The sequence below is a fragment of the Balaenoptera acutorostrata genome, chromosome 4 (genome assembly GCF_949987535.1).
Source record: "Balaenoptera acutorostrata chromosome 4, mBalAcu1.1, whole genome shotgun sequence".
Classification (NCBI taxonomy): domain Eukaryota; kingdom Metazoa; phylum Chordata; class Mammalia; order Artiodactyla; family Balaenopteridae; genus Balaenoptera; species Balaenoptera acutorostrata.
The window spans coordinates 23,936,386-24,080,564 of record NC_080067.1 but is presented as its reverse complement, the minus strand read 5'-3'; the positions used below and the strand labels follow the sequence as shown (position 1 = coordinate 24,080,564).

Below are 144,179 nucleotides of genomic sequence, written 5' to 3'. Positions count from 1 at the left end.
ATTATGGAAATAAGAAGCAACTTCTTAAGACTAAATCTTTTTTCCGACAAGAAGTGGAAAATAACACATTAGGAAGTCCCGCTGCCTCAGAACTTTTAGAGCACTTAAAACCTACTTACTGGTTTTCTGCACACCTTCATGTGAAGTTTGCAGCCTTGATGCAGCATCAGGTAGACAACAAAATGCTTATTCTTTGATTTAACAAACAGTTATTGAACATCTACGGGCTAGGCCCTATGGGCATAGTTGGAAAGTTAGAGAAAGAAATCAAAGATAACTTTCCTTTTGTGAATAACTCAGTATCCACTGGGGAGAAGGGACAAGCAAGCAATTATAAAATAGTGTAATAATTTTGTGACAAAAAGTGCTAGGATACTGTGGGAACACCTAAGCCAGGCCATGGTGAGATGGGGATGTGGACAGAGAGATGAGGGGATAGAGAAGGTTTTCTAAAGGAATCGATGGTGCCAGGAAGAAGCAGATTATCAGGGTAATCTAGGCCCAGGGACTGATGTGTGCACAGGCTGGAGGTCCGAGAGCGTGGTGCCTTTGGGGAAGTGCAGCTGGTCGCTGGGGCTGAGGCACAGGGAGAGATGAAGCTGGAGTGAGATCATAGCTGCCTTCTGGGACATGCTCTGGAGTTTGGGTTTTAACCAGAAGGTAATGGGGAAAGTTGAGGGTGATGAAGTCAGAGTTTCATTTCAGAAGGATTAGTTTGGCAGCAGTTTTGTGTGTGGATTGGAGTAATGTAAAATGGGAGGCAGAGGAGGCTATGTAAGCAAAAGATGAGGTCCTAACCTAAGGCAAAGAGGGAACACAGAGAACGAAGTGGGTTCCGGAGAGATTTTGGAAGCAGAATCATCAGGATTTAGTGACAGAGGGAGGAGTGAATCTAGAATGACTCCCAGAGTTTTCCTTTGGTAATTGCTTGGGGATGGTGCTTGATGAAAAGTAGAAAATAAATACCTACTTAGAGTTAGGCTTTAATGGAACTATGCAGTTCTTCCTTTCACCTCTGATTCTGGTTGAATTCTGACTTTCCCATAAAGTATCCCATAGGAAATACGTTTAGAAAATGCTGGGTTAACAAAGTTCGGGATTTCTTCCCAGAGGCTTCTGTAGAATTTCTGAGAGTCCCGTGTGCTAATGGGCATTACTTTTCTCTGAGAGGGGGGATGGGTTGTGCAGCGCTTCCTGAACTTACCTGACCAAACCCTTTCCTGCGGTAGAGGTACACTTCGGTGATGCTCTTTGCACATGGTTTGGAAGATTCTGTCTGAAAACATTCCTGTGGGCCCTCTCTGTTGTGGGCTTATTCTTACTCCCCAGCTTCACTGGGAGAAGAAGGCGAGGTTCCTCTTGCATTTTCCTTTGGGCTGTTGCCAACGTGATTATCCTCTTCCCACGTCCAAGTCTTCTGTTTCTGTCGGTCACTTTTCCCACGTCTGTGTTACTCTCCTCTGTCTCTTGGGGCTCATGATGCTCTTGGATTGCTACTGAAGCACCTAATTTGCTACTTTTCCCGGATTCCGTCTTCTGTTGTCAACCTCAGGGACTTGTGTCTCTGAATTAATATGTTTGATCCCTTTTTCTTGGCTCCTCAACTGCCTCTGACTTCACCAGTATTCTGTCTGAGCCCTTTTACTAACACCAAAGGTCATCTTTCCTCAGCACTGCCCTGCTGCCAGGATCTGCCCGTGATCTGTGTGCATCCCACCTCTCAGTCCCTCCCCACCACTGAATTGAAACCTGGTCCTCAGCAGGGTGTCCCATCGCTTGCTTCCTTGTCTTTCTTCCTCCATGTGCCTTGCTGTTTTTAGTGAGTCACTTTTTACTTCTTCCAGTGTGACCTTCATGTGTGTGATCTTCCCATGTTTCTTTCTGCTGGTTCACTTTTTAAAAAAGAACTTTATTGGAGTATAATTTCCATATCAAAAATTCACCTGTCTTGCGTGTAGAATTCAGTGATTTTTAGTAAATTTCCAGAGTTGTGCAAACGTCATATAATCCAGTTCTAGAATCTTTGGTAACTGGTTTCTTTCCTTTGCTTGCTTCTGAGGCTCATTCTTGTTGTCGCATGTGTCAGTGTTTCTTTCATTTTTATTGGTGAATAGTATTTCATCCTATGGAGTATATATATATATCTATCTACTTTGGTGTCATATCTAAGAATCTTTGCCTAACCCAGGGTTACAAAGATTTTCTCCTATGAATTCTTCTACGAGTTGTATAGTTTTAGCTCTGCCAATTTACTTTTAAGCTCTTCTGTTGTCTGATCTTTAACCTTTGTGTTATTTGCTTTAAACCTTTGGTTTTGTGTGTTATTTGCTTTATTTAACATTATCATTACCACCATTTCTTTCTGCTTTGACTGTTGTAAGGAAATTGAAGCCCAGAGAGTGTAAGTGCCTAGCTCGTCATTGCACAAGGGGGTATAGAGCTAACTTGTTTTGGAAAAGTAACCGTTGTTCCTTTGACACACAACTTAGGGGATTGGGTAATAAAGATTATTTCCATCCTTTTCAATGTCTGAATTGCCTGTGATGTTTTTAACATTCTTTCTTAAATTATGGTTCTTTCTTAAATTATGGTTCATATTGTCTAGGCCAAGGATAAAGGACAGTCAGCCAAAGCAACCAAATTTCTAGCCCTGGACAAATGCTTACCACACAGAGACTTTCTTCAGGTAAAAAGAAAATGAAATAACTTTGCAATATAGTTTTACTCTTCCAGTGATTAAAAAAAAATTGTGTCCTTTCAGAAATTTTTTTTTGAATTAATTAATTAATTAATTTTATTTTTTGGCTGCATTGGGTCTTCGTTGCTGTGCGCGGGCTTTCTCTAGTTGCACTGAGTGGGGGCTACTCTTTGTTATGGTGCGCTGGCTTCCCATTGCAGTGGCTTCTCTTGTGGAGCACAGGCTCTAGGCATGCGGGCCTCAGTAGTTGTGGCACGTGGGCTCAGTAGTTGTGGCTCGCAGGCTCTAGAGCGCAGGCTCAGTAGTTGTAGCGCACAGGCTTAGTTGCTCCGTGGCATGTGGGATCTTCCCAGACCAGGGTTCGAACCCGTGTCCCCTGCATTGGCAGGCGGACTCCTAACCACTGCACCACCAGGGAAGTCCCTCCTTTCAGAAATTATTGGTGCTCTTTGTAATTTATGTGTTCTGAGATTTCTTTGGGAATGTTTAAGTTACATAAATGTTTTTAAGCTACTAAATTAAGTTCCTTTAAAACTTTATTGTTATATTGACATTCTTAGAATATTAAAAATAGATATGTATTTCTTAAAATTACCAATTTCTTCTTGTAGGTAATAGAAATAGAACATGACCCCAGTGCTCCTGATTACTTGGAGTATGATACTGAATGGCTCGCTATTCTCAGGGCTACTAATGATCTTATTAATGTGAGTGAGCGCCTATGGAATATGCCTGAAAATAATGGCCTGCATACAAGGTGAGTCTGACCTTATTTAGGATTTTCCCTCTCCATTGTATGCACAGTTTTTGTCCCCTCCACCTTATTATTATTATTTTTTAAATCAAAGGAGTTATTGCTACAATTCAAAGTTTATTGACTGGCATGAAAATTGCAAGTTTTCCATCCAAGAGACCCAAGAAAATAGACTGCTGAGCACCAAGCCAAATAAGTGTATAAGTGCATCAAACTATAAGCACATAAGTGCATGAAACTTTAAGACCGTGGAGATGTGGTTCACACATTAAAATAATTTGTACTTGTTTTAGGGAGTGAGTTAAGGACAGCTTTTTCTAAGAATTGTTTTAATCTCAAAATGGTCCTTTGCTAAGTTAACTATAATTTTATGAAGTAGAATTCTGAAATGTGGTTTATTTTTTAACGCACCTGCCGTCCATAGTTAGATCTCATCATTTATTGTCCGAGGCTGATAAAATGTAAAAAGCTGTTGTTTTGGACTTTTCTAGGTGGGATTACAGTGCAACAAAAGAAGCTATGAGTGAAGTATTGGAAAAATTGAATCATGACCTCAAAGTTCCATGTAACTTTAGTGTAACAGCTGCTTGTTATGACCCTAGCAAGCCACAGACACAAATGCAGTTGGTTCATAGGATCAGTCCTCAGACTACTGAATTTTGTGCCCAACTTGGCATCACTGACATTAACATCAGGCTTCAGAAGGCCAAGGAAGAACAGCACGTGTGTGGTGACTCTGAAGAGCAGGATGACGTGGAGAGTAATGACTCTGGAGAAGACCCTAGTGAATATAACACAGACACATCCGCCCTGTCCTCTATTAATCCAGACGAGATAATGTTAGACGAAGAAGAGGAATATGATGATAGTATTGTAAGTGCACACAGTGACATGAATACACCATCTGTAGAACCATCTTCTGATCAAGCTTCTGACTTTTCTGCAAGCTTCTCTGACATCAGGATCTTGCCAAGTTCCATGACTGTATCTTCTGATGATACATCTGGTTCCCCAGTTGGCAAGGAGGGGAATCGCGGTGACCCTGTGGAGTTGGGGGATGGAAAGGACTTAACCAAGGTGCCGTTGAAGAGGCTGAGTGATGAACATGAACCTGAACAAAGAAAGAAAATCAAGAGGAGAAATCAAGCCATCTATGCTGCAGTGGATAATGATGATACAGCCTAAGACAGTTTACTTGTTTTAGTGTTATATGTAAATATGTGATTTTTGAGACTATATTTTTAGAGCTGGATCTTTGACTCAAGACTTAACTTTGTAATAATCAAGTTACATAAATTTTAGTGAGGTATCGACTTTATCTTTAGACCTTTGTATGTTTCAGATTAAAAAATATTAAAATTTCATATATTTACTTGATTGAGTACCCCTTTTTCTGAGAACATATATTATTCACTTTCATTTTTTTCAGCAAGCATTTCTTGAACACCTACTTTGTACCAGGCACTCTTCTATAAGATGGCACTACAAAGATGAGTGAGACAGGGGTTTTTGCCTTCATAGAGTTACTATCACTGTAAATATTTTGGTGTATAAAATATGGCATATTTATATTTTGTTTTACAGTTAAGTCATTATTGTATATGTACTTACATATGCTCTCTTTTCATTTATTATAAATACTTTCTCTGGTCAGCTCTTAATGTCTATCGAATATAATTGAACCTGAAGAGGGTAGATAAGATTTCAGGAAATAAGTACAACATTGGCAAACATAAAATCTTATACTTAGTTGCTGAGATTAATATAACCCTGCTGACTTTTACATATTATATTTTAGCTTTAGCTTTAATTTTAATATGACTATACAGGTCATTTGGGGCACAGTTCAGTTTAGTATTAATTACTAGCAGGGAATAAAATAGATAACCAACAGGGACCTACTGTATAGCACAGGGAACTATACTCAGTATTTTGTAATAACCTCTAAGGGAAAAGAATTATCCTAGTAGAGATGGAAAGTGAAAGTAATTTCTGTAGAAGGAATAGTGTTATTGAGGGACTACTGGTTCAGATGGTTTCAGGAGAAACTACCAAACCTTTTAAAGGTAACCCCTAATATGCAAAGTGTTCCAAAATATAGAAAATGAAGGAAAGTTCAGTTTCTTTTCATGACGCTAATATAACATTGATACCTAAATCTGACAAAGATTGCACAAAGAAACCACAAACCAATCTCACATATGAATATTGAGTCCTAATTGAAGTCCTAAATAAAATATTAGCAAACAGAATCTATAGCACATTTTAAGATACAGCATGACTGATACAAAGATAGTTCAATATTAGGAAGTCTGTTCATATAATTCACCCAGTAATAGATCTAAGGACAAACAATGCAACACCCACTTCTGATTTTTTTAAAAAAGTAAAATCTAGCATCTTGTTTAAAAGGGAAATACTATAAGCATTCCCATCAAAGGAAAGTAAGAGCAAAATCAAGGAACAAGATACCCACTACCTCCTTTACATTTTAATATTGGTGAAAACAATGAGGGGAATCAAAATTGTAAAGGCAGAAGCATCTTTATAGAGATGACCTGAATGTTTAGTTGGAAAACACCAGAATATTAAAACTAAAACTAAGGTACCACTAAAGTAATATGTAAATAAAGTGATACAGCAAAGTAATGATATAAAATGAACATACAAATCAATAGTTTTCACATACACAATTACTAGTGAGTGGCATGATATAAGCAAAACAACAAAAATACTTAATGAGAAATGCATAAAACCTGTAATGAAAACCTTAAAATGCACCTGAAAAATGCAAAAGTAAACTTGAACTAATAGAAAATCATCTCTTATTCCTGGATAGATAAACTCAACATTTTAAAGATGCCAATTCTCAAGTTAATATATAAATTTAACATCCTAATCAAAATATCAACACGTTTTTTGTTTTGTTTGTTTTTCTGGAGCTAGACAAGTTGATTTTAATGCTTGTGGATAAATAAGAACAGACAGGAAAATCCCCTGCAAAGAGTAATGGGCATATGCTGGTCATAACAGCCATTAAAACGTAATATAAAGCCTCTATAGTAATTAAAACAACATAGTACTGGTTCGTTAGAGGACAGGCCAATGGAACAGAAAGACAAGAAATAGGCCCAAACATATATAAGAGTTTAGTATAGTATTTAAGTGACATCTCAAATCACTGAGGAAAAAGATGACATTTTAAATAAATAAGATTGGACCTCGGGAAAGAAACTTTTTTTATATACCAAAATTAACTCCAAATAGATCTGAGATATACATGTGAAGAATGAAACCATATAAATACCAGATGAAAACATGGGTAAATTTCCTTATAATCTGGACCTGAGGAAAGCCTTTGTAACTGTATCTCAGAATCCAGACACAGTAAAAGACTGACACATTTTGACTATATGCAAAAATAGATAACTTTTGCACGGCAAACAAAACAAAACACCATAAACAATGTTAAAAGATAAATGACAAACTGGAAGAATGTATTTGCAACTCATATCACAGACAAAAGGGCTCATCTTTCCAAAATATAAAGAACTCTTTATATAGACTCAGTAATTAAACTTGTAGGAATAGGTCCTAAAGATACATCTCCAAAATAAAAGAAAGCATAAGCACAAGAGTATTCATTGTAGCATTATTTGTAATAACGAACCATTGGAAACAGTCTAAACGTTCACCAGGAGAAGATTGGTTGAACAAATACCCGATGGAGTAACACACAGCTTTAAAAAAGAATGTGGGACAAAAAAACATGTACACAAATGTTTATAGCAGCATTATTCTTGACAGCCAGACAGTAGAGATAACCCAAATGTCCATCAACTGATGAATGAATACATAAAATATATACCCACACAACAGAATATTATTCAGCAATAAAAAGGAATGAAATACATATGTTACAACATGGATGAAACTTGAAAACATTACGCTAAGTGTAAGAAGCCAGATATAAAAAAAAAAAACACGTTGATTGATTTCCATTTATATGAAATGTCCCAAATAGACAAATCCATAGAAACAGAAAGTAGATTATTGGTTGCCCAGGGCTGGGGGAAGGGAATGGGGGGTAATGAGGAATGACTGCTAATGGATATGTGATTTTTTGGGGGGGTGACAAAAATGTTCCAAAATTAGATTATGGTGATGGTTACACAGCTCTGTGAATATACTGTGAATATGAAAACCATTGAATTGTACACTAAAAAAAATGGGACATTCTCATGAACTGATACAGAGTGAGTTTTAGGTTATATTAAGTTAAATCAAGGTAGAGAGCAGTGTATATTTTCTGTGTGAGAAAGAAATTTCCTTGCTTTGCTTTTTTTCTTTTAGTTTTGACTTTGTAAAACATCTACATGTTTCAAAAGTCAAAACTTTTGAAAAATTGAAGTATTTGATTTACAATATTGTTAGTTTCAGGTGTACAGCAAACTGATTCATATATATATATACGTATATATACATATATATCTTCAGATTATTTTCCATTATAGGTTATTACAAGATATTGAATATAGTTCCCTGTGCTTCACAGTAAATCCTTGTTGTTTATCTATTTTATATATAGTAGTCTGTTAATCCCATACTCCCAATTTATCCCTCCCCATCCCCTTTTTCCCCTTTGGTTACCATAAATTTGTTTTCTGTCTGTGAGTCTGCTTCCGTTTTGTAAATAAATTCATTTGTATTATTTTTTAGATTTCACATATAAGTAATATATAATATTTGTCTTTGTCTGACTTACTTCACTTAGTATGATATTCTCTAGGTCTATCCATGTTTTTTTTGTTTTTTTTAAATTTTTCATTTATTTATTTTATTTATTTATTTATGGCTGTGTTGGGTCCTCGTTTCTGCGCGAGGGCTCTCCCCAGTTGCGGCAAGCGGGGGCCACTCCTCATCGCGGCGCACAGGCCTCTCACTATCGCGGCCTCTCCCGTTGCAGAGCACAGGCTCCAGACGCGCAGGCTCAGCAACTGTGGCTCACGGGCCTAGTTGCTCCGCGGCATGTGGGATCCTCCCAGACCAGGGCTCGAACCCGTGTCCCCTGCATTGGCAGGCAGACTCTCAACCACCATGCCACAAGGGAAGCCCCTAGGTCTATCCATGTTATTGCAAATGACAATATTTCATTCTTTTTTATGGCTGACTAATATTCCATTGTATATATACCACATCTTTTTTATCCATTCATCTGTTGATGGACACTTAGGTTGCTTCCGTGTCTTGGCTATTGTAAATAGTGGTCCTATGAACATTGGGGTGCATGTATCTTTTTGAATTGCCGTTTTTGTTTTTTATGGATATATGCCCAGGAGTGGGATTGCTGGATCATATGGTAGCTCTATTTTTAGTTTTTTAAGGAACCTCCATACTATTTTCCATAGTGGCTGCACCAATTTACATTCCCACCAACAGTGCAAGAGGTTTCCCTTTTCTCCACACCCTCTCCAGCATTTATTATTTGTAGACTTTTAAATGATGGCAATTCTAACCAGTGTGAGGGGGTACCTCATTGTAGTTGTCAAAACTATATTTAAAAGGTATACTCGGGGTGGGGGGGTTGGATGAACTGGCAGATGGGGATTGACATATATACACTATTGATACTATGTATAAAATAGATAACTAATAAGAACCTACTGTATAGCACAGGGAACTCTACTCAAGGCTCTGTGGTGACGTAAATGAGAAGGAAATCCAAAAGAGAGGGGATATAGGTATACATATAGCTGATTCACTTTGCTGTACAGTAGAAACTAACACAGTATTATAAAGCAACTATACTCCAATAAAAATTTTTTTAAAAAGGTATACTCAGAGATGTCTTCCTCCCATTCTGAGCCCCTTCATCCTGTTACTCCCTCCCCAACTCTTTGCATTAGTTTCTAGTTTATCCTAGTGTCTGAAATGGTGACATCACAGGTAGACCTTTAAAGGTCATTGATTTTTGGCCTGCAAGCATTAATTCCCCCTTCTGGTAGCAGCACCACACATTATTTCTTTGGGAATCACCACTACTGCACTGGTGTCCTGCCCTAACCTGTCCAAAGGCAGTCATGTGACTCAAGTTATACCAGTTGGATGCTCCCTCCTTGGAATATGGATCTTGATCAGAGAGATAAAAAGATGAAAATGGTTGTTCCAGTGGCAGTACCCAGACAAAACTCTAGAGCAGTTTCTACTGTCTATTCTACACCCTCAGAATTGCTCTTTTTGTAAACTAGTGTTTCAGCATTCCTTTCATCTTCTAATCCCAACTCCCTATTTGATCTCCTTCCACTAAATTTCCCTCTTGTTTAATTTAGCCAGCATGAGTTTTGGTGCTTGCAACCCAAATATGCTGACTGATACATATGTTCCTGGATGTTAATGGGCTTGTAATTAGGATAGGGGAAGAAAAAGCAAAATAAGAAAAGTAGGGCCCTCATCTATTATGTTTTTTCTTTTTTTATCAGCTTAGGCCACGTATTTATTCATTCATTCAAGAAATATTTATTGAGATAAATATGTCCCAGTCACTATACCAGGAATACAATGGTGAGAAAAACCAGTTATAATTCCAGCCTTCATGGAGCTTAAAGTACAATGAGGGAATTTAATATTAATAAAATAATCACATCAAAAATTGTGAAATTCCAACTATGGCAGTGTGCCAAGTGACAGGATCATAGTACTACAAGAGCAAATCAAATGGGATATCTGATCCGCAGGTATTGTTTAATGTAATACTTACTGGAGGTCTTGGTTCAAGCTATAAAATAAGAAGGGTTGTACAACCTGGGGAATATAGCCAATATTTTGTAATGGCTGTAAATGTAAAGTAACCTTTAAAAATTGTATAAAAAGAAAAAAGAGGGTTTCCCTGGTGGTGCAGTGGTTAAGAATCCACCTGCCAATGCAGTGGACACGGGTTCGATCCCTGGTCCGGGAAGATCCCACATGCCGTGGAGCAACTAAGGCCGTGTGCCACAATTACAGAGCCTGCGCTCTAGAGCCCACGAGCCACAACTACTGAGCCCAAGTGCTGCACCAACTGAAGCCCGCGCGCCTAGAGCCTGTGCTCCACAACAAGAGAAGCCACCACAATGAGAAGCCTGCGCACCGCAACGAAGAGTAGCCCCTGCTCCCCGCAACTAGAGAAAGCCTGCGCGCAGCAATGAAGACCCAACACAGCCAAAAATAAATAAATAAATTTTAAAAAAAGAAAAAAAGACTTTGCCCTAAGCAAATGAGTGTATATTTATGCTATAAGCAGAAATAAAATAACAGCTGTATCTTTAAAAAAAAGAAAAGAAAATAGATATAAAGGTTGGAAAGGAAACATTATTTGCAGACCATCTATATCTAGATCATCTATATAGGAAGAAAAAAAGTAAAATAAAAAGATTCATACAAATAAACAAGGTCAACAAAAGTTTACCAGATTCAAAGAAAACTTTAAAAATCATAGCATTTTTTTTTCTATAACAGCAGTAATCAGTAAGCAAAAGTGACAGACACAGCAACAAGAAAAATGAAAACATTTCTGGAAAATAATTTATCAAAAATGCACAAGACTTCAGTAGAGAAAAACTGAAAACTGTATTAAAGGAAATAATTTAATATTTAAATAAATGAGGAAATGGTCTAGGATTCTGGATGTGATAGCTTAACATTGCAAAGGTGTCAATTCTTGCCAAATCAACAACTACCAATTACTCCAAACCACCTGGGAGAAAATATCGACTCCATCCTGGGAATTTAACAAATCTGGTAAGTTAAATTTTAGTATAAATTATAAAGAAGATTCAAAATCAGTTCCTAAAAGTGTATAAAAGAATGGTAACAAGAAAGAATGCTGTGAATTATTGATGTGACCACTATCTTTATTTTTAATGTATAAAATGTGGAGAGGAAAGGTTAGGGAAGAATATCAAAGGATTCCAAAGCATTTCAGTTGCTTTCCTTTGTCCATTTTGGACTTCTCCATGTATTGACTTATTGAATCCAAGATAGGAAGTTCCTGATGATTGCTTGAATTCTTCACTAGTAATTGTATCAAACTTCTGAACTCTCATCATAAGTCTGTGTTCATCAGTCACTGTTGGGATACTCAATTGTTTTTATTCAAACTTTGGTTTGTTGTTTTTTTTTTTTTTGAATTGCTTATATATTCACGTAGTATTGAATTCCAATAGTACAAGTAGCATACGATGAAAAATCTCTTCCTGTCTCTGTTTCTTAGTCACTCAGTTGCTTTCCCTAGAGTCAGTCAATAGTTGAATTTCTTTTTCTACTCTCTTTTGAGAATGATAGTGGCAATCCATGCATTTTCTTCTTTTCCATGCTTTTTCTCACTTAAAATATAATCTTGGAGGTGACTGCATGTCTATATATAAGTCTTCCTTATTTTTTATGGAAGCATATTATTCCATTGTATGGATGTATCTAAGTTTATTAAACCAGCCCCTTCTGATGGACATTAGGTTTTTCACAATCCTTTGAAAATAAACACAATGCAAATGAAAATATATGTCATTTCACTCATGTGCAACTAGATCTCTAGGATAAATTCCTGGTAATAGAATCACTGGACACAGGGTATATTAGTTCATAATTTCAATAAGTACAGCTTAACTGTTCTCTGATGAGGCTATACAGATTTATGCTTCCAGCAATGTGTGGAAGTGATTGTTTCTCCAAACCTTTTCCAACACCTTATTTTATTAAACTTTATAGGCATTGAGAGATAAAAAATAGTATTTCAGGGCAGCTTTTAATTATCTTATGGGTAAGACTGTCTTCATATATTGAAATCTATTTGTATTTCTTTTACTGTAGACTTCCTGGTCATTGCTTTTCCCTAATTTTCTACTGGGTTGAAGTTTAATTTCTTATTTATAAGGTTTTTATGTAACAGGCAATTTATAACTTCACTATTTGATTGTCTCTGACTTACTATTAAGGAGTCTGTAATCACGGGGTCTTTAGGTCTTTTTTTAAAATACATTTATTTTATTTATTTTTAATTTTTTTTGGCTGCGTTGGGTCTTCATTGCTGCACACGGGCTTTCTCTAGTTGCAGCAAGTGGGGGCTACTCTTCGTTGTGGTGCACGGGTTTCTCATTGCGGTGGCTTCTCCTGTTGCGGAGCACGGGCTCTAGGCATGCGGGCTTCAGTAGTTGTGGCATGTGGGCTCAGTAGTTGTGGCTCACGGGTTCTAGAGTGCAGGCTCAGTAGTTGTGGTGCATGGGCTTAGTTGCTCCGCGGCATGTGGGATCTTCCCGGACCAGGGCTTGAACCCGTGTCCCCTGCATTGGCAGGCGGATTCTTAACTACTGCACCACCAGGGAAGCCCCTTTAGGTCATTTTAATAAAATAAAATTATAAAATCAAACACAGAATCAGAATACTTCACAAGACAAATGTATAGTTACTGAATTATTGTTAGGTGAACACCCTTATAACTATATTCCAGGTCACCCAGATGACTAGAACTTTGCCATTTACTCCGGAAGTCCCTCCATGGCTCCACTCTGATCTCAATATCCTTCCTTCTTCCAAAAGTATCCATTATCCTGTCTTTATAGTAATCACTTTCTTGTGTTTCTTTGTAGTTTTTCACCTGTGGGCAATCCTACATACTGTAGTTGAGTCTTGTCCATTCAAAAAATTGTTATGTCTTTAAGGGGCTTTTAATCTTCAGGATTTCACTTCATTTTTTCTTTCCTTTACACTTTTTCAGATGGAGAATCCAGGACTTTTGGTGTGTGGTTTCCCACAGTCTGGATTTTGCTTTTGGTGCAGTTCAACATGCCCTCTATCCTCTGTTTTTCCTGCAAGTTGGCAGCTGGAGCCAAATGCTTTATCACACTTAGGTAAAATTCCTTGGAAAAGACCATAGGTGGTGCTGTGTTCCTTCATCAGCAGGTGCACAATGTCTGGTTTTCATTCTTTTTGTGATATTAGCAGCATTTGATGCCCAATGTCTAGATCCAATAATTTATTGGGAGTTGAAAAATAGTGATATTCTAATTCAACAATTTTTTTTCATTTATTAATTGGAATACCTTTTATAACAATGCTATTTTTATAGCCAGTAAACAATAGTGCAATTGTGTATGGGAAATATAGGATAAATGTTTGATTCTTTCTCTTACAAGTCTTCAGATAGTGACTTGAATACCTATCACAGTCCAAAACTGGTCAATCAGTTTTAAAAACCTATGGACTAAAATATATTAAATGAGTTTCAATCAGTTGCACTTATGCCTTAGAAAGTGAAGAGTGTCCCATTTTTGTTAGTAGAAACCCCTACTACTGAATCATTTTGACATGACTCTTTCCTTGCTATCTGGTGTGAAAATATATTCCAGACTCGTCTTGTACCTTTTTTCTGCCTCTGGCATGAAATGAATCTTTTCCCCCCAAAAGCCCTTGTTTCTTTTAGTGAGACAATGTATCTCAAGACCATAATCTGGGTACAAAGGTTGTTAATTATAATTGGATTGGTCATTGTTTCTAGGCCTCTTCAATGGACAGAGCTAGGAAAAGTGTGCACACATACACACACATGACAAAACACCTCATGCATTCACACTGATACTTCCAATTTAAAGTCAGGATTGCAGGATGTTTCCCTTAACCTCATGAATGTAGTTTTTTTTTTTTCTATTATTGCGTTGACTATATCGTGCCACTTCCTTCTGGCCTGTAAAGTTTCTGCTGAAAAGTCAGCTGATAACCTTATCGGAGTTGACATGTATGTAACTAGTTGCTTTTCTCTTGCTGCTTTTAATATTCTTTTTCTTTAATTTAAAATTTTTATCTTAATGTGTAGACTCCTGTGTGTTCATCTTGCTTGGGACTCATTGTGATTCTTAGACCTGGACGTCTGTTTTCTTTCCTAGTTTAGGGATGTTTCAGTTATTATTTCTTCAAATAATTTCTCTGCCCCTTTCTCTCTCTTCTCCTTCTTGGACTCCTATAATGCTAATGTTAGTATGCTTTATGTTGTCCCAGAGGCCTCTTAAAACCATCCTAATTTAAACAAAAATTCTTTTTCTTTCTTCCATTCTGCTTGGGTGATTTCCACTACTCTGTCTTCTAGTTCACTGATCCGTTCCTTTTTTATCATCTAATCTAGTGTCAATTCCTTGTAGTGTGTTTTTAATTTCACTTACTGTATTCTTCAGCTCTATTTCATTCTTCTTTATATTTTTTAACTCTTTGTTAAACTTTTCACTGTGTTCATCCATTCCTCTCCCATGTCTGTTTAGCCTCTTTATGTTCATTACCTTCAACTCTTTATTGGTTAGATTGCTTATCTCCAGTTTGCTTAGTTCTTCCTCCGGGGTTTTGTTTTGTTCCTTCATTTGGAACATATTCTTCTATTTCCTCAGAGGAATATGTCAAATTGTCTCCTAATTTTGCCTAATTTTCTGTGTATTGCCTAATACTTCTTTGTATTAGATAGGTTGGTTATATTTACTGATCTTGGAGAAGTGGTCTTATATAGGGGACGTCCTTTGGGACCCAGCAGCACATTCCCCTCTGGTCACCAGAGCTATAGGCTCTAGGGGTGCCAGCTATGTGGGCTGCATGAGCCCTTCTGTTGTGATGGGGCTGACTAATGTGGGTGCACTGGTAGGTGGGGCTGTCCTGGTATGGTTGGCTGTGTGTCCCAGGGTGTCCCAGGATGGTACTGGCCTTCTGTGGGGCAGGCTTGGCTGGGTCCTGCTTTGGCTGGGTGCATAATCTGGGGGTGGTGGTGTCCTAGGGCTGGTGCTGGCCCACTGCTGTGTAGGGTTGGACCCTGATGTGGCTGGCCACAGGGCCCAGGGGTTTTGGGATTGGTGCTCACCTGCTGGGAGGCAGGCCAGGTCCTGGGGCAGCTGGCTGTGGGCCTGAGTAGGCTGGAGCTGGTGCAGGCCCAATGATTAGAAGGTCTTGGTCTTGGGTGGCTGGGGAGGCCCAGGACTGCTGCTGGGCCTTTGGTGAGCAGGCAAGCCCCTAGCACTCATAGGCTAGAGGGAGTACTCCAATATGGCACTTGCTAGCACCTGTATCCTTGTGGTAGATGAGCTCCCCCAAATGGCTGCTGCCAAGCATCTATGTCCATAAGGGGAGTCCCAATTGCCTCCTGCTTCTCCAGGAGGCTATCCAAAATCAGCAAGTCAGTCTGACCCAGTGTTGTTTCAAACTACTCCCTCTGTGCTGAGTCTTAGAGAGTGTGAGAGTTTGTGTGTACAGTTTAAGAGTGGAGTCTCGGGCTTCCCTGGTGGCGCAGTGGTTGAGAGTCTGCCTGCCAGTGCAGGGGACACGGGTTCGAGCCCTGGTCTGGGAGGATCCCGCATGCCGCGGAGCGGCTGGGCCCGTGAGCCACGATTGCTGAGCCTGCGCGTCTGGAGCCTGTGCTCCGCAGCGTGAGAGGTCGCGATGGTGAGAGGCCCGCGCAGCGTGGTGAAGAGTGGCCCCCACTTGCCGCAGTTGGGGGGAGCCCTCGCACAGAAACGAAGACCCAACACAGCCATAAATAAATAAATAAAATAAAAAAATAAAAATTAAAAAAGAAAAAAAAAAAAAAAAAAAAAAAGAGTGGAGTCTCTGTTTCCTGCAGCCCTCTGGCCCTCCCAAACATAAGTCCCACTGGCCTTCAAAGCTAGATGTTCTGGGAGTCATCTTCCTGGTGTAGGACTCCTTAGCTGGGAAGCCTGATTGAGGCCCGGATCCCTCTCTCTTTGGGGAGAACCCCTGCGATTGTGCTTATCCTTCCATTTGTGAGCTGCCTTCCCAGGGGTGTGGATCTTGACTATACTCCATCTCCACCTCTGTTACCAGAATTGTTATGGTTCCTTCAGTTGTGGAAAATCTTTTCTGCTAGTTTTCAGGTCATTCTCAGCTATAGTTGGTCTGTAAGTAGTTGTAATGTTGGTGTGTCTGTGGGAGGAGGTGAGCTCAGGGTCCTCCTACTCTGCCACCTTGGCCACCTCCTCTGCTTGATCCTCTCAGTTCTTGCTTTTAAAATTTGTTAGTCAGAAAAAAAAATCTGTTAGGCAGCATCAGAGTTGTGTTTAGTGTAAGGCTAATTTTTTTCCCCCAGTACTGAGACAAGAGCATTCTGAGTTCTCTACCCAATATCCTATGAATTATGAGGTTTTTCAGCCTGACTGGTGAGCACAGGAGCTATTTCTGGCCCTGTGTGAGTGCCACATAATCTTTCTCTAATCCCTTCTGGTGGTTCTTTCCTCAGCCTCAGATTGTTACCTCACAAACCTGCTCTGATTATTACTCTGCTGAATTCTCAAGCATAACCCTCTGTAGGTCTCTGAATTTTTCCTCTGTGAATCTCTTTTCTCTAGTACTCTGCTTACCTCAGTCTTCCAGGACTCTCAGCTCTGTCTTTTCAGTGTAAAATATGGGTTCTACCTTGGCTCCCATTCCCTGCACTGAGGCTAGAAATCCTCATGTGGCAGGAAGCTGAGTTAACCACAGGGCTTACCTTGTTTGTTTCCCATCAATCAGGGATGACTGTCCTTTATTGTCTGATGCTCAGTGTTTTGAAAAACCATTGTTTCACCTATTTTGTCTATTCTTTGTTTGTTTCAGGTGAGAGGATAAACCTGGTTCCTTTATTCTGCCTCTGGAAGTAGAATTCCTTATCCTGTACAATTTTGATTGTTCCATTTCTATCAGTATCTCCTCAGTGTGAGGTTCTGTGTTGGAGAGAAGCCTCACAGAGCTATTCCAGCCCTTTCAGATTTTACTGGGAGCCCCTCGCTCTCATCCACTATTATACTGGGCAAAACCCCTCCCAGTTTCGGTGTGGCCACACTTTCCAGTAAATATCTGTTGGATACTTTGAGTTTCTCCTCCTCTCAGGTTTGACTGATTCTCTCTGCTTTCTCTAGCATAGAAACTGAAACCATGGAGTTCTTGGGGCTATTGGTGGTCTGTCACCATCCACTTGTATTTTGGGATTTATGGGGATACCTTGTCACATAGTTTTGTTGTAAATGTTGTCTGTGGGATTTTGGTTTTACAATTTAGTTGTTCTGCCTGTTTTTACATGGGGATTTGGATTTAAATTTTATACTGCTGCTGTTATCATTTTCCCAGAATCCTGCTGAAATCTCTTGAGAGAAATTTATGTTCTTATCACGTCATGTACTTCTTTTGGACTGTCATTTTCACTAATAGTTTGTGGTCTTTTCCTCCTAAATAATTTAAATTCTTCTTCAAATTCTTTCTTCCCAAAAGATGTGGCTGCTTGCTACTTTTTCTCCTCCTCCACCCCTTCCTCTTCCTTTTCTCTTTCATTTCTTCCAAGAATATGTTCCATTCAGTCACAGCTTTTTGCCTGTTTCTTAACTCTTTATTTCTATCAATTTATTCTAGGGACAAGTGTTTCACCATCGCTATTCCAGCTATTCTGTGCTGCCAGTACAGCTGCTCCAAAGGCATGTGGGGAAATCAGAAAAAGGAGCAGTTCTTCAATACCTACCACAGAATAAGACATACAAAAAAGCCAATGGAATTTAAGAAGTACAGTTATAGGAACAGAAAAATAGACCAGTGAAACAAAAGCGAAAACTCAAAGACAGACGTGCATATATATGGGGACATACATATGGCGACTTGCTATATGATAGCGCTGGCATCACCACCCAATGGAGAAAGCATGAACTATTCTGTAGATGATGTTGGAGAAACTAGTTCACTACAGGGAGAAAAAGAAAAAATCAATCTTTATACCTTACCATGTACAAATGTACACTCCAGATGGACGAATAAACAATGTGAACTATGAAATTATAAAGAAAAAAAGAAAAAAATGTGGGAGAATATCTTTGTGACTTAGGAGTGTGAAAAGTCTTCTTCGATAGGATCTCCAGGGACTTCCCTGGTAGTCCAGTGGTAAAGAATCCACCTGACAATGCAGGGGACATGGTTTCGATCCCTGGTTGGGGAACTAGGATCCCACATGCCATGGGGCAACTAGGCCCGCGTGCCACAACTACTGAGCTTGTGTGCCTCAGTGAGAGAGCCCATGTGCCGCAAACTACAGAGCCCATGCACTCTGGAACCCCCGCACCACAACTACAGAGGCCATGTGCCTTGGAGCCTGCATGCCACAACTAGAGAGAAGACTGTGTGCCACAATGAAGAGCCCATGTGCCGCAATGAAAGATCCCGCATGCCTCAATGAAGATCCCGTGTGTTGCAAATAAGACCCGACACAGCCAAAAATAAATTAAATAAATAAATAAATAAATAAATAAATAAATAATAAATCTTAAAAAAAATAGGATCCCCAAAATGTAAATCATTCAGCAAAATAACTGTTGTACTTATTGCATCAAAATGAAAATATCTGTTAAATAGAGGACATCAAAGACAAATTAATCCAGATGATATGTTGGGAAATGATAATTGCAATGTTTAAAACCAACACAAGACTAATATCTAGATTCTACAAGGGATTTGTAGTTATAAGAAGAAGGCAGAGAACCCAACAGACAAATGAACCAAGCATATGAAAAAGCAATTTACAGAAGAGGAAAACAAACAGCTAACTTATATGTGAAGAGATGCTCAAACTCATTAGTTATCAGAGAAGTGCAAGTTAAAGCAACAGTGAGATACCTCACAGGAACACTAGTGTACTGATGACAATCTAGCAATTGGTTACCAGCCCAGAACTGGCATGATGGGCACCTGAATAGAATGGTTATGGTAGCAAAGATGGAGGCCATGTATTGTCCAATATTATAGACTCCCACTTCCCAAGATTGATCCAACTTGTCAGCAATAGAGATCAACACTGAGTGCTTGGTATGGCACTATTTCTTGAGGAGACCAACTGGCTACTTGATGCCCAGTTGATTGACTACATCAGGCCCCTGATGATGAATGCTTCATTGTCACAGGAATGAATATTCCAAGTATGAGTTTGCCTTTCCTGCCTGCAAAGCCTCAGTTACAACACTATTTGGGGTTATGGAATGCTTGATCTACAGGCATGGAATCTCACATAGCATAGCATTTGACCAGGGACTCGCTTTACAGTTAGGGAGGTGCAGGGGTGAGCCCATGGGATCTACTGGTTGTATCACACTTTGCACCATCCAGAGGCAGCTTTTGGAAAGACATTCTTGAAGGTGCAGCTGAAGTGTTAGCTTGGAGAAAACACTCTGAAAGAATTGGGTGCTATCCTTCAGGACACAGTATACTCATATCAATTCAGAGACCTGTGTATGGTGCTCTGTTCCCAATGGAAAGAGTAGATGGATCTGGGAATCAAGGGTTATAAATAGGAGTGGCCCCACTGACCTATTGGAGGATTTTGTGCTTCTGTCCCTGTAACTCTGCACTCTTCAGTATTATAGGTTCTGATTTCAAATAAAGCAGATTCTTGCCAGGTGATACTGCAAGGGTCTCACTGAATTACAAATTGCTGCGGGGCACATTGGACTTCTTGTGCCAGGGACCAGCAAGTAAAGGGGACAGTTTCACTGGTAAAGGTAATTGATCCTGATCAGCAGAAGGAGGTCAGGCTGCTTTTACATAACAGTAGCAGGGAGGAATATGAACTGAACCCAGGAGATCCAATCTGGGGCCTCCTGGCATTCCTTGGCCCCATGATAACAGAACAGACATGTGCAGCAACACTGACCTAAGGAAGAGTATGACTATCAAGGGTTCAGGCACTTCAGGGAGGTGAGTTGCACAACCAGCTAAGCTACCAACACCTGATGAGGTAACCTCTGAGGGTGAAGGGAATTCAGAATGGATATTGGAGGACAGAGAGGATGAGTTGCAGCCCTGAGATCAACTTCAACTACAGTGACAGGGGCTGTAGTTCATTCCTCTAACCTCCTTCTTGTTAGTTTCCCCTCAGTAAGAGAGGTCCCTGGGAACCATGGAAGCACTGCTCCCCAAAACTATCTGGAAAAGTAAATCTGTGCAGCTCAAGGGGTGAACTGTGGCAGCCATGAGACTGTGCCTCATGGCCCTCCAACCAGAGGGAGCATAAGTGATCAATGGCTCCAGCTACTGCACGATGAAATCCATCACTGAGCTGTGCCAAGACCACTCCTCTCACAGGCTTCTCCCAGCAGTCACTGTGTGTAGCAAGAATACTGAGGTAGACTCGTTCCTGGAAGACACAAGACTCCTCTAGTGGCTGACTTTTGTTTGAGGACTCTCTGATGACTCTGCTGAGCCTTCCTTAGACAAGAACAGCCTTGGGCAAGGCAGCCTAGGACACTTCCACCCAAGCTTCTCTCAGACTTGCCCTGTCATTTGACAGCTGTCCCAGCCTTATACAGCTCCCTTCTTATGTTTTCTCACACTGGCATTTCTCCTAACAAAATCCTTGCAGTTAATCTCATCTTGGGGTCTGCTTCTTGAAGGACCTGAATCAACTTGGGATTCACCCCTGCCCCCAGTAGGGTGGTGATGGCCACTGAGCAGAGGGGAATCCCTGCCTCACACTTGGCTCTGTCCCTACTCCCTCCATCTCCTGCCCCACCTCCTACCAAGGTGATAGCTGCCAGCACACATTGAGGAAAAATGTGACTCCTGTTCATGTCAAATCTAGCTGTCCCACCAAAGGCACTGGGCACATGCAGACTGCATAAGGATGCTCCCACAAAAGGATACCCCTTCAAGACTGCAATAGGTAACTGTTTCACCTAAATTCATAGAGACAGAGTAAGTTAAGCAAAATGAAAAGACAGAGGAACTGATCTCAATTGAAAGAGCAAGAGAAAACCCCCGAAAAAATAATGAGACAGAAAGAAACAATTTATCAGATAAAGAATTCAAAGCATTAGCAATAAGAAAGCTAACTGAATTATGGAAAAGAATAGATGGAAACAGTGAGAATCAAGGAACTGGAAAATATAAAAAAGAATGAGCCAGAACTGAAGAATACAATAACTGAAGTGAAAAACACACTAGAAGGAATGAATAGCAGACTAAGTGACACAGAAAAACACACAAGTGATTTGGAAGATACAATAATGGAAATAACCCAATCAGAACAGCCAAAAAAAAAAAAAAAGCAAATAAAAACTGGGAACAGTCTAAGAGATTTCTAGGATAACATCAAGTGTACCAACATTCGCATTATAGGGGTCCCAGAAGGAAAAGCGAGAGAGAGAAGGGGGTCAAAAATGTATTTGAGGAAATTATGGCTGAAACCTTCTCAAACTTCAAGAAGGAAACAGACATTCAGGTATCATAGGAAGCACAGAGTGTCCCAAACAAGATGAATCCAAACAGACCCACACCAACAAAATCATAATTAAAATGACAAAAGTTAAAGAGATAATTCTAAAGGCAGTAAGAGAAAAACAGAGCCATATACAAGGGGATCCCCAGAAGGCTATCAGCTGATTTCTCTGCAGAAACTTTGCAGGCAGATGGAAGTGGCATCGTATATTTAAAGTGCTGAAAGGGGGGCTTCCCTGGTGGCGCAGTGGTTGAGAATCTGCCTGCCAATGCAGGGGACATGGGTTCAAGCCCTGGTCTGGGAAGATCTCACGTGCCGCGGAGCAGCTGGGCCTGTGAGCCACAATTACTGAGCCTGCGCGTCTGGAGCCTGTGCTCCACAACAAGAGAGGCCGCGATAGTGAGAGGCCCGTGCACCACGATGAAGAGTGGCCCCCGCTTGCCACAACTAGAGAAAGCCCTCGCACAGAAACAAAAACCCAACACAGCCATAAATAAATAAATAAACAAATACTTAAAAAAAAAAACCACTCATGTCTGAGAGCTGTGTGTTAAAGTTCTGAAAGGGAAAAACATGCAACCTAGGATACCCTACTCAGCAAGTTAATCATGAGAATGGAAAAGGAGACAACTTCTCAGACAAACCAAAACTAAAAGAGTTGATCAATGCTAAACCTACCCTAAAATAAATGTTAAAGGGTCTTCTGTAAGTGGAAAAGAAGTAAGAAGCAATAAGAAAGGGAAAATCCCACTAGGAAGGCAAATACATAGTTAGGACTGAGGGTCAACCACTTAAATGAACCAGTATGAAGATTAAAAGACAAAAAATTGTAAAAGCAACTATAACCACAATAAGCAGTTAAGGGATAAACATGAAGATGTAAAATATGACATCAAAACCACAAAATGTGAAGGAGGGGAGTAAAAATGTAGGTCTTTTAGAATGTGGTTGAACTTAAATGACTATCAGTTTAAAACAAATAGATATAGTTATAGGTCAACATACACAAACCCCATGATAACCACAAATCAAAAATGTACAATAGATACACAAAAACTAAAAGGAGAGAAACACAAGCATACTACTAAAGAAAATCATCAAACCACAAGGGAAGAAAGAAAGAAACAAACAAAAAAGACATGAATAGAGTAGAGCTACAAAAACAACCAGAATTCAAGCAATAAAATGGCAATAAGTATATACTTATTAATAATTACTTTAAATGTCAATGGACTCAGTGCTCCAATCAAAAGACATAGAGTGGTTAATTGGATAAAAAAGCAAGACTCTTCTATATGCTGCCTTCTAAAGACTCACTTCAGAGCTAAAGACACACATAGACTGAAAGTGAAGAGATGGAAAAAGATATTTCATGCAAACAGAAATGACAAGAAGGCAGGGGTAGGAATACTCATATCAGACAAAATAGAGTTTAAAACAGAGGCTATAACAAAAGACAAAGGAGGGCATTATATAATGATAAAGGGTCAATATAAGAAGCAGATATTACACTCATTAACATATGTGCACCTAATATAGGAGCACCTAAATATGTAAAACAAATACTAGCAGACATAAAGGCGGAAATTGACAATAATACAATAATAGTAGGGGACTCTACCACCCCACTTATATCAATGGACAGATCATCCAGAAATAAAATCAATAAAGCAACAGTGGTCTTAAATGACACAACAGACCAGTTGGACTTAATAGAAAAGATCAATGAAGCCAAGAGCTGGTTTTTTGAAAAGATAAACAAAATTGATAAACCTTTGGCCAAACTTATCAAGAAGAAAAGAGAGAGGACCCAAATAAGTAAAATAAGAAATGAAAGAACAAAAATAACAATTGATTCCACAGAGATACAAAAAATCATAAGAGAATACTATGAAGAGTTATATGGCAACACATTGAACAACCTAGAAGAAATGGACAAATTTCTAGAAAAATACAACCTGCCAAGAAGAAACAGACACTTTGAACAGACTGACCACTAGTAGTGAAATTGAATTTGTAATAAAAAGAACTCCCAGCTAACTAAAGTCCAGGACTGGATGGCTTCACAGGTAAATTCTACCAAACAAATAAAGAAGACCTAATACCTATCCTTCTCAAACTATTTCAAGAAATAGAAGAGGATGGAACACTCCCAAATTCATTCTACAACACCACCATAACCTTGATACCAAAACCAAAGATATTACAAAAAAAGAAAATTACAGGGCAATATCATTGATGAATATAGATGCAAAAATTGTCAAAAAATATGAGCAAAGCAAATCCAACAACAAATAAAAAGGATCATACATCATGATCAAGTGGGATTTACTTGAGGGATGCCAGGATGGTTCAATATTTGCAAATCAATCAATGTGATAACCACATTAGCAAAAGGAAGGATAAAAATCACATGATCATCTCAACAGACGCAGAAAAAGCATTTGACAAAATTCAACATCCATCATGATGAGAACTCTCACCTAAGTTGAAAAAGGGAACATATCTTAACATAATAAAGGCCAAATCCACAGCTAATATCATACTCAATGCTGAAAAACTGAAAGCCTGGGCTTCCCTGGTGGTGCAGTGGTTGAGAATCTGCCTGCCAATGCAGGAGACACAGGTTCAAGCCCTGGTCTGGGAAGATCCCACATGCCGTGGAGCAACTAGGCCCGTGAGCCACAACTACTGAGCCTGCGTGTCTGGAGCCTATGCTCCACAACAAGAGTGGCCACGATAGTGAGAGGCCCACGCACCGCAATGAAGAGTGACCCCCACTTGCTGCCACTGGAGAAAGCCCTCGCACAGAAATGAAGGCCCAACACAGCCAAAAATAAAGGAGTTCCTTTAAAAAAAAAAAAAAGCAGAAAGCCTTTCCTTTAAAATCTGGAACAAACAAGAATTCTCACTCTTGCCACTTTTCTGTTTAATGTAGTACTGGAAGTCCTAGCCACAGCAATCAGACAAGAAAAAAAAAAAAAGCATCCAAATTGGAAGAGAAGTAAAACTGTCACTGTTTGCAGATGACATGATACTATATATAGAAAACCCCAAAGTCTCCACGACACTTTTCATAGAACTAGAACAAATAATCCTAAAATTTATATGGAACCACAAAAGACCTGAATTGCCAAAGCAATCCTGAGAAAAAAGAACAAAGCTTGTGGTATCATGGTCCCTGATTTCAGACTATACAATAAAGCTACAGTAATCAAAACAGCATTGTACTGGCACAAAAACAGATTAAATGGATTAGAATAGAGAGTTCAGAAATAAACCCACACACCTATGGTCAATTAATCTAAAACAACAGAGGCAAGAGTATACAGTGGAGAAAAGACAGTCTCCTCAATAAGTTGTGTTGGGAAAACTGGACAGCTACACATGAAAGAATGAGATTAGAACATTTACTCATACCATATACAAAAATAAACTCAAAATGGATTAAAGACCTAAATGTAAGACATGAAACCATAACACTTCTAGAAGAGAACATAGGCAGAACACTCTTTGACATAAACTGTAGCAATATTTTTTGGGATCTGTCTCCTAAGGCAAAAAAATAAATAAAGGCAAAAATAAATAAACGGGACCTAATTAAACTTGGAAGCTTTTGCACAGCAAAGGAAACCACTGAGAAAACAAAAAGAGGGCCTACTAAATGGGAGAAAATATTTGCAAATGTTATGATCAATAAGGGGTTAACATCCAAAGAATATGAACAGCTCAAAGAACTCAATATCAAAAAACAAACACCCCGATTAAAAAATGGCCAGAAGACCTGAATAAATATTTTTCCAAAGAAGATATACAGATTGCTAACAGGCACATGAAAATATGTTAAATATCTCCAATAGAGAAATGCACATCAAAACCACAATGGAGGGGGTCTGGGCAAGATGGTGGAAGAGTAAGACGTGGAGATCACCTTCCTTCCCACAGATACAGTAGAAATACATCTACACGTGGAACTGCTCCTACAGAACACCCACTGAACGCTGGCAGAAGACGTCAGACCTCCCAAAAGGCAAGAAAATCCCCACGTACTTGGGTAGGGCAAAAGAAAAAAGAAAAAAACAGAGACAAAAGAATAGGGACAGGACCTGCACCAGTGGGAGGGAGCTGTGAAGGAGGAAAGGTTTCCACACACTAGGAAGCCCCTTCGTGAGCGGAGACTGCGGGTGGCAGAGGGGGGAAGCTTCAGAGCCACGGAGGAGAGCGCAGCCACATGGGTGCAGAGGGCAAAGCGGAGAGATTCCCGCACGGAGGATCGGTGCCGAGTAGCACTCACCAGCCCGAGAGGCTTGTCTGCTCACCCGCCCGGGGCGGGTGGGGGCTGGGAGCTGAGGCTTGGGCTTTGGTGCTAGCCGGGAGGGAATCCGGGAAAAAGTCTGCAGCTGCCGAAGAGGCAAGAGACTTTTTCTTGCCTCTTTGTTTTGCGGCGCACAAGGAGAGGGGATTCAGAGCGCCGCCTAAACGAGCTCCCGAGATGGGTGCGAGCCGCGGCTATCAGCGCGGACCCCAGAGACGGGCATGAGACGCTAAGGCTGCTGCTGCCGCCACCAAGAAGCTTGTGTACGAGCACAGGTCACTCTCCACACCGCCCCTCCCGGTAGCCTGTGCAGCCCGCCACTGCCAGGCTCCCGTGATCCGGGGACAACTTCGCCGGGAGAACGCACGGCGCGCCTCAGGCTGCTGCAACGTCATGCCGGCCTCTGCTGCAGCAGGCTCGCCCCGCATCCGTACCCCTCCCTCCCCCCGGCCTGAGTGAGCCAGAGCCCCCGAAGCAGCTGCTCCTTTAACCCCGTTCTGTCTGGGCGGGGAACAGACACCCTCAGGCGACCTACATGCAGAGGCGGGTCCAAATCCAAAGCTGAACCCTGGGAGCTGTGCGAACAAAGAAGAGAAAGGGAAATCTCTCCCAGCAGCCTCAGGAGCAGTGGATTAAAGCTCCACAAGCAACTTGATGTGCCTGCATCTGTTGAATACCTGAATAGACAATGAATCATCCCAAATTCAGGAGGTGGACTTTGGGAGCAGGATATATTAATTTTTCTCCTTTTCCTTTTTTTGTGAGTGTATAGGTGTATGCTTCTGGGTGAGATTTTGTCTGTATAGTTTTGCTTTCACCATTAGTCCTAGGGTTAGGTCCGTCCGTTGTTTTTTTTTTTTTTACTTAAAAAAAAATTTTTTTTTCTAATAAATATTTTCTTAATAATTTTTTCCTTATTTTCTATTTTTAGAAATTAAAAAAATTTTTAAATAAGTTTTTTCATATTTTTTATTTTAAATAATTAAAAAAATTTTTCTTAATAAATTTTTTCTTAATAATTTTTTTCTTATTTTTTATTATAAAAAATTAATAAATCTATTTTTAAAAATTAAAAAAAAATTTTTTTCTTAATAAATTTATTCTTAATAATATTTTTTCTTATTTTTTTATTATAATAGCTTTATTTTATTTTATTTTATCCTCTTTCTTTCTTTCTTTCTATTTTTTTTCCCTTTTATTCTGAGCTGTGTGGATGAAAGGCTCTTGGTGCTCCAGCCAGGCATCAGGGCTGTGTCTCTGAGGTGGGAGAGCCAACTTCAGGACACTGGTCCACAAGAGACCTCCCAGCTCCACATAATACCAAACGGCAAAAATCTCTCAGAGATCTCCATCTCAACATCAAGACCCAGCTTCACTCAACGACCAGCAAGCTACAGTGCTGGACACCCTATGTCAAACAACTAGCAAGACAGGAACACAGCCCCATCCATTAGCAGAGAGGCTGCCTAAAATCATAATAAGGCCACAGACACCCCAAAACACACCACCAGACGGGGACGTGCCCACCAGAAAGGCAAGATCCAGCCTCATCCACCAGAACACAGGCACTAGTCCCCTCCACCAGGAAGCCTACACAACCCACTGAATGAACCTTAGCCACTGGGGACAGATACCAAAAACAATGGAAACTACGAACCTGCAGCCTGTGAAAAGGAAACCCCAAACACAGTAAGATAAGCAAAATTAGAAGACAAAAAAACACACAGCAGGTGAAGGAGCAGGGTCAAAATACACCAGACCTAACAAATGAAGAGGAAATAGGCAGTCTACCTGAAAAAGAATTCAGAATAATGATAGTAAAGATGATCCAAAATCTTGGAGCTAGAATAGACAAAATGCAAGAAACATTTAACAAGGACGTAGAAGAACTAAAGAGGAACCAAGCAACGATGAAAAACACAATAAATTAAGTTAAAAATACTCTAGACGGGATCAATAGCAGAATAACTGAGGCAGAAGAACGGATAAGTGACCTGGAAGATAAAATAGTGGAAATAACTACTGCAGAGCAGAATAAAGAAGAAAGAATGAAAAGAACTGAGGACAGTCTCAGAGACCTCTGGGACAACATTAAACGCACCAACATTTGAATTATAGGGGTCCCAGAAGAAGAAGAGAAAAAGAAAGGGACTGAGAAAATATTTGAAGAGATTATAGTTGAAAACTTCCCTAATATGGGAAAGGAAATAGTTAATCAAGTCCTGGAAGCACAGAGAGTCCCATACAGGATAAATTCAAGGAGAAACACGCCAAGACACATATTAGTCACACTATCAAAAATTAAATATAAAGAAAACATATTAAAAGCAGCAAGGGAAAAACAACAAATAACACACAAGGGAATCCCCATAAGGTTAACAGCTGATCTTTCAGCAGAAACTCTGCAAGCCAAAAGGGAGTGGCAGGATATACTTAAAGTGATGAAGGAGAAAAACCTACAACCAAGGTTACTCTACCCAGCAAGGATCTCATTCAGATATGATGGAGAAATTAAAACCTTTACAGACAAGCAAAAGCTGAGAGAGTTCAGCACCACCAAACCAGCTTTACAACAAATGCTAAAGGAACTTCTCTAGGCAAGGAACACAAGAGAAGGAAAACACCTACAATAACAAACCCAAAATATTTAAGAAAATGGGAATAGGAACATACATATCGATAATTACCTTAAATGTAAATGGATTAAATGCTCTCACCAAAAGACACAGACTGGCTGAATGGATACAAAAACAAGACCCATATATATGCTGTCTACAAGAGACCCACTTCAGACCTAGAGACACATACAGACTGAAAGTGAGGGGATGGAAAAAGATATTCCATGCAAATGGAAATCAAAAGAAAGCTGGAGTAGCAATTCTCATATCAGACAAAATAGACTTTAAAATAAAGACTATTACAAGAGACAAAGAAGGACACTACATAATGATCAAGGGATCGATCCAAGAGGAAGGTATAACAATTGTAAATATTTATGCACCCAACACAGGAGCACCTCAATACATAAGGCAAATACTAACAGCCATAAAAGGGGAAATCGACAGTAAAACAATCATAGTAGGGGATGTTAACACCCCACTTTCACCAATGGACAGATCATCCAAAATGAAAATAAATAAGGAAACACAAGCTTTAAATGATACATTAAACAAGATGGACTTAATTGATATTTATAGGACATTCCACCCCAAAACAACAGAATACACATTTTTCTCAAGTGCTTATGGAACATTCTCCAGGATAGGTCATATCTTGGGTCACAAATCAAGCCTTGGTATATTTAAGAAAATTGAAATCGTATCAAGTATCTTTTCCGACCACAATGCTATGAGACTAGGTATCAATTACAGGAAAAGATCTGTAAAAAATACAAACACATGGAGGCTACACAATACACTACTTAATAACGAAGTGATCACTAAAGAAATCAAAGGAGAAATCAAAAAATACCTAGAAACAAATGACAATGGAGACAGGACAACCCAAAAACTATGGGATGCAGCAAAAGCAGTTCTAAGAGGGAAGTTTATAGCAATACAAGCCTACATCAAGAAACAGGAAACATCTCGAATAAACAACCTAACCTTGCACCTAAAGCAATTAGAGAAAGAAGAGCAAAAAAACCCCCCAAAGCTAGCAGAAGGAAAGAAATCATAAAGATCAGATCAGAAATAAGTGAAAAAGAAATGAAGGAAACAATAGCAAAAATCAATGAAACTAAAAGCTGGTTCTTCGAGAAGATAAACAAAATTGATAAACCATTAGCCAGACTCATCAAGAGAAAAAGGGAGAAGACTCAAATCAATAGAATTAGAAACGAAAAAGGAGAAGTAACCACTGACACTGCAGAAATACAAACGATCATGAGAGATTACTACAAGCAACTCTATGCCAATAAAATGGACAACCTGTAAGAAATGGACAGATTCTTAGAAATGCACAACCTGCCAAGACTGAACCAGGAAGAAATAGAAAATATGAACAGACCAACCACAAGCACTGAAATTGAAACTCTGATTAAAAATCTTCCAACAAACAAAAGCCCAGGACCAGATGGCTTCACAGGCGAATTCTATCAAACATTTAGAGAAGAGCTAACACCTATCCTTCTCAAACTCTTCCAAAATATTGCAGAGGGAGGAACACTCCCCAACTCATTCTACGAGGCCACCATCACCCTGATACAAAAACCAGACAAAGATGTCACAAAGAAAGAAAACTACAGGCCAATATCACTGATGAACATAGACGCAAAAATCCTCAACAAAATACTAGCAAACAGAATCCAACAGCACATTAAAAGGATTATACACCATGATCAAGTGGGGTTTAATCCAGGAATGCAAGGATTCTTCAATATATGCAAATCAATCAACGTGATACATCATATTAAGAAACTGAAGGAGAAAAACCATGTGATCATCTCAATAGATGCAGAGAAAGCTTTCGACAAAATTCAACACCCATTTATGATAAAAGCCCTGCAGAAAGTAGGCATAGAGGGAACTTTCCTCAACATAATAAAGGCCATATATGACAAACCCACAGCCAACATTGTCCTCCATGGTGAAAAACTGAAACCATTTCCACTAAGATCAGGAACAAGACAAGGTTGCCCACTCTCACCACTATTATTCAACATAGTTTTGGAAGTGTTAGCCACAGCCATCAGAGAAGACAAAGAAATAAAAGGAATCCAAATCAGAAAAGAAGAAATAAAGCTGTCACTGTTTGCAGATGACATGATACTATACATAGAGAATCCTAAAGATGCTACCAGAAAACCACTAGAGCTAATCAATGAATTTGGTAAAGTAGCAGGATACAAAATTAATGCACAGAAATCTCTTGCATTCCTATATACTAATGATGAAAAATCTGAAAGTGAAATTAAGAAAACACTCCCGTTTACCATTGCAACAAAAAGAATAAAATATCTAGGAATAAACCTACCTAAGGAGACAAAAGACCTGTGTGCAGAAAATTATAGGACACTGATGAAAGAAATTAAAGATGATACAAATAGATGGAGAGATATACCATGTTCTTGGATTGGAAGAATCAACATTGTGAAAATGACTCTACTACCCAAAGCAATCTACAGATTCAATGCAATCCCTATCAAACTACCACTGGCATTTTTCACAGAACTAGAACAAAAAATTTCACAATTTGTATGGAGACACAAAAGACCCCAAATAGCCAAAGCAATCTTGAGAATGAAAAATGGAGCTGGAGGAATCAGGCTCACTGACTTCAGACTATATTACAAAGCTACAGTAATCAAGACAGTTTGGTACTGGCACAAAAACAGAAATATAGATCAATGGAACAGGATAGAAAGCCCAGAGATAAACCCACGCACATATGGTCACCTTATCTTCGATAAAGGAGGCAAGCATATACAGTGGAGAAAAGACAGTCTCTTCAATAAGTGGTGCTGGGAAAATTGGACAGGTACATGTAAAAGTATGAAATTAGAACACTCCCTGACACCATACACAAAAATAAACTCAAAATGGATTCAAGACCTAAGTGTAAGGTCAGACACTATCAAACTCTTAGAGGAAAACATAGGCAGAACACTCTATGACATAAATCACAGCAAGAACCTTTTTGACCCAGCCCCTAGAGAAATGGAAATAAAAACACAAATAAACAAATGGGACCTAATGAAACTTAAAAGCTTTTGCACAGCAAAGGAAACCATAAACAAGACCAAAAGACAACCTTCAGAATGGGAGAAAATATTTGCAAATGAAGCAACTGACAAAGGATTAATCTCCAAGATTTACAAGCAGCTCATGCAGCTCAATAACAAAAAAACAAACAACCCAATCCAAAAATGGGCAGAAGACCTAAATAGACATTTCTCCAAAGAAGACATACAGATGGCCAACAGACACACGAAAGAATGCTCAACATCATTAATCATTAGAGAAGTGCCAATCAAAACTACAATGAGGTATCATCTCACACCAGTCAGAATGGGCATCATCAAAAAATCTAGAAACAATAAATGCTGGAGAGGGTGTGGAGAAAAGGGAACCCTCTTGCACTGTTGGTAGGAATGTAAATTGATACAGCCACTATGGAGAACAGTATGGAGGTTCCTTAAAAAACTACAAATAGAACTACCATATGACCCAGCAATCCCACTAGTGGGCATATACCCTGAGAAAACCATAATTCAAAAAGAGTCATGTACCAAAATGTTCATTGCAGGTCTATTTACAATAGCCAGGACATGGAAGCAACCTAAGTGCCCATCATCGGATGAATGGATAAAGAAGATGTGGCACATATATACAATGGAATATTACTCAGCCATAAAAAGAAACGAAATGGAGGTATTTGTAATGAGGTGGATGGAGTTAGAGTCTGTCATACAGAGTGAAGTAAGTCAGAAAGAGAAAAACAAATACAGTATGCTAACACATATATATGGAATCTAAGGAAAAAAAAAAAGGTTATGAAGAACCTAGTGGCAAGATGGGAATAAAGACACAGACCTACTAGAGAATGGACTTGAGGATATGGGGAAGGGGAGGGGTCAGATGTGACAGGGTGAGAGAGTGTCATGGACATATATACACTACCAAATGTAAAATAGATAGCTAGTGGGAAGCAGCCGCATAGCACAGGGAGATCAGCTCGGTGCTTTGTGACCACCTAGAGGGGTGGGATAGGGAGGGTGGGAGGGAAGGAGAGGCAAGAGGGAAGAGATATGGGAACATATGTATATGTATAGCTGATTCACTTTGTTATAAAGCAGAAACTAACACACCATTGTAAAGCAATTATACTCCAATAAAGATGTTAAAAAAAAAAAAAACACAATGGAACATCACCTCACACCTGTCAGAATGGCTAACATAAAAAAGTCTACAAATAACAAACGTTGGCGGGGATGTGGAAAAAAGGGAACCCCTGCACAGTGTTGGTGGGAATGTAAACTGGTGTAGCCACTGTGGAAAACAGTATGGAGGTTCCTCAAAAAAATAAAAATAGAACTACCATACGACCCAGAAATTTCACTCCTGGGTATATATATCTGAAAAAAACTAAAACACTAACTCAAAAAGATACATGCATCCCAGTGCTCATAGCAGCATTATTTACAAGAGCTAACATATGGGAGTAACCCATGTCCATCAGCAGATTAACGGATAAAGAAGACATGAGATACACACACACACACACACACACACACACACACACACACAATGAAATATTACTCATCCATAAAAAGAATGAAATTCCACAGCATTTGCACCAATGTGGATGGACCTACAGAATATTATGCCTAGTGAAATAAGTCAGAGAAAGACAAATACTGTATGATATTGTTTATATGTGGAATCTGAAAAATAAAACAAATGAATGTATATAACAAAACAGAAACAGACTCACAGATACAGAAAACAAAGAAGTGGTTACCAGTGAGGGTGAGAGAAGAGAGGAGGGGCAAGATAGGGGTAGGGGATTAAGAGGTACAAATTACTATGTATAACATTGATAAGGAGCAAGGATATATTGTACAGCAGAGGGAAATATAGCTATTATTTTATAATAACTTTAAATGGAATATAATCTATAAAAATATTGAATCGCTATGCTGTACACCTGAAACTAATGTAATATTGTAAATCAATTATACTTCAATTAAGAAGAGTATTAAAAAAAAAGAATGACTCCCTGATTTTTGACTTGGGTAGTGGGTGCATGGTGATTGTCAGGCACTGAGATAAGGGAGACCAAGGATCTCCATTTAAATAGAAAAGGTATGGGCTTCCCTGGTGGCGCAGTGGTTGAGAGTCTGCCTGCCAATGCAGGGGACACGGGTTTGAGCCCTGGTCTGGGAGGATCCCACATGCCGCGGAGCAACTAGGCCCATGAGCCACAACTACTGAGCCTGCGCGTCTGGAGCCTGTGTTCCACAACAAGAGAGGCCACGATAGTGAGAGGCCCACACACTGTGATGAAGAGTGGCCCCCACTTGCCACAACTAGAGAAAGCCCTTGCACAGAAATGAAGACCCGACACAGCCATAAATAAATAAATAAATAAATAAATAGAAAAGGTATAACAAGAGGACAGATTGTGGGGTGTGCGGAAGGACAAGAGGAAGGGAAGGCAGAGAGGTCTCAGGTAAGGAGGACACTTCCACGTGTTATGGGTTTCTGTTGCAGATGAATTTGCCCTTTCCCCACTGGAGGCCTGGTCTCAGTTCTCCAAACCTTAAAGAGCAGCTCCAACTGCAAAAACAGATTCTCAGGAAAGCATATGGATGGAGATCAGAGAGAAGAAGCTTACTGTGAGGTCTGTCTCAGTCAGCTTGGGCTACTATACAAAATATTTCAGACTGGTGGCTTCATCAACAGACCCTTACTTCTCACAGTTCTGGAGGCTGGGAAGTCCAAGATAAAGGTACAGATTGGGTTCCTGGTGAGGACCCTCTTCCTGGATCGTAGACAGCTACCTTCTTGCTGTGTCTTCACATGGCCTTTCCTTGTGCGTGCTCATGGGGAGAGGGATTTCTGTCTTCCTCTTCTTATAAGGATCCCACCCTCATGATCTCATCTAAGGTTGATGGCTTCTGAAAGGCCCTACCTCCAAATACCATCACATTGGGGGTTAGGGCTTTAACATAGGAATTTTGGTGATGGTATGGGTTGGGGGGTAGGGCCACAAACATTCAGTCCATAACAGTTTCTTTCAGCCAGAATGGGAAGTGCTCATTCTCGTGGCCACTCAGTCTTTATAAAGGTACCCGTGTCATGTGGACACTTGGTGTAGGTGGCTCCAAGATGTTCCCAATTCCTTACAGGAAGAAGAAATTAAGCACTGACTTATAAAAGTTAATAGCAAAGCCCCTTTGAACAGCCCTCCATGATCAGACTGGTTGCACTGACTTCTGTGGGCTTCTTGCAGACCCTGTTCTTCAACCTGGAAGAGTGGCATCTGAGGCACAACTGATTCATTGAGAACAATTATTTCCCCTCATCTCCCTGCCCTTCTCCCCCACCCCTTCTTTTATCTGCAAGTAAATTTAAAAAGGGGGAGAATTACATGTGTGAAGAGAGTAATATCCAGAATAAACCCAGAAGCACATTCTTGGTAGCTATATAAGGTTTTGTAAGCAGAAGCATGTTTGATTAGTATGGCTGTGTGGAGAACAAAAACCATTATCTCCAGAAACACAAGGCTAGAAGCATTTTTTTCTTGGAAATGAAGAATAGTTTAAAATATTGCCACGGGACAAGGAGATTTTATTTACTCTGGCATGAACTCACTGATTTTTAGTAAAAAAAATTTTTTTTCTCCAGATTTGATGTTGATAATGTCACTCCTCAATGTGTCCCAAGGGTTAGGCTATGGATTCTTTCTCAGTCTGCAGTGAACTGCCTCTGTCCAGTGGTCTCCTCTCTTGTCATGGAAACCCAACACTCCAGTCTCTGTTTCAGCATCAGAAGAGTGGTGAAAGGAATTGGCAACGTTGATAAGCTATTACTCTCTGTGTATTTGTTTTGCCCTGCGAATGGCTGAATGCTTTAACAACCTTATCAGTCCCACTTGTTTAACAAATGTTAAAAACCGGAACTGTGGTTCCAACAGCTCCAAAGAAAACAGGATAAGGGTTGTTGGCTTGAACATTTCCTCTTGCAGTAAATTGTAGTTCAAAGAAGCTGCAGAATTGAGAGGTAGCATTTCACGTGTAATTGTAGGCAACAAACATTTATTGTTAAAAATTCCTTTAACGTTTCCTTCTTGACACAGTGGGTCCCTTATAGCAGAGGGAGTCTAGATCCAAACACTGAACTATTTCCAACTGAGGTTATCAGAGGTTATCTGCAGGGCCAGCGAGTGCCGAGATCTCTGCTGGTTCCTTGATTTTCTTCCCGGTACTGCCTTTTCTTTGTATTAGCTTCAAACATCCAAAGAACAGCATTGTAAAATACAATAGAAAGAACAACGGATTCAGAATTTTTTCCCATCCTGTTCATTTATTTGGGGCTACACCAATCCATGTTTCCTAAGGTCTCATCACTCAGCAACAATTACCAAGGCTCCATAATCCATTGGATTGACCAAGTCTGGCTTATGTTGCAATGTAGGAAGTCAGAGCTCTCTCACAGGAGACCTAAACTCTAGGAAAGTAGATAATACCTGGATGCATGTGTGACTGTCACCAGTGTATTCAGACCCATCCATTGCTTAAAGGTAAATAGCTCTGGGTACATCTCTACTCAGATATCTGTACTGAGGTTCCTAGGGGTTGCTTGGCTGGTTGAAGAAGGTGTGAGATTGTATGGTGAAGATATCTGTGGGAATTTTAAACAGAATTAATGTCACGGAGGGTCAAAGAGCAGGGACATTCCTCAGGTGATATGTAGGAGACGCTGTGGATAAATGGCATCCAGGGTAAAGGTACTAATGAAAGCTATGGCTTCAGGGTCCAGGGTCTCCTGAAACCTATCCTTGAGCCTCTAGGCATCTGTGGAGTCCAGGTTAGGAGCTGCTGCTGTGGCATGTGCCTGCACAGACAGAAAGCTAGTGTGGTACAGGCCAGAGAAGGCAGAAGAGGGAGCAGACCGAAGGGAAGGCAGTTCTGCTCTGAACACGAGAGGGAAGGCTGAAAGGATCCAGGGTCCCTGGGACGTTCCTGGTAGAGTGCCTCAGATGACAGGAGGCATCCTTGGAAAGACTCAGCAAGGACATCAGGCTGTGATCCTAAAAAGATCCCAGGCACCAGAGGCTGACTGCTGACTTCTGCACACATCTCAACAATTCTCACACGGGGCTGAGGATTTCCTTCTCAGCTGTTCACTGGGAAGCAGATTTTATTCATCTGAAAACAACGACGACTTAATGTTTGTCATCAGGGAGTCCAGGCCATCTACAGTAATAGTATTCCATTTTTTCTCCTCTTATCCTTGGTGGAAAGTGGGAGTTGCTGCTTTGGCTTATAGAGCCCTTTCATCCTCACAATGAGCCTGAGGTCAGCACTGTGCAGAGGAGCCGAGGCTCTGGGCAGTTTCAGGACTTGCTCTGGTACTCTTGGCTACAGTGGGTAGAGGCATGACTCCAAGCTCATTACTCTTTTCATCACACCCTCTACTTGGTTCTTGGTCAGACAGGTCCTACTTTTTGTGCTTAGTATTTCACTGCATCGCTAATGCTCACTTTCATCCCTGTGACAAAGATCACCAACTACTTCCCTGCTCTCTGCCTCGACCACTTGTTTGATGGTGTTGGCTATCTTGCAAGCAGCTAGAAGGCACCAGGATCTGTGACCCACCTGAAATGTGGGCACTAGGAACGTACCACTCCCACAAATGGAGTCCTTTGGTTACCCCAGATTGCGGTCCAGGAGCTCTGCTTCCTCTGCCCCTCCAAAAGGAAAGAACAACCAATCTATCCAGTGCCAGGGAACTTTTGCAAAGATGCCAAGGTACCCTGACTCTAGAATTGACAAGGTCCAGAGAAGAAATTCAGTTCCAAAAGGAAGAGGAGTGTGTGGAGACCCAAAGAGCTGTTCCTGGAGAACCTTGGGCACATAGAAAATGAGAAGCCACCGACAAGTGGGACAGCTTTACTTCCCTTGATGTAGGAGCTGCTATATCAGGATCCAAAGTCTGCTTAGGAGGGAACTTCCCTGTTCACACCAGAGCATTCTGTGGATACCTGTTCATGGCTGAGAGAAGGCTCTGGGTGAAGACAGAGCAGAGGATGGCTCGAAAGAGGATTACTAAGCGTGCCTGTCAGGGGTGATAGGGACCAGACCACAGGAGAGTCACACTATCTTGGGAGATGTGGGGATTACCACATCAGTGGAGGGTGGTGACGCTGACCTCGTGAGATGGGGAGGAAGCTCACATCCCACAGCGGGGACTTCTGGGCAAAGGGAAGCCACCATAACTGAAATCGGGGAATCAATTCTCGTTCCAGATCACCAGGCACTTGGACTGCTGGTGTTTCTACATTACTTACTTATTTGTGGAGATGGATTTTCTTTTCTTTCAACAAAATCTTTTGTTTGCAAAGCTTGGACCAAGTTACAGGGTTGTCTGGTGAAGGAACTTCCCCAAGTCTCTGACCATGATTTTGACTGAGGCCAAACTGCTTAGGTGCACACTTTGTTGGCGCCAGGATTGTGCTACTATACAGTTTTCTTCAGGTGAAATTGTTGCCTTGTAACCCTCCTGATAGGCCCACAAACCAGCAGGATTATTGTGTAGGTCACCTGAAAAATCATGTGAACCCCTTACGATCTGCAAGTCTCTGTGCTTAGTGCAACTTAGCAAAGGGAGGAGTTTCCTGGGAACTTCTTGTGTTTGGCATAATCTTCTGCCAATGATTTACTTCCTTCAGCACTGTTGAATTGAAGGTTAGGTAGTGATTCATCAGAAAGCGTAGCAGGAAAAATCTTGTCATCATTGCTAAGACGGCAGGTATTGGCTAACTACAAGTTTCTGGCTAGAAGGTAAGCTCTGATTTACTGGATTTGTATTTTCTGAAAGAGTTACATGTAAAGCAAAAAATAGACTACTGATGAATGGAGATCTCTGCTGTCCTGGAGTTGGCTGGAGTTAGAGCTTATGGTGAAGGAGAGGGTGATACTGCAGGTAACTGCTCAGAGCCTGAGCTTTGGGGACAGGTAGACCCTAGTTTAAAGTCATGGCTCCGCTAACTGTGTAATCTTGGCAAGTTATTTAATCTTCAGTTTGCTTCTTCTTAGTTCTATTAGTTTTTTGGTAAGTTATCTTGGGTTTTCTAGGTAGGCAATCATATTTTCTACAACTAGTGATATTTTTGTCTCTTCCTAATATTCATAGTAGAAATTATTTTCTCTTGTTTCACTGCATTGGTTAGACTTAGCAGAATGGCGGTGAAAGTAACAGTGATAATGGACATCCATGTCATATTCCTGGTCTTAATGGGGATATTTCAAATGCTTCACATTAAGGATGATCATTGTTATATGTTCTGGTAGACATTGTCAGCTTAAGAAAGTTTCCTTGTGCTTTTTAAAAAGCGTGAATGGATGTCAAATTTTAGCATGCTGTTGTTAGCATCTACTGAGCCAAAATGATCATACAGCTTTTCTTCTTTAATCTGTGGAAATAATGCATTTCATTAATAGTTTTCCTATTAATTCATTATTTTCCTATTGCAAATCATCCTTACATTCCTCAAATAAAACCTAGTCAATGCATCTTTCTTTTTAACATTGCTGGATTTGAGTTGATCATATTTTATTTAGAATTTAAAAAATCAAAACTTATAATTATTAGAGAAATGCAAATCAAAACCACAATGACATATCACCTTTCATCTGTCAGAATGGCTAGCATCAAAAAGTCTACAAATAACAAATGTTGGCGAGGAGGTAGAGAATAGGGAACCCTCATACACTGTTGGTGGGAATGTAAGCCACTGTGGAAAACAGTATGGAGGTTCCTGAAAAAATTAAAAATATAACAGAAGTACCATATGATCCAGCAATTCCACTCCTTGGTATATAACCAAAGAAAACAAAAACACTAATTTGAAAAGATACATGTACCCCAATGTACATAGCAGCACTATTTACAACAGGCAAGATATGGAAGCAACCCAAGTGTCCATCAAAAGATGAATGGATAAAGAAGATGTGATATATACATATGTATATACAATGGAATTATTACTCAGCCACAAAAATAATGAAATTCTGCCATTTGCAGCAACGTGGATGGACCTAGAGAATATTATACTTACTAAAATAAGTCAGACAGAGAAAGATAAACACTGTATGATATCGCTTACATGGGGAATGTAAAAAATCATACAAATGAACACACATGCAACACCATAACAGACTCAAAGGTAGAGAAAACAAACTAGTGGTGACCAAAGGGGAGAGCGAAGGGGCCAGGGGGCAAACAGGGGTAGGGGATTAAGAAATATGAACTATACTAGGTATAAAATTGATAAGCAACAAGGATATATTGTTTAGCAAGGGAATTATAGCCATTATTTTGTAATAACTTGTAATGAAATATGATCTGTAAAAATACTGAATCACTATGCTATACACCTGAGAGTAATCTGATATTATAAATCAACTATACTTCAATTAAAAAAATCTAAGCTTGAAAGTGATAATCAGGTATCATCTTCTTGTGTGCTATCTTTATCAGGTTTTGTGACTATAATTTTTAATTAATAGTGTTGATTTTAGGGAGCAGGACAGGAGAGAGGGGTGGACATGCTGATGAAGCTTCAGCTCGCCCTGCTGGTCATCCTGCTGCTTGCCTGTGGCTTCCTCTACCAGTTCACCCTGAAGTCCAGCTGCCTCTTCCCCCACCTGCCTCCCTACAAGTTCCAGCAGGGGCTGGAAGCCCTCCTGGGCCACGGGCGCAGCATCGTGTTCCTAGAGACCTCAGAGAGAACGGAGCTATCCCCGCTGGTCTCCTGTGCTGTGGAGTCGGCGGCCAAGGTCTACCCTGAGCAGCCTGTGCTGTTACTTATGAAAGGGCTCAACAGTTCCATGCAGCTGCCCCCAAACTCCACTTCCCCAGCCCTTTCCCTCCTATTAGCAATAGACAATGTTTTCCTCTTCCCTTTGGATATGAAAAGCCTGTTTGAAGACACACCGTTGTTTTCGTGGTACACTCAAGTAAGTGTTCAGAGAATCTCAGAATGTCGGTGTCGAGAAGGACCATAGAAAATGGGTCCAATCTAGCCATTTTACAGATGGGTACACTGAGGGTAAGGCTAGATTGTCAGAGATAGGCTAGAACCCAGATCTTTCGACTCTTGCCTGGTCTTCGACTCTTGCCTGGTCTTCATTCTACGGTGTTGAGTCCTGATTCAAGGAAACAGAAGAGATTTGATTTAGGCTTATCTTTACCCTGCTGCCTTTTGCTTTCACCTTATTTCTTAGGATTTCTTGAGACTATTCTTAACTGAATGAGTTTCTACATCTTTTCTAGGTGTATAGACCATTCATTTTTCACTGACAGTTTTAAACCCATCTATGTTAAACTTTTTTGCACCTAAGGGGGGAAATTAGGCAATATTTAACTTGAAAATGATGTAAATAGAAAATTCATGAAAGATCAGGTGTGTGCTGCTGTACGAGATTGGGTTACATTGAGATATGATCAAGAAACTCCTGGGGCTCTTAGGAATTTTGTAATTTTGTGTGAAGCTCCCTCTACCTTTCCCTTTAAAGGACACTTGTGGTGGCATTTAGGGCCCACGATAATCCAGGATAATCTCCTCAGCTCAAGATCCTTAATTTTTTTTTTTTTTTTTGGCCGCACTGTGTGGCATGTGGAATCTTAGTTCCCCGACCAGGGATCGAACCCACGCCCCCTGCGGTGGAAGCGCGGACCTCCAGGAAAGTCCCAAGATCCTTAATTTAATCACATTGGCAAAGACCCTTTTCCTATAGGAGGTAATATTTACAGGTTTCAGGAATTAGGACCACTGAGTGGCTGTTATTCAGCCTACTACAATATTTGTATAAAAAGAGAGAAAACTCCTGTTCCACCCTCTCTCATTCACCTGGGGACTGAGTGGGCTGTCCTGGGTGGGGGACACACTTGCACCTTGGAGGAGTCGGGCTGTGGCATCTTCTGCCCCAGTTAGGCTACAATAGGATAGCTGGTGGCCAGCTGTTAGGATGACCTAGCGTGCCATCACCTGCTGGTGACCACTGGATTTGCTGCACTGATTTGGGCAACTGTAGCCCTTGAAGATGCCCAGGGATGAGTACTGAGGGGGTGGGGAGGGAATGAGCAAACAGAATCCTAATCCCCTTTCTGGTGCTAACCTCCGGGGGAGCCTTGTGTTTTACGTTGATGTTAGTCCAATGCCCACGTCAAGGTAGGCTTCCTTCCTTCTCTGCGGCTTTTGATACCTGGGTCTGTTCACTAATAATCACCAATTTACCAAATAATCAACTTTACTTATTTTTACTGAAAGTAAGTGGGTCTCTGGAGTCAGACTGCCTGGGTTAAAATCTAACCTCTGCCTCTCTTACCTTGCATGAATGACTGAACTTCTTGGTCTTTCCTTTTAATTTTTCACTTGAAAAATAGGACTAATAATAGTACCTATTTTTGAGGATTTGTGTAGATTATAAGAGATCAGAACAGTTATTGATAAATTTGTTTTTGAATTTTTGAATTATATTTATTTTTTTACACAGCAGGTTCTTATCAGTTATCCATTTTAGTGTATACATGTCAATCCCAATCTCCCAATTCATCACACCACCACAGTTATTGATAAATTTTAGCTATTATTATTCATGAGGTTTTCAGCAATTGTATGCAATATAATGATGTTAATAGCTCAGGTGAAGATTTCTGCAAAGTCTTAGCGGACTTGCTTTCGTTTGGCTTTATAGTAGAATTTAAAAAAATGTTTCTTTTGTCAAAAGCCAAGGGTCATTGTTTAATCTCTTAATCAACATATTTAAATTCAGAAAAATCTACTGTGTTTTCTGTATTCAAAATTTTAGCATTCCATTTGGGAACACTGGTATTTATAATGGTTTATTTTTATTCGTTTCAAAGTCAATTTCTGTTTTGTTCACATTTCAGCATTTTCAGTTATCCTTGACTCCTCTGTCTCCAGCTCCATATCCAATCCATCAGCACATCCTGACCGGCTTTATCTTTACCGTGTGCCCAGAATCTGACCACTTCTCTCATCTCCTTTATCGTCACCCTGGTCTAAACCACCATCATCTCCTGCCTGGATTATTTCAACAGCTTCCTAACTTGCCTCTTTGCTTCTGCCCTTGCCCCCTGCCCCCATCTATTTTCCACACTGCACCCAGTGTGACCCTTTTTAGACTAATTCAGATCACATCACTCCTTTCTTTCAAACCTTCCAAATCATTTCAGTCTTTACCCCAGCCTACGGGATCCTCCCTCACTCCCGCCCCTGCCCCCGCTCTGATCTGGTTTCCTACCCTTCTCCCTTCACTACTCTGCACTGCTGTTTTCCTGTTCCTGTACATAGTGAGCGTGCTCCTGCCCCAGGGCCCTTGCACTTGCTGTTTCCTCTACCTAGAGCCCTCTTCTCGGAGATACCAGCATGGTTCATCCACCCACTTCATCCAACGTTCTGCTCGAACCCAAGATAAGATAATGCTCCATCCTGCCCCCTTCATAGCCCCCTCGCCTGACTTTTTTTCCTTCATAGTCCATATGAACACCCAACATATGATATATTTATTTGTTTGTTGTCTATCTCCTGCCAGTAAAGATTTTTATTTGTTTGTTCGCTGCTGTATCCTTAGCAGCTTAGAGCTTGGTGAATAGCAAGTAGGCCTTCAATGAATATTATTAAAGGAATTTATTAGTGAATGAAGGCGTGGATGCATTTTAAGATTCTTTTACCAATTTCTCAAAGAGCATAGATATTAATCTATCTTATATTTTCATATTTGTTTATTTTTCTTTATCAGTTCTCAGCACTTTTAGGACTTACAAAAAATTCTTTCTTCACAGTTTCATATTTGTGGTTAATTTCCATCCTGCTGAAAGTGACTCATACAGTTCATTGTGAAATCCCTTCTGGGTTTCATCTTTCTACTGCTTTTTTCAAAAAACAATTTCATGATATCTTTAAAAGCTGCTAAAACCTTCCCATTGATACTGATTGCTGTACACTTTTCACTTAAAGGCAACTTTTTTGGGTGGAGGTAATTTTGGTAAATTTGCAATATTGGGCTTTTGGCAAATAGATTTTTGGGAAGTTGGCTTGCTTCCTCGTCAGCTACCCTGTGCCTGGCCTCCTGCTGTGACACCCCTCCCTCTTCCCCTGCCTGGGGGCTAATTTGCACCTGCTCCTGCAGGTCAACAGCAGCGCAGAGAGATACTGGCTCCATGTCAGTTCAGATGCATCCCGCCTGGCCTTCATCTGGAAGTACGGCGGTGTCTACATGGACACTGATGTCATCTCCATCAGACCCATCCCCGAGGACAACTTTCTGGCTGCACAGACATCTCAGTTCTCCAGTAATGGGGTGTTTGGATTCCTCCCCCACCACCCTCTCCTGTGGCAGTGCATGGAAAACTTTGTGGAAAATTACAATCCAGATATTTGGGGCCACCAGGGTCCCCAATTGATGACGAGGATTTTGAGAGTGTGGTGCAAACTCAGAGACTTCCAGGAGGTGAGCGACCTCAAGTGTTTAAACTTCTCCTTCTTACACCCCCAAAGATTTTACCCCATCTCCTTTCTAGAGTGGAGACGCTACTATGAAGCCTGGGACACAGAGCCGAGCTTCAACGACTCCTACGCGCTGCATCTGTGGAACCATATGAACCAGGAAGGGAGGGCTGTGGTCAGAGGAAGCAACACACTGGTGGAAAATCTCTACCATAAGCACTGTCCCAAGACTTACAGGGACCTGCTTCAAGGTCCAGAGGGCTCGGTGACTGGGGAGCAGGGCCCAGGTAACAAATAGAGCCAATGCTGGGTCTTTGGTGCTACACTGTGGAACTGGCCACTTCCTGGAGTGCCAGGCTTTCACCTGATGTCCACTTCCCCTAGGCGTGCGGAGGCTCACCCACATATCAGTTACAGTTACAATTTTCCACATCATTCCACCAAAAAACTATTAGAACTAATAAAGGAATTCAGTAAAGTGACAGTCAATACACAAAAAACAGCTGCATTTCTAACCACTAATAATGAACCATCAGAAAGAAAAAGAAAACAATCCTATTGACATCTGCATCAAAAAGAACAAAACACCTAGGAATAAGTTTAACCAAGGATGTGAAAGGCCTGCACATTGAAAACTTTAGGACATTGATGAAGAAATTGAAGAAGATACAAGGAAATAGAAAGATATCACACACTCATGGGTTGGAAGGATGGATATTGTTAAAATGTCCATTCTACCCAGAGCAATGTACACACTGAAAGCAATCCCTACCAAAATTCCAATGGCATATTTCTCAGAAATACAGCAAAGGATCCTAATCTTTGCGTGGAACAACAAAGGACCAGGAATAGCTAAAGAGATTCTCAGAAAGGAGAACGGGCTGGTGGCATCTTGCTCCCTGACCTCAAACAATATTACAAAGCTACAGTAACCAAAACAGTTGTGTGGTCCTGGCACAAAAACAGACACACAGACCAGAGGAACAGAACAGAGAGCCCAGAAATAAATCTACACGGGTGTGATCAGTTTATTTATGACAAAAGGGCCACGAACATACAACAGGGAAAGGGCAGTCCCCTCAATAAACAGCACCAGGAAAACTGGACACCACACACCAAAGAACCACACTGGACACAGTCTACACTGCACACAACAGGGACTAAAACCCCACAGTTTTCCACATCAAGACCTTTCTCTCCTGGGTCCTCTGAAGAGTGATCCCCCCAGCCCCCAGCAGTCAGTCGCACACAGGAAGTCTCTCCCCACTTTTCCTCACTTCTCTTCACTTTTTCCTCACCTTTTTCTCCCAGTGGGACCTCCCTGGGAGTGTCCTGAGAAAACTGTGCTCCTGTCCGCATGGATGCAGCCTGGTGTTGTCCTCAAGCTGAAACCCCAGCGGGTTCTAAGGAGACTGAGCACTGACAGCAACGTTGCTGCTCCTGTCCGGAAGCCAAAGTCCTAGAGGTGCCCGAGGAGGTGGAGCTCCTGGTAGCTGAGCGAGGATGACACTCTCCCGGGTCATAGAGGCGGGCTCAGCGCCCCCTGCTGGCAGGGGGGAAAGTGCAGGTCGCGCATGTCAGTAAGAGTGGGCTTTCTGTGTCTATAATAGAAAAATCCCAAAGACCATTGACGTAGAAGTATAGAAGTTCATTTCTCTCTCACGTAAAAGTAGTCTGAAGGCAGGCAGATCAGAGTGGGTATGGTCACTGCAGTCATCAGGGACCTTAGGCTTCTTCCATCTTTCTGTTTGCCATCCTGCCCATAGTCCATATGGCAGCTTGATCTCCAGCCCATCATTTCTGCATTTCAGGCAGCAGGATGAAGGAAAGAGGAAAGGTGCACTTCCCTTATCTTATGAAGACTTCCTGCGAGTACCATATAACACTTCCCCTTACATCTCATTGATCAGAATGTAGCTGCAGGAGAGGCTGGGACATTCAAGGAGGAAGAGAAAATGGGTGTTAGGATAGGCAGCTAACGGTTTTGCTACATGTTATATTTACTTCTGTAAGATTAATTACACGATCTGTTAGAGAATTGGCTGGGGAAAAAAAAGACTTGATTTCTAGTCCTGAATTTGATATTCATTAAAACATTCAGTCAGTAATATTAATTGAGTCCCTTCTGTGTGCCAAGCACTGATTTAGATGCTGAAGATGCTGCTGGATCAAGCAGACAAGGCCCTGTCTAAATCAGCTTGGGCTGCAATAACAAAGTACTATAGACCGGGTGGCTTATAAACAACAACAATTTCTTTGTCACAGCTCTGGAGGCTGGAAGTCCCAGATCAGGTTGCCAGCATGGTTGGGTTCTAGTGAGGATCCACTTCTGAGTGGCAGATGGCACACTTCTTGTTGAATCTTCATATGGTGGAAAGGGGCAAGGGAGCTCTCTGGGGTCCCTTTTATAGGGGAACTAATCCCATTCATGAGGGTTCCACCTTCATGTCCTAAACCTCCCAAAGGCCCCACTTCCTAATATCATCACTTTGGGGGTAGGATTTCAACATATGAATTTGGGGGGACACAAACATTCAGTCCATTGCAGGTCCCTAGTACTTACATCTTAATGACTGCCCACATCCCCCCCGGGATAGTGTCCTCTGCTCCCCAGGGTGTCTGCTATTCCCTACTCTACCCCAGTTGGCTTATAATAGCAAATTACAAATTCACATTTTAAAAACTGCTGGCCCTTCTACAGTCACATAAAAGTTTACCTCCTCTTTCTAGGAGGTATGAGAATTAATATTTCTTCTACAAATACTCATCAACCAAGATTTTCTAGAACTTTCTTTTTGGTAGTTGCTTTAACAGAAACATAAGTTTATATTTTTCTCCATGTATAAAATTAGGATGCTTTTTCAAATGACATCCACCCATCCCCTTTCATTCTGATATTTCCCCCTTTGAGAATCACTGTTCTGACTGTCTTATTAAAAAATACCCACAAGTCATGTCTCCTGCCCCAGCTTTATTTATTCCCAGCTACTTGCTCTGGATTCTTAGGTCCAGCCTGACACCAGAGTGAGACTTTGAGGCCTGCTGCTACTCCCCATGGCTGCCCTCTGACCTGTGTCCCCAGAACCCCTGCTGGGTTTCAGCTCACCTGAGTGTCTCCACAGGTGAGGCTTCCTAGGGCTAGCCCTCTGAGGGAGGAGCAGGGTCACACACGCTGGATCTAATTTCCACATCTGGAGAATGCATGACAAATGGTCCTCCAACTAACATTCCCAGTCCCTAGGGTTTGGAAGGGTTTAATTAGAAATATTTTCAATATTTCAAAAATATATGAGCTGTTTTATGATGGGACCAAATAGGTCAACCTGAATGTCACATTTCTTTATGCTGGGCTGTGATTGTATGAATTCACTGTGGCAATATTGATAATTTGACATTTGTAGGGAGTTTTACCTGGCAGCAAAATGTTTTTGTTTAATAAAATGTGGGGAATAAATTAATAATGTATTACTTAATAAATGCAGTTTGTTAAGTAGAAAAGAATATTTCAAAACTTGGTGGTGATGGGAAAAAATGCATAGGTTAAAACGTATATGATTAAAAAAAGTAAGCACTAGAGATGTAATGTACAACATGATGACTATAGCTAACACTGCTGTGTGATATATAGGACAGTTGTTAAGAGAATAAATCCTAGGAGTTCTCATCACAAGGAGAAATATTTATTCCTTTTTCTCTTTCTTTTTACTGTATCCGTATGAGAATATGGATGTTAGCTGAATCTACTGTGGTTGTCATTTCTCAATATATGTAAATCATGCTGTATACCTTAAACTTATACAGTGATGTATGACAATCATTTCTCAATAAAGCTGGAAAGAAAACATGGTGGTGAGGGGGGTATTGGGCAAAGTAAAATGAGTAGTGAATGGTAAGAAGGTTGGGATTCCAGATGATCCTGGATTCCTTCTGGCCTTCGGTGAGTCTAAGCCACACGTTTACATCATGATACATTTTGAAAATAGGCCATGCTGGTGTTTTCCCCTATGTTAATTTTCTTCCAAATCTGACACTCGTTCTTAGAATTTCAAACAGTAAGATTGTACGGAGGAAAAGGTGAAAGTCTCTCCTGTACCACTGTCAAGTTTGGTATGTCTCTCACTTTTCTCCGCATATATATCCATGCTATTTGTAAAAAGTCTTGGCCATAGGCTTCCAAGTAGCCCCCACTATCGCCTCATCTGCCCTAGTTCTTCCCTGCCAGGACCCCCATAATGCAGCAACTAAAGGGTGAAGATGGGGACTTCCCTGGCAGTCCAGTGGTTACAACTCCACACTCCCAATGCAGGGGGCACGGGTTTGATCCCTGGCTGGGGAAGATCCTGCATGCCACACAGCCAAAAAAAAAAGAATATGTTAAAGCGTGAAGACCGGCCCCAGCGTGCTAGTGCTTATGTCAGCTTAGTGGTTAAATATTTTGAATATCACCCCTGAATTTCTCATTTGTATAGTTTAAAAAAACATAAATGGATTAATATAATACATATTATTATGTCAGTTGTTTGTAATTTAACAATACATTTGTCTTGGACACCTTTCTTTCATTAACATACCAAGATATATTCTTCGTAAGGGCTGCAGAGTGTTTCACTGTAGGATATATCATTATCTATTTACTTAAACCCCAGTTGGTGAACATTTAAATTGATTCTAATTTTAATCGTACAAGAAATACTGTAGTCCTGATTACCACATTTTGGGGACTTTAAATTGTGATATGTGCTGCAAAATTGTTTTTAAAAAGCCTGTTTGAAATCGCTCATTTTCCCAACCTTCACCAGTGCCAAAATGCTACTTAATTTTAGCCAATATTATTGTTTAAAAATGTCTCTAATTGTTATGTTACTTTTGGTGAGGTTGAGTGTTTCACATGTTGAATTGGTATATTTTCGTGTTCTGTGACTTGCCTAATCTTTTGTTCACTTTTCTATGGGATTGTTTTTCTATTTCTTAGTGACTTAACTAGTCTTTGTATATCAAGGGCACAAACATTTTACTATTTTGTCGCAATTTGTGCAGTCTGTCTCAGCCCTCCCCACCTAGTGTTTGTTTCAAGACTCAGAGCGTGGGTCCTGGTTAAAATGACCCTGCATTCTCATTTTGCAAAAGAGGAGGAAAGAGGTCTTTTTATAAGTGCACAGACGTCCTTCAAAGTGATCTTTTTCAGGGAATGGGTTAGAGTGTAAGCTCTGCCTAGGGAAGAGGTTCCCCCTCAGTTCCAGTTGATTCTTGACATGTGAGAATGCGGGCCTTTTGTTGCTAGATTCTCAGAGTTTTCAAGAAGAAACCAGCAAACCAGGTTTTTATGTAAAATGCCCTTCTAACTATACGCCTGTCTGCCTATCTATACATCAATACTGTGAAAACTCAACAATACACCTTTGACCTAAAATCACCTCCAGGACCATTAGTGGCCAGCGTCCCAGCACTGAGAGACCTGTTCCCTACACCTCATATGCCCTTTAGGAAAGTGGGATCTGGAACAGGAGCTGACTTCCAAGGTGTGATGCCAGCAGTTGACAGCAGAGGGCACTACAACTATGGGCTCCCTAGAGTGTAAAGTAGACCCTCATTTAGTAGACACGTCCCACTGTTTCCTGACACATCCCTAAGTGTAAGAAGGAGATCAGTTGTGATGGTGTCTGTGCTGGTCAGAGGGCTGGTATCTGGCACTGGCCTGAGAAAGAGGTGAGGGGCTACATGGCAAAATGGAAACCACAGGTATGGAGAACCCACCATTCTGTCCGTCCAATAGTTATGGCTCAGCTGCTCAGGGTGACAGGAATGTCCCCGGGAGTAGCCCACTAGGGCCAGTCTCCTTTGGCTTGTTCCTGTGTCTTGGATGATACACCTGTTCCCACTCGTGCCACCTAATCTTGTGTGTTGTGGCACAGGTGGCACAGCAGAAGGTGACGGCTTCCTAGTGCTAAGTGATCTAGTCCTCTATAAACTCTTGGTTTCCTCAGGTCTTAGAACAGAGCCTGGCACGTAGTAGGCACTCAGTAACTCTTGGCTGTATTAAATGTCAAACTGTGGCCCAGTAAAGGGAGGGTGTGCGGGTTCCACGCATGCGAGGTCTGGGTCAGCTGAAGAAGGAGTCTAAAGACTTTTGCTTTTGGCATTACCGAGAAGGTGGATCTGGGTGCATGTCAAGTTCACTTGCTCACAACAGCCCTGCAAAAGATGGCACCCATTTCCACATGGGGAAATTGAGGCTGGTGGGAATGACACATGCGTGCACGCACGCACGCACACACACACACACACACACGTGCACAGAGCTACTTTCTGTATACTTCAGGGAAGCGAGTTGAGAAGCAAATGCTCGCAATCCTGACACTTGACTGAACTTGGGAGGACACACCCATGACTGCCAGGACCTGGGCTGAGATGTTTTTAACTAAGTTGGTTCTCATAATGACCTGCTAGGTAGAGTTTATTTTCCCCATTTTACAGAGAGGGTAAGTGACTTCCCAGGGTTACACCGCCTGGGAAGGTGGAATTTAAATGCGTCTTTGACTCCACAGCCTGGATTCTTCTCTGCCCTCTTGCAGGAAGTCCTGGAGGGAAAGGGGTGCCCCGACCAGGAGAGCAGAGGAGGAACAAGACTCCCCATCAGAGCTGTTGGCTGACAGTCATCCCTACTTGGGCCTGGCCCCTGTCCACCCACTTTTTTTTTTTTTTTTACATTTAAAAAATTGTGGTAAAATATACATTCCATAAAGTTTACAGTTTTAACCATTTTCAAGTGTACCATTCAATGGCATTGAGTACATTCACATTGTTGTGCAACAAGCACCACCATCCACCTCTAGAACTTCTTCATTATCCCTGACTGAAAATCTGTACCCATTAGACAATAATTTCCATTCCCTCCTCCCCCCCAGCCCTGTCAACCACCATTCTACTTTCTGTCTCTATGAACCTGACTATACTAGGTACGCTGCATAAGTGGAATCATATATGTCCTTTTGTGTCTGGCTTATTTCATTTAGCATAACATTTTCAAGGTTGATTCATATTGTAGCATGTGTCAGAATTTCATTCCTTTTTAAGGGCTGAAATATATACGTATGTATATAATATATATATAATATTTTGTTTATCCATTCATCTGTCAATGGACACTTGGGTTGTTTCCAACTTTTGGCTATCATGAATAATGCTGTTATGAACGTGTGTGTACAGATACCTGTCTGAGTCTCTGCTTTTAATTCTTTTGTGTATATACCCAGAAGTGGAATTGCTGGATCATATGGTAATTCCATGTTTAATTTTTTGAGGAGCCACTATTCTCTTTTCCACAGTGGCTGTACCGTTTTACATTCTCACAGCAGTGCATAAGGGTTCCAATTTCTTCACATTCTTGCCAACGCTTGTTCCCATGCAATTTTGTTTTGAATACCCCATGACACAGCTTGGCAGATTAAGGCTGCGGTGGGAGGAAGGCTTAAGGAAAAAAAGAATTCCCAGAAATCTGAGTCTCAGTAAAGCAACAGATGGTTATAGGAAGGGGTCAGAGACTGTTATCCACAAAGAAAGAGTTCTTTGGCTCTGGGTTTCCCAGCTGGATCCACAAGGCTGGCCAGAAGGTTGGGAGTTCGGGGGGAAAGTGGTTGCCATCTGAACAGACCTGGGATTTACTCAAAGGACCAGCATGGGTTCGGATCAGAAAACAAGACGGTCCCTTTAGTTTAGGACGGGTGGGGCAGGGCTGTCTGCCCAGGAGGCTACAACTGCCCCCAGCTTTCAGCAGGCCGGTCTGTGTAGACGGTAAGACGTACGGGAAGACGTCCCCGCCTCTCAGCAAGGCCAGGGAGCCACTCACTAGGATCCCGGATTTTCCTGACGGATTAAACATGGCATTCCCTCCTTCCCGCTTCAGTAACAGGCCTAAAAATAGCTCGTCCCAGAGGGGCTAGGGAGAGGCTCCGCCCCTCTTTGGGGTGGGGTGGGGCGGCTGTCGCGGGAGCGGGAGGCATCAGAGACCCCGGGCCTCCAGCTGCTGGCGCCAAAGGTTCTCTGTGTCCCCGGTCCCGCAGGTTGGCAGCACTGGGTGGCCGGGAGGCTCTGTCACGCGCCCTCGAGAGTCCGCGCTACTCGGGGCCGAGGAAGCAGCCCAGGCCGGCGCTGCGGCGAGGATTCCGGGAACGGCCTCGGTCCGGGGCGGTGGAGCGAGTCGGGAGGCTGGGCCGGGGCGGCGGAGCGGAGCCGCCAGCTCGCGACCTCTGCCCGCCCCCCAGGCTCCGGGGACCCCCAGGTGAGCCGCGCCGCGTGGGAGAGCTATGCCAGGAATGCAGCCCGGGAGGGGCGCGGCTGGGGAGCGTCGTGCAGTCCGAGTGACCGGAGCCACGGGCCGCAGGGGGTTCAACAGCAGCGGCTCGGGCGCCCTGCGGGGTCCAGGCGGGGAGCTGCGCCTCGGGACCCGCGGCCTCCCGCCTGGCCGGCTCCGGACCGAGGTACCCGGAGGGGAGCAAGAATGACTGAACCCGCAGGACTGGCCTTCGCTGGGAGGACGGCCTCGGATTTTCAGTTTTTGAAAAAAGTAAAATGATTGGGGGCGGGGGTGGGGTTGCTGCTTTGCGTTCTGTAGGAAAAGGGGGATCTTTTAGCAATGAGATGAGTTATTGAGAAAAACAGATTAGCATCTCTGGTTCCTCTGCCTTGCACTCCGAGGCTGGAGCGTAGCAGGAGGCAGCCACCGTATTTTCCTTTCGAGGTGGCTGCGGATAAAAGGCCGGGGGAACTTGCTGGGTACGGGACAAGGGTCCAGAAGGTGGGTCAGAGGAGGGGTCTGGGGGGCCTGGGCAGGGTTACCCAGGCCTGTTCCTTAAGGCCCAGGGCCGGCCTGCCTGCCCCTGCACGGTCTCTTGAAATGTGGTATCTAACAGGACTTTGAAGAGAGGCCTGATGAGTGTGAGGTGCTCTGACTGTGGCCTCCTACACTTCTGTCCACAGACAAGGTGGGTGGTCTCTCTCCTTTGTCACAGCCCCTCACACCTGCCCCTAGAGCTGAGGACTGGCCAGTGAGAACAGCCCCACCTAGAGTAGGCCGGTTCTCCAGTCAAGCGGCTGATAAGCGGTCTTCTGTCTGTCTCTGTCAGCACCAACGCTCTGGAGACCTCTCCCTCACGTAGGAATCTTTTTGGATACCATCCAACTTGATAAAATGGTCGCATGAAGTTACATGCTTCAGGTTGGGCACAGAAACCTGAACTCACTTGTGCGGCATACCTGGGTTCTGCCAGGGAGCTGGAATTTGGTCCAAAGGCTTGTTGCTCAACTGACACTGACAGGAGGAGGGAAGGGGACAACTTGGTGGGCTGTTCTGAAGCTCCCTGTGGGCCCCTTGCAGGGAGGGCCAGTCCTGGTCAACAGGGTTAACCGCTTGCTGTGCCGTCTGTCACTAGGCCTCCTACCTCTAGGGAGGATTTTGTGGGGTCTGATGTCCCAGGCTCCGAAGCTGGAGAAACTCTACCAAGAAGCAATGCCTTCTCCATGGGAAAGAAAACACCAGTATGTTCTAAACTGCTATTCTTTTAGGTGTGAAAACTAGTGTTGGTTTTTCACAATTTTGCACCTGGGAAGATAGGTCTTATCAGTATGTAGTCGTCTCTAAAATACTTTGAAGAGACGTCAGTCAAATCCCTACCTCCCATTTTTATTTTAAAGAAAATCCTTTTGTGGCAAAAACTTAAAATGGGCTTTTGACCAAACCAAGGACATCATCTCTTAAAAATATCTCCAAAGTTTCTAGGGAGGAAATGGGAGACCTGGTGTAAGGGAGAGCTGTGAGCCTGGTGGAGTGGATCTCTCTCTTGCTACTTTATGGGTAAGAAAGAGTGGAAAGGGGGACTCCTTTCTTTTGAAAACAGCAGAAACAGAGAACAAAGTAGAACAAGGTCTGTAACGGTAGTGCTTCAGGAGAGCTCCTGGGTCACTCTTGTCTCTGTTGGGGTCTCTAGTGCTCCCTTGCCTACGGTGTGTGCACGGCCTGTTTGCAAACTGTGCGAGGGTTTCCTTGGCAGCCAGAACAATTAGCACTAATGGCACGCCTGAGCTCCTGGGACGGCACTGCTGAAGTTAGCTGGGAGTCAGGGCAGGCTTGTAAATGATTGCCTGGCAGCTGCCTTGGAAGCTTGACTCCTCCAAGTGCTCCTCGTGGCTTGGCAGCATTCTTGAGGAAGCAGAACAGACAGCAAGGTGGCAGCGGTGGTGGTGTAGTCTATCTGTTAATTTATGTTAAAAAATCAGCCAGAATTTTGTTTAAAAAAATCAGCTCTTTGGTCATTTTTGTGGATGTTCTCTTTGACAGATTATAGGTGGGCAGGTTTCAGAAGAATTGTAACGTTTCCAGGAGTTGTTTCACTGTGGAATGGCTGCCTGTGAGGTAGTGAGCATCCCATCACTGGGAGTGTGCAAAGCTAGGTGGTAGACAGGCTTGCTTTCTTGGCTGTGGGATTGCCCCAGGTAGAAACTGTCTCTTCAATAATGAAGTGAGTTTGGAATGCTAGCGTAAATATTCTTTTGGGTTCCACTAATTCATGACAATGGTCTAGGATTGGGAAGTTCCTGGGACCCATCAAAACATCTAGAGATGGTTACTAGTTCTAGATTTCCTAATGAAGGCGAGTCATTTTATTTATTTATTTTTAATTTTTTTTGTTTTAACTGCGCCATGCGGCTTGTGGGATCTTAGTTCCCCAGTCAGGGATTGAACCCGCGCCCCCTGCAGTGGAAGCACAGAGTCTTAACCACTGGTCTGCCAGGGAAGTCGCACAGTGAGTCATTTTTGCCTTGTGTTTCTATTCCCAGATGTGGGAAAAGAAGTCTGCTGATAATTCAGTCTGCAGAAAGTACGGCGTGCCTGCCCTCTGGGATGTGTGGTTTCCAGGTAACCAGCAGCATTCTCATTTGGCTTTGTCTTCTGCGCATCCCAACCAGGACCCAAGCTGTGGAGCTGAGTTGTGTTTGGCTAAGTTCTGCCAGGATACAGGGAGACTTTAGGGTCTCCAGCACAGACCCTGTTGTGATTTGCTGTAAACTCTTTCAGTCCTTGCAGTTTGGTCAAGAAATCTCAGGTATTGTAATTTACAAAATGGGAAAGGATTTTTGTATTATCATCATCATCATTGGGAGGTAGTTTGGCATAATTCAGAAGTTTTGGAGTCAGAACTTGATTTGGATCTTGGCTTCCTTACTTAGTAACTGAAGGACTTGGGGCAGGTCCCTTAGCTTCTCTGAGCCTCAGTTTCTACATCTATCAGATGAGGCAAATCATAGCTACATACAAGGTTGTATGATGGCTAGAAATAGAAATATTAAAGGCTGGCACAGTGCCTGGTGCACAGATACTTAATAAATGATAGCTGCTATCATCCTCATCATCTTCAGATTCCCACAGTTCAGGGTATATGCCCAGCAGTGGGATTGCTGAGTCATATGGTAGCTCTATTTTTAGTTTTTTAAGGAACCTCATACTGTTCTCCATAGTGGCTGTACCAGTTTACATTCCCACGAACAGTGCAAAAGGGTTCCAAAAGGGAACCCTCCACACCCTTTCTAGCATTTATTGTTTGTAGATTTTTTGATGATGGCCATTCTGACCGGTGTGAGGTGATACCTCATTGTAGTTTTGATTTGCATTTCTCTAATAATTAGTGATGTTGAGCATCTTTTCATGTGCCTCTTGGCCATCTGTATGTCTTCTTTGGTGAAATGTCTATTTGGGTCTTCCACCTATTTTTTAATTGGGTTGTTTGTTTTTTTGATATTGAGCTCCATGAGCTGTTTGTATATTTTGGAGATTAATCCTTTGTCCGTTGCTTCATTTGCAAATATTTTCTACTATTCTGAGGGTTGTCTTTTCATCTTGTTTATGGTTTCCTTTGCTGTTTTAAGTTTTAAGTTTAATTAGGTCCCATTATTTTTTAAGTTTTAAGTTTAATTAGGTCCCATTATTTTCATTACTCTAGGAGATGGGTCAAAAAAGATCTTACTGTGGTTTTTGTCAGAGAGTGTATCCCATTGTTCATTGCAGCACTATTTACAATAGCCAGGACATAGAAACAACCTAAATGTCCAACGATAGATGAATGGATAAAGAAGATATGGTACATATGTACGATTACAATGGAATATTACTCAGCCATAAAAAGGAATGAAATTGGGTCATTTGTAGAGATGTGGATGGACCTAGAGTCTGTCATACAGAGTGAAGTGAGCCAGAAAGAGAAAAACAAATATCGTATATTAACACATATATATGGAATCTAGAAAGATGGTACAGATGAACCTATTTGTAGGGCAGGAATAGAGATGTAGACGTAGAGAATGGACACGTGGACACGGGGGGGAAAGGGGAGGGTGGGACGAATTGGGAGATTAGGTTTGACATAAATGCACTACCATATGTAAAATAGATAGCTAGTGGGAACCTGCTGTATAGCACAGGGAACTCGGTGCTCTGTGATGACCTAGATGGGTGGTTTGGGGGGTGGGAGGGAGGGAGGTCCAAGAGGGAGGGGATATAGGTATACATATAGCTGATTCACTTCATTGTACAGCAGAAACTATCACAACATTGTAAAGGAATTTTACTCCAATTAAAAAAAAATTCCCACAGTTCTGCTCACTATTTGATGTCAGAACCCTAGGACTTCTGAGAATTGGACTCTTGGGGTCCTAGTGACAAAAATGGGTGATACTTTTGGGATTTAGTAAAAACTCAGGAACTCAGATCCCTGATTCAGAATTCTGTATAACTGGGAGTGGGGCTGCCACCTTGGGTATTTACAGACTGTGCTCAGAGTGTAAACATGAGAGTTTATGGGCTGCTCAGGAAGCCAGCTAGCACACTGCTGCCACCTCTTGACAGTCAGTGTGGGACACTCGCTGATGAACCTGCGCCCACCACAAGGGCTCCTGCCCTCTAAGCTTTCATTAGCGGCCTGGAGGATTCGGCTATGGACACAGATGGTCAACAAATCAAGCATTTTACTAAGTCTAAACGGCGTTCCTCTCCAAGGAGTACAACTTAAGTGCCCCTAAGTCCATTCTTACTCTTTATCCTAATTCTTGTTGGTCCATAGCCTCAGTTCCCCAAGACCCCGAGAATATAGAATCTTGAAGCAGATATTCTAAGATTTTGACAATTCCATTCAGGTCAATAGCAATCTGGGCTGTGGGTAATACGCTAAGGGCTGGAATCCAACAGATGTGAATAAGCCATGGTCTCAGCCCCTGTGGAGCTCACAGCTGGGGATGTGGTGGGACAGGGGTCGGGGCAGAAAGGAGACAGAAATGTCCTGTATGGCCCCTCCTTGGGGCTCCCTGTCCTAGCTCCTTCCCTGGCACTTAACGCTCTGGGGGGTAATTTGGTGTATTTTTCTGACTTTCTGGAGAACAAAATCTGGAGCCAGACCCCGACACTTAACTAGTCGTGTGAATGTGGGAAAGTCATTTGCCCTCTTTGTTCACCTTGAAATTTCTTCATCTGTCCACTGGGTTGTTGTGGGAATCAAATGGGATAATTCATGCAAAGTCTTATAACTGTGTGTGAAGCACACAGTTCCAGAAGTGTTCACTATTTTTATTAACAATGACAGGGGGAACGTCCCTGGTGGCGCAGTGCATAAACATCTGCCTGCCAATGCAGGGGACATGGGTTTGAGCCCTGGTCTGGGAAGATCCCACATGCCGCGGAGCAACTAAGCCCATGTGCCACAACTACTGAGCCTGCGCTCTAGAGCCCGCAAGCCACAACTACTGAGCCGGTGCGCCACAACTAATGAAGCCCACGCACCTAGAGCCTGTGTTCCACAACAAGAGAAGCCACCGCAATGAGAAGCCTGCGCGCCGCAACGAAGAGTAGCCCCTGCTCGCCGCAGCTAGAGAAAGCCCGCACACAGCAACGAAGACCCAATGCAGCCAAAAACAAACAAACAAACAAACAAACAAAAATAATGGCTGGGACTGTTGCCTGGGTCACCATCCATCCCAAGGGCCAGTCACGGTGCCTGGCACTTAGTAGGGGCTCAGGAGCCATTTGTTGGTGGGATGGGTGAATGAATGTTGCACAGCCACCCAGCACAGACCAGAGTGTGGTGAGGGCGACCAAAGGAGTGTACGCTCTGTGCTCTGGGAACCCAGGGGAGAGGCCAGGGATTCTGCCTGTGGGCCTGGGAGGTATTTATGGTAGCAATCATGTCTGAGCAAGGCCTTGAGCATGAGTTCACCTGCAGGAGAGGCAGAAGGAAGTGGCGGAGGGCCGTCTATCCCAAGAGGCAGCATGGCATAGTGGCTCAGAGCGCAACTCTGTAACCAGGCTGCGTGGGTTGGATCCTGCTTCCTGCACCTGGGACAAGCTTCTTCACTTCTTTGTGGCTTAGATAATAATAGTACCTCCTTGAAGGGTTGTTGTGAGGATTACATGAGTTATTCTTTATAAAGCATTTAAAAACAGTGCCTATGAATAAATAGCCCATAGATATGAAAGTATGGACAGCAAGTAAATGGTAGGTGGGAGATGCAGCTAGAAAGGTAGTTTGGAAACAGTTCATAGAGGTCTTTGACTATCTTATTTTTTATTGAATTATATTTGACTTACAATATTATATTAGTTTCAGGTATATAACATAGTGCTTCAATATTTTTATGCATTACAGAATGATCACCACAATAAGTCTAGTTACCGTCTGTCACCATACAAAGTTATTACAATATTATTGACTATATTCCTTATGCTGTACATGACATCCCAGTGACTTATTTGATAACTAAAAGTCTGTACCTCTTAATCTCCCTCACCTATTGCACTCATCCCTCTGCCCCCTCCCCTTTGGCACTCACCAGTTTGTTCTCTGTATCTATGAGTCTGTTTCTGTTTTGTTATGTTTGTTCATTTGTTTTGTCTCTTAGATTCCACATGTAAGTGAAATCATACAGTATTTGTCTTTCTCTGATTTATTTCACCTAGCATAATACCCTCCATGTCCATCGATGTTGTCGCAAATGGCAAGATTTCATTCTTTTTTATGGCTGAGTAATTATCTATCTATCTATCTATATCTTCTTTATCCATTCATCTGTTGATGGACACTTAGGTTGCTTCCATATGTTGGCTATTGTAAGTAATGCTGCAACGAACATAGGGCTGCATTTATGTTTTTGAATTAGTGCTTTTGTTTTCTTCAGAAAAATACCCAGAAGTGGAATTTCTGGATTGTATGGTAGTTCTATGTTTAATTTTTTGAGGACCCTCCATACTGTTTTCCATAAAGCTGTACTAATTTACAATCCCACCAACAGTGCATGAGGGCTCACTTTTCTCCACATCCTCCAACACTTGTTATTTCTTGTCTTTTTGATCATAGCCATTCTGGCAGGTGTGAGGTGATATCTCCCTGTGGTTTTGATTTGCATTTCCCTGATGATGAGTGATGTTGAACATCTTTTCACGTTGTGCCACTCCCTTCTGGCCTGCAAAGTTCTGCTGAAAAGTCAGGCCATAGTTTTAGGGGAGTTCCCTGTACACAACTAGTTGCTTTTCTCTTGCTGCATTTAAGATTCTCTCGTTATCTTGAGTTTTTGCTGTTTTTAATTATAATGTGTCTTGGTATGGAACTCTTTGGGTTCATCTTGTTTGGGACTCTCTGTGCTTCCTAGACCTGGATGTCTGTTTTCTTTTCCAGGTTAGGGAAATTTTCAGCTATTATTTCTCCAGTTAAGTTCTCTTTCCCTTTGTCTCTCTTCTCCTTCTGGGACTCCTATATTGTGAATGTTAGTACACTTGATCTTGTCCAAGAGGTCTCTTAGACGGTCCTCGTTTTTTAAAATTATTTTTTAGTTTTCACCTTGGGTGATTTCCACTACTCTGTCTTCCAGTTCATTGATCCATTCCTCTGTATCATCTAATCTACTGTTGATTCCCTTCTAGTGTGTTTTTTATTTCAGTTATTGTATTCTTCAGATCTGTTTGGTTCTTCTCTATATTTTCTAACTCTTTGTTAAACTTCTTACTGGGTTCATCCATTCTTCTCCTGAGTTTGTGGAGCATCTTTATGATCATGACCTTGAACTCTTTATTGGGTAGATTGCTTATCTCCACTCATTTCTTTTGGAGTTTCGTCTTGTTCCTTCCTTTGAAACATAGTTCTCTGTCTCCTCATTTTGTCTAATTCCCTGTGTTTATTTCTATGTATTAGGTAGGTCAGTTTTGTTTCTAGATCTTGGAGAAGTGGCCTTAGGTAGGAAACGTCCTATGGAGCCGAGTACCACACTCCCCTCTGGTCCCCAGGGCTATATGCTCCATGGGTGCCAGCCATGTGGGCTGAGTGGGCCCTTCCGTGTGGCTGGGCTGGCTGCTGTGAGTGTGCTGGTAGGCGTGGCTGGCCCTGCCTCGTGTGGTGGCTGCCAGCCCCCCCGGTGATCGGGGTTGAGTCCTGGGGCAGCTGGCTGTGGGGGCCAGAGGGGCCCAGGGCTGGTGCCAGCTCTCCTATATGCAAGCCTTGCTGGCCTTCAGAGCCAGGTGTTCTGGGAACTCATCTTCACAGTGCAGGACCCCCTGGGCTGGGGGGCCCTGAGGTGGGGCTCAGACCCCTCCCTCCTTGGGGAGAACCTCCGCAGTTGTAATTATCCTCTTGTTTGTGGGTCGCTCACCGAGGGGTGTGGGTCTTGACTAATTTGCGTCCCCACTCCCTTTACCCATCTTGTGGTTCCTTCTTTATATCTTTAGTTGGGGAAAACCTTTTCTGCTAGTCTCCAGGTCATTCTTATAGATAGCCAGTCTGTAAATACTTGTAATTTTAGCGTGTCTGTGGGAGGAGGTGAGCTAGGGTCTTCCTACTTCACCACGTTGGCCATACTTGCTTGAATATCTACTTAGTGAATTTGGAATTAGCCCACGAGGAACACAGAACATCACTTCCCATATGGCTGAAGCTCAGTGGTGCTGCCCCTTGTAAACAGGGCACGCACTTCCCATTTTGCCACAGTCCTTAATGCTCCCTATCCCAACACTCCCTACCGCAGTGGTTCTGAAGCAGTTAGTCTGCAGATCTGCATTTCTAACGAGTGTCCAGTTGACGCTGATGCTGCTGGTCAGTGATTACACTTTGAGAACCACTGCCCACGTGTATCTCGGACACTCAGATCGGGAATCAGTTGCCACTTATCATCAAGCTTGTATTTGGTTTCTCTTACACCTGGCATGTTTCCTACATTTAATAGTACCTTCCTGGTCCTGGTGGAATTTAGATTTGCAATTTCTGGTATAATCAGTATTGGAAGGCTAAGTCTGAAGGTCCCAAGAGACAGGCCTGTGAGAAGGAGATTTGGGAGTGGCTGAGGCTCAGCCTGTAGCAGGCCTGTGGTAGCTGAAGCTGTGGGTACGTGTGAGCTCATCCCCAGGGAGAGTGTGCAGGGAGAGATGGGTGATGGGTGAACAGCAGACTGTCACAGGGGCACTGGCACACCCTGCCTTAAAGGAAGGGTGCAAGGATAGTAGGCTCTTCCTTGTTCAAGGAAGAGGCTGGAAGGGACATTCGAAGAGGTGGGAGGAGAGCTGAGAGAGTGGCTGGTGGAACATTCTTGGCCTTATTATGAGAGAGGGGACTGTGGGCAAACATCTGAGGCCAAAGCTTAAATGTTAAATAGTTAAACAGCGAGTTCTCAGGTGAGCTCCTGGTCTGTGGGAGATCAGGAAGCAGGTGTCCTGTTACCCTGGCCCACAGCACACCTGGTAACATGCTGGTGCTCCAAAGCACAGCTTGTTGTGGCAATTGTCTCTGAGGCTCCGGTGACACAGAGCTTGCAGCTGAGCATGGTGAGTGTCATGTCACCTGCCTCCTTTTTAAAAAATAATGTGACATATTAAGAGGAATGTGCTGGTCTTCTCCTCATGGCCGTGGTGGGGATGCTCGTGCTGGATGGTTTTGTTTCTGGAGTATGTGTTGGGGAGGAGTATCTGAGAAAGGGAAACATTGGAGCTGAAACGGAAAAGGTGGGTCCGTGGCATCCTGTGGCAGCTTCAAGACCAGGCTAAGGGGTTTGCACTTGGTACTGGGGCAGCAAGGAGCCATGCTAAGCTGCCGAGGAGGGGGCTGGGGGGCAGGTGTGTGATTAATGCATCTCGGTGGCCCCAGTGCCTGGCACCGGGCCTGGCCAAGCTAGGCATGTTCTAAAGGAGCGGGGGAGGGGGTGAGTGAATGAATGAATGAGTTCGATGGGTAAGGTTTGTTGATCTGATCCAAGCAAAGTTTTAGGACAAATAGCCTCAAGAATCGATGTTGGATGGTTCAAAGTCCACAAGCTTTGGAGCCAGATGCACCTCCAGCTGTACTTCAACTCTGGCCTCCCTACCTGGGGAAGACACTTAACCTTTCCAGACATCAGTTTCCTTGTTTGTAAAGTGAGGATAGTTCTACCTGTTGGTAGGTTTGCATTTAGAGTGTGCGTCTGGCTTGGAGGCTGGCACTCCCCGCACTGCGGCCGGTTTTCTTACCGAGCGCCCTCCCCTTGCCTCTCCTCCAGTCCCCAGAGCACCCCAGGGCAGGTGGGGGCAGGCTTGTCACCTCCCACTGCTGCCTTTCCCAGATGAAGACAGGCTCAGGGCGCTCAGGGGCCTTTCCTGGAGGCCTTCCCCTCTTTGCAAACCGAGCCTGACTGTTTCTTCAAGGCCTTTCAGCTTCCTGAGGTCAATGACCTTTTTCTTCTCTGACTTTCTACTGTACTTGAAAGTGTAAATCACATGATCTAGAAAGAACTTGATTGAATAGGGTCACATGTATTTCCTGTTCAGTCAGAGTCTAAGTTCTTTAAGGGCAGAAATTGTATATTTTTCTTTAAGAAATTATAAAAGTAATAGGTGATGACGCAAAGAACTGAATAGTATAGAGAGGTGGTGAGTGGAAAATAAAAGTCCTCTAATCTCCGTTCCTACTTCCCAGATATAACCATTGCTAACAGCTTGTTTATTATTCTAGAAATAGTCTATGCTTATTAAAAAATATAGATAATGAACCATATTTAGGGATAATAAATCAGTATACTTAATTATGATTATATATGAATAACAAATATGAATCATTCATATATGTGTATGTGTTATATATATATCATTATCATCATTGGTCTATGTAAGACCTATCTGTCTATCTATCCATCTCCTACCCATGCACCATCTGTCTATTTTATTTATTTATCCCCATTTCACATTCCCATTTCCCTCCTGCCTCATAGGCAACATTCTAATGTGAGATATATATATTTATGCATATGTGTATATATAATACATATACACATACATATGTGAGATATACATATCTCCTTTATTTTTGCTAATTATTATTAAATGTCATATTAATATATTATTTAAACAGAAATGGATATATATGTATATGTATATATATAGTCATTATTCCATATCAATCAGTACATAAAAAACTGCCTTATTCTTATCAATAGCTGCATAGTATTTCATCGTATACAGATACCATTCATATCCCCACTGTACTTTGTACTTTGCTTTCTTGTACTTTTCTTGTAACTTGCTATTACAAATAATACTACAATGACAATTTTTGCACAAGCACCTTTGCACACTTGTATGAGTTTATCTGTAGAACAGATTGTAATTCTTAGTACTGGAATGTTCATTTTAAATTCCGGTTGCTACTGTCAAGTTACTCCCCAAAGAGAACAATTTCTTTGTCCAACAAGAGAGTGGTGAGTAGAATCTGAGTCATTTAACAACAAATTGGAGCTGTTTTCTAAACCATGAGGTTTGAAACAGACCATCGTGGACTGAGCACAATCTCTGTGCAGAGACACGGCTGCTCTCTTGAGCGCCACCCCGTGGCAGGGGCAGACATCATTTCGCTCACATCCCACTAGAGAGAACACAGTCATACTGATCACACCTTACAGCTGGGGAAACTGGGAACTGTAGCGCACCCCTCCATTAAGTGTTGCAATTACAGAAGGAGAGCCACTTAATGTCCACCACTCTGCCTCCCGTGGCAAGTTGTTAGACTTCATCCTGAGGTCAATGTAGGGTTGCAGAAAGACCTGCTTATACATTGGACAGCTCCCTCCTGACCAAGCCCTCTGGCAGGCACTCTTACGTGGACATGGGCATGGCGGGGGGTTCACTGAGGACCTCCTATGTGCCAGGCACTGGCCTGGGTGTTTCGCCGCCTCATTCCTAACCGCAAGCCTGAAGAGGAGGCCCCGTGATCCCCAATACACACGGAGGCTTAAAGAGGTAAAGGATCTTGCTCAAGGCTGAGGATCTGAATCCACGTTTGAGTGTTATAAAGCCCACACCCTTGCTCTGGCTGTGTCAGTGCACACCGTGCACACTACAGGCTCCTGCTGGCCAGCGCGGTACACGGAGCCACACGCACCAGGCCTAACTTCAACCCTCTTCTCGTTTTCCAGGCCCTCTCTCAGCTCCTGTGCCTGCTGCCGTGGTCTTGGTGGCACCCTTCCCCGGTGGTCAGCCCAGGGCTCCCCCCGTCCATGCAGTCCCACGCTACCACCGCCCAGGGCCTCAGCGACCCCCTCTTCGCGGCCTACACTCTCCCCGCCTTCAAATTCCAGCCTCGCCGTGAGAGGATGGACTGGAGGCGCATTAGCGCCCTGGACGTGGACCGCGTGGCACGGGAGCTGGACGTGGCCACCCTGCAGGAGACCATCGTCAGCGTCACCTTCTGCAACCTGGACCGGGAGGTGTGCGGCCGCTGCGGGCAGCCTGTGGACCCGGCGCTGCTCAAGGTGCTGCGGCTGGCGCAGCTCAGCATCGAGTACCTGCTGCACTGCCAGGACTGCCTGAGCGCCAGCGTGGCCCAGCTGGAGGCGCGGCTGCAGGCCAGCCTGGGCCAGCAGGAGCGCGGCCAGCAGGAGCTGGGCCGCCAGGCTGACGAGCTCAGGGGCGTGCGGGAGGAGAGCCGCCGGCGGCGCAAGATGATCAGCGCCCTGCAGCAGCTGCTCCTGCAGACGGGTGCCCACAGCTACCGTGCGGTGAGCATCTCTGCGGGCGGGGCCGCCGGGAGGGCTGTGGGCCCGGCCACCGGCCCCCCTGGCGGCACCACTGCCTGGCCCCTGAGGCTGCTGTGGCCATTCTCACTGGGGCTGGGAGCAGATTTCAGAGATGCTGCTGGTGGCCAGAGAGCCCCAGGGTGTCTCATCGAGTCTATGGGGTGTGTGTGTGTGTGTGTGTGTGTATGGAGATTGTACATGTGTCGCAGGTGTGTGTATGAGTTCATGTCTCGTGTGCATGTGTGAATGTATGCAGGGTGTGTGTGTGTGTTTACGGATGGTGTCTAAGATGTGTTTGTGATTGTTTGGAGGGTACATCTGTGAGTGGTATGTGTAGGTATGTATGTAGAGTGTGTGGTGTGTAACGTGCTCGCATGTGAAGTGTGCATGTAAAGATATATTTATGGTGTGTGTGTGTGAATGAAGGGTTGTGTGTGTGTAAGGGTGTGTGTATTCATGGAGAACGTGTGTATATATGAAGGCTGTGTGAGTGTGTGTGTAGAGAGTGTGATGTGTAAAGGTGTGTGTAAGAGGTGTGTGACAGGGGACTGGTAGAGCCAGGCCCGTTCTGGAAAAGTGACTCTATCAGTCAGCCAAGTGACAGTTCATTCCCCAGAGTGGCATTTGAGCATTTGCGTTTCTTTCTATGGAAAGAGTGGATCGGGGACAGTTGCCCTTTAGTAGCTTGTCAGGTGGCCCGGCCCTCTGCCAGGCTCTGAGGATGAAGACACAAATCATGCTGGTTCAGGTTTAACAGAAATTCATAGTTTGGGGGTGGGTGGACAGAAGGAGTCATTAGGACATGATGTTAGTGGATTGAATGGTAATTGACATAATTAATATAATGTTAATTATGATAAAAGGGTCAGAACCTTTCCAGTAGTAAATGGCAAAACAGCAGTCTAACCTGGCTTAGGCCAATAAGGAATTTATTGGTTAATTTAACTGAAAAATCCAGGGTTATGGTGGGACTTAGGTGACGGCACCAGAATCTAGTTTCTCTCTCTGCAGCTCTTGGCAGTTCTTTGTCAGTGTGGATTCCATTCTCAGAGAGACTCTGTCCGTGTGGCAGCAAGTTGGGCCACTGCAATGCCAACATCTCATTTTCCCAGGTTCAAAGCTGGCATGGTAGAGGGACTAGTCTGGTGCCTGGTGTGTGAGTGTGCTTCTTGGGGTGGAAAAGGGGAAGCAGGGAAGGGTGGGATGAGGGGACAGGCTTATAATTTGGAATAAGATGCCTTGTAACATATTCCCTGCCCCCCAGCTGATATTCCTTCAAACAACTAGAAATTCATGTGTCACTTTAGAACTCAGGAGTAGGCAAAGTCCATCAACCCAGGCTGTATCCATCTGGATCAGGTTTGGCTGTGGGTGACAGGAAACCTCAAATTATAATTGTTTAAACCAGATAGAAGTTTATTTCTCTCTCTCATGAACAAAGTTTAGAGGTAAACAATCCAGGGGTGGCATGTAATCGTGGACCCAGTTCTGGATGTGTTTCTCTCCAGCCTCATTGTGTGACTTCTGCCTCCTGGTCCAAGATGGCTGCCTGAGTTCCACCTCTCAGGTGCACATTCCATTCAGCAGGAGGAGGGAGGGTGAGGAATATCATGGCTCTTTCTTTAATGACAACTCCCAGAAGTGGTTGCATATACCACTTCTGTTTACATGCCATTGGCCAGAATTTAGTCACATGGCCACACCTGGTTGTAAGGGAGGAGGTGACATATATTCTCATTAGCCTCACGGTCAGCTAAAAATCAAGGTTTCTATTGTTAAGGTAAAAGGGAAAACTGGTACTGGGGGACGATTGGCAATTTATGTCACATTTGCCTTTGTGTAAAGACAGCAAATAATCTGCCCTCTTACTCTGATTGACTAGCAATGGCAGCCTGCAAAGCTGTGTTGGAAGAATTTTGAAGTTTTACAGTGAAAAAATGATATGCTAGATTGGCATTGTCTGAAATGCTTGAGGAGAGTGAAGTGGAATTTCAGATGCTATATTTACTACCCTTTGCTCCAGTGGTTCTCAACTCTGGGTGAGACTTGGACATTGGTGTTTTTTGAAAAAAACCTTTTTATTGTGGACAATTTCAAACATATACGAAAGTAGAGAGGATAATAAAACTAACCCTCATCTGCACACTCTCCAGCCCAATAGTTATCAACTCATGGCCAGTGTTGTCGCATTTGTTCCTCTACCCAATTTCCCCATCCCTGTATTATTTTGAAGTGTATCAGTCATATGAGTTTATCTGTAAATATTTCACTATATAGCTCTAAAGGCAAGGACTCCCATCCCACTTTTAAACATAAACATAATACCATCATCATGCCCTGAAAAACCAACAAAAATTCCTTAGTATCATCTAAGGATGATACTAATCATTGTTCCTAGCTCCCCACGGCACTGGGAGTGTTTTAAAATTCAGAAAAAGAAAAAAAAAAAATATATATATATATTGGGGGGGATAAAATATATAGTATATATATTTTGGGTTCAGTCACTGCCTTACTCAGTAAATCAAACTCTTCATTTGTGAAGCAGCCCAGGGGTCCCAAGGAATGAGAGTTCTGATAGAGGGAGAATCCCTGGCTGACTCAGGTGAGCTAATCCTGCACTTCCCACTACTTCCTCCTGTGTAGTGCCACCTGTGTGACAAGACCTTCATGAACGCCACCTTTCTCCGGGGCCACATCCAGCGCAGACATACGGGCATGGTGGAAGGTGGTGAGTCCAGGTGGCCCTCCTGGGACTGTGCAAGGGCCTGGGCTTGTGTTCAGCGGGTGAGGGGCATGTGCACCACCAAAGCTGCCCTCAGAACCTCACCATCCAGTTGAGGATGGGGGGATCCCACGTGGGGCGGGGAGGGTTTCGGACCACGTGTTTAGAGAAAAAGGGCTGGGAGTCAGACAGGTAGGTTCTAGTCTTAGCTTTGTCCCCTTCTGTTATGTGACCATGGTCAGTGTTTCCTCCTCTGTGTCCTTCACTGTGAATGGGGCAGTCAGACAGAGTGACTTTGAAGGGCCCTTACCTCCCAGCCTTCTGGAATTTGCTGTTCTCTGGTGCTGACTGTGAATAAGCTTAACTGGGCTTAATGAGCAGTCAGACCAATTCTTTGACTCTTTTAATGTCATGAGCTTATTATGACTTAATCACTGTAATTTTACTGTTTCAAATTCTAAAACGAGTAACAAGGCTGTATGTTTTTCCCATTAAGAGGTTTGCATACTTTATATCTGTTTTTTGAGGTTCAATAAGAAATAGCTGTTAAAACGTAAAATAAATATAGATATGAAAATATAATGTGATAAAATGTAATATAAATTAAATATAAAAATCCCATTGAATAAAATATTTTTCCCTTTATTTTAATTTCTTTTTCAAAGAACAGAGTTTTAAAACAGCACAATTCACCTAGTTACTATGCATTTATTATATATCTAGTTCTTCTTGGTTCTGCATTGGAGGCTGCTAAAGAAAAACAGATTTTCCACTTATTAAATATTTTTTTCTGATAAAGATATATATCTTTGAAGAGATATTTGTACACATATTCATAGCAGCATTATTCATAGTAGCTAAGATGTAGAAGAACCCAAATGTCCATTGACAGATGAATGGATAAGCAAAGTGTGGTATATAGATACAAAGAAATACTATTCAGCCTTAAAAAGAAAGGTAATTCTGCAATATGCTACAACAGGGTATTATGCTAAGTGAACTAAGCCAGTCACAGAAGGACAAATACTATATGATTTTACTTAAATGAGGTACCTAGAATAGTCAAATTCATAGAAACAGAAAGTAGAATGGTGGTTGCCAGGGGCTAGAGGAAGGGGGAATGGGGAGTTAGTGTTTAGTGAGTATAGAGTTTCTGTTTTACAAGATGAAAAGTATTCTGAAGGTGGATGGTGGTGATGGTTGCACAACATTATGAATGTTTGTAATACCACCGAACTATACATTTAAGAATGGCTAAGGTGGTAAATTTTGTGTTATGTATATTTTATCACAATAAAGAAATTGGAAAAAATATGCCTTTGATATAGAAAATTTAAATACAGAAAGGTAGAAAAGAGAAAATAAAAACTGTGGACAATATCACCTGCAGTTAATATGTTGGTATGTTCGCAGTCATTATTTTTCTTTATACAAATACAGTCATAGAGGATGCAGTTTTGACACTGCTTATTTTCAATTAAGAATATATCACATTTTCCAAAGTCAGTAAATCATCTTTGAAAACATGATTTTTAATGGCTGAATAGTATTTCATCATGTGGTGATCATAATATATTTCACAATTGAATTATTTCTCAATTTATGTGGGCTACTAAAAAATTTTCCTATTATAACTCACATGATGATAACATTCTTGTACATAAATCTTTGTGCATATTCCTTGTTATTTCCTTAATGTAAAGTGCTGTAGGGAGAGGAAAAATATGTTCTTAAGGGAACTTTGGCTACATTAATGTTCATTAATTTATTGTCAGGCAGCTGGCTTCTCAGATAACCCAGCCCTCCCATTCCAGACTCACCTCAGATCACTTAATTAACCCAAATTAATTTACACTGCATCTAAAAGTTGCTTGTTTCTAAAAAGTCCCATCTGAGAAAAGCCATATATTTCTTTTCAAAGAAAAGCTTAAAGTTTCAATAACAGTACCATCTAATAGTCTCTAAATGTACTTTAAAAAGTAACAAATGTTCAAGTACAATTGGTGTCTTTTTCATTAGCCTTTAACTCTTAGTTTATCAGTATGTGATTTAGTTAGAATATTCTTCTGTAATTCAAGGTTTCTTCGTAATGCATGCTGCCTTTTTTTCATTGGAAATTTAAAACCACACATTTAAACTACACTATATTCCTGAAAAGAGTGAACTTAAAACTACAATTATTATCACTATTTTAAATTCCCCTCTGATTGCTGTCAGGATATGTAGATACGTTCTTTGTATTAATAATCAGTGTGTACACACTATTTGGTACTCTGCTTCTGTTACTCTGCTGATTTTGCATTCACATTGCCATGTGTTAGTACTGTCAAAATAGTTATTTTAAATGACAACAATAGTTCACATGGATTGAGCTGTCCTGCCAGGCACTACGCTAAGCCCTTTGCATTATCACATTTCATCCTCACAATAACTCTCTGGGTTAGGTGCTATTACTATGTACATTTCCCAGTTTGGAGAAACAGAGGGTCAGGGAGGTTCTGTCATTTGCCCAAAGTCAGTGTACAATGTAAGTGGCAAAGCTGAACTCAGACTGAGGTGTGACGGTATACATTCCACTGACTTTGACTTACGCCGTCACCCTCTCTTTGAGTGGACCCCACAGGAAAGCAGAAGAAGCAGGAGCAGCCAGTGGAGGAGGTGTTGGAAGAGCTGTGGGCCAAGCTGAAGTGGACCCAAGGGGAGCTGGAAGCGCAGAGGGCGGCGGAGAGGCAGCGGCAGCTTCAGGTGGGCGTGGAGAGGAAATGGCAGGGGGCTTGGTCACGGACTAGCCGAGAGACCCATGATGCACTCGCATCCCACAGGGCCAAAATTCTGGCTCTTTCATAGAGCGGGAGTCAGAGCTAGGATGGCATCTTCCTGGATGTGCTAAATGATTTTAGGTAGTTTGGCAAGGAAAATTCAATTGCTTGGTCAGACCTGTATGGCCAAAAGAGAGCTGCAGCTTCTTGCATTAGCACCCTCTGAGAGCATTTGAACCTGAATTTTCACTTCTTACAATATACTGTTAGCTTTTTGAGGACAAAGACTGGATAAGCTCCCAAAGGCAGCCCAGAGGAGGTACTCAGTAAATATTTGTAGAACGAAAATGCATAAACTTGCCTCACTCCTTCCGGCATTTATTTATTCATCACTCCTTCCCTCAGCATGCATTTACTGAGCACCAACTATGCCAGGCATTGTGAGGAATATAAAGAGAGAAAAGACATGATCCCCATCCTCAAGGGCCTTTACGGTTCAGATAAGACTAATCCCACTCCTGGTCCCAACAGTGGGGACTGGGGGATGAATGTTCTTTGGGTCTCCATAGTGGCTTGCACGGACGAGGAGCCCTAGCAGTTTCTCGGTAAATATTTGTCATAATGTGGAATTAATGATTCTCTCGTTCTTGCTTTTCTTTGTAGGAAGCAGAGATCACTCGCCAGAGGGAAGCAGAAGCTAAGAAAGAATTTGATGAATGGAAAGAAAAAGAGCAGGCCAAGCTCTACGGGGAAATAGACAAGCTCAAAAAATTATTTTGGGATGAATTTAAAAGTGTTGCCAACCAGAACTCTACGCTAGAAGAGGTACCCAACCTAAAAGGCTTCTCAGAGTTCTTTAGTTGAAAACTTGCTTATGTGTTCTCAAAATTCATTTCTTTGTGTGTACTAGTTCTCTGTCATCTGCCATTGGGGGTGGGTAATACACTGTGAGGCCAAATACTAGAGGCCAGTGCCCAGGATTGAATCCCTGATCCATCACATACCGGCTGTGTGATCTTAGGCGAGTTACCTAACTTTCCTGTGCCTCAGTTTCTTTTCTGTAGGATAGGTTTCTGAAAGGGTTAAATTAACACATAGATAGCACTTAACATTATCTGGCATATAGCAAGAGCTCCTGAGATATTATCCTTATTTTCGCAAAGGGCTTTCATCACTGCACAAGAAATGAGGCAAAATGTAAATGAATGCATTTTTCTTCTAACAAGTACTTGCTGAGCCCTGGCTACAGGCCAGGCTCTCTGTTGGGGTCTGTGGAGGTCACACATAATAGCTAACATTTACTGAAACTTTTCTAGCCCCTGTGCAGAGTACTTTATATACACTAACTTTTAATCCTCATAACAACCAAACAACTATAACATTCTAAACGTAGGTGTGTCATTAGTTTATTAATTTCTTTTTGAAAGTTCTTTTTTTAGGGAATTCCCTGGCAGTCCAGTGGTTAGGGCTCCGCACTTTCACCGCAGGGATCCCTGGTCAGGGAATGAAGATCCCACGTGCTGCACAGTGTGGCCAAAAAGTTAAAAAAAATAATAATAAAGTTCTTTTTTTTTTTTTAAAAAAGCTATTATCATTCCTCCTTTACAGATGAAGACACTGAGGTCACATAACTTGCCTAAGGTCACACAGCTGTTAAGAGGTAGAGCTGGGATTTGAACCCAGCTCCTTAAACTTCAAAGCCCCTGCTCTTCTACTGGATATATTATTAAGTTTATTCAAGAAAACCTTATTGAAGTTATCCATGGACTGTATCTTCCCATATAAACCTGTATAACTAAAACTGTATCAGGGACAATGTTTGAGGAGAAGTATTTTCAGGATATATTTAGCTCTTATTGGTCCTCTGCACATCAAGGAGAATCTTTTCTTGATTTGAAAATGAATTGTGTAATAGTGTTTCTCATGATCATTGCGTGTTTTGCCTAAAGAAACACCTAGACAACTTTTCTGGAAGGGGATTGTCGTAGGATATGCGTGGAGCCTTGGTGGTCTCAATCTGAGACGGAAAGCCGAGGATGGAGGGCGGTGGGAGTGCAGTGAGAGCTCTGCGTGTGTGTGTGTGTATCGATAGTGACCCAGGTCCTCCCATCCCTAAATGTTCCCCCAGGGTGGACAGGGCTGATCTGTGGAGGATGAGATGCTGCTCCACCATGTGGACGCCACACTCCTAACCCCCAGCTCCACACCCATCCTCTCTGAGCTCATCTGAACCTCCCTGACTCCCATGCTTCCCCTGACATGGTGCTCGCTGACTAGACACGTTAGATACCTAGGTATTGATTTGAATTTGGAGTTGTTCTTCATAAACCGTGTCTTCAAAAATCAAAAGGTTACTTTTGGTTAGGAAATTCTGGGTTGTGGTAAATGAGGACATAATTCTTACTACCATCCATGGTTTCCTTTTAACTTGGATCACACTGTCCTAAACTGGAACATCCATTTTTTTTTTTTTTGCCTTTCCCCTATAAGATGGCTTCTGTTGTATTTTTGTGTTTGTGTGTCTCCCCCCCCATCTCCTCTCACCTGACATTTTATTATTTCACTTTTATTAAAGTATAGGAACCAAACTGGATACGAAATTCTCAGTGTAGTTGGATAATTATCTTGTTGATTTATTTTTTTAAAATTCTGGGAGATGGGGAAACAGATAAGATTCCATTTAGAGTGATTGTGAAAAACACTGTAAGTCCACTTTACCCCAGTTGAAAGGAAAACACCATGAAGGTTTGTGATGTCAAGAAAGCCAGCTCTCTGGTGTGTCATAAGCAGCAGTGTGAAGACAGAAGTGACACATCAGGGGCCGAAAGTTGTGCATACATCTGATAAAGCATTTGACTCTGCAAAAATATTCAAGGGGTTTAGAAATGGTTAACACTTGGACCCAATATTGCTTTAGCAGGAATCGAGAAGAGTTAAAGATTAGCAAGAGTGAGACGTTAAACTCAGGGACTTAACTGTTCTCTAAAGCTTTAATAGGGCTTATGTGTTTGATATAGTAATAGAGATGGAGATAATTGCTTTTGTCACTGCAGTAGTGATATATTTAAAAATATAACCATGGGGGGTGGAAAGGCACCTTGTCTTTGATCCGCTTTTCCATGCCTTTTCCTTCACACCATACACTATTAGCTTGGGAAGCACTAGGCATTGGTGACATGACTCCAAGCTGTGAAAAGCCAGGCCTTCTTGGTGACAGCCAGGATTTTTCTTTGTGGGAAGAGGGGCAGGAGTCCTCAAGGAGTGGTCTGGAGTGCCTGAGACCCTCCTCCAGGCTCAGATAGTCTGATTCTCTTCAGCCTATTCGAGACTGAGGAAGAAATGGGAAAGCTGTCAGGCAAGTTCCGGGTTTGAAGCACAGCAGAATTTCAGCGCAATGGAAATGACAGTCTTAAATTCTGTTCTTCCATGGGAATTTGCTTCTCCTGCGCAAGGGCTGAGCTCTCAGGAGAACACTAGTGAAGGGGAGTGTGCACTTGTGTGAATGTTTGCAGGCATGCAGATACCTAGTGAGTTCAGGTTGGGGCTTTGTGGTTGGGGTTAGGTGTGCCCTTCTGACACCGCTCCGGGTATAAAAGACAACATCATGATTAGCTCTTCATCTGAATGAAACTGCACCCTGGTCTTTTCAGAAACTGCAGGCACTGCAGTCCCACAAGGTGTTGAAGTCCAACCTCGGGTCCCTGCAGGATGAGGAGCCCGAGGAACGACTCAGGCAGGCTCAGGAGCTCCGGGACCTGAAGGAGAAGATGGAGATTCAGGTGAGCCGAGGCCCCGTGCCTTTCTTCCCAGAGCCAGGCGAGAACCGTGCTGTCTTCCAACAGAGTTTGTCGGTTTTGCTCTATGGTTTTAGGGAAGTTGAAAGACATCAAAGTTCTATATTTTCAGACCTTCTGCCAATTCATGAAAGCATAAAGTAGGGTTCTTAGGGTTCTCAGGTGCGGCTGGTGACATACATGTGTGCAATGTCAGATTTGCCTGGGATTTTTTTCAAAATACATTCAGCCGTGTATCTTACTGGACGCCCTTGCCCTCATTTTGATTCCAACCCAGTTGAAAACAATTCTTAGAAAGTGTGACAGTCTTCTGGCTTTGAAGATATTTGGCATGGGTCTAATGGTGTGATGTTAAATACTTAACAACCGGTTGTCTGGAACTAAAAAAGCTTTGATTTGTAGCATTTGCCATTTTCTGTGGTGTAAATATTCCCACCATGGCTGATTTCATGCTGCTAATGTGAGGTCACTGGATATGGAACTGGGAAGACTTATGCACAATCTGCTCTCATGGGCTGGGAGGGGGTGGCCTGGCCTCCACTGGATGAACCTTACATCAGTCCAGTTACATATGGTCTGTATCACTGATAGTTCCATGGCAAGGAAGGGCAGTTGGCACAGTCGTTCAATCATGTTATCCTGCTTCTGCTCTCCAAGACTGTTAAGAAAGAGCTTAACATTTAACTAGCAGAGGTAAAGCGTTTCCACTGCTTGATGTTTCAAGTTTCACATTTAAAAAAGCCGTTCTTTTTCTATGAACTCTTTCACATCCTTTGCCTATTTTTTCTGTTGATTTCCTTACCAATTTTTGAGTTTGTATAACGTATGGAAATTAACCAACCCTTTGTTGCTGTTGTTGTGGCTATTTTCCCCTGTTTCCTAGTCATCCTAAACTTTGTTTATCATGGTCTTGACCATACAAAATTAATAATGTTTATGTGGTCAAAATGATCAGATTATCAGTCTTTTGTTTATGGCCACTCTGAGATTTAAAAAGAAAATAATCATGGGAATTCCCTGGCTGTACAGTGATTAGGACTCCATGCTTCCACTGGCAGGGTGCCGGGTTCGATCCCTAGTCAGGCAACTAAGATCCCACAAGCTGCGCAGTGTGGCCAAAAAGAGAAAAAGAAAATATTCCTGTGTTTTCTTTTTGTTAGTTTGTTTGCTCATTCATTCATCCGTTCATTCATTCATACATGTCACTTTATTGAGGTACGATTCACATGTAAAAAGCTGTGCATATTTAATGTATATAACTCATTGAATTTGGGGGTAAGTGTAGCCATATTTTGGCTATTGTGAGTAATGCTGCAATGAACATGGGAGTGTGAGTATTTCTTTGAGATCCTGGTTTCAATTCCTTTGAATCAAAATCAAGAAGTGGGATTACTGGATTATATGGTACTTCTGTTTTTAATTTTTTTAATAAGAGGAAAACAAACAAGTTTATTAACATGTATACCTCATGGATACATGGGAGATTCCCCTGGGAAAATGAGTAACTCTCTTGTTTTTTAATTTTTTTGAGAAGCCTCCATACTGTTTATCCATAATGACTATACCAATTTACATTCCCACCAACAGTGTAAAATGTTTCCTTCTCTCCACATCCTTGCCAACACTTGTTATCTTTTGTTACTTTTAAAAATAATAGCCATTCTGACAGGTATGAGGTGATAATCTCATTGTGGTTTGATTTGCATTTTTCTGCTGAATAATGATGTTGAGCACATTTTCATATACCTGTTGACTATTTGTAGGTTTCCTTTCGAGAAATGTCTATTCAAGTCCTTTGTCCATTTTTAATTGGATTGGTTTTTGCTATTGAGTTATATGAGGTCCTTGTATTTTGGATATTAACTCCTTATGAGATACATGGTTTGCAAATATTTTCTCCCATTTCATAGGTCATCTTTTCATCAGTTGATGGTTTCCTTTGCTGTAAAGAAACTTTAGTTTGATGTAGTCCCATTTGTTTATTTTTGCTTTTGTTGCCTGTGCTTTTGGTATCACCTCCAAAAATCGTTGACAAGATCAATGTCCCTGTTTTCTTCTCGGAGTTTTAGGGTTTCAGGTCTTACATTTAAGTCTTTAATCCATTTTGAGTTGGCTTTTGTGTATGGTGTAAGATATTGGTCCAATTTCATTCTTTTGCAGGTGGATATCCATTTTCCCCAACACCATTTACTGAAGAGACTATTATTTTCCTATTTTGTATTCTAGGTGCCCTTGTTGAAGATTTGTTGACCATACATATGTGGGTTTAATTTTGGATTTCGTATTCTGTTCCATTGGTCTGTGTGTCTGTTTTTATGCCAGTACCATACTGTTTTAATTACTGTAGCTTTGTAATATAATTTGAAATCAGGAAGTGATGCCTCTAGTTTGTCTTCTTGCTCAAGATTGGTTTGGCTATTTGGGGTCTTTTGTGGTTCCACATGAATTTTAGGATTTTTTTTCTATTTCTGTGAAAAATGACATTAAAATTTTGATACGGATTGCTTTGAATATGTAAATTGTTTTGGGTAGTATGGGTATTTTAACAATATTCTTCCAATCCATGAGCATGGGATATCTTTTCATTTATTTGTCTTCTACAATTTATTTCATTGACGTTTTATAGTTTTCACTGTATAGCTCTTTCACCTCCTTGGATAAATTTATTCCTATATTTAATTGATTTTGATGCTATTGTAAATGGGATAGTTTTCTTAATTTCTTTTTTGGATCGTTTGTTTTTAGTGTAGAGAAATACAACTGATTTTTGCATGCTGATTTTGTATCCTGCAACTTTACCAAATTTGTTTATCCTAACAGTTTTTTTTTTTGGTGGAGTCTTTAGGATTTTCCATTTGTAAGGTCATCGGTCATCTCATCTGCAAACAGATAATTTTACCTCTTCCTTTCCAATTTGGATGCCTTTTATTTCTTTTTCTTGTCTCAGTGCTCTGGCTAGGACTTCCAGTACCATGTTGAATAAGAATGGTGAGAGTGAACATTCTTGTCTTGTTCCTGATCTTGGAGGAAAAGTGTTCAGCTTTTCACTATTGAGTATGATGCTACCTCTGGGCTTGTCATATATATGGCCTTTATTATGTTGAGGTATATTCCTTCTATACACACTTTGATGAGAGTTTTTTTTTTTATCATAAAAGGATATTGAATTTTGTCAAATGATTTTTCTATATCTATTGAAATGATCATATAATTTTATCCTTTATTTTGTTAATGTAGTGTATCACATATATTGATTTGTGTATGTTGAACCATTCTTGTATCCTGGGGATGAATCCTACTTGATCATGTTGTATGATCCTTTTAATGTGCTTGTATTTTGTTGAGTATTTTTGCGTCTGTGTTCATTAAGGATATTGGCCTATAATTTTTTTTCTTGTAGTGTCCTTCTCTGGCATTTGACAAGGGTAATACTGGCCTCATAAAATGTGTTTGGAAGTTTCTTCCTCTTCAATTTTTGGGAAGAATTTGAGAAGAATTTGCATTAATTCTTTAAACATTTGGTAGAATTCACCAGTGAAGCCATCCAGTTCTGGGATTTTCTTTGTTGGGAGATTTTTGACCACAGATTCAATCTCCCTAGTCATTATTGGTCTGTTCAGATTTTCTATTTTTTTATGATTCAGTCTTGGTTGGTTGTATGTTTCTAGGAACTTGTCTGTTTTTTCTAGGTTATCCAATTTATTGGTGTGTAACTGTTTATAGACATCTCTTGTAATCCTTTGCATTTCTGTGATAACAGTTGTAGTGTCTCCTCTTCTATTTCTGATTCTATATGTTTGAGACCTCTCTTTTTTTCTTAATCTAGCCAAGGATTTGTCAATTTTGTTTATCTTTTCAAAAACTAACTCTTACTTTTGTTGATCGTGTCTATTGTTTTTCTATTCTCTATTTCATTTATGTCTGATCTACTCTTTATTACTTCCTGCCTTTTGCTAACTTTGGGTTTAGTTTATTCTTCTTTTTCTAGGTCCTTGGGGTATAAAGTTAGGTTATTTATTTGAGATCTTTCCTTTTTCTTAATGTAAAATTTTATGACAGTAAACTTCCCTTGTAGAACTGCTTTTGCTGCATCCCAGAAGTTTTGGTATGTTGTGTTTCCATTTTTGTTTGTCACAAGTTATTTTTTTGTTTCTCTTTTGATTTCTTCTTTGTTCAGGAATGTGTTGTTTAATATCTACACATTTGTAAATTATCCTGTTTCTCTCCTATTATTGATTTCTAGTTTCATAGCATTGTGGTTGGAAAAGATTAACTTGATATGATTTCAAGCTTAAATTGGCAAGACTTGTTTTGTGGGCTAATGTGTGATCTGTCCTGGGAATGTTCTTTGGGCATTTGAGGAGAATGTGTACTCTGCTACTTGGACGGGATGTTCTATGTATGTCTGTTCAGTACACTTGGTCTATAGTGCTGTTCAAGTCCATTGTTTACTTATTGATTTTCTGTCTGGATGATATATCCATTGTTGAAAGTGGAGTATTGAAATCCCCTACTATTATTGTATTACTGTCTATTTCTCCCTTCAGTTCTGTTAGTATTTGCTTTATATATTTAGGTGCTCCTATGTTGAGTGAGTATATAGTCGTCCCTCAGTATCCATTCTTAGGAGATTGGTTCCAGACCTGCTATGGATACCAAAATTCTCAGATACTCAAGTCCCTTATGTTTTGCACATCCTCCCATATACTCTTCATCATCTATAGATTACTTCTAATTACTTATAATACCTAATACAATGTTAATTCTATGTAACTAGTTGTAAATATTGTAATACAATGTAAATGCTATGTAAATAGTTGCCAGCAAGAGGCAAATTCAAGTTTTGCTTTTTGGAACTTTCTGGAACTTTTTTCCAAATATTTTCAATCCATGGTTGGTTAAATCCATGGATGTGGAATACACAGATGTGGAACCTATGGATATGGAAGGCTGACTGTATATTTACAGTCATTATATCCTCTTGATGAATTGATCCCTTTATCAATATGTAGTGACCTTCTTTGTCTCTAGTAACAGTTTTTGACTTAAAGTTATTTTGTCTGATATAAGTATAGGTACCCTGTTCTCTTTTGTTTACCATTTGCATGAAATGTCTTTTCTCATCCCTTCAGTTTCAGCCTATGTGTGTCCTTAAAGCTAACCTGAGTTTCTTTTACGCAGCATATAGTTGGATCTTTTTTTAAAAATCCATTTAGCCACTTTTGATCTTTTGGTTGGAGAATTTAATCCATTTAAATTTAAAGTAATTACTGATAGGTAAGGATTTTCTATTGCCATTTTGTTAATGGTTTTCAGACTGTTCTGTAGTTACTTTGTCCCTTTCTTTTTCTCTTGCTGTCTTCATTTGTGAGTTGATGATTTTTTTGTCATGGTATGCTTTGATTCCTTTCTCTTTATCTTTTGTATATCTGCTACAGGTTTTTTCTTTGTGATTAGTATTAGATTATATAAAACATCTTATAATTACAGCACTCTGTTTTAAGCCAAAAACAACTTAACTTTGATTGCATACAAATAGTCTACACTTTTACTTTTCCTCCTCCACACCTTCCGCTGTCCACAAGCTAGCCAGTAGGGTCTAAAGCTGGTGTTGAGATCCGTATGCCAGGACCGAAAGCCGAGTCAGCTGTGCTGATTCCCTCAGTTCTGGGTGGGGTGAGGCAGAAGTGGGCGTCCTCGGCAGCATCCTTCAAGGCTGGGGCAGTTGGGTGCTCACTTGCTCTCACTGTCCCCATGGGAGAGACTGTGGGCTGAGGGGGTCTCTCTTGGCACTGAGCTGTGCCGCCTTGGGTGAGGGGTGACACGGGTGAGGTGAAAACTGTTCTTCTTCCCCTCTTCAGTGTGTCTATTCTTGGGTTTTTTTGCTTCACCGAGGTGCTGGGACCTCTCAGCTGGATTCCCAGGCTCCCATAAAAAGGTCTCATCTGTGGGTGTTTTGAGAGCTGGGACCTCCTGGTCCATCATCTTGCTGACGTCACTTACATGTTTTAAGTTGAAATCTTTGACCACCTAGAATTTATTTTCGTTTAAGATATGAAATAAGGATCCAAGTTCATACTTTTTTCAGGCAGTTAACTACTTGCTTGAACACGATTTGTCAATAATCCATCTTCTCCCAGACTAAGATTCCATTTTTTCCCCATCTTTGTCTGGTTTTTCTACTACTCGTGTAGCTTTATAGTATATTTTAATATCTAGAGGGGACCACTTGATAAGCATTTAATCTTTTTCAGAAAACAGAATGGAAGAGAAAAATGAAGGCATTGCAGGAAGAGCATGCAGCTCAGAAGAGAGAGGTAGGTCTCACTGGACCGTTTTGGGGAGCTTGGTTTCCCACAACCTCCTCTCATCCTTCAGCTCCCCATCCTTCAGCCCCCACCTTGAACTGGTTGGCAGATAATAATTTTCTGCTGATACTGTTCCTGGCTGCTGACCCCCATCAATACACAGAGGGGTCGGCCGCCCAGACAGCAGCTTCCCTGGCAGGGAGCAGGGGCCTCCAGGCCTTCTCTTCTGAATCCAACACATCCTTTCTCTGTGGTTTCCTCTGCAGTGACCCCGTAAGGTGCTCCAAGGAGGGTTGTGCTGTAAAACTCAGAGAGCTGCCTGGTCATTCTGTGTTTGGGCCCTCCTTTGAAACTCCAACCAGGAGAGACCCTGGTGGCTGTGGACCTCAGTGATAGTTCACGGGCAGCTCAAATGGAAGGGTTCAGACACTGAGACCAGTGGGCAGAGAGCAACAGGCCTCAGGGCAGAGAAAACAGCTTCTCTAAAAATGTCCCTGACAAGGAGGCAAGTTGAGGAGGAAGCCGGTTAACAGGAGCCCCAGGTTCTGCTGCAGAAAGCTCAGAAGGTGAAGGTGCTTAGATCTGAGTCTGGCGCAGGATGGATTCCCCCCGTTCCAGTAATTCCCATCTGATGGGTTTATCTTATTTGAAACATTTAAAAATGGGAAATGCATTCAAGTTTGTTCCAAAAGCAGAAGAACTTTATTAAGGTACATGGAGTAAAGTCTTACTTCTGCTCCGTTTCCATCTACCTGTCCCCGACACCCACCCCACAGGTGACCACTTTTATTGCTTTCTTGTATTCTTCTAGAGGTTCTTTATGCAAAGATAAACAAATAGTGTCATTTTCCCTCTGCTTTTACATCAGAGGTTTTATTTAAAAATAAATAGTGTCATTTTCTCTCTGCTCTTAGACCGCATTTCCTTCACCTTTTGTCTTCACCTAAAAACATCCATTTGATGATTTTCGAATGACCTCAACTTACCTGACTGTCCTTCAGTGGGTGGAACACCTGACAGGGAGCCTTTGGCCCTGACCTTAGGGACCTGCATTCAATTCTCACTTCTCCTCAGGCACCACTTGAAATGTTCTCAAATGGGAAGGAAGTCAGTCTTGTTAGAAAGCCACCTTCCCAGGTCTGGAGACACTCCACCTGCTTCAGGTGAAACCCCGACCAGCGTTTGCCTACAGGTGCAGGCCCTGCAGGCGCTGGGCACTCAGAGGTCCCTGCAGACATGTGACTGACCGACCTTCCTGTGCCACCAGCTGCAGGAGCAGAACGAGAGGCTCCAGGCCTCCCTGTCTCAGGATCAGAGGAAAGCAGCGATCCAGGCCCAGCGCCAGATCACTGCCCTTCGCGCCCAGCTCCAGGAGCAAACCAGGCTCATCGCCTCCCAGGAGGAGATGGTAGGTGTGTCCCTCCTCCCAGCCAGGACCTGGAGCCCTAGGCCTCTTCCCTGCGAGGATTTCCTTAGATTCTTCTGGACTTACCGGCACTAGTCTCGTTAGTCAGACTCTTTGAGGAGAGAGAAGAGTCCTCAGATTTGAGGGGCAGACAGTGATGAGGATGCTGAGGACGTGCCTGCTGTCCGGGGTTAGTGGGTTCACGGTACCACCAGAGACCGTGTGAGGGCAGCACCTGGTTGATACTTTGCTTATTCCTCCGTGTAAGCCTCACTGCTGCCCTTCAAGGTAGACATTACCTTCTCCCCATCTTCATTTGACAGATGATGAAACAGGCAGGAGAAGTTAAGCGCCTCACTCGAGTCCACACGGGGCACGTTATAAATGACAGGGGTGAGATTCAACCCTCGCCAGGCAGGTGGAATGCAAAGCGTGTGCCCCTTTCACTGTGTTCTCAGGCATCATTTCTTAACTAATTCCTTTTTCATAAATTGACTGCCTCTGATGAAGCTGTCAGATAAGCTAGTGTGATGAAAAGGCGTCACTCACTAAGCACCCTGTCCTAGAACTGGCCCCTGTGACTCTTCATCTAATGCAGATCACTCTCTGCCCAGTCTGGGCTCAGCTCCCCCTTCTGAGCCCCAGGTCGGTGGAGACGTGTATCTATCCCCAGCTGGGCCCTCTTGTGGCCTCAGGTCCTTTGCCATGGGTCTGATACCACCCTCCACACAGCTTCCCTGGGCTGAGCACCCACTGTCACTGTCTAATCCACTGTTCTGTACCTCTTGCTATTTGTGCCTTTCTGTTCTCCCAGCTAGCTATACTTCACCGTCAACATATCTTATTAACCCATGGCCCTGCTGCTTTTCTTTTTACTGTTTCTCCCCCAACACACTTAACTCTTCACAGCTGTGGCTGCCTCAGGTCCAGTCTGGAGGTTTCCTCCTTATGTTACCCAGAACCCTTGTTTGCAGATGTTTCAGTTAGGAACCCACAGGCTAAACATAGCAGAATAGGTTAACAGAGGTTTATTTTTATTGTAACACCAAAAGAGGTGACAGTTGATGGCCTTGGTTTAGCTGCAAGATTATGCCATTGGAAACCCAGACTCTGTTTTTTTTTCTTTTTTTCTTTTTTTTAATTACCATCTTCAGCATATTGACTTTTGTTCTCATGCTTGACTCTCATAGTTGCAAGATGGCTGCCATAGCCCCAACCATCACAGTCATATCCAATGGAAGCAGTTGATGAAAAGGCTCTTTCCCAAGACTTCTACTTATATTTTACTGTTCAAAGCTGTGTTATATGGGCAACTATAGTTGCAAGGAAGGTTAGAAAGAGAATAATTAGCTTTATACTTTCTAGGGTAGAGGTAAGCAAAGGAGGAATAGTTAGAAATGGACGTTGTATGAGTCATTCATCAGTAGGTAATGAAAAACAACTCAAACCTAAGCAGAAGAGGGGATTTGTCATAAGGGTAGACAGGGTGTCTCAGAGAGCTCGAGGCAGGGGTGCAGCCAAGTCTAGGAGTAAACTGGGACCAGAGACATGAGTGTAGTCAGGAGTTTTCCTCTGCTGTGTGTCTCTGTTCCTTTCTCTGTATCTGCTTCGATTTTTTCTTTTACTCTGAAGGTCAGCTTCCACTCCATGTCTGCCCTACATGGCAAGCAAACAAACAAGCAAACAAATAAACAGTGACAACCAAAACTCAAACCAGTTGGCTGGCAAGAGCTCTTGAATTCCCATGTTACCAGTCCAGAATTCTCTGCCCAAACCTGGCTGTGGTGTGGGGGACTCGTTGCCACAAGGGGCTGTCCTGTCTGCAACTATGTGGTAGGAGGAAGAAGAAGCGCTTCCTGGAAAAGAGGGGTTGAGCAGAGAGTTGGTGACTGTCCACATCATGCCTCCTCCCTCCCAGGGGGCACTCAGCTCAGATGCCCACGTCGCAGGAGGGGAGCCTCCCTTGCCCTGGCTGATTTCCACCAATTATACCGACAGTACTGCCTGTGTGCCTGCCCCCCCTCTGCTTGCATGGGGCTCCTGCCCTTCAAACCACAGTCCCTCTCTGAAGAGGGGCATTCTTGCCTCCTCACCAAGGGAAAGTGGAGCATGGCGCTATCTTGGCTGCTGCTGTTCACCCTTGGTGCCATTGCGGGGCTGGGGCAGAGTACTCTGAGCTCCCTCCAGTTCCCAGCGGTTGGCATGGGAACACTGGCCGTCCCTTCTTCACAGAACTAGGCAGAGCCACCGCTCACAGCAGAGTCCCCTGCTGGCTGTAACCTGCTCTGTTCCACATCTTTGCAGATCCAGACCATGTCTCTCAGGAAGGTGGAGGGTAAGTCTGTACGGGGTGGTTTGTAACGATCGTGGCTATCTTCTTGGCCTCTCCTGTCTCTTGTCCCCCACCAGTCAATGTATAGGACGAGGCTGGTGGCAGCAGCTCAGGGACCTGTAGCGTCAGGCTCTCTGGCTGGGTGGGGGAGGGTGAGAAGACGTTTGTTTCTGGGACAGACAGGGCTCCAGCCCAGGTTTGTGCTGAAGGCGTTCCATGCAGCTGGCAGGGTTTCTTGCCTGGCCTGCTCTTCTCTGTAGGACGGTGGAGACATGAGGTGGGAGCGGGGAGGGAGGATCTTGGGGGCAGTGAAGGATGGAGCAGGCAGGGTTCCCGAACAGGCTCTTTCTATTTTTTTTTTTTTTTTAAAGATTTATTTATTTATTTATTTTTGGCTGCGTTGGGTCTCCGTTGTTGTGCGCGGGCTTTCTCTAGTTGCTGCGAGCGGGGGCTACTCTTCGTTGCGGTGCCGTGGGCTGCTCATTGCAGTGGCTTCGCTTGTTGCGGAGCACGGTCTCTAGGTGCGTGGGCTCAGTAGTTGTGGCACGCGGGCTCCAGAGCACAGGCTCAGTAGTTGTGGCACACGGGCTTAGTTGCTCCGCGGCATGTGGGACCTTCCTGGGCCAGGGCTCGAACCCGTGTCCCCTGCACTGGCAGGCGGATTCTTAACCACTGTGCCACCAGGGAAGCCCCGAACAGGCTCTTTCTAATTCACCATGCCTGTGATTCAGTTCCATCCAACCTTACCTTATTTCCAGCGTGCAGCGAGTTGACCCCAAATCTCTGCGAATCTGTGTGAATGTGGCCTGTCTGGAGTGTACGCCCTCCGGCTCTTGGGTACTCCGGCGTGCTGGTGTGCGTGCTTGCGTGTGTCTGACGGACACAGGCGCTGGCGTCTAAAGGGCGACAGTAACCTACAGGGGACCGCTCCTGCTTATGAAACCTGGCCCTTCCTACTCCACCCCGCCTCCCCTGCCCTATGCCTGCAGCTTCCCTTCTGCCTCTCCTTGCAGACCCACACATCTCCCCCGTCCCCTGCCTCGAGGCTAGACATTTCTTCCCCGGCCTGGCAACCAGTGCAGAGAGGCACTAATCCTATGGCCTTGATCTCCTGGGTGCTGGGGCTGGGGGGGTGCCGTTAATAGGAGCTGTGTGCCATGGACTTCAAATCCATCGTCCCCGCGATTTCACGTGGGGCGGGTATTATTGTCCTCACGTTCTGGATGAGGAGCCCGAGGCTTAGAGAAGATCAAGGACTTACCGTGTCGCGTGCAGCTAGTTGGGGGGCAGAGCTGGAACGAGGACTCTGATCTTTCTGCCTCCAGGGTCCATGGTTGTGGCCGCTGGTCCATCCTGCCTCTCTCTGCTAGAGGACCGACTCGAGGGCTTGCTGTGTCTGGCCAGCACTCACACGCTGCCCCGTGCTTTCCTCTAAGGCGGGGAGGGGGTCCCGGGCATTGGAGACACTAACTGCTCCTGCTCTCCTCAGGGATCCGCAAGGGCCCGAAGGCTGTGGACACGGAGAAGGACTCTTCTGAGGAAGGTGAGGCTCCGTCTTCTTCCCTGGGGGCCGCCCTCTTCGTTGTTTAGTTTGTCCCTACTTAACTGGATCTGGCTGCCTGAGGCTGGGGCAAGGGGTCTAGGGACATGAAATAAATATTTCTTAAGCACTCTGTGCTTGCCAGGCACATTACACGCAGGTACTAACGTGCAGCCTGCTGGTTCACCCAGGCTCAGAGAGGGTCAGTGACTTTCCCAGAGTCACAGAGCCAGCAGGTGGTGGAGTCAGGATTCGGCACGGTGTCTGCTGCAGAGCCTGTCCCTGGTGCCCGTCCCGCCGCTTGCCTGGTACTACCCAGAGCAGTGGAGGCAGCCTCCCTGCGTTGGCTTAAAATGACCTCTGCGGTTCTATTCTGCGTGGCGAGTGTGCTGCAGACAGATCACACAGGACCCAACTGATGTGCAGGAATCCTCCTCGGCGCCCTCTGCAGAGCCCGGGGCACCTGCTGCTTTTATTCACTCCGTTTGCCGAGCCGTCAACCAGATGTTTCCAGGGAATGCAAAGGAGAAGTGAAAAAAATAGACTCTCCTGAGAGGGTCAGGGAGAAGGAGCTCCCAGGAAAGATCAGAGAGCTCACAGCCAACCTGCTGACCAGGCCTGCCTGCCCAGCCAGGCTGTGATGTGACAATCCCAGAGCGACCCAACAGATAAACCCAGGAAGGGGTTTTATTGGTGTCACCAAAGAGTTCATCGGGGGGTGTTTTATTTTGTTTTTTAATGTAATAGTTTACTTTTGAGACAGTAATCTATGCTTTTGACCAAAAAAAAAAAAAAAAAAAAAAGGAAGGAAGGAAGGGAGAAGGAAAGAAAAGCAAAAGGGCGCACAGTGAGAAGTAGGTCTCCCTCCTGCCGGGCCATCCAGTCTCCGCCCAGAGATTCCATCGTTAATGGCTTGTCACGCATCTTTCCAGAGATACTTGGTGCAAACATGGGCACTTAGATGTATGCATTCTTTTCCTTTTTCCTAAACGGGAGCACAGTATACATATTTTTCTGTGGTTATTGCTTAACAACGTATTTGGGAAGTCATTTCCAATCCCTTTATATAGAGCTGCTGCATTAATTATTCAGGACTTATCAGTATTCCATTGGATGGATGAACCAAAATTTACCTAATCGGTCCTCTGCTACCTCCGTCCCCACCCAGTGCGTTTAACCTTGGGATATAGTAGCAAAAATTAGAGTTCCATGTAACCTTGAGTAACACAAGGTCCACAGTGGGGATGAACCAAATCCTCCAACGGGGGCATAGAGTTCGAGGAGGAGGAGGCTGAGAAGGGCGAGTTAGGGAGACCTCTCCCCGCCCCCTCCATGCCCCATCCTGCTGCAGGCAGGACCCAGACCTTTGTCAGGCTGTGCTGTGCCTCTTCACTTGCTCGTCTACTTCTCCTAGTCCCAGACCAGCAGAGCAGCATCCCTTGGGAACTTGTTAGAAATGCAAAATTTTCAAATTCTCGGCCCCATGCCACACAGACTGAATCGGAACTTCTGGGGCAGGGCCCAGCCATCTCTGTCGGCACCCGCCCTCCAGGGCATTCTGGGGCTTGCTCTAGTTTGAGGACCGCTGCGGGGCCCGCAGCTCTCTGCAACTGGCTGCACACTAAGAATCTCCCAGGCTGCTTGCAGCTCTCTGGAGGACCATGCCAGTCCCCTACTACCTAAATCACAGCACGCGGTGAGGGGCGTCCCAGGCATCAGGAGTACTTAAAGCTCCACAGGTGATTTCAACATGCAGCCAAAATTGGGGCTCATGCTCTGTGCAAACTTTATGGAAGAGCGTCAACCCTGAGGGGCAGTGGGGGGCTTGTTAAAACACAGATTGCTGGGATCTACCTCCAGAAATTTTGATTCAGTAGGTTGGACTGGGATCTGAGAATCTGCGTTTCTAATAAGTGACAGGTGGTGCCGATGCCGTGGCTCACACTTTGAGAACCGCTGCTCTAGAACAGCTGGTTCTCAGGCGTGGCTGTTGTTAGGTCTGGGGAGTTTCACAAACAGATCTTAAGGCCTGGGGCCCACCCTCCGAGATTCTGATATAATTAGCTTGGGATTGAGCCCAGGTGATGCAAATAGGCAGCCAGGGTTAAGGTCATCGCCTTGACTGTGAGCTCCTTGAGGGTTTTCTTTAGTGTCCTCAGCACTGGCCTGTTCAAGCTCCATATTACTTGTCAGTAAAAGTCTACTGAGTGAATCAAAAGGCTGGTCCATCTGTAACCACAGTGGCCCCCGGCGTTGGACCTGAAGAGCACTTCTGGGAGGCCTTCCCTGACTCACCCGGGATGGCCCCTTTGTAGCAGTTATCACATTTTATTGTAATTGCTTATTTTGTTACCCTCTGGGTCGGTATTTCTCAAGGTGCAGTCTGTGGCTCACCTCCATCAGAATCATCTGGGGAAGTTAAAATGCAGATTCCAGGGCCCTTCCCCAGACCTATGGCATCAGACTCTCTGGAGGATGGGGCCAGGGAATGTGCACTTTAAACCCAGGCAATTCTGATGTATACAATTGGAGGGAGAGCCCCTGATTTAGGCAGTAAGCCCAAGGGGAGCAGGGAGCTGTCTGTCCACCGTATGTATATGTATACATACATCACGCATGTAAGCCAAATCACTATGTTGTACATCTTAAACTTACACAGTGCTGTATGTCAATTATATCTCAGTAAAACCGGGGTGGGGGGTGGGGCGTGAAGACCAGAGCCCAGGGAACAAACTGCTGTCAGGACTCAAGTGTGAGTCAAAAGCCTGAGATCTCAGTTAACCTGGGACAGGACTGAGCCAGATCTTGGAGGTCCAGACTGGCAGGGGATGAGGATCCTGAAGGTGGGTAGGGGGTCTGCAGCAGTGGTTCCCAGGAGGAGAAGGACCTGGGGATGGACACTCAGAGGGGATTGGTGGCCCTGGGTGCACAGGCTGGAGACCAGGATCCCTGGCTGGGTGCCGTGTGGCTTTGGGAGTAGAGGTTTCGGGCACCCAGGCTTACCTCGGTGGTTGTCTTGTGCTGCAGAGCTGGAGGACTCCCGCAGTGGACAGCAGAAGCTGCTGGCAGCTCTCAGTCGAAACCCCACCTTGCTGAAGCAGTTCAGGCCAGTCCTGGAGGACACCCTGGAGGAGAAGCTGGAAAGCATGGGGATAAAGCGAGTGAGTTCCAGGGCCACTGTGGCAGGGCCGGTACCTACCGTTTAGACACAGGGCATTCTTAAACAGACAAAGGGTCGATTGTTCTTTACATTGTAAGCTTATTCATCTTACTTGTTCCAGTGGGGTACCTTTGGTATCCAGGAATATAAACCTGCACAGCTGGCACTGTGGTCTCTTCTCTGTTTCCTCCAATGGCTTCCTGAGATGTCACCCTGTGTCCTGACTTCTCCGTGCTCTCCACTCATTGGCTACTTTCTTCTGCGTCTCTATTTTGTTGTTGTTGTTCACATATTCAACAAATATTTATTGAGCACCGTTGTGCTAAGTATTGTACTAGATGCTGAGAATACAGTGATGAATTAGACAGAACTGACAATTTTTTTCATGGAGTTTACAAATGGTAGGGAACTCAGGTATTAAACAATGATTGTCCAGAAACTTAATAACTTACCATTGTGAGAAATACTCTGCAAGAGAGGTATTGGATGCTATAGGAATGAATAATAAGGGGATGTGCCTTAGCTTGAAGGTCCAGGTGTGATGGTGGACAATATGTGGATATTACTTTGACAGATTACCCCTCTCCAATTGGATAGAGTCTCAGTGGAACTATCAAACAAGATGTTCCATCTTCTCCTGGACAAAGGGACTATATGTGCCCCAAAGGACTGTGTCTCTGTTTCTGACAGAGGGAATTTAATTGGCTCAGTGTGGGCTTTGGAGGGCCCCCTTGGGTGAAGTGTCCATCATCAGTGGCACACGTGGCCATGCCCACTGAGCAGGTGGCAGTGAGTGGAGCAGGCTCTGAACACGCTGGTACAAATTAGCATTTGAACACCGTTGTCCCTACATGCCCGTGTTCAACCAGAGTATGCGTATTATCATGAAAGGCATTATTTTTGGCTGCGTTGGGTCTTCATTGCTGTACGCGGGCTTTCTCTAGCTGCGGTGCGCGGGCTTCTCGTTGCGGTGGCTTCTCTTGTTGCGGAGCACGGGCTCTAGGCGTGCGGGATTCAGTAGTTGTGGCACGTGGGCTCAGTAGTTGTGGCTCGCGGGCTCAGCAGTTGTGGCTCACGGGCTCTAGAGCGCAGGCTCAGTAGCTGCGGCGGTGCATGAGCTTATTAGTTGCTCCGCGGCATGTGGGACCTTCCCAGACCAGGGCTCAAACCCGTGTCCCCTGCATTGGCAGGTGGATTCTCAACCACTGTGCCACCGGGGAAGCCCAGTGACATCTATTATTAAAAAACACACCTTGTTATCAAAGCAGCTGAGCATCACATCATTGAGAATACTATGTGTATAGAATAAAATAAGAAAAAAAACCCCCAAACCCCTAGGTTTAATTTAGCAAGGATGGCCCCTAGTCACTGACTGTTTTCAACTACTGCTCAATCTAACTCTGGCCTTACGTTCAGACTTGATTAAACCATTTCTTTCTAATCTTAAATGATTTCTCACGGGCTCTAGGTGGATGCCGAAAGCCCAAGCAAGTTCCAGTAGGTTTTGGAAGGGTGCCTGGCTTTGTTTTTTTGCAGTTGATGTTTTCAAACCTTGTTAGCCATGGAGGACAATGTGTCCAGCATAACGATAGTGCCTGGGGGTACAAAAAGCAGCAAGCCGCGGTCTCCCCACTGTAGGATTCGGTCGGGTGGTGGAGAGGCATGTCCCACCTGAGCCTGTATGCTTGATGTCGACGGACTGGTGCGCAGCCCCTTGGCACCATTCTGCTGTGTGTGCTTTGCTGGGGCCCCCGCGTCCTAGCCCACCTTGCTTTCAGCAGCCTGCTCGCCCTGCTGTAATGCTCGGCTCCTCTCCCAGAAGCACCGGCACTGATCCCAGTCACTCCCAGGCCAGCAGCAGCTTTGAGAGGCTTAGGGAAGGAGAAGGGGAGCCCATCTCCAGAGGGAACCTCTGTGTCTTCCAGGATGCAAAGGGAATCCCTGCTCACACCCTCCGACACCTGGAGTCCCTCCTGCGAGCCCAGCGGGAGCAAAAGGCGGGGAGGTTTTCTGAATTTCTGAGTCTGAGGGAGAAGCTCATCAAGGAAGCCAGCAGCAGAGTGAAGGAGGAGAGACAGTGGAACAGGGCCCCGGTGTCCCAGCCAGACGGCGAGGCTCCAGGTGAGCTGGCGAGTGGGCTTGCTCGGGGCTGTGACCTGCGAGGGTGCAGGCTTGTTTGCGTATAAGGGGGTGCGTAATCCCCCCGTCCACATCCAGGGCTTTGCTCTGAAGGGCCAGACGATAGGGTCCTCCCAGGTGGCTGAGTCCAAAAGTCTTCTGTTGGAAAAACAGAGTCTGTGGATGGGGTGGGGTGGGCACCAGAGTCGCTCAGGGAAGCAGAGGAGAACCAGGACCAGAGCTGTGCTCAGCCCTGAGCTGGCCCTGCTCTGACGCGCTGCCCCCTTCAGCGGCTTCGCTTTGCACTGTTTTACTTGCTTGGACCACACATTGAGCTTTGCCGCGACAGAGAGCAGCCCGTTCTGTTTGTGGCTCTATAAACCAGACCTGTCAGCACAGCGGCTGCAGGTGGAGGCAAGGATCCATCAAGTGAATACTCGGCTCTGGGGCAGCGGTTGGGCCAGTTTGGCAGGCGGACAAGTCCTCAGGACTCAGACGTCCCCTGGGCCGGGTCCAGCCGCTACTTTGTCCCTGGAATTTGTGACAAGGAAAGGACCTGTGGGTCTTGTGGAGGGCTGAAGTATGTGGGCGAGGACCCTCCGCGCTCTGTCCTGAGGGCATGCAGGGAGCGAGGCAACTGTGTTCTTTGGCTCAGGAGCCCCCATCGCTAGATTCAGATCCACAGGCCGGGTGATGCCCCAGCTCCTTTCGGTCATGGACGTGTGCAGCCAGAGGAACGTCGCTTCTGCTGTCTCCTTGTGTCCAGGCAGACTCAACCTGAGCTCTGTATACAAAGGAAGTTTCCAGAGTGTGGTCCACACACCTCTGGGGGCTATGAGGGTTGATTTTAGTTGGTACGTGCATCAATAATTTTAAGATTTAATCTTTATTTTTCTTCATGTACATTGGAAAAATATTACTAACATGGCAATCCTGAGAGCTCATGGAAATTATTACTTGCATAAGTATGAAGTGGGTACTTTATGTTTAAAAGTGTCATTTTATATAAAAATGTTAAATAGAGAACAGGACAGTTGCTTTGAGAATATGGTGAAAATTGTGCCGATGATCTGGGTAACTCTGTCGGATTTGGTTTAAACTTCTGGCCTTAAAAGCTCTAAGGAAAGGATAGTTTTTAGTCTTGTACAGAAATCTCAGAGTGAAGGGTATTTGTCCTGGTTGCTAACCTGCCTTTCACATAACCCTCTGCCTCAAATGCTCATTCATTCCTAATTTGTTTAATTGAGTGCAGTATTTGCTGAGGTTGACCTGGGCCGGGGCCTGCTCCCTCAGCTGGAAACCAGCCAGGACTAGGTGATGTGACAGGGCCAAGCACAGGCTGGGGCCGCTCGGAGGAGAGGGGACGAGTCCCGAGGGAGGGTGAATGGAAGCCCCCTCTGAGTCCTGGTTTCCAAAAGAAGAGAAAGTTTTCTTGCTCTTCGAGGTGCTCCCCTCCCCTCCAGTGCTTGGTCCCAAAGCCTGGAATGGGAGCCTCCCCCGGCCCCCACCTTCTCCGCTTCCCTGGCCTTGGGTCCTCCCTTCTCCAGGGCCCGTCACTGACCTGTGAGGTGAGCGCTGTCCTCTCGGCATTTCGTAGGCCTCCTTCCAGCTCTGCACCCACGTGTTCTCTTTCTAGGCCCCGTGAGTGCTGTACGAAAGCTCACCTCCCGTCTCTGCTCAGAGTATGCCTCTTTTGTTTTGGGGCAAAGCTGCGGGATGCAGCCAAGGCAGTGGCAAGAGCCCAGATTTGGGGTGACTGACGACCTGGGTTTGCATCTGCCGCTGACTTCCATGGAATCGTGGGTCTTGAGCAAGTTCCTGAATCCCTGGAAGCCTGTCTGGGGCTAAATGGATGTTGGATGTAAAGTGCTTAGCTTGGTCTGTGCATAGTAACTGTAGCTGTTGTTATTTTCCCTCAGCAAGTTCACCCTCCTTTCAGTTTACGCTTTCCTAGAAACCCCACTTCTGTGTAAATGCATTTTCCGAGAGCTGTGCATTTTGAACGTCTTTTCGAACTTCGAACTACAGTAAGAAATGCATTTTATGCTGTGGCTCAGTCCACACGTGTAAGGGTTTGATGAAACAGTACTTACTCGGACTCCCTGTGATGCACTTTTTCTCCTCTTCTCTTCCCATAAAAAAACTGCCAATCCTGCATTACTGCCCACCCCTTGTGATTCGCGAGCTGGAGGGGCTGTATCTAATTGCCAGCCTTAAGCACTCCTGCACAAGCCGAGTTCTGGGAGGAGGGTGTGTGGATCTCGATGGCCCAGGTGGTCCACCGGCGCCCTCTGGTGGCAGCAGGGCCTTCCTGCAGGGCTGCCTGCACTCCAGCAGCAGCTGCTTGGGTTGGGTGGAGAGGGGAGTAGGTGGCCTTGGCAAGGCCAGCTTCTAGGATTGTGTCGGGGGAGCTGCAGACATATTGGACCCCCTTCAGACCTGCTGCCTCCCGCGGGTCTCCCGAAACGATGCCATGACCCTGGAACACCAGCTGCTGTCTTGGTCTCTGATGAAACCGTGGGTCCCCGCCCCAGGTCTGGCCAGCAGCAGGACGCTTGGGGTGGGGGAAGTTATTAAATCCGCTGTGATTATTACGGTTCTCTGCACAGAGTGACTTGCCCATTTCCCGTGTGTGGAGCCTCTTTCTGCATCCTCTCGGGCTCGAGGGCCCAGATGGGTATGCTCCGAAACTCACTCTTACCTGTGTTTCTAGTCAAAAGCCAGCAGAGCACACCGGTCACCAAAGAGGCCCAGCCAAAGGCCAGGACCCTGCACGTGGCACAGTCATCCAAGCCGGCAGAGTCCCCCGTGTCACCTCTTCAGAGCCGCGGCAGCCACGGCCCGGGCCTGGCTCAGGGGCCCACCCCTACTCCTGGCTCCAGAGCGCCTGGGCCCTCCAGCACCCTGGCTTCCCTGGGGCCCGGGCTGAGGTGAGCCGGGCTCTGCGCTCTCCCCGGGTCTGTGGCGCGGCTCCCGCCCTGTCCTGGGCCCCGCACGGGCTTCTGCAGACAGGGGAGGGGCAGAGGCAGAAGTGAACAGGAAGGGCCCCGGGTGCGGTCCAGCCCTAGCTGCCATGAAGAGACCAGGGTCCTTTGCTCCCAGCCAGGACACACCTCCCCTCCCCTTACTCACCTGTCCCCCAGCCTCGGTGGCCACGCTGGAGGGGCTGGGTCTGCATCTGCTGACGGAGCTGGTGTGGTCTGCCACTCTCCAGATGACTCCTGGCTGGCGTCTGGGCCCAGGCAGGGAGCAGGGCTGGCTCTGGGCAAGCCAGACAAGCTTGCAAGTGGTGAAGTGTGGTGTTGAACGTCTTCCTTCCGGCCCACACACCGCCCGTTTCTTCTTTTCCTCAGCAGTACGCCCCCGTTCAGTTCCGAAGAGGACTCGGAGGCAGATGCCGGCTCTCATGCGTCCCTCCAGCCCCCGAGAGTTCCTTTGAGGCTGGGGCCCCGGCCGCAGGATGACTGGGGCTGGTCTGACACCGAGACCTCGGAGGGGAGCGCCCGGACGCCTGGCAAGGGCTCAGGTGGGCTGGCTTCCTCAGGAGAGGAAGGTTTTCTTATAAAATGTTAAGAGGCTTGTAGCTTCTGGCTTCAGTTGCATTTTCTAGCCAAAGATGAAAGAATATGGAACTTTTGTCTTTCCAAAGTCAGTAAGTGGAAGCGCTGGGGTGTAAGCCCAGCTCTATCTGCCACGTCCACAGTGTCCGTGGATTCTGCGGTACTTCATCTTGTCTACAGTGTGTTCCAAGCCTGCCAGTCTATCGACCACCAGAACCAGATCTCTGGAGAAGTACCGACGACCTGCCAGACGAGATGATAGGGTGTAAACATCTAGGAACCGGGAGTCTGGAGTCCTCGGACACGCTTCAGCCTCTGTCACTTGCTCCCTGCGTGTGCTTGTGTGAAGGGTTTCGGTTCCTTTGATGTAAAATGAGGTTTCTGGACAAGATGGGTAATGAGGGACGAGGTACACATTAGGCCCTTAACAAACAGTTTTTGAATGAATCAATGAGCTGAGGGCTGTCGTAGCTCCGCACCTCTGTTCAGGCCCCAGATGTTTGAATCCTGAAAGTCCGTGGCCAGCTCCCTGCTTCTTGGCCAGTCCTGAGGTCTGGACATCCACCTTGCTCTCCCACGTCACCAGAGTCCATTGATAACGTAGTCACTGCTTAGCCCCCTTCTTGCATGGAGTTCACAGAAAGCGTGTCTGGCCCGCAGCCCTCCTGTGCGAATTTATATTGATGATATTTCTTCGTTTCTCTGTGAAGGTGTTGGAGGAGGAACTGCACGTTAGTCTTGCAGTTCAGGTACCAACTGAGCAGGGATTCCTCCCGGCCTCCCGTTGAGAGGGAAGGGCAGCTTCCTAAGCCTGGGTACCCGGCCGTGTCCTTAAGTGCACAGTACACTTACAGGATGTTCCAAGCACACGCCGGCCTGGGCCTCTCTCTCTTTGCCCCTCTTTTACTGTTTTTGCCCTTCCTTCTTCCTCCTGACCCTTTTCCATGCTCCCTTTATCCACACCAGAGCCTGGATGTGACCCATAAGGATGATGCATTCAGACTCCGGGCTTTTCCCCCTGGTTGCCTTCCAGGAACACTGGTGCGGTCGATGGTCAGAAATCATGAGAAGCAGCTGGAGACTTCGGCCAAGAAACCTGCTGGAGAGGTCAGTCTGTTCTCCAAGCCCAATGCCCGGCCACAGAGGGCTGCTGTGCCAGGAGGGAAGCCCCAGGTAGGCTGTAGGACCTTGGAGGCTGCCCTGCAATTCCCTACAGAGCCAGCTCTGAGTTTGGGGGCCTGGGGTGGGGGCTGAGGGAGGGTCCAGCGAGCGTCAGCCTGGGCCCTAGTGCGACCCTGCGGGTGACCTCACTGTCCCCTCTGCCCTTGCACGGGTAGAGGGCTGGCCACTTTCCAATGCTTGTTGTTTCATTATACAAACAACCGCTCAGTGGGTTGTGTCTCCGGGCCACTCACGCTCCCACTTCCTGCCTCTGATAGAGCCTGGACCCAGCTCTGAGTCTGGCTTCCTGCAGTAGCTGCTGTCTTCCGGCTCCGCCTCATCCCACAGCCAACCCCTCCCCCTTCCGTCGTGCCCCGAGGATCCCAGCGCAAGGCTGTGTGCAGAGCAGATAGCTTCACAGGGTGGGGTGTTGGAGTAGCAACACACAGCACATCTGAGTAGGCCACAACACACAATGGGGATATTTAGACTAAATATTCAAGGCCATTCAGCATCACTAAGAATGTCTTGACGGCCTTGCCTCTCTCAGGCTCCAGCTGCCAGCAGATTTAGAACTCAGATGCTCAGCCTCCCAGACCATTCCCGTCAGGCCGTCCTCCTCGCTGCCCGCCCCCCATCAGGGAACAACTTCCATACTCCTGTTGCTGTCTTAGGCAGAAACATTTCGAGCTCTTGTTACTTTACACTCCTTTCTCAATCAAAAAGGTGCATCCTGGGATGCTATTGCCCTAAAATTCAGAAAGAGTGGGCCATCACTTTTTGGTTCTCCCTAGCATACTCCCCCAACCCCAAATACCTACCTTGTACTACATAATATGTTTTGGTTTATTATGCAGCCCTTGTGTGTTTGCGAGTAATGAGTCTAAATGATTTTAAAAGTATTCATCCCTTTTTTTCCCATGTTGTGAAAGAACACCGACAGGCCTAAGCAGGTTGAGGCGCCGCTCGCCGCCTGGGCCCTGGTGGTTTCTGATTGGTTGGCCTTACGTTCCAGGCAAATGGCCTGGGCACTGAGAGCTCTGCGGGGTTGAGGGGGGCTGGTGACCGTGGCTCTGGTTCCAGGACAGCCTGGGACCTTGGCCCACTCTGGGCTCCTCAGTTGGCCCCAGCCCAGACCCTTTCCAGGCCGAAAGATTCCTGGCACTTCGAGTTCCCCTCATTCTCCTATGGTCAGAGTGTTTCTCAGCCCCTAGACAAGAAGTCTGTGGCAGGTGGGGTGGACGTGTTAGCCCCTGGTGCATCAGCTCAGGAATTTGGAGAAGTTGAGGCTCTAGGCTTCCAGATCCATCACTGTGGGCAGTTAAAAATTCTGGACAAAGTTTAAATTACAACAAGAGCAACCTGGTCTGCTACAGGCCTCTCCAAGGAGCTTGCCTTGGTGTGGCCAGTGGCATTTCAGGGGTGTTTGCATTGCTGTGACCCCAGGTCTCTGAAGCAGGTTCTCAGGGAAATGAGAAGGCAGGAGGAGAAGCATCCCCCTCCTGCTTTCTTCCAAATCTGCATTTTGTCCCCGTGTCTGTCCTGCACGTCCATCCTCCCTTGTCAGATGCATTTTCTTCTCCCCCTCCCCTCCCTGCAGCTTTCTGAAGATGAGAGTGACTTGGAGATCTCTTGCTTGGAAGATCTCCCCCAGGACTTGAACCAGAGAGAGAAACCAAAGCCCTTGCCTCGCTCGAAGCCCCCAGAGAAGATTGGTGCCAGCTCTTGGAGCCCTGGTCAGCCCCGGGTCCCTGGCTGGTGATCCCGCCCCAGAACCTGGCGGCCAGAGGACCAGCCTTGTCGCCCAGCTGGGTGGGGCTGGCTCACGGTCCATCCCAACAGATGGGGCTGCCGGGCCTCTTGTCTTCACCAGTAACCGAGAGGTCTTCTCCCCTGGAGAGAAGCAGAGCAGAAGATGGATATGATCTCTCCCGCCCGCTGTGAGGGGCCCTGGCAGTGCCCCTGGGTCCCAGGGCTTGAGAAGGGGTTGTAACAGGACCTCAGAGCAGCACCCTTCCTCCACCTCCACGTTCACTCCAGACTGAAAGGAAACACCTGGTCTCTAGTCCGGAGCGTTTTGTAAACCTGCAGGAACACTGTAGAGATGGGTCTTTTATGGGGTCCTTTTGGGGACTTATGCCTGAGTCAGTCATCCACTGACTGACCCAAAGCCATTTACTGAGGTCTCCAGCCTCTCACTGCTGAGTTGGGGTAGAGGCAGAGATGGGGGGTGAAAAGGACAGGGTCATAATCTGTTGACAGAGATTAGGATGCTATGGGAGCGCAGACAGAGCCCCCAGTGCAGCCTGGGGTGACCTTGGAGAGCTTCCCAGAGCTGATGTCTGGCAGGGCCTGCTCGTGGGTGGGAGGGAAGGAGGGCCTCATATCCCCAAAGGACCACAAATTAAATTTTTGATATTTCTAAAATTAAGTTATATATATAACTACTGTATTTTTTTTTAATTTGAAAAGCGTTAATTTATTATATGTAAACCTTTAAATACAGCACAATGTTTCTCACTCTCTGGTATTTCTTCCTGTTTTTGGCGCTTTAGCAGGGGCTGGGTGGGGGCTGGAGCCATCTGTACCCCAACTGTGTCAGTTTAGGGCCTTTGGGATGCAGTTGCCAAGATGGAGATGATAGGATTGCAGTCAGCTTGCTGGGGAGTCACACCGGTGGAGGAAGCCGGATCGGGCAGGGAAAGCGCTCACGTGCAATGCAGGTCTGACCCCTGTGGGAGAAGGGAGAGCGGGAAGCAGGAGTGGGCAGGGGGAGCCCCAGACCGCCTTGCGGCTGACATCTCCACCAACCCTGTGGGAGCTCCAGAGCAGGCACTGCCCACCAGGGAGTCCCCACTGGGCAGGAATGGCCAGGACCTCATACCCCCAGCCTGCTTGGCCATTGGCTGGAGTGCCCAGGAGCGTGAGACCTAGTTGAACAGCCATTGTTTTCCCTAAAGGGAAACCCAGCCATGCACCTCCAGGCCTCACGAGTAGAGGGAATAGCGTGATGAGCCCACGTTCCCAACACCCAACTTCAACCGTTATCAACTCAGCTCACGGCCAATCTTGCCTCACCTATCTCTCCCCACTACCTCGGGTCTGTCCCTCTCCCCGGCCCTCCATCCAGGCTTCTTTTGACCTCTGGGTGGTCTTGATACCTGGGCTAAGCCCTGAAGTTCTAGCAGGAGGAACCAGGGGAAGTGAGGAGGAAAGGCACTGCAGAGGGCAAAGGGGATCTGGGGCAAAGGAGGCTTGGGGGTATCATGGTACCAGGCTGTTCAGTGAGGCCAGAGCCCAGCTTATGAAGGGCCTTGCGTGGGACTCGGGTCAGCCCACCCCTTAGCTCCTGGGGAGTAAGTTCCCTTTGTGGATCTCATACCTTTGAACAGCTGAGAAGGTGTACAACCAGGATCTCAGTGGCATGTGAGGAGGGGAAGGGACAGTGAGTGGGGAGTGGTGGGGGCAGTTCATCCCTCTCTCAGGGTTCTGCTGACAAAGTTATGCTTTCTTATTCACAGGCTTTGGGCAAGGAAGGTGTAAAAAGCTGCTTGGGGGGTCCCTTGCCACATGCTGGTTTCCCGTAGCTCTGAGTGCACTACCGATGCCGGTCCCCCACATCACAATGCGCTCTGGGACCTCTGCTTTTCGGCCTCAGGGTTGTCTCTGGTGGGAGGTTGCACAGGCTACTTGCAGGTACAGCCTGCAAATGCTGGAGAGCTGTCTACCAGGGCAGCCCACACCCAAGGTGGAGTGGGAGTTGGTGAGTAATTGCTCCAGCCTTCCCATGCTTTGGTGGGACAGTTCTGAGGTTAATTCTGCAGTTTCTGAAAGTCCCCAGGGGGAGTGAATCCCAGTCTCCTGCAACAGTTACAATTTATTAACACACCCTTTATTGGCCTTTCTCCCTCTGGTTTCATTTTTCTCATCCTCTCGCTTCCGCTTCTTGGGAGCACCTCTGAAATAAATAAAACCTGTACCCAAGTCCTTGCCTCAGGCTCTGCTTTCAGGGGGACCCAAGTGAAATAGATGTGAGTGCCCATGTGTTTTGCATGTGCTTACACATGCTGGTGATAATCACCTGTAAAGAATGACTCTGTTCCTGAATGTGCATTATTAAGTTCTATGTCTCCAAATGTGTTTATCTACTCTGGAGACTCACATATTAGTTTTGCATTTCTATGCTGTTTACCCCTCCCTACTTTCAAATACATTAAAATTTTGGGGAGGCAAGATTTATAAGAACTTTGGAACATATGTGTATTAGGGTTCTCTAGAGAAACAGACGCAATAGGATATAGATATAGGTTCAGATATAGATATAGATATATGAAGAGGAAATTTATTATAGGAATTGGTTCATGCAGTTATAGAGGCCGAGAAGTCCCGTGACCTGGTGTCTGCAGGCTGGAGAACCAGGAAAGCTTCTCAGTCCTGGAGTGTGAATGCCTGAGAACCAGGAGTTGCAATGCTCAAGGGCAGGAGAAGATGGACGTCCCAGCTCAACAAGAGAGAGCTAAATCGTCCTTTATCCTTCCTCTGCCTTTTCATTCTATTTGGGCTCTCAGTGGATTGGATGATGCCCAGCCAAGCTGGTGAGTGTGGATTTTCTTTGCTCAGTCTACTGATTCAAATGCTAATCTCTTCCGGAAGCACCCTGAGAGACACATCCAAAAATAAAGTTTTCCCAGCTAACTGGGCATCCATTAGCCTAGTCAAGTTGACCCTGACATAAAATTAACCATCACAATATGTAACATAGTAAATTATTTGAAAATTATCCAAGCAGTAAGATTGATGTAGAAAAATTAGAAAACACAGATAATCAAAAAGAAAAATAAATTTGAATAACCCCCAAATCCAGAGTCAACTACTAGGTATGCACACTGATTAAAAACATACATATGTCTCCTTCCTAGAGTTCAACTATATTTATTCTTCTCTAACTTGATTTTCCTTCTTGAAAATAGAATATAAATGTCCTTACATCAATACGCATGTATCAACATAATTATATTTAATGGCCACATAGTATCACAAGGTAAAGATTACAAAAATTTATTTAGCCAGGCATTTCTACTTTGGGCCTTTGATAAATCATGGAATGATAAACAAATGTGTATATACATCTTTGTGAGCTTAATAAAGATTTCCTTAGGATAAGAACTTAGAAGCGAGGTTGCTGGACCAACATCGTAATGAAAGCCAGCACTATATGCCAGGCACTGGTCCAAGTTTCTTACGAATATTCACTGACTGAGGACTTGCCTGGCAGTCCAGTGGTTAAGACTCTGAGCTTCCACTGTAGGGGGCACAGGTTCCATCCCCGATCGGGGAACTAAGATCCTGCATGCCGTGTGGTGCGGCCACAAAAAAAAAAAAAAAAATTCACTGATTGAACCTGACAGTAACTCTTTGAGGAGGTGCTACTATTATAGTCATTTTAGAACTAGGAGGTGAGACACAGAGCAGTTAAACCCAGTAAATGGTATGACTGGGATCTGACCTGGCCAGCTGGCTTGGGAGCCCTGGCTCCTCACCATGAATTCTTTTTTCATATATATTTTTTCTTTTCTATTTCTCTTCTCCTCTTTTAATCTTTTTAAGTTTTTTGTTTTACATTAATTAATTAATTAACTTTTGGCTGCGTTGGGTCTTCGTTGCTGCGCTTGGGCTTTCTCTAGTTGTGGCGAGCGGGGGCTACTCTTCGTTGTGGAGCACGGGCTTCTCATTGCGGTGGCTTCTGTTGTTGCAGAGCACGGGCTCTAGGCACGAGGGCTTCAGTAGTGGTGGTGCGTGGGCTCAGTAGTTGTGGCTCGTGGGCTCTAGAGCGCAGGCTCAGTAGTTGTGGCACACGGGCTTAGTTGCTCCACGGCATGTGGGATCTTCCCGGACCAGGGATGGAACCTGTGTCCCCTGCATCGGCAGGTGGATTCTTAACCACTGCACCACCAGGGAAGTCCCTCACCACGTATTTAGTGGGATTTTCATTACATAAACACTCTCCAGAAAACCTGAGCCACTGAGTCTAGTGTTTGGGGGGCTCCTTTTTGCAGTCCCTTGCCACCAGGGGGTATCATTCATCTCTAAATGTTTGGACAATGTGATAGATGAAAAACGAAACCTCACCTTTTAAAAAATTTACATTTTTTAGTTTTCTTCTAAGACAGGATTTCTTTTTTCATTTTCCTATCAATTATTTCTATTTCTTCTTTTATAAATTGCCCGATTATATTCTTGGTGCTTTTTTTTGGTCAGTTGATGTAATTAACTTTTCCTTGTTGTTTTTTTCTTTATCTTAAAAAAATTTATTTATTTATTTATTTATTTGTTTGTTTATTTTGGCTGCGCTGGGTCTTTGTTGCAGCACACGGGTCCTTTTTAGTTGTGGCATGCAGGCTTCTTAGTTGCGGCATGCAAACTCTTACTTGTGGCATGCATGCGGGATCTAGTTCCCCGGCCAGGGATCAAACCCAGGGCCCCTGCATTGGGAGCGTGGAGTCTTACCCACTGGACTACCAGCAAAGTCCCTCTTTATCTTTTTATTATGGAAAATTTCAAGCTTATATAAAAATAGAGAGGAATGTATAATGGCCTTGATGTCCTCATGGCTCAGCTTTAACAATTATCAACACGTGAAGACTCTTATTTCCTGCAAACCTCTTGCCAACCTCCTCCTGAATAATCATATTATTATATCTACAAATATTTCCATATGTATCTCTAAAGTATACTTCCTTTTCAAAATAACCACTTTACCACCACCACTAAAACAAAACTCAGTAATATCTTCTAAACGTCATCCAGTGTCTGTTGTGTTCACATGTCCCCTCTTTTCCTATACATGTTTATGTCTCTTTTAATCCATAGATTTCATTTCCACTTTCCCCTTCCTTCTTTCCCTCCCTCCCTCCTTTTCTCCCTGACAATCCTTATTATTTTTTTTGTTGCTAAAGAAATTTGGTTATTTGCCTTGGAGAATTCCCCTGGTCTCGATTTTGCTGACTGCGTTACTGTGATGGTGTTTAATGCATTCCTCTTTCCCCTGAACTATCTGTAAATTGTAGTTAGATCTAAATACTTGATCGGGTTCAACTTTTTTGATTTTTCGATTCTTTTTTGACAAAACACTTCGTAGGTGGCACTGTGCACTTCCAGCAACAGGCACATAACATCTGGTTCCCTCTTTTTATGGTGTTGATGATGGCGTTGATGATATATTGAGGATCATTACCTAAATCCATCTATTGATGAGGGATTTCCAAAATTATGATAGTCTATCATTCCTTTGGCATTTACTAGCTGGGAAGCTTCTGTAAGGAGAAATTCCCCAAATAGAACTGTCTGGTTGCCTTAAGATACAGTTTATATAGGTAAGGAAGCTAAGGGTTTGATTCTTTCCCCTTTCAAAATAATGAGATGGTTTCCTTCTATACTCCATGGGAACCATATGAACTCATACATTTAAATATATTTGATCTGTTGAAATTGATGTGGTTGTTATCCTTATTGATGCTGAGCTCGTCGTCTTTGGCCAATGGGTGCTTCTTCCTGTTCGTTCCTGGGTCCTTTTGAATGACCTTAGCAGTCTGATAGCTTCCTTGCTATCTGTTATGAAAGAAGATCCAGGTTCATAGCATACATTTCCTGTCTCAGACCTGAAATTAGTAATTTCTCTGGGGAAATCCTGGTTTCTTTTAGAGGAAGATGATATTTACAGACACCATCTGGGTGCGGTGGGGTCCTGGTTACCACTGGTCTTGTCATTACTTCTAAGCCCTTTCAGTGGGCAAAGACAGGAAATACAAGTAAGAAAATGTATTATAAGTTCCTATTGATATTTCCCATTCAAATTCAGGACTACAGGATTTTTACTTTATTTCATTGATCTAATATCTATTTGTATCTCTTTTCTTCCACTCCAAGACTCTTGGCTCTGAACAGCACAATCGCAGTATTAGAATAGCAACACCAACTTTATTGTCCACAATATCAATATTAAAAACAGTTTAAAATTTATTACTGTTATATTTTGGAGTTTTTGGGTCCTGAGGGTGTATCCCACTAGGGATGCCCAGTCAAATTACTATGTTTTAAAATCACTTCCAATAGTTTCTCTCTATGGTTATGCTACTGAATGGCTGTATAATTTGGTTTGCTTCTTCGTTTTACTTTTGATTTTTAGAGATAGCATTTTTATTATTTAATTTGCTTCATATTGCTTTTATATATACATATTGCTAATATATAAAATGTAAATATATTAAAATTATATATATTATATATTATTATATAAATAAGACTTTATATATATTGAAAATATTAATCCATTGTCATACTGCTATTTTTTGTCTTTTAATTTTGTTTATAGGTTCCTTCCCACAGAGAGATTTTTAAGTGTTTATATGTCTAACTGATGTTTTCCTTTATAATGTCTGCCTTTGGTGGTCGTCAGCATTAGAAAGGCTTTTTTCATTCCAATATTCATACATTTTCATCTATATTTTCTTTTACTTCTATTAAAAAATTTAAAATTTGAATACTTAATTATTATCTGGACTTTGTGGGGGGAGGGTGTTAGCTGTGAGTTAGGGATGGTACTTATTTTTTTCCCAAACAGTTAGCCAGTGGTCTCACCATCATTATTTGACAATTTATCCTTTCTTCACTTTAAAAATATCCCCTTTACCAAATGTAAATTATTGTATGTGCTTGGATCTGTTTCTGGACTTTTTATTTATTCCATTAATCTGACGGTTCTGGCACTGGAATCACACTGTTCTTAATCATTAAAATTTATCATCCAGCAGGATGCAAATACCCTAATTATTTTTATCTCTCAGAATTTTATTATTGGTTATTTCTCAAAGTTGAAATTATATCAGATTCTTATGAAGGCATCTGGATCCCCATCTATGAATGAACAAATAAATATGGATGGCTCCCACGTGCACCTTCATGAACCCTAATTACAACTCTTATTTGAAGTTGGGTCTTGTCAAAGCTCTAACTTGGTCCTTAATTGGGTGTCTTTTAAATACTTCTAAGTAGAGTGTCCCATTTCTCACAAATCCTCCTGGATCTCACAATTCTTTCTGGATTCCCATCAGGCTGGTTCTTTGTAGGGTGGGAACGTAATCCCTGGTAGTGTGGGGTGGCAGTGTGCTGTAGGCTCAGTTAACAAAATGTTTTTCAGGTGATTCGAGGTTAACAGCTTTTATTTTGCCAATAAGAACATAACAGAAAGAAAGTATGCAACAGTTAACACACTAGCACCTTTATTTTATAAAAGATTTTTAATACCAGATGAATAAGATTGAGTTAATCTTAGACTAGAAGACCTAACTTCCCAAGAATAGGCCCCTCACAATGACACGCACCCCTCATTTTCTTCATTCACTTCAAAACGAGGTGGACAAATGAAGACGTGATTACGGACCAGCTCTGGTCCCTAGCCTGGCACTCGGGAACCACAGTTTGTATCTGTGGACCGTATATTACATGATTGCATGATTCAATAGGAAAAAAGAAAATGTAATGAGTTGTATCTTCTGAGATAACTTCAATAATGAGCTTAACTTATGCATGTAAGGATGATAATGATTGGAAGTTTATAATAGGTTGATGGCTACAACCTGAAAAAGGTTTTTACCACCTAAAAATCCTAACCCACAATTTAGGAAGTAGAAGATACTTTGATCTCATGGCTGGAATCTGATAGTGTTGTGAAACTGAGATACACATAAGACCATTTTCAATTTTGGAAAATCTAAAGTGAAATGACATATTATAATAAGTTGATTTACACACTGTTATCAATTCTAAGTTTATAGGGAATTGAAGTAAAGCAAACTCTAAAGTCAACAAAACCTCAGCTGTGATTCTGCACTTTTTTCTCTTCCTTGTGTGTGGCCCCTGCCAGTTTCTGAGGGGAGCTACTGAGATCCTCCAAGTCCCCTCTAAGAGGAAGGGATGTGGAAAGAATCATTCATACCTGCATGGCCTATTCTATGTCTGTTCTCATGCCTGTCTCATTTACATACCTGTCTCCCTGGAGGTAACGGTGCAGGTTCCATGTTAGAATAATAGACAGAAGAAGACAGAGCTGCCAGGCACTAACATTTGCTAAGTTCTTCAGGTAGGAGGACATGTCGCTGATCCTTGTATCACTTGTTTCTACAGAGAGCAGACACCCCCATCTGATAAGCCGAACTGGGCCAATTCTAAGTCAGTTATTGTGCCAAGAGTGTCTTCATAGCATATGAAGACACACCTAATGACAAGACAAGAGAGAAGAACCAACATAAGCAAGGAAAGAAACATATTCCCAAGGGATAGAGAGGACTCAGGATAAAGGTCTGAGGGGGGTGAATGGGAGAACCTGAACCGGGATGAGGTAATGAGCTGAATAGTTGCTGCAATAGCTGATCAGTGTTAGGCTCTTGTAGAAATGGAGATGTGTTCCATACTCAACAGAGCCCATCAGCATCATGGATCAAATAAATGGATGGTCTGAAGGAGTAGAGAGCCGCCCTCTGCTTACTGATGCCATGATTTGACCACAGTCAGAGATCTTACAGAGGAGAACTTGGGCCCAATAGCCAATCACTAAGGGTCTATTGAGCCCCAAGATTCTAGAGCCTTTTCTTTGCCTTGGTTCAGCACAATAGTTATTCAGAGAAAGTGCTTTGAATTCCTGACCAGAAGTGGTATGTTGGCTTAGAAGCTGCTACTGCTTGTTTTATTTTGCGCAGGATCAGCCCACGGGTGCCTACCACACAGTGGCACTGTGGGCCAGAGTGAATGGCTCATGAGGACTTTTCAATGACATGTGGACCTTTCCGCAAGAGATAACCAGGGCCCTTCCAGCCTGCACCACCACTCAGGACAGGTGGGCAGGACTTGGCAAATTGTCTTATTCAGCCAGGCAACTCTCCTATCATTAAAAAAACAAAAATCAAGAACCTTTGAAGATAGGTATAGAGCAGGGACTTGTCCTGCTTTCCTGCTTACCCTTGTGTTGCCAAGGCCTAGCAGAGAGTCTTGCACCAAAAAGGCAATCAACAAATACCGATGGGTTTCCACAACCTGTGTTCTCAAGGAGACTCACTGTCAGGAAGTTTCCCCATCCTGGAAGTATCCAACACACAGGGCAATCCCACACGGAAAAGTCCTTATGACCTTTTTGCTTCCTCAGTTGCTGTACTGTCTCTCATTTTGTTTATAGATACATCTAATTGATTTGCCTATACCTGCTGCATCCCAGGCCTCATTCCATCAGTCTGTTAGATATACCCATTCATAACTGAATCTCAGCCTCAGCTGACATGCCTTTGAGTTGCCCTTGAACTGTCTGTCCCCTACTCTTCAATATTCCATCACATATGCATACCACCATCACCACCACCTCTTCCATCATCACCACCACCACCATCACCATCACCACCACCGCCACCGCCATCACCATCACCACCACCATCTCTTCCATCACCACCACCATCTCTTCCATCACCACCACCATCACCACCATCACCACCACCTCCTCCACCATCACGACCTCCTCCTCTACCTCTGCCTCCTCCACAACCACCACCATCACCACCACCATCACCACCATCACCACCGCCATCACCATCACCACCACCTCTTCCATCACCACCACCACCACCACCATCTCCACCATCACGACCTCCTCCTCTACCACTGCCTCCTCCACAACCACCACCAAACCATCACCACCACCACCACCACCATCATCACCACCATCACCACCACCACAGCCACCACCATCACCACCACCATCTCCACCATCACCACCACCTCCACCATCATCTCCACCATCACTGCCACCAACACCACTGCCACCACCATCGCCACCGCCACTGCCGCCATCACCACTGCCACCGCCACCACTGCCACCAACACCAGCACCACCGCCACCGCCATCACCACCACCACTGCCATCACGACCACCATCTCCTCCAACATCACTATCACCACCACCACCACCTCCTCCATCATCACGACCACCACCACCACCATCACCACCACCACCACCATCACCACCACCACCATCATCACTACCACCTCTTCAACCATCACCACCACCACTATCATCACCACCACCGTCACCACCTTCACCACCTCCACAACCACCACCATTGTATATTTATCCATGTAATTCTGGGGATTGTCACTCATTTGTGAACACAGCTTCTGTTGTAGACAGAGTGGAAAGAGCCTGAAGAAGGGAGCTAGGAGCACTGATTCAAATCCTGACAGCCACAGACCTGTTCTGTGACCTTGGGAAAGTCACGTAACATTTTGTTTTCTCACCTGTGAAGTGAGAAGCTTGGCAGAGCCGATCTTCTAGACTTACAGTATTGTATAATCCCATGAATGCCTTAGGCTTTAGAAATTCACTTTTACCTTTAAAAAGGTTAGTCAATTTACTAATTATAACCTGAAAGTCCTTTTGATATTTAGAAAAGCCTCTTGCTTTCTCTTTGTTCTTTGAAGATTTAGAGCTGCCTCATTTCATAATGCCTGAAGCCTATATTTATAATCAGCATCTATTTCATGGTTCTGAGCCGTTTTTCACGTAATTGTCTTTTTTTTTTTTGGCTTTGGAATTCTTTTGTGGTTAATGTATAGCAGAAACAAAATGACTTTTAAAAAAGCCCTTTGGGAAATATGGGGTTCACAGCTGTATTACTAGGGGCACACAGCACTGAGAGAGAACTAGGTCTCAGAAGGGAAAGCAGCCCCATTCTGGGGAGAGAGAGAAAGGAGCAGCCGAGGCCAGAGGCTGGTGGTGTGCCAGAAATTTGCAGCGGTGTAGACCGTAGTTTGAAGGTGGCCTGGAATAAGCCAGGAAATGGTAGTCTGGACTCCAGAGGGGAAGGGATGACTATATCCAGTGAGACCGGCAGGGGGCGGCAGATCACAGAGCACCGGGAGGGGGAGAGCTGAGGGTGGGTCAGGCGGAGGCTCGGCGTTTATGTGGGGCATTCCAGACACTCCAGGAAAGAACGGCCCTTACCTGGGACCCACAGATGGGTAGATTTAGGTACATTTGGGTTTCACATGTAAATTCTCAGAGAGCTGCAAAGTTTAGGGAGGGTACTGCAGCAAAGAATGGGACTTCCTGTTAGTCAAGGGCACAGGGGTTTGGAGCATCAATATTTGGAGTGTGGCTGTGTATAAATGATCACATGATTTCTGCTCAACAGCTGCTGCAGGCTAGGTGGCAAATATACTTGTTTTTTATTTTTTTACAAATTTATTTTATTTATTTATTTTTGGCTGTGTTGGGTCTTCGTTGCCTCTTGCAGGCTTTCTTTAGTTGCGGCGAGCGGGGGCTACTCTTCGTTGCGGTGCACAGGCTTCTCATTGCGGTGGCTTCTCTTGTTGTGGAGCACGGGCTCTAGGCGTGCGGGCTTCAGTAGTTGTGGCACGCGGGCTCAGTAGTTGTGGCTTGCGGGCTCTAGAGTGCAGGCTCAGTAGTTGTGGTGCACGGGCTTAGTTGCTCCACGGCATGTGGGATCTTCCCGGACCAGGACTCAAACCAGTGTCCCCTGCATTGGCAGGCGGATTCTTAACCACTGCACCACCAAGGAAGCCCTATACTTGGTTTTAATATTCCCTGAATGTGTATATATTTCTCTTTCTAGATGTGGATTCAGGCATTCTCAATACATTCTTTAGTCACATAGGTGGTTGAGAGTTTCCCTGTAGAAGGGGTTTAAGGGTGACGATCTGATTTGGGGGGCCCAAGGCATTAGAGTCGGTGAAAATGGAAAATAAAAAGATTTCAGTCTCATTCTTAAATGATAGAATACTTAGGTATAGAGAAGTAGGATAATTGTTTTCCATCACTACATTAAAAGATGTGATTCCACTGTGTTTTAGAAAATCTATTATCACTCCAAATGCCATTGCTTTGTAGTCAATCTGTCTTTTTTCTTGATTTAAGTTTAAGACGTTCTCTTTATTTCTGCAATTCTACATTTTCATCACTGTGTTTGTAAGTTTGGATTCATTTGTTTTTTTCTATCTTTATTAAGATACAGTATGATTTTAAGTTGGAGGATTTATATCTTTAAAAAACTTTAAAAATTACAGTATTCTAAACATAAAGATAATTAACTGGACTTTATAGAAACTGATCTAGGATTTTTTTTCTGCATATGGTTGGCTAGTTCCTTCCTCAAACAAATAATAGCAGCTGACACTGATGGAACACTTATTGCACAATAAGTACCTTGATGAGAGTTGCTGTTATTCCCCCATTTTACAAAATGGAGTACTGAGGCTCAGATAGGTTCAAGGTCACATGACTATACATGGTAGAGGGAGAGTTTGAACGTCGGGCAATTTGCTTTAGCAACTACTGTTCTTGCTATACTTCCTCTTGACATTAGCCTCAAGTTTTCAAACCTTTACTGTGCTTATTTTTCTTTTTTAAAATTTATTTTTATTCCATTTGGGGAGGCTCTTAGGGGACTAATAAATATGAGTTGAAGGGGACAAAAGTCTCCACTCATGACCAGGTTCTCCTGTCCTCAGGTTTGAATGCACTTTCCCAAGCATGTTTCTGCCCAGCTCTTTCCCACAAACCTTCCTCCTCTACCTTAGAAAGATGTACTCCTGCCCAGGGAACCTCTAGGGTGTACAGGGCCCTGAGCAAATATTTTTCATAAAGCTGTCTATGAAAACTATTTGATTAAGACAAAGAAATTGCAGTTAATTTAAATTTTAAATTAATTTTAAAGAATTTAAAATCCACGGGCATGGGCTCATGTGACATAGTGATTTATTGCTGGCAATATAGAAAAATAGGTGGAGAAGAGGTACTTATGGATTTGTTTATTGTCCAGTAGCTGCATGTGAAGACTCTGTAGTGTTCTGGCACCATCTCATCCTGCTCAGGTCCAGGAAACATTCTTCATGTTCTTTATTGTCAAATGCACCATTCCTGGCTAATTTCATACTCCTCATTATGAGGAAAAGGTAGCAATGCTGTTATTGCTCCCATTGCTGTGGCTGTTTGTATTGAAACAATATAGATCTGCTCATTCCCGCAGTTCCCTGATATCAGCTATTTGGTGATGGTGATATCACTGCTTATGATGCTGCCTCTGCATCAGGCCACCTGTGAATACTGGCTTCCAATGACTCTCTCAAATGTTGCCTGCTTCGTGGTTGAGGAGCACAAAAACAAATCTTACCCGGAGTATACAGGAAAATGAAAATGATACATCTCTGGTCTTGTTACCTTTACCATTTGGAATTTTTTAACCTGAAGGTAGACCACATCTTCTTTTTTTTAAAAAAATAATTAATTCATTTTTGGCTGCGTTGGGTCTTTGTTGCTGAGCGCGGGCTTTCTCTAGTTACGGCGAGCGGGGGCTACTCTTCGTTGCGGTGTGCGGGCTTCTCATTGCGGTGGCTTCTCTTGTTGTGGAGCACGGGCTCTAGGCACGTGGGCTTCAGTAGTTGTGACACACAGGCTCAGTAGTTGTGGCGCATGGGCTTCATTGCTCTGCGGCATGTGGGATCTTCCCGGACCAGGGCTCGAACCCGTGTCCCCTGCATTGGTTCTTAACCACTGGGCCACCAAGGAAGTCCCTAGACCACATCTTCTGACCACGTCTTCTCTTGAAATTTTTACGCTTTAATCCCTGCCTTCATAGGATGTGATCTCTTTCAACATAGACACACCTTTGCCTGCAGGGAGGATGGACGAGGGGCCTGTGAGGGGAGTGAGAAAACCGAGGCACATACCTTGTATGAGGCATGTCCATCTGTCCTCTACTGAGCAGGAGAGCGCAGTGTCGCCACATGGATTAGGAGCAAGAGAGGACATCAATTAAAGCGCCCCCTGGTGTTGCAGAGCGGCAATCTCAAGAGGCCTCAGGGGATGTAGGTGAGACCATCCCCAGAGGACCTCTGGGCGTGTGGCATGGAGCCTGTGAGGGCTTGGGAGACCTCCCTGGGCGCCAGCAGCTGGGGACACATAGGATAAGTGACACCTGCTGCTGTCCGATGTTGTAGATCTGAGGCAGCACTGAGCATAGAACATGGGGGAAGGGGGAGGGTTGACACACGGGCCCTGAACTTATTCTGTGGAATATGTGAGTGTCACCCCAACTCAGCATGTTAAGACCATTTTGGGGGCCCAATCTTGCATGATCTCACAGAGAAATACTGTACTAAGTAGGAAGGGTGAGCTGCTGGCCTGGCTGCTGGTCTGAAACTGAGGACACGTAGGCACATGTTCCAGAGCTACTTTGGGCATCCGACCAACCCCACATCCAGGGTACAGAGTCAGCACTGAGAAGGGGAGAAACAGGGATGGAGTTCTCTGTGTCCTGGTCTGGGCTTGAGGTGTCTTCTCAGACGGCACTGCTGGCCCCAGCCGGTTCCAGGCCCTGAGGGGTGCTTAGAAAATGTCCAGGAAGGCACTTGAAGGAGCAGGGCCCCATGAGGCCTGGGCCGCTTGCCTGCTCAGGCCTAAGCCATGCATCGCTCCTGCGCACCTCTTCACGACGGTGACCACATCCGCATTTGCGGCTGTAGCGTCAGCCCTAGGCCTCTGCACACTGGACACAGGAAGGAAGCTAGGTTGTGCTGAGTTCTGGTTTGGTGGATGAGGATGGACCTCTAATTTAAATCTTCTATTTGGTATAATCACTTCTTTTACCGTTTGATCTGTACTGTTGTGAAAACAAGCAACTATTTTGTTCTTGACTTACAGCCTGAACCCACAATGAGGAAAGGATGTTTCTTCCAGCTGCAGAGGTCTGCCCTGACCTTGGCCTCACAGGGCTCCATTACTGGATGGAGGAGATTTTCTTTCTTGCTTCAACTGGCAATCTTCCATTAAATGTTTGTTCTTTGCTCACCTAAGGGAGGTCTCTTGGCTTGGATAAGCTCTTTCAAATCTGGAGGTACTCTCTAGTGATTATGAATGTCTGTGTAATGATGTTTTGGGGGCTGTTGTGGTCATTATTGTTTTGTCTTTTGCCAATTATTCCTGTGACAAAGCATATGTATATGTTTTATATACATATAGGTTTGGGTGTGTTTCATAGTACAGTAGGTGCTGGATTCCTAATTTAACAGAAGAGGAAATGAATGTTCTGAGTGACCTGACCAGACCAGAGTCCACAGCAAGGACCTATACCCTGGGATCCACACCCTGGAATCGCATATTGGGACTGTCGACTGAAGAAAAATGCAAACCTAAAAGTTGTGAGTTATGTTTTATTCGGGGACCTTACTGAGGACTAAAGCCTGGGAAGGCAGCCTCTCAGATAGCTCTGAGCAACAGTTCCAAAGAGGTAAGGGAGGAGCCAGGTTATATAGGAGTTTTTGCTGAAAAAATAAAAAAGCAAAGACAAACCAAACATGGGGTCAAACATCAAAAGATTACTGCTAATCACAAAAGACAAACGACTCAAGTTAATGATTTTAGTGCTTTTTTATGTATGGGAAGATGCAAGAATCTGGGCTCATTGAAGTTATTCCTTAGATTTGCATCTTAACTATCTAGGGCCAGTATCCTGTTTTTCTTCATCCAAAATTCCCTTCATAGAGTACTGACGGGGGTGGCTGCAGTGGCCGATGACTTGATGGTGGGCAGCCTTTGTTGTTTACTGGAATGACAGACAACAGTTTTTTATAGGCACTGGGATAGCATCCTGAGATCCACACCCGGGATCACACTTTGGTAAGCCTGGCTGGTTTCTCATGCTTCTTAAGCCCACAGGCAAGTGGTGTTGCCACAAGGTTCTCCAAACCCCCGGAAAACTAAGGCACATCTTCCTGGGTTATCAATTTTATTTAAATACCTGAGGGGATAAAGGTTAAGCATTTTAACTGGCAAATAATTTTAACCCTTAAAACATTACAACAAATACAGATATATTACAGAGCAGAACGTGACGTGCACAAGAGCCCCTATCTGGAGCTCTGATTGGGTCTGGGCCCTCCAGGCCTCCTGGACAAGTTTCCCAAAGCTGAACTTCTCTTGTTTTTTTTTTTAATGTTTAAAAAATTATTTTTGAGATATGATTCACATAACATAAACATCACAACTTTAAAGTGTGCAAGTCAGTAGTTTTTAGTATATTCACAATGTTGCTCAGCATCTCCACTATTACCCTCTTTTTGAGGGGTTCTTTCATGAAACAGTTTGGGATGCCACCTGCCTGCCTCTCTTCCTCCAGAGAAGAATTCACAGCATCAGTGACAGGAGGTAGGGAAAAATTCTTATTTGTGAGGGTGGCTTTTGGTGTCACGGGGATGCATTTTCAGTTCCTATCAAGTCCTTCCACCCAGTCAATCCTCTCTATTTGGGAGGCAGCCTGTTCCTTGAGTATTCATGCTGTGCTGTGGATGGATTATCACTAGAAGAATCAAGGATGAAATCTTCCTGCCATAGAAATGACCAAATCACAAAGGACTAAACAGCTTAGAAACTGTGAAGACTCCTGAGAGAATAGTAGGGGCTGGACTTGCTTTAATCAGGTTTCAATGCAGAGACAGGTGTCCTGTCAATTCCCTCGTTCAGGGACACATTTGTGGTGACATTAACAAAGTCAGCATTTCCTGGAGACCCACAAAAGCCTGATCCAATGTGAGTTTGTGTCTTTCTGTAAAGATTTGCGGTGAGACTCCAAGCAGTTTAGATAATGGCCTTCTTCTCACTGAAGATGCCCATGGCTATTCCATGGGGCCAGATCTGTGGTCATGTTGTTTTTCACTTTTCACGCAAATTCACAAGCAGGCTTGAACTATGGTGAGTTCTCTTGGCATTCCTGCCCAGTGTCTGCCCTGAATGAGGACTTGATTTTGCCTCTGATTTGGGATTTTCTCTTCTTACAGACTTTCTGGAGATTCTTGAGACAAACATATGCCTTCTCAAAGCCATATAGCAAAATCCTGTTAACTTAGGTCCTAGATTTCATACCCACTGCAAATTCTGAGAACTTGAGGTGTAGGAAAATGGCTCCTGCCTCTTTGAGAAATGGTAAATTGCATAACTGTGAATAACAACAATTATTCTTTATAGGTTAGTACCATGTGCTAGATGCTTTACACGTATTATTTTTAATCCTCACAACAACCTTGCAAGGTAGGTGTTAGACCGTGTTGACTGACCTGCTGAGGCTGAGAGAAGTTAGTAACTGGCCTACTTTCGTACAGCTTGCTAGGAAATGCTCTGGCTCCAAATTTCCCAGGACCCCTCTTCCCCCTTTCCTTTAAGCCTTACTTCTCATTTGGTCCCTTGTCTTGGTGCATTGAAACACAATGGGCTTTGAGTCTGTTGACTGAAAAAAAGTGCACAACCTAAAAGTTAAGAATTATGTTTTATTCGTTAGCTTTACTGAGGACTTAAGCCCTGGAGACAGGCTCTCAGATAGCTCTGAGGGACAGATCTGAAGAGGTAAGGGAGGAGCCGGGATATACAGAAATTCAAACAAAAAACCCAGGTAGACGAGCATCAAAAGATTACCACTAAAGAAAACCAGACATCTTAGGTTAATGAATTTAGCACTTTTCTATGTATGGGAAGATGCAAGAATCTGGGCTCATTTAAATCATTCCTTTGATAGACACCTCAGCTATCTAGGGCCAGTAATCCTGTTTTTCTCCATCTTGAATCCCCGTAGGGTGCACATTCGGGAACTGCAGTGGCTGATGGATTGGTCGTCCCAACATCCTTTCTTTACTGATATGGCAGGTGACATTTTTTGTCCACAAGTCAGACAGACATGATTCAAATGCCAGCTCCTCTAATCACTAGAAGAATGACTGGACCAGTCATGTTACCTCTCTGAGTCTCAGTTTCCTCAGCTCTAATTGTGATAATAATGCTTTGGGAGGTTGCTGGTTGCTATGGAAATGAAATGAGCTGAAGCACTTCCAAGTCCCTGGCATGGTATTGGCACATTACATAGCACAGCAGAATCTCAACAAGTGGCACTTTCTTTTCCTTCTTTATTCATCTTTGTGTCTACCATGGCACCTGGTACAGAGTAGGTACTCAAGAAATATTTGAGGAAGTAAATTCAAAGGATTCTCCATGGCCTTGTTTCACAGGGACGTTGTGAAGTTGGACCCTCTCCAAAAGCTCCCTGAAAGAACAAAAGCAGTTTTGAAGCATGTCAAAGCTACTCATGGTTAAAATCTTTAGGATGAAGCAGGAAGACAAGAAAAATCATAAAAATAACAATAATACTAAAATTCTGAAGTAAAATTCGCTAGGTTGGAGTGCTGTTGATCTTCAAGAAATAGCAAGTTGAGGCGTGTCAAGTTGCAGATTGGCAAGGGACAATAAAAGTGATGAGAATGGCTCTTGGTCTTGGAGGATTATTAACAGTGCCTGAATTGGTTGGAGACAGTGCACTTTTGTAAGTGTATCCTTGTTTAAGAGCATAAAGAATAAAATATAAGATTTTTGAATGCGTGATGTGGGGTGTTGGAGGGAGTGCACCTTCCCTGTTATGCAAGGAGCGGTTGGCTGAGGTCTCGGAAGGGATTCGGGAGGGTGAGAGTGTGACGTGGGTGCTGCTTATCCCCAGCCACTTGCATGACAGACACTGCTCACTGACCATGGCAGTCTCTCATGCCTGAGTCCTTCTCAGCACAGCCAGTTGGAATCAATCTAGACTTTTAAGATCCAATGATTGTTGTCCCTGGCTCCAAAGAGGGAGATGTTTGTGCCCATTTGGTACAAAGATTCAAAGACCCCTCTTCCCTCCAAGGAAGCTTCATTCTAGTCTCCTGACACAGCTAGGTCATGGCACCAAAGCTACTAGAACCTCTCAGGATGGCATTAAGATTTTAGTGAACTGCAGTAGTTCCCCGTTATCCATGGGGGATACATTCCAAGACCCCCAGTGGATGCCTGAACCCGCAGGGAGTACCTAACCCTATATATACTATATTTTCCCTATACATACATACTTATGATAAAGTTTAATGTATAAATTAGATGCAGTAAGAGATTGTTGTTAAATAATAACTAATAACCAAATAGAACACTTATAACAGTATACTAATAAAAGTGGATTTATCATGCACTGTGGCAGTAACTTCTGCAGATTAAGGTATGATAGCAAAACTAGCACACATTTCTTTTTCCTTCTTCACAATTTCACAGATAGGAAAGTCATTCTAACCATAAGTCTAACCATAAATATGCAACCTCAGCATATTTTTTCTTTCCTTATGTCAAGAACTTTCTCCTTTTCACTTAAAGGAAGTGCTTTAGGGCTTCTCCTTGGCATATCTGAGTTGCCTGCAACACTACTCTTCCCACTGGGGCCATTATTTAATAAAACAAGGGTTACTTGAACACAAACACGGTGATAACATGACAGTGGATCTGATAACCAAGATGGCTACTAAGCGACTAATAGGTGGCATACGCTGGACAAGAGGATGATTCACTTCCTGGATGAGACAGAGTAGGATGGAGTGGGGCGGAGTGGGATGGTATGAGATTTCATCACACTACACAGAATGGTGCGCAATTTAAAACTTATGACTTTATTTCTGGAATTTTCCATTTAATAATTTTGGACCATAGTTGACCAGTGGTAACTGAAACCACAGGAAGCAAAACGGCAGATAAGGAGGGACTACTGTAGCCATTAATATGTTTTGCTTCTTTTTGCAGTGCATTTGCCCTAGAATTCAGACACAAATCTATGCACACTAGATTAGAGGACAATCAAAATTACACACTGCATCCAGAATCATCCCTACTCATGCTTGAAGTAAACCTGTTCTTTGTCATTTTTTTTCTCTTGAGATGGGATTTTCTAGGACATACTTCATTCCTTATGCTCCTCAAGTCTACCAAACCCACTTGGCACAGTGGATATTTCTTTGGGAGCTGTACCCACTCAAGGTCTCTGATGAAAGCCTGGCATGGGTGTCCATGTTTCTTTTAATTAAGATACATTGGCTTTAAGTAGTAGTAAATCCCAACTGAAATTTGGTTATGCAACAAACAAGCTAACTATCATACATTACAAAGAGTTCAGAGATGGAATGTCTGTAAATGAGGAGCAAAATTAGAGTTCTGTTTCCACTTTCCCTAGGCTTCTCTTCTGCTCTCCTTCATCTTCAGGCTGGTAGCAACCTGGCTTCAGTGTTTCCAGTCATCACATATAATCATGGTTATGCTAGATGGAGGAAGAATGTGTGTGAGAGTGTGTGTGTGTGTGTGTGTGTGTGTGTGTGTGTATTTGGGGGATGGGTCTGTAGGTTTTGCTGTCTTCTCATTAGGAAGTGAAGAAATCTTTTCTTAGAATCCTCCAACAGACTTTCCTTTATAAATCACTAGTTAAAACTGGATCATATTCTCCATTCCCTAAACCAGTCCCTGGGAAGGGGAAAGAGCCACTCTGATTGACTTAGGCCAATCAAAATATATCCTTTGAGCTGGGGAAAGGGCCATAGGATGGAGGGTGGATATACTTCTTTAGCAAGAAAAAGTGATGGTAATAGGACGGATGTTGAGTAGCCAAGGCTACTACAGGGACAGAACTGATTGGATCAGAGGTGCACCCTTCACAGAGGATGACAAAATTTTCATTGGTTAGTGGTCAGTCAGATTTTCTCTCGTGAGAAGAATTTAAACTAAGAGAAACATAGGTTCTGCTTAGATTGTAGTAGATACTTTAACTAAAAGTTCATGCAGAGTTGGATCTGGGTGGGGCAACCATTTTTAGTTGAGGAGTAAGCAGCTGGCAGAGAGGCCCCAAATCATACAGTGGGTTTTCTGCTCCTTGCATACAAAAAGACTTGACCAGGATATCCATATATGCTTGAATCCCAGGTTGAGCACAATGTAGATTTAGCTGGTCCCTCTGCCTACCTAGAATGTGTTATCCTTGTACTTCTCAAACTAATGAAGTAATTTTGGTGGGTAAAAAGCACTAAAGCTAAGATGATGCTTGCTCTTCAAGGCCCACCTGTTCTTAAGTGTCTGGATATAATCCTCAGTAGTATTGGCTTGGCAATACCCACCTGATAGAGTCAACAAGACCTCTAGTTCCTCAGACCTGACCCTCTTCCACTGGGAGAATTCTGTGTGGCTCACACAGTCACATTGTGTTTCCTGAGCACAATGACAGCTGGAATGGCCAGTATCTTCTATGCTGGTCCCTGGAAAGACTTCATCTTGCCCTTACTTTGGAATGATAATTTAGCTGGTTGTAAAATTCTAGCTTGACAACTGTTTTTCCTCTGAACTTTGAAGATATGATTACAAAGTCTTCTGGCATTTTTTGGTACTGATGTCAGTCTCATTGCCATGGATTTATAATAAATAATTTTTTCTTTACTTATTTTAAGATGTTCTTCTTATTCCTAATATTCTGCATTTTCATGACTATGTCCCTAAGTATAGCTTAGTTCTCCTCAGGAGGCAGTGTGCTTCTCATACCAGAGAATATGTCTTTCTCCAGTTCTAGAGACATTTCCTCTCCTCCAGGTTGACTAATCTTGTCTCTTGGATCCATATTAAGTGAATGTTAAAGCTCCTCATCTTGTGTGTCATATCTGTAAAATCTTTTTTAGGCATTACATCTCTTTCTCTTCTTGTGCTGAGTCATTTCCTTTACTCATTCTTCTGAGATACCATGCTATATCTAGTCCATTATTTAACCTGACTATGATTCTTACATCAATGACTATATTTTAAATTTCCAGAATTTCTATTTGGTTCATTTAAAAATACCACCTGTTCATTTTTCCCAATTCTTTTTTTTGGGGACACATTTAAAGTGTCCTTATTTTACAGCCTCTTATATTTTTGTATTAGGTGTAGATCTTGATTTTTGATTTCTCTTGGTTTTCAAATCTGGTGACTTTCTCATCATGATTTATTTCCTCACATGCTTTATAATTTTTGATAGTGAGCTTAATTTTAGTGAAAGATGTTTTAGTGAGGGAAGCTTGTGTATGCTGGGATGTGGATGCATCCATATGGAGTACCTGCTCTGGGACCTTATAGTTTCAGTTATTTCAGGCTATTATCTTCCTTCCTTCCTTCCTTTTTCTTTCTTTCTTTTTGTCTTTCTTTCTTTCTTTCTTTCTTTTTTCTTTCTTTCTTTGTTTCTTTCTTTGTTTTTTTCTTTCTCTCTTTCTCTCTCTTTCTTTCTTTCTTTCTTTCTTTCTTTCTTTCTCTCTCTCTTTCTTTCTTTCTTCCTCTCTCTCTCCCTTCCTCCCTTCCTTCCTCCCTCCCTTTCTTCCTTCCTTCCTCTCCCCCTTGCTCCCTTCCTTCCTTCCTTTCATAATTTTAAAAATATTTTGCTACATGGCTTATAAATATTTTATTTTAATGGCAAATTTTCTACATGTTTGTGTAAAATAGACATTCAGTACATGTTTGTTCAATAAGTGAATACAAGTGAATCTTGAAAGTATATTATATACATGAAACCCATTTGGGGAAGAATAAATTAAGTGCCAATTCTCCTGTTCATAGAAAGAAGAGCTAGCTTCCATTTAGGAAAGAGAATGTTAAAAGTGTTGCACATCCTCTCCAAGTGTAGGTGCCCCATGTTTAGCCTATTTTTGGAGTTTCCATTCCATTGCAACATGAAATCAGGGTAGAGCAGGAGAACCAGAGGGCAGCCAGCTACTGGGTTTCACAATAGTATCTTTACACTCTTTGTCTCATCCTCCTCTGTGAACCATACTCCTCAATGACTGCTCTGCGGTTAAACTGTCAGCAGCAGGGGCTATAATAATTCCCTTGAGGGTGTCTAACATAAGGACTGCTGCTTCAGAAAGCCTTTTCTTCCACATTCAGGAGAGAAATATGCTTAAAGGGAGAGGAGAGTTGTACTATTTGCCATCAATTATGATGAGTAATTGACACTTGTAATCCTTTTTTAAAAAAGTTTCTAGGTGATTAAAAGCAGAGTGAATTTAGTTTCATTTCTTTTAAAATCTTATTGCCCTACAACTTTCATATATACACATAATTCTCCCACCATCGCCCTAGTGTGAAGAAATTATGTTAGCAGATATTTTCAATCAATCAACTCAATGTACTAGGCATAAAATTACATTTTTTTGCTGTTATTCTTCTAGGAGTCCAGAAGCCTCCCATTCCTTAGCACATTCTGGTTGAGAACCAAGGACTATGAAATTGACTTTGTTCTTACTGATACACATTTCATCCATAAACACAAAACAAAGAAACCCATGTGTTGCTCAAAATATTCAGTGTTAACACACAAAAAAGAGAGATCAAAACACAAGAAGAGATGTCTAACAGACCAATAGCTTGGTGATGAGTATAAAATGAAAACAGATTTTTAAAAAGCTGACACTATCTCCTAATATGAGACAAGACATGCAGAGAATAGCCATTGATTTGTTCTTTGCCTTCTATACTGCCTTTGTTTATCACCTAAAGACCTACAAAGTGATACCTTTGAGATATGGGGATTGTGAGGAAATTCTCATCCTGGAAGCTTCCACCTCTGTATCAAATGTGTAAAGTAACAATTTTGAAAATATTCTTTCAATTAAGTTTTCAAAGTTAAGAATTTCCTGGTTTAGTATCGGATTTAAAGACTGCCAAGGTTTGCCTATTACTATTACTTATTCAGTGCTCTTGTGTTTCCTCTTTGTACATAAGCAGATATATCCTTCTTTTTTTTTAACATCTTTATTGGAGTATAATTTCTTTACAATGGTGTGTTAGTTTCTGCTTTATAACAAAGTGAATCAGTTATACATATGTTCCCATATCTCTTCCCTCTTGTGTCTCCCTCCCTCCCACCCTCCCTATCCCACCCCTCTAGGTGGTCACAAAGCACCGAGCTGATCTCCCTGTGCTATGCAGCTTCTTCCCACTAGCTATCTATTTTATGTTTGGTAGTGTATATATGTCCATGCCACTCTCTCACTTTGTCACAGCTTACCCTTCCTCCTCCCCATATCCTCAAGTCCATTCTCTAGTAGGTCTGTGTCTTTACTCCCGTCTTACCCCTAGGTTCTTCATGACGTTTTTTTTTTTTTTTCTCAGATTCCATATATATGAGTTATTTGTAGTGAGGTGGTTGGACCTAGAGTCTGTCATACAGAGTGAAGTAAGTCAGAAAGAGAAATATCCTTCTTAATGTGACTCTATTGCTACTCCCAGCCATGTGGGGGAGTGTGGGAACACTGACAGCTGCCCAGAAATGCTGTGGTGGTGGAAGGATGGATGTAGTGCACTGATTGTCTCAAATTCTCAGGCTTTGAGCCTTGCATTATATCTAGTGATATACAATGTCCTATTTAATAAGATTTGTTTCTAGTGTTCTTCATTTCTTCCTGAAGATCCTAGTTTCCATCTGGTATCATTTCCCTTCAGTCTGAAGAACTTTCTCTAGCAGTGTAGATCTGTTGGCAATTCATTCTCATGATTTCCTTTTATCAGAAAACTATATTTTGCCTTCACTCACTTTTAATTATTATTAAAAGATAATTGAGCTGAATATATCATTTTAGCTTGACAGTTTTTTCTTCCAGCACCTTAATTATATCATACCACCGTCTTCTGGCCTCCATTGTTTCTTTTTGATATTGTCCTACATGTCACTGTTCTTTTTCTCTGTCCTTAGGTAATTTCTACAGATCTATCTTCAAGTTAACTGATGGTTTCCTGTCATCTCCATTTTGATTATAAGTTCATGTATTTTTTGTTACAGAAATTATATTTTCAGTTTTAGAATTTCATTTGAAAACATAGTTTCTATTTCTGCTGATATTTCTTATCTTTTCATTCATTATGAGCATATTTTCTTTTATGTATTTGAGCATAGTTACAATAGCCGCTTTAAAATCCTTGTCTGTTACTTCCAGCATCTAGGTTATCTTGAAGTCAGTCTCCATTGATTGCCTTTTCTATTAAAAATGGGTCATGTCATGTGTATGTAAAATAATTTGGATTCTATTCTGGATGCTGTAAATGTTATGTTCTAGAGACATTGGATTTTACTATATTCTTCCAGAGTATTGATTTGTTTGTTTGTTTGTTTGAGTTGACAATTAACTTGCTTGTATTTGAACTGCAAATTCTGTTTCTTGGGGAGCATCTCAAATCTCCATTCAGTTTTTTACCTAAGGCAGCTGTTTTTAGTCAGCCTTGCACATGTAGAGTTTACTCAGAGATTTGGGGAAAATATTACATACAAAATTTAGACCTTACACCTCTGGGTGTCTTTCTTCCAGTATTCTCCCCTCATGTTATGGTGGCTCTAGTTGCCCTGACTCTTTTCTCTGATTCTTCAGTCCATAAAACTATAGATTAAAAAAAAAAACAAAATTAATTAATTAATTAATTAATTAATGGCTGTGTTGGGTCTTCGTTTCTGTGCGAGGGCTTTCTCCTGTTGCGGCAATCGGGGGCCACTGTTCATTGCTGTGCGTGGGCCTCTCACTATCGTGGCCTCTCCCGTTGCGGAGCACAGGCTCCAGACGTGTAGGCTCAGTAGCCGTGGTTCACGGGCCTAGTTGCTCCGCGGCATGTGGGATCTTCCCAGACCAGGGCTCGAACCCGTGTCCCCGCATTGGCAGGCAGATTCTCAACCACTGCGCCACCAGGGAAGCCCCAAGACTATAGATTTTCTAGTAGAGTTTTAGCTGCTTTTTGCTTCCTAACTCTGTTCTTCCCTTGGGCTAGAAGCCACAAAAACCTGCTTTGTGTGAGTTTTCTTTCTTCCAAGTGTAAACTACCCTCCAGAATATGCCTGACTTTGTTCACTCTCTAGTGGCTTCAGGTCGTTGCTTTTTCTATTTTTTACTGTGTTTATATTTGTTATCTGCAGGAGGATCAGTCTGGAAGGAGCTTTCTAAGCCATACTGGAAGCTCCTCCAGATGACTTTTGGTAATAATTTTTGTGCCAGGCAAAAACCCCAAGCCAAGAAAAGCGTGGAGAAGCACAGATTGTAGACATGAAGTTCTATATACAACATAGAATGTGGGTTCATTTTTCTCACAGGTGATTTCTTTTCCATCTTTGGTCCACAATCAGTGGCACGTATCTCTTCTGTGTTTTTGGGCCAGTGAGGGCAGTATTCCCCTTTATGCAGCGAGCTCAGTTCAAATATGAAATGTGTGGGGGCTGAGACTTTCCAAAGGAGGTTAAAATACAAACCGCATGATATATGTCTAGTGGAAACCCCCCTGGGAGCCATCAACTCCCACTCATCACTCTGCCTGTGAGTTCTTTTTTCATTTCCAGCACAGTTTGGCTAAAGAGTAACAAAATATTTTTGTTTAATTTTATACAGCATACCTATGTGTTTGAACTGGGTGTGGGGGTGAGCTTCCTGTGTCAGCTCAGCTTGCCTCATTGACTGAGAGGCAAGGGTTATAACTCCAGCTGACACAAGCATCAGTTTGCTTAGCTACCTCTGTCTGAGCTGGGGGGAGGCTCTCATCCAAGTGGAACTTCACCCACCCAGTTCTAGCCTCCTCTGCCCAAAACTTGGCATAAGCTCCTAGGGGCTGGTGAACAATGCCAACCTGTGTCTGACTTAAAAACGTTCTATACCAGATATACTGAACCACTGTTTCAGGACCACATCGGGACACCTTGCCTTTCTCCTGCCTCAGAGTGACTTTCCTCTCTCCATGTATAACCCCTCCCTTTATAACTTTGGAGACAGACTTTGTCCTCTCTTGTTGCTAAAGCCTTAACGTTGTGTGCCAGGATCTAAGTGTCAGTGTCATAGACATCTGCAATCTTTCTCCCAGATCCTCCTGCAAACAGATCTCCCTCGTGGTACATGTTCTGTTGTGTGAGAATTCCTCAATGGATATATAGGCTCCACTCAGCTCCACTTCTCCTGCCCTCTCCTCTTCCATCCCAGTCCCTTCATTTCCCCTAGGGTCCTACTTTCTTCTATATACACACAAAAAGTGGTGATTTTTTCCTTTCAAAATTGTCTGAAATTTTACTTCCCTAAAGGACTTGCTGTGGAATTGGCACACTTGCTGCAGCAAAAAGGTTAAAAGAAGGAATTTAATATGCTCCTTTCCCATTCCCTCTGGTGGGTAGGTGGAGTATTCACCTGGGATGGACCCTAGTGGGGAGAGGGCTGAGGGTGAGGGGGCTCAAGTTCCCGCTCTTAGTCTGGGGAGGGGAAAGAGAGGGACAGCCCACTGGTGACATAGGCAAGCATGTCCTACTCGGTTTTTTTTCACAGCAGCCTCAGTGATAGCTCTACCTCTCTCTTGTCCTTTCTTCCTTCCCCTCCTCCATTTCTTTTTAACAGCAAAAGAGGAACCAAAAGGAGAGTGTATTAGAGAGAGAACCATTACTTTAAACATAATTAATTCTAGGGCTTTCTTACAGCAGGGTTTCTCAAATTTTAACAAGCATAAGAATCACCTGAGGATCTTATTAAAATGCAGATTCTGATTCAGTAGGTCTGGGATTGGCATCAAGAGTCTGCATTTCTAACAAGCTCCCAGGTAATACTGTTATGGAACCAAACTTGGGTCTGCTTGCCATGTAAATGTCCCATTTACTTGCCATGTCCCATGCTCAGTAAAGTCAGTGTACTGACTCCAGCTTGTGGTGAAGGAAAGTGCAGTGTTTATTGCAGGGCGCCAAGCCAGGAGTCCAGGGCAGCTAGTGCTCAAATCACCTGAACTCCCTGATGGGTTCAGCAAATCATTTTAAAAGGCCAGGTGAGGGAGGGCAGTCCCAGGGTATGTGATCAGTTTGTGCACAATTCTCTGATTGAGTGATTGATGGTGAGGTAACAGGGCAGTGTCACAGGAGTTAACATTATCAATCCTTAGGTACCAGTAGGTCAGGGGGCTATGTGCTCATGGTCATCAAGTAGTTAACTTTTTCCGTTCGGTGGTGGTTTTAGCATCTGTAAAACAACTCAGGAAATGTGCATCAGATACTATCTTTAGCTCTTCAGAGAAGAGCTAAAGCTAAAGGATATGGGGGAGGGGTCTTTCCTGGGAAGGTCTTAGAGGGTCCTGCTCAGTTACAATACCAAAACTGCTGGTCCATGGACCATACTTTGAGTATTAAGGTATTACAGTTCAGACATATAGCCAGGTGCTAACATCAAGGGGAGGGAACCTGGGGGCTGGGCCAGGATGTGATGTGGGATTTTTCCCGTAGTTCCTGGTCTCTGCCTCAGTGGGGGCAATACCAATGGAGGCATAGAAGGAATGAGAGGGCATGAAATTGTAAGTTTGGGGGCTCTCTCTTGGCAATGAAACTGTACTTTTACATACTTCATAAATCTGTCTTTACCTGGGTGTGATTTCAAAGGGGGAAAAGTCCACACTGAGAAGGAGAAATATCTATGTGACTATTATGTGCTATGAAATTTTTTTGCTCATGTTTTCACACATTTGGGCCAGCCTTAAGAAGCAGTACAATTGCATCAGTTAGGAATACATCCAACTTCTAGTAACAGAAAATCCAGTGACAGTGGGGTTTGTTGGTTTCACATAATGGGAAGTCTGAACCATTGGGTAGTGGGATGTTGTCTCAGACCTCATCTTCTATATGCCTCCAGAACTTTGTTCTCAACTCTGGCTGAATGACCTGGGGAATTAAAAAAAATCATGTTGTCCAGAGCACAGCCCAGACCAATTAAATCAGAATTTCCAGGGTCAGGACCCAGGCATCAGTATTTACAAAAATCTCACCACATGAATCTAATGGGTGAGAACCTCCACTCCTGGCCTTGCTGCTGCACAGCTTTCTCCAACACTTTGCATCACGTTCTTAACAACTCTCAGCTGCTGGCATTGGTTCAGTACCGGACAGCGTTACAGCCAGCATATCTGTGAGTCTCTTGGCCTATCCAGCTTGGTTCCCAGATGCTTGATGCAGCCTCAGTCACTACATTCTAGACAAGAAGGAGGAGGAAGGGGGAAAGGCAGGGCTCAGACGGCCACTCACATCTTATTGGCTAGAATTGTGTCAGGTGTCTTCTGTTAAGACAGAGGTGGCTGGAAAAGTGACTACTTCACATTTTCCAGCCTCTGTAGTAGAAGTAGACAAGAGCAATGTGGTTTGGGAATAGCTATGAGGTAAGAGATAGGTATTGGGTTTTTTAAAGAGTTGATTGTTATTGCAAACATAAAAATTACATGCCCGTTATAGAAAACTTGGAAAAAATGGAATAGAAGAAAATATACTTACCCTGGTCTCAGCACTTCAAGACAAGAACTGTCAATAGTTTGATACATTTCCTTCCAGATTCTTACATGTTTTCCCTATGATTAAATTATATTGCATTTACAATGATGAATTTTACCTTTTCTTGTAACATGAAAGGATGAGAATTTCTCCATATGTTATGATGATTTCTTAAACATCATTTGATCGTCTGCATTATATTTCACTGTGCTACTGCATCATAGTTTAACTTTTTCCTTGCTGTTAAGATTAAGGTTTTTGTTTGCCCTTTTCCAGTTTTACAGAATTAAAAACAATGCTGCACTGAACTTCTTCGTGCCCAAAGTCTTCCCCCCGCTTTGTTCCTACCTATCTATCTATCTATCAATCAATCATCTATCATCTATTTTGGTGGGAGAGAGGAGGAGGTAAAGAAAAAAAAATTTGGTTTCTACTTCAAAGAACTTTCCCAAAGAGTGGTGATTCATTTACATTATACATCCTCAAGGATGAACACTGTTCTCCTGGTTTTCATGACAGTTTGAACTCAAGGTAATGTGTGTCATGTTTTTCTGAAGTCCAGTGTATTCATTTGGACCTATGTGGGGTGTTTCTTGTGTTCTTGATCTCATATGAAAGGAGGGGGAAGGGTAAGCTGGGACGAAGTGAGACAGTGGCACGGACATATATACACTACCAAATGTAAAACCGATAGCTAGTGGGAAGCAGCCGCATAGCACAGGGAGATCAGCTTGGTACTTTGTGTCCACCTAGAGGGGTGGGATAGGGAGGGTGGGAGGGAGACACAAGAGGGAGGAGGTATGGGGATATATGTTTATGTATAGCTGATTCACTTTGTTATACAGCAGAAACTAACACACTATTGTAAAGCAGTTACACTCCAATAAAGATGTTAAACAAAACAAAACAAAAAACCAGAAAGATACATGTACCCCTATGTTGATAGCAGCACTGTTCACAATAGCCAAAACATGGAAACAACCTAAATGTCCATCGACAGATGAATGGGTAAAGATGTGGTACATATATACAATGGAATACTACTCAGTCATAAAAAAGAACAAAATAAAGCCATTTGCAGCAACATGGATGCCACATGTTGGAGATGATCATACTAAGTGAAGTAAGTCAGAGAGAGACAAATATCATATGATACCACTTATATGTGGAAACTAAAATAAGGCACAAATGCACCTATCTACAAAACAGAAGCAGACTCATAGACATAGAGAACAGACTTGTGGTTGCCTAGGGGAAGAGGGGAGGGAGAAGGAGGGACTGGGAGTTTCGGGTTGGTAGATGCAAACTATTACATTTAGAATGGATAAACAATAAGATCCTAATGTATAGCACAGGGAACTATATTCAATAACCTGTGATAAACCATAATGGAAAAGAATATAAAAAAGAACGTGTATGTATATATAACTGAGTCACTTTGCTGTACAGCAGAGATTGGCACGGCATTGTAAATCAAGTATACTTCAATAAAAAAAAATTAAAAAGAAAAGAAAGAAAGGTATTGACATTTTGGCTTCAAGAACAAATTAAAAAATCATAAATACAACTTGTGTTTGATTTGGGTCTGGGCTGATTACCAAGCAACCATTCAGCAACAATGGTCTCAAATATTTAAACACCCTGTGAAACTGCAACTAATTTAGCAACTGTTGATTTGAAGAACTGTGCAACCAACAAGGGAATGAGGGGAGAATTTTAAGTCTGGATGCCAAGTTCAGAGCAAAATATTAATAGTCTCTTGCTCACATCTGCCATATCTGTAAATGTAATAGAGGGAGAGGATAATAAGAATCATATGAATAATGTTAAATAAAAAGTGCAAATAAAGCAGGAAATTTTTTCCATTAAATTTGCCACTTATTCAAGTTCAATAAAATGGTTGTAAGGAAAATAACAATCTAAGGCAGAAGGCTAGTTACATTGTTGCTATTCAGAACTTCTTAAGGGCGGAAGAATGAATACCTATCAACTCCCCTGCTTTAAACTTACTTATTTGCCTTAAAACATGTTATTTTGTAACTTGAACATCTATGTTATGCCTTGAAAAGTCCAAGAAGAAAGTAAAATCATACTGAAAGCCAGCAACTGCATCAATACATCTAGACAGATGTTTGCTGGTGGTTTTTGGTAACAAACCCTTTTTCCTCACATTGCACAGATATTCTTTTTATAGGCACAGCCCTGGCAGTAATGAGAATGCGGGTTGGTGCACAGAAATGTTACAAATTCTGCAAGTGGAGAACTTATTCTCTCCATAGGGGCTGAATTTTGCTTTTTTTAGAAGGTAAAGTTTTATTTTTGTTCAGCTTTCTCCCACCAATTTCACTAGCGTTTCTTGCACATGGAAAGACATATATCTGGTGAGATAATACTATCAAAAGTACTACCAAGTACCTTCAGCTGATGGTTCCCTTAGCCACAGAACAAGCTCTTTTTAGAGTCAGGATGATTTCCTTTGGGCAGATTCCCAGGAAGGGACCACTGGGTCACAGAGAATGAACCCGGTAGTGACTTGGAGTATGTTGCCAGAGAGGCCAGGAGGGTCATTCCAATGCCAACTCTCCAGTGAACCCTTCACTGGCTTCTCTCTGCCCCATTGGCTGTGCCCCTTTGCAGATGGATGAGGCTGGTCTGTCTGCACAAGGGCTAGTGGTGGGAGGGTTCTGCCAGCCCTCAGGAGAAGACACAGTCACATACACCCACCCATTCTGACGCCCCACCCCCATCCCTCAAAATGCTTGTTGGACATTTTTCTTTCTCTCATTCTCTCTTAATTATGACTTAACTCCTAAGACTTGGGCAAACACTCCCAGTACCATAAGCGGGGGGGCTAGCTGGGTGGCCTATGCCCTATTATTGTATTTTATTCACCCTTCAGCCAGACTCCATCCTCCTTACCAGAGCCATTGCCATGGCAACTGTCCTCCTTTGGGCAATAGGCATGGGCAGCAAAGTCCTACATGATTAATATGTTTGATATTTTACCTTTCAAAAAATTCTTTGGGGAAATTCAAGTTGGATTGTTGAACAAAATAAATAAGCTTTTTATTGTCAACAAGGGCTGAGGGTGGCAGCTTTGATAACAGGAAAAGCCTGGACTGGTCACAAACCTGAGACCAGAGTGAGCAGGTCACATCCAGCTCCAATTCAGACAAGAAAGGAATGGAAAAACTCTCGATTGGTGGAAACTGACTCAGAACCCAGTGTGTTGGGGAGCTCTAACATAAGATTAGTGTTGAGATGAAATGTGCCTCAGCCCAAACCCAATCTCAGTGACCTTTGGGTGGCCTTTGGCTGTCACCACTGGAGGAATCAGGGATTTCACCTGCAGAGAGTGCCCTTTGGGGGCCCTGGGCCTTCCCTGACCCTTTGGCATCACACCACAGGTCTCCTCAGCCTTAAAAATGCACCCATGTCACACAGCACACTGAGAGTTTTGCAGAGGCTGAATGTGTCAGCTCAGAGGGAACAGCTAGCCTGATGTCCTCCTCCATCCCCACCATCTTCTGTCCACCATTTACAATAGATTTGCTCTTTTTTGACATTTTGTTTAAAATTAGAGAATTAAAGATTGAAATTTTACAGTATGTTGTTTTAAGTATTATGCTTCTTGGCTTCATAGGCAAATACTTTTTCCTTTAAAGTAGACTTATTCCTCCCTCCCTCCCTCTCTCCCTTCCTTCCTTCCCTCCTTTGTCTGTATTTATGTATGTATTTTGCCTTAGTGGGATTCACTCTGGCATAGTGGAAAGAGAGTGAGGTGTGGAGCCAGACAAACCTTGGCTGGAGTCCATGCTTTCCTATTAGCTACGTAGCTTTGGCATAGGGTGACCAGATGTCCTAATTTGCTGAGGACTGAGGGGTTTCCTGGAAGACAAGAGTTTCAGTGCTAAACTCAGGACAGTCCTGGACAAACCAGGACAGTTGATCACCTTACTTAGGCAAGACACTTAACCTCTCTGAGCCTTGGTGTCTTCATATGTGAAATGAGGATAATAATACTTGTCTCTTGAGTTATTTTGAGGATTGGAGCTAGTGTACAAAAAGGGCCTGAAGCTATGTCTGAGATCTACTAGATCTCAGTAGATGATACTGTTAGTAGTATTAATATTAGTAATTTTCTATATATTTTTTAAGGCTCGAAGAGATCTTTCATCATCATTCAGTTCTGCCATCAATGCTTTTCTCTTAATTTCTAATGTCTGTTCAGGAAAGGGGAGTTTAGTTTGTTTTCTTCAGTTTTATGTAAGCCTAGGTTTCTAAAACTTCACTTTCCCAATTAAAAAAAGGCTACTAAATTTTGCATAACATCTCTGAGTGGAGTCTAAGGGTAACACACCAACTGAGATTCAGATTATCTTTTAGAAACCCTGAGAAAGTCACTGAGGCCCCGAAAGTCTTCCTCTTTAGATACAAGACATATGGCTTTTACCAAGCCCTTTCTTTCCCAGATGCAGGTCTGATGTGTGTCAGGTATTGAAGGCTTGGGAACTGATGGTCTGCTCTGGATACTTCCCTACACAGGAGAGTGGAGGTCCAGGCCACCTGCCAACATTAGATCACCTGCCCCACAGCAAGCTTGTCCTTGCTCTTTTGAGTTGGCCCTTTTGTCCAGAAAAAGGCGTTGGGAACCAGGGAGGCCAATGGGGTGGAAACGTGTGGCCTTGGGGAGAAAGAAAGAGGTTAAACCTGCGTGTGGACTCCAACACTTGTTCTAGCTCCCCCTGACTCTTTTCTGGTCCTTGCCCACTATCAGGGTGTTGGTCTCTGTCTCCCATCTTCAAGTTTGAGTAGAGGTGATGAAATGGAGAAATGAATGCCAAAGTGTCTCCAAAGGGGAAAAACTAAAACAACTCAGTAGAGGTCCAGTTTCTGGGCTCATAAGCATTTTATTTTATTGGTTCAGAATAAACAGAGAGCTCTATTCAGCCAGAACTTATCAGCTTCCTCCCTCCAAGCTGTCTGAGATGGTCTGGTCTCCAGGTAACAGGCTGCACCTGCCCTTGTGGACTTCCTGCTTGGATGTTATTATTATTTTTAAATTGTGGTAAAAAAACCCCACATAACATAAAATTTACCATATTAACTATTTTTAAGTGTATAGTTAAGTGTATTCATATTGTTGTGCCATTTCTGGATGTTATTTTCAAGTTTTTGATCCTCCATAAGTTCTTAGTTTTGTTTTTTTCCTGTGGATAGGAAATGAAGATATTCTCATTGAAGAAAATTTGGAAAGTACTGATAAGTATAAATAAAGAAAAGAATCATTATATCACTATAAAAACAACCACTTTAAAATATTTTGGAATATATTTCTTTCCAGGGCATTTTTCAATGCACTATTTAAAAGAATTAATATTTTAAAAAATCTTAAGAATTTAATGGCTGTGTATTAATTTACATGTATAAACTATTATTTATTTAAGTCTTCCTCTAGCTGGATTTTAGGATGATGCAGTTTCACTATTCCAAACAATTGGTATATATCTTTGGGCATAAATATTTATGATTATTTCCTTAGAGGATGTGAAAAAAAGAGAATTGCTGGATTAAAGAACAAATATTTTTAGACTTTTTCATATTAGGTTTTACATTATCTTTACATTTCCTCCCAAAATCTAAGTTAAAAGATAAGACAAAATATGATATTTTCTATAGAAGGGACTTGTACGTTCCTCATCTCCAGGCAGGTCCCAACTCTCCCTGGAAGGTTCTCCAAGGAAGAAATCTCTGATTTCTTTTAGCAATCCTATAGTAGGGGTGGCTAAGGGTTTTCATCTTATTTGATCATTAGGTAGTAGCTGCCTTTAGTACTGAGTATTGTGGTGGTATGCATACTGAAAACCATAACTGTTAGACCCTTTTTTCTGTATCTAAATTAAATACTTTTGCTCCAGAATAGGATTTGAATACTTTTGAAGAACTTTAGAGACATTTTGTCTCCACGATATAGTGTCTTGCACTAAATACTAAACCCAAAGGAAACTCTGTTTATCCCTACTCCTAATTCCTCTTTTACTCATTTCATATTAATTTGGGCTATTCTGAAGAAGATAATCCCTTTCCTTCCTCAGGGCGGATTGGGAAGGATGATACATCAGCCTGACTTCAGCTGGACGAATGGAATAGTTCAAAAGCAGCTCTGAGGTGTATGCAAATGCCTGAGAACTGAAAAATCAAAGGAACTGTGGACGCCGCTGAGGACCCAGAGATACAGCTGACTGAGTCTGTGTGAGTATCGGTGAGTGTATGTTTGTGAGTGTGTGGTTCCTGACAAGTATCAGGGAGCTTTGGGCCACTCAGACTGGGCACAGGATGGAGGCTGATGAGGAGAGATCAAGGTTGTTGGGGGATTAGAGATAAAGTATGTAGAGCACTAAATGCAGTACTGATGATCCCAAGGACTCAGTAGGGAAACAAAATAATGAAAACATGTTGGTGAATCATTGTGATTGATCCTTGAAGGTCACATAACTGGTTGGCCATGGAGTTGGGACCAGAAGTTCAGGTTTCCCCAAAGACTGGATTCCGAGTCCAGTGCTCTCTCCAATGAAATGCTCCAACTCTGAGATGCCAGGCACTTTTTGGCAAAAATTGTGGTCATTGCAGTGGTTGACCCTGTATAATATCTGTGGAGGCACAGATATTACCCAAGAAAAAAGGTAAAAGAATTGGGCATCCCATGGAAACATTGATTAACCCTCTTTCTTTTGGACCTCAACATGAATGACAGCGAAACACTAGCCCACTCCTTGGGATTCCCCAGGGATTTTTATGGATAACAGTGATGAGTCACATTTTGAGCTTGTACATTATGACTTGCACCTACTGTCTTTGTACAGAGTCTTCAAAATGTCCTTAACCTTAGTTTTCTACTATCCAGTGTGGTAATCCCACTTGTTTGAAATTGAATGTGAAGGCTGGTTTTTTTGGGCCATTTTTAGGTTGTAATTATCAGTTTCCTGTGAGAACCAAAGAAGTCTCCCAGATCTTCCCTCTCTGTACTGTAAATACTGTGCTGTTTGGTAAATGGTCAGAGAGGTTCAGAGGTTGTGCCTCTGAAGTTTTTCTTGGAGTTCAGTTTCAACCAAAGGGGTAAAAAACATAAAATCAAGGCAAAGCAATGAGGACATGATTGCTAAGGACTCTGGGTCCTTAGGATATAGTCTTTGTGGTATATGACAAATCTCCACTTTTTTTTTTAAAGATTTATTTATTATTTGTTTATTTTATTTATTTTTGGCCGCGTCAGGTCTTAGTTGTGGCGCGCGGGCTTCTTTCTAATTGTGGCACAGGATTTTCTCTTCTCTACTTGTGGCCCGCAGGCTCCAGGGCACGTGGGCTCTGTAGTTTGCAGCACGCAGGCTGTCATCCAAGCGCGCGAGCTCAGTAGTTGTGGGGCGTGGGCTTAGTTGCCCCGCGGCATGTGGGATCTTACTTACCTGACCAGGGATCGAACCCACGTCCCCTGCATTGTAAGGTGGATTCTTTACCACTGTACCACCAGGGAAGTCCCCATCTCCACGTTTTGACTGTGGGACCCAGGCTTGGCCAAGCTAAATATTACTGCTCTGGCTATAGGAAGAGATGATGGATGGATACCTGGATAGGATTAGATTCATGACTCAAATAGTCCAATGAGTTTTATCAGGATTTTTTTCTCCTACAGATATCAGGAAAGAGATACCTCCTTTTTGGCAAGTTTCCCTAGCTGAAAGATGGCCTATGCCTGGAAATATGAGCAGCCATCAGTGCTAGCCTGTGGGAACAACCTGCCTGAGAAGCACACCAACTGAGAGGAAAGCAGAACTGAGATGTGAGCAGAAAAAGGTAGAGTCTTGAGCATATTCCTTGATCCTTCTGTGCCTGAAACCAATCCTGGCCTCATATGCTAGCTACACAAGCCAAGGCCCTGTTTGTCTTAAAGGTGTGCAAGTCAGGTGTTTTCACTTAAATAGATCCTTTACTCACATAATTCCATTAGCCTTATTATCCCTATTCTGTAGATAAGGAAACTGAGATTCTGAAAGGTTAAGTGTTTTGTTCAAGCTAACACAGCTGGGAAATGGTGCGGCCTGGCTTTGAGATTGGGATGTTCTGCTTCTATAGCTCATGCTGTTTCCATAGCCTGATGCAGCCTCAGTGAGTATGGCTAATTGAGCTGGTCAAGCCAGACCTTGATGTCATCAAGGGGACAGGCATTGACTCTCTTGTTTTACTAGCTCATGGGCTTACCAACGACATTAGACACTTCAGGCTGGCACACTCAGGGTCAGACAGGCTAAACTTGGTTTCTGGATCCCACGCTGCATGCCTGGCAGCTCTGGGAATCCCTTTTTATTCAGGCTTCCCAAGTTGCAGAAACTACTAACTGGACTGGATCAGCCCTGGCTGGCCTCCAGGCGGCCAGGCTGCTGGTGAGAAGACAGAGCTTCTGCAAACAGAAACACGCCAGGGAGATGTACTCAGCTTTGAGGTGCTGAGACTCCCACCTCCACATTCTGAAGCTAAGGAAAAAAGAGCAGAAGCTGTTCGAATGTGAGATAACAGTATCTTTAATATTTAAGAAACAAAACATGTAGGTCAATACTCAGTGCATATACAATAAGACAGAGCAGCAACAAAACAAATTTACAAAGCACACTCTAACTACACGGAGGCTTTCAAACAATTAAGTGTTGGATAGAGAATGTGCTAATTAAAAACCCAGCTGAGCCACACCTCAGGGCCTCAGACCTGACTAGGGACTTGGTGGTGGTGCGGGGGAGAGTTCACTGTGCCCATGGCCTTCAACTCAAACCCTGAGAACCCTGAACAATCTCCATGTCCTACATTGCTCAGCTCTCTCTCTCCCAACCTCCACTTTGTGTGTGTGTGTGTGTGCATGCACTTGCTGACATTTTTTAATTTTTAATTTTTTTTTTATTTTTTACAGTAGGTCCTTGTTGGTTATCTCTTTTAAACATAGCAGTGTGTACATGTCAATCCCAAACTTCCAATCTGTCCCTCCCTCTTACCCTTCCCCACTGGTGACCATAAGTTCATTCTCTAAGTCCGTGAGTCTGTTTCTGTTTTGTAAATAAGTTCATTTGTATCATTATTTTTTTAGATTCTGCATATAATCGATATCATATGATATTTGTCTTTCTCTGTCTGACTTATTTCACTTAGTATGATAATCTCCAGGTCCATCCTGATTTTATCTGTTCATCCTTTACCCCATCTTAGACAATGATTTTCATGAGCGCTCTTATGTGGTTTGGCCTAAAACCATTGCTGTCTCATTGAGAAGTGTCTCTGGGTTTACTGTTTGGGTTCTTGGTGAACACAATTCCTCTCTGTTGAATGGGCCATGATCTGGTCTTCCCCCGGATGTAGTCTTTACAGCCTGAAGACCCCTATGAATATTCCCCCATCTGCTTGGAGGCCACTTTCATATGCACTATTGGCCTGAGGACTCCTTTCCTCCAAAGAATAACCCAATGGTCAGATTCCCCAGTGCCAGTGCTGTTCCCTGACTAGGTAGTTTTGAGAGATTGGCTTTACCTCAGTTTCCTGGGGGGCAGCCTATTCTGGCTCTGGTGCTGGGATGGGATTCTGGTGGCCTGGAAGAAGGAGGTTAGGCTTTTGGCAGTAGTGATGCAAACACAGGGAAGGCGTGTGGCTGCAGAGAGTTCTTGAACATCCAACGGTCCAACCACTCAAGATGAATTTAGTGAAGGGACCAGCTCTCAGGGTCACAAAGCTGACCACAGTGCCAAGTAAGTGCTACCCTCAACTCTTAGTGGCCTGCAGCCGTGGAAGTGTGGACACCTGTCACTTGGAAATATTACATTCAGGCTCATCACTCTTTTAAAAAAGAACCAGTTTCAACTCACTTCCTAGGACCTGCTGTGTTCCATTATTTGGTTTTTACATGGATTACACTGATTCTATCATCTATAATCAGAGCCCAGGAGACCTCAAAGGGAAAGAAGTAGGATCAGTGAGCATTTCATGAAATTTGGACTTAAATGTGATTTTACAAAGTACATTACAACATCAGAGCAATTATTTTTTCATTTTCTTCTATTCATGTGCAGGGGTGAGGCTAATTCACAGAGACAGTGTATCATTTAACTAATACATTATTTATTCTAAGTATATTTAGAATACCAAATATATTTAGATTACCAAAAAAAAAAAAAAAGAGGAAAAAGAAAAAAATTCTTTTCTCATTCCTCTACGGACAGTTTCTGGCCTGTGACAGAAAGAGGACCTGCAGTGGGGATTCCAGCTAGAATTAGCAGATGTTAGCAGAAGTGGAAAAGGTTGGTTTCCTCAAACTGAAATCACTTTGGTCCAAGTAATGTTCAAGATCATAGTGGAAGAAAACTCAGATAATGATCTGCAGATATGATAAATATTTTTCCCTACCAACTCTCCTTCAATCAGTGTTTATTAGTAGCCAAGTTAGGGCGGGGGTGGGGGGAAGGGGCAAAAATCAAATAGCAGAATATGATGTCTTTTGATTGACTCTTTTTTTCCTTTCAGAATTGTTCTGGGGGATGAGTTGGGAAATAGATCATCAATGGGCCATTGGCTAGAAGGAGGAGGGAGAGTCTGCCTAAATTACCTAAGTGACTGCTGGAATTCAAACTACATTCTATCATCAGATTAAAAAGGTTATGTTAAAAAAAAAAGAAATAAGAGGATTGGAAAATGTGGGATATAGCCTCTAATGTACATCTGATAACTCAGCTGTTTTGTGATGGAACACTTAGAGACAGAGAACGGTGGCCAAGACCATCTGGCCTCACCACAGGTGAAACCAAGGCTTTCTAACTTCCAACTGTGAGTCAAAAGCAATGGGAAATCAAGGTAAAAATTCCTTGTTTTTGGGTGAGCTCTAGTTGGGGGATTTCTTCTGCTCCTGCCGAGGTGTCTTGGAGGGCTACACGTAGTCGTACTTGGAAGGATGAGATTGCCCCTCATCTTCTGTGCGGGCACCCCCATCGTATATCTTCTTGGTTTTGGTGTTGGACTCAAAGCCAGTGCTGGCTTTGAAGCCTCCAGGCCTGTAGGCAACATTGTGGCCCGAGGCATGATAAGAGACGGCTTTGTAGCTGAAAGCAAAAGAAACATTCTATGACCATAGATGTATTTGGTAGGAGGACAAACTACTCATTTTCCCTAGGATGTCTGACTTTTAGCACTGAAAGTCCAGTGTCCCAGGAAACCCTTAGTCCTGGGCAAACTGAGACAGTTGCTTCCCTGGGCTTTGGGACACTGGCTTTTCAGCCTCTGCGGTGGAGCAGAATTTCTTGCTTTGTATTAGAGCTGGGGGGTTAGTGACTAGAGAGTTCCCTCTGTTCATCAGTTAAGATGAAGCTGAACCAGAAATGATGTCCAGGGGAACATGGTTATGCCAAAGAATCATAGAATTTGTGAGCTGGGAGGTATTTACATGCAACCCATCTCCCCTAATCTGCTTAGTACGTGATGAGGTAACAGAGGCTCAGAGAGGGCAAATGACGGGCTAGAGGTCACGGGACTGGTAAGCAGGAGAGCCTGACTGGGATCCAGGTCTCCCAACCCCAGGCCCAGTTATAGAGGTACAACAGGTATTCTCAACAGCAGTGCTACTAACATTTTGGAACGGATACTTCTTTGTTGTAGGGACCTGTCCTGCGCTTTGTAGGATATTTAACAGCATCCCTGGCCTATACCCACTGGATTCCAGTATCACCCAACCCTTCCACCCCAAAGCTGTAACAATCAAGAGTCTTCAGATGTTGCCCAATATCTCCTGGGGACCAGGGCAGGGGTGGGTGGGGGGTGGAAGGTGGGTAAGATTGCTCCCAGCTGAGAACCATTGAGTTACAGAATACTGGAGTCGGGGGGAAACCTAGAGGGCTGGGTTTTTTCCTTCAATAGCATCATTTCTAAATCTGCTCAGGCTGAAATAGGCCTGTTCTGTTCTTTAGGTCTCCTCATAAAAGATAAAGTTCATGATCCTTTTGTCAGTAGAGTTCTTCCATGTACCTATACTGATCATTCTGCCTGCAAATGATGTGTTAAAATGGACTTGGATAAAACGTCTGATTGCATTGGGATGGGGAGACTCACTTGGTTTCCTCCGGCGCCAGGCCCCGGCAAGCGATGCACATGAGCACGCCCCCAATTAGCGTGAGGCCTCCAGCGACCCAGCCAACAAACAGAGCCGCACCAAAGGTGTACCTGGGTGGGGAGACGGTGGCTGTGAATGTGGTTGACTCAACTCCCCGGGCTCTACCCAGTGGACCTGGCCATGCCCATCCTCTCTGTCCCCACTTTTGGATTCCACATCTATCCCAGCCCGCCCCTGAACACAGCCCTTTGGGTCGCAGTCAATTGCATCAGGTGTCCTGGAGAACAGAATTGGGACTGAAGTTACTCAGCAAAACAGCTGTGGGATTCTTAGGCCCCTAGCATCACTCAGGCATAGAATTAATTGTAAACTTCTAATTTCAGAGAAACATCTCAGGAAATCCCCCTCCCTCCCTATTGGCAAAGGGAAGTGTCTTGACGGTTTGGTAAGAGAAGTTTGAGACATTATGGGATCAGTCTCAAGTTATTATTTCAGAAGGAATTTTGGTCTCTTGGGTTCTTACTGTGGGCCAAGAAGCCTTTATCTTCTCTAACTCAAGTAACCCTGGTAACCGTCCATGCCGGTAGGAGCATTATCTTTAGAAAGAACTAATGTGAAGAGACCAGTCATTCTTTCATTCATTTCTTTACTCATTTGTTCAACAAGTATTTATTGAGCTCTTACTATGTGCCTGGCACTGCCTGGCACTGGGACACAGGGGTGAACAGAACGGACACAGACCCCACCCTCAGGGTGCTTCTGTTCCAGTCCGCCAAGGCTGGTGCTCTTCTCCTTGGAGGGTTGCCTCCAGTGGGACTCAATTACATCAAAACAGGATTGTCTGAGAACAAAATCTCTGAAGTTGCCTGCCCAAGGGACACGGGAATGTTCTAAGGAGACGGCGTAAGAGAGCGATGGCGGGCATTAGCGCTGGGTGCCAGGCGGGTGGGTGACTCCTCGGGCAGGGGCAGTGACACTAGGCACCCAGATACTGCGGCCAAGGCGGGCTCTTCAAAATAGGGTGATCAACCATCCTGATATGCCTGTGACAGAGAAGTTTCCCAGGATCTGGGACTATCAGTGCTAAAACTGGGAAAATCCCAGGAAAACCAGGACGAGTTGATCAGCATGCTTCTAAGTTGCCCTTGTAGTCAAGAGACCATGGGAGGACGGTAAAGGAGGATGAGGGCAGCTTATGGGGATCACATTTTTTCCTGTTCTTGAAATAAAGCAGGAACATGGATGGCGAGTGGAGTTCCAGGGAGCCAGAGAGTAATGGATTTATCACGTGCTCACGCCCATCTGTCTCCCATGATGGTGTTGCTAGAGAAATACCAAGTGTATCCGCTCCAGAGATGACGGGTCACTTAGGTATAATATTTACATTGCTCTCCCAGAACAAGATCTTTCTCCTTCAGGAATTTGCTGCTGCTTCTTGCTATGAAATACATCCCTTTGAAGTGGCTAAATGAATATAGGTATTGGAATTGCTCTTCCATCTTTGAAAAGTTCTACTCTGCTTCCGACACCAAATTACAGTGAGGTTTCATCTCCCTCCACTAGACCGTGACCTCCGTGAGAACGAGGACCTTGTCGTTATCCCCAGACCTCAGAAGAGTTCCTGGCCCACAGCAGGTGTTCAATACATTTGTAGAATGAATGAATTAATGAATGCGAGAAAGAGCAGCCATACAAGGAAGAAACATTACTTTTCTCATCTGTACCGCACCTCCCTCATTTCGATTCCAGCTTTTCCCTGTCCCTAGCTGGGTTCCCGTCATGGACTGGAGACGCGGGGGTGATGCCCATTTACATGCTTGGGTTAACAGTGCCTGTTTCATTGCCACCACAATGGGGCCTGTGTAAGAGTGTTAGATAAATACTGTGAACTGTCGCTGTATTTCAATGCAAATGTCAGATCAGCCTCAAGTCATATCACCAAGGATATTTCACTGAAATGAAGTTTATGAATTTACAGATCATTGTTGATTTATGATATGGCATGGTTGCCTCTGATAAATTTTTGCTATTTCAGGCGCTGACAGTCACATTAGGCATACGTGTTTAATCGGATTTTTACAACAATGTTCACCATGGAATACTGAGACTCGATTAGGAGGTTACCTGGTCTGGACGGTCTGCACCATCCCACCCATGCTGGTGTACATGTTAGCTGTGGACATCCAGAAGTTAGTAACCAGCATGTTGGCAAACACAGACACTCCAGCGATTGCACAGAGACCTGTGGGCAAGAACAAGAAAACTCCGGAGTCAGCTTTAAATGGATCACATTGTTTGTGAGGCAATGTATGTTTAAACGAGTTTAGAGGAGCAGGCTGCAGAATATTCCATTCCTATAATAGGATGGTCAATCCAAGCATCGATTATTGAATTCCCACTATGAGTCAGACCCTGTGCTAGGTGCCTACCCTCTCTTATCTCTCTAGTTGAGGAAGGATGTGTACGTGCGCAGAAAGAGATTTTCCATCTTGGGACCAGGTATCAGTAGTACAAATATTTTGGGCCTGGTCCTTTGATGATGTCAAGGGCTTTTCACTTAAAATCATTTTCTAAAGTCTCACCAAAATAATGCCTTTAGGGATTGAGTCACATGTCTACCTAGAGTTGAGAATCTCTCATAATGAGGTGAAGGTGGCAGCTAAGAGGGACATCAGCACTCATGATAATTCTGTAGAGTGTAAGTGAGCCTTAATCTCAGATCTTGAATCCCAGTGTGTAAAGCTCGGATCCATATTCAAACCATGCTCACTAGGGAGAAGCCCTGTCCTCTGTCAGAATGATTTTCCTTTGACATTCCTGGATGCGCATTTGAGAGAGGGAACCCCAGGCTCCTTGTTTACCTGAGATGATGAACATGATCCCGGAGGTAAGTGTCATTTTGGCTTTGGCAGAGTCATCCATGTTGCCAATGCGGATGCACTTTAGGGCGAAGATGGCCACCAGGAGGCCGATGACACTCAGGACGATGCCCACAATCATCAGGGCTCGCACTGCCTGCAGCATGGCTGCGGGTCAAGGGGCAAGACACAAGCAGACAAGTAAGACCACCTCAACGTGATTGATTAGGCTCTGGTTTAATACAACAAAACAACTACAACCAACCAGCACCAAACCGCTGAGAAATGGCAAGCCCATAAACTGTGAACCTTCTCATCATCAGGGGATATGAAATAGTGAAAAATGCAAAACCATCGCTTACACTCCCCTGATTGATGAAAGACATGCACGCAGAAGTCTATAGAATGAGAAAATTATGAACTGTTGGAGCTGGGAGGGCCAAGGGAATTTAGCTATTTCATGTCCTCATTTTAAAGCCTGATAACCTGGGGTCCAAGAAGGGGAAGTGGCTTGACTAAGGTGCCATTAAAAATTATTGATAGAGCTTATAGTAAGACTGTGTTGCTTTGACTTCTAACCCAAACATCTTTCTTCTCTAGTCTTTCCATAGGAACGCAATGCTTCATAGGGTTGTGTCCAATTCCAGAAAGCTCAATACTCATTTACAGCCTATAATGAAGCAAGGTCACTAGGTAGTATACCAGGGGCACTGTATTGTTGCCTCCTCCCAAAGGGACTACTAAGGTCATGGTGAGCTGTAGGTTTGGGGTCTACATAAAAAGATGATTATATCAATTATATCAATCTCAGGCCTTTCAGCACAACCACAGTTTATCAGCAGTTCCCTTTCCAGGAATCAATGGAAGCTGTACGTCCTGCTGGGACTCTCCTGCAGTGACCTCCCCTCCAGATATTTCCAAAGAGGTTTCTAGTGCAACCTTAATGTGCAGTGACTCATCCCAACAGTTTTTTACTGAGCCTGCATGACTAGGCATGGGGATGATGGTGAGTAACAGGTCAGATATGGTCTCTGCCCTCACGGAGCTTATGCCAAAGTGGGGAAAGAAAGTCATTAAACATGTCCACCACAAGCATAATTCATTTTACAAAAGGAAGATAAATTAGTTCTTGTGTCTTCCAGAGGGAAAGGCCACTAGCATGGGTAGTTCTGGTAAAGCAGAACTGAAGAACCATGTGAAGCAAAGCAGAGAGCTCTGTCCTATCCTAGTTGTCATAGCCAACTGCTACTTTTAATTGAAAGCTATTAGGGACTTTTCAACGTTAAGAGATTGAATCCATATAAAAACTCCCTTGCAATGTAGGTAATATTATTATCTCTATTTTATAATTGAAGAAATTGAGACTCAGAGGTTAAATAAGCTGCCTAAAGACACATATCAAAGGAAAGGCAGAGCTGGGGGTCAAACCTGGAACTGCTTCAAAATGGTTATTTTCCCATCACAATACATTGCTCTGAGATACTTTATCCTTGAAAAACAGGTAGAGTTCTGGCTGCCAGCAAGGTATAGGGATCTGTAAGCTCCTAACAGAATGTATCCTTCAAACTTGGAGACTAGACCATAAAATGTCATCCTCTGAAATGGATGCTAAGAATGTATAAAGGAATATTCTCCAAATGTCATCTCAGGGAATTACCTGTCCCAGGAGATTATTTATAAATGTGACTCTCAAGACAAGGGAGCCCTGGGAGGAATTCTCTCCAATCTCTTTGGGAAGATTTCATCTCAAATATGGCCAATATCAGGGGAGCTGCCTGCTTATTCACTCTAACGTGTGTATCATAAAACAATTTGTCATAATGGAAGAATTGGAAATCAATGAAAGATATTGAAAACA

General features: G+C 43.4%; 4 protein-coding genes across 14 annotated transcripts in view; 3 read left to right on the top strand and 1 right to left on the bottom strand.

Annotated features, from left to right (window-relative positions):
- DBR1 (debranching RNA lariats 1) overlaps window positions 1-4,816 on the top strand; it is an 11,585-nt gene extending 6,769 nt beyond the window's left edge. Inside the window, exons 5-8 of the mRNA XM_007170339.2 lie at window positions 1-170; window positions 2,606-2,686; window positions 3,310-3,455; window positions 3,944-4,816. The exon at window positions 1-170 is cut by the window's left edge and continues 55 nt beyond it. Of these exons, the coding sequence (XP_007170401.1) occupies window positions 1-170; window positions 2,606-2,686; window positions 3,310-3,455; window positions 3,944-4,637 (1,091 nt within the window). The 3' untranslated portion in view covers window positions 4,638-4,816. The remainder of the gene's footprint in view (window positions 171-2,605; window positions 2,687-3,309; window positions 3,456-3,943) is intronic.
- Window positions 4,817-40,283: 35,467 nt separating this feature from the next.
- A4GNT (alpha-1,4-N-acetylglucosaminyltransferase) lies at window positions 40,284-44,507 on the top strand. Its single transcript, XM_007170340.3, has 2 exons — window positions 40,284-40,694; window positions 43,893-44,507. Exons 1-2 carry the CDS (start codon window positions 40,284-40,286, stop codon window positions 44,505-44,507), a joined length of 1,026 nt encoding a protein of 341 aa, XP_007170402.1.
- A 7,579-nt stretch (window positions 44,508-52,086) lies between these two features.
- On the top strand, window positions 52,087-98,642 carry DZIP1L (DAZ interacting zinc finger protein 1 like). Of its 10 annotated transcripts, none has more exons than XM_057545694.1 (17): window positions 52,087-52,487; window positions 55,043-55,121; window positions 64,667-65,248; window positions 67,913-67,997; window positions 70,603-70,736; window positions 71,414-71,575; window positions 74,401-74,529; window positions 80,799-80,861; window positions 82,120-82,260; window positions 84,562-84,592; window positions 86,079-86,132; window positions 89,157-89,290; window positions 91,215-91,410; window positions 94,121-94,337; window positions 94,761-94,933; window positions 96,001-96,140; window positions 97,729-98,642. In XM_057545694.1, exons 2-17 carry the CDS (start codon window positions 55,107-55,109, stop codon window positions 97,888-97,890), a joined length of 2,418 nt encoding a protein of 805 aa, XP_057401677.1. In that variant the 5' UTR covers window positions 52,087-52,487; window positions 55,043-55,106; the 3' UTR covers window positions 97,891-98,642. The 10 variants fall into 10 exon arrangements, with proteins under 10 accessions (XP_057401677.1, XP_057401678.1, XP_007170409.2 ...); XM_007170347.2 differs by lacking the exon at window positions 52,087-52,487 and adding an exon at window positions 52,526-52,772; XM_007170341.3 differs by lacking the exon at window positions 52,087-52,487 and adding an exon at window positions 53,129-53,190.
- Window positions 98,643-138,287: 39,645 nt separating this feature from the next.
- CLDN18 (claudin 18) overlaps window positions 138,288-144,179 on the bottom strand; it is a 24,526-nt gene continuing 18,634 nt past the window's right edge. For both annotated transcript variants that reach the window (XM_057545960.1, XM_007170350.2), the window contains exons 2-5: window positions 142,325-142,489; window positions 141,588-141,705; window positions 139,463-139,573; window positions 138,288-138,459 (exon numbers count right to left, since the gene is read on the bottom strand). In XM_057545960.1, the coding sequence (XP_057401943.1) occupies window positions 138,288-138,459; window positions 139,463-139,573; window positions 141,588-141,705; window positions 142,325-142,489 (566 nt within the window). The remainder of the gene's footprint in view (window positions 138,460-139,462; window positions 139,574-141,587; window positions 141,706-142,324; window positions 142,490-144,179) is intronic.

Coding starts and splice junctions, on each gene's coding strand:
- A4GNT (XM_007170340.3), top strand. CDS start 40,284: ATGCTGATGAAGCTTCAGCTCGCCCTGCTGGTCATCCTGCTGCTTGCC. Junction 40,695..43,892: donor TGTTTTCGTGGTACACTCAA/GTAAGTGTTCAG, acceptor CTGCTCCTGCAG/GTCAACAGCAGCGCAGAGAG.
- DZIP1L (XM_007170341.3), top strand. CDS start 53,138: ATGAGTGTGAGGTGCTCTGACTGTGGCCTCCTACACTTCTGTCCACAG. Junction 67,998..70,602: donor TACGGGCATGGTGGAAGGTG/GTGAGTCCAGGT, acceptor CCTCTCTTTGAG/TGGACCCCACAGGAAAGCAG. Junction 94,338..94,760: donor TCCCTGGGGCCCGGGCTGAG/GTGAGCCGGGCT, acceptor TCTTTTCCTCAG/CAGTACGCCCCCGTTCAGTT.